The sequence below is a fragment of the Zootoca vivipara genome, chromosome 6 (assembly GCF_965207765.1).
Source record: "Zootoca vivipara chromosome 6, rZooViv2.hap1.1, whole genome shotgun sequence".
NCBI classification, from domain to species: Eukaryota; Metazoa; Chordata; class Lepidosauria; order Squamata; family Lacertidae; genus Zootoca; species Zootoca vivipara.
Window position 1 is genome coordinate 21,569,358 of NC_142589.1, and position 143,119 is coordinate 21,712,476.

Below are 143,119 nucleotides of genomic sequence, written 5' to 3' on the forward strand. Positions count from 1 at the left end.
TTAAACTGAAGAAAGTAGGAAAAACCACTGGGCCAGTAAGACACAATCTAAATCAAATCCCTTATGAATACACAGTGGAAGTGAGGAACCGGTTTAAGGATTTAGATTTGATGGATACAGCCTGAAGAACTATGGATGGAGGCTCGTAACATTATGCAAGAAAGCAAAGTGGCTGTCCAATGAGGCCTTACAAATACCGGGGGAGAGAAGGCAAGCAAAATGCGAGGGAGATAGTGAAAAATACAAGAAATTGAATGCAGATTTCCAAAAAATAGCAAGGAGAGACAAGAGGGCCTTCTTAAATGAGCAATGCAAAGAAATAGAGGAAAACAATAGAATGGGAAAAACCAGAGATCTGTTCAAGAAAATTGGAGATATGAAAGGAACATTTCGTACAAAGATTACCTAAAGGACAAAAGTGGAAAGGACCTAACAGAAGCAGAAGACATCAAGAAGAGGTGGCAAGAATACACAGAGGAATTATACCAGAAAGATATGGAGGTCTTGTACACCCCAAGTAGTGTGGTTGCTGACCTTGAGCCAGACATCCTGGAGAGTGAAGTCAAATATACAGTACCAACAACCTCAGATATGCTGATGATACAACCTTGATGGCAGAAAGTGAGGAGGAATTAAATAACCTTTTAATAAGGGAGAAAGAGGAGAGCGCAAAATTTGGTATGAAGCTCAACATCAAAAAAACTAAGATCATGGCCACTGGTCCCATCACCTCCTGGCAAATAGAAGGGGAAGAAATGGAGGCAGTGAGAGATTTTACTTTCTTGGGTTCCATGATCACTGCAGATGGTGACAGCAGTCACGAAATTAAAAGACGCCTGCTTCTTGGGAGAAAAGCAATGACAAACCTAGACAGCATCTTAAAAAGCAGAGACATCACCTTGCTGACAAAGGTCCGTATAGTTAAAGCTATGGTTTTCCCAGTAGTGATGTATGGAAGTGAGAGCTGGACCATAAAGAAGGCTGATAGCCGAAGAATTGATGCTTTTGAATTATGGTGCTGGAGGAGACTCTTGAGAGTCCCATGGACTGCAAGAAGATCAAACCTATCCATTCTTAAGGAAATCAGCCCTGAGTGCTCACTGGAAGGACAGATCCTGAAGCTGAGGCTCCAATACTTTGGCCACCTCGTGAGAAGAGAAGACTCCCTGGAAAAGACCCTGGTGTTGGGAAAGATTGAGGGCACTAGGAGAAGGGGACGACAGAGGATGAGATTGTTGGACAGTGTTCTAGAAGCTACGAACATGAGTCTGACCAAACTGCGGGAGGCAGTGGAAGACACGAGTTCCTGGCGTGCTCTGGTCCATGGGGTCACAAAGAGTTGGAGACGACTAAACAACAACAACAACAAAGATATCCAAAGAAAATTCCCTTTAAATTGACCCTCAGCACCTGCTCACAGCCCACATCCAGCCAGTTCGCACTCTTTCCATCGCCCCTTTTCTCTTTCCCTGTCTCTAGGTTTATTCCAGAGCTCTTGCTCCGTTTACCACGGAGATGTCGAAGGCTAGAGCGACGCCACTCCGCGCCCATAGAAAACCATGTCCTAGAACTGCCACGCCACCGCGCGCCCTCGCCCACCCACCTTCCTACACCCGCTTCGGCCTCTCTAGGACGTTCTTCAGTCGTGGATGGAGAGACTGCGCTTTGTTCCGGTCAAGGCCGGAAGTAGACTACTGGCGGGCGTTGCCGTGGAAACGCGGCGCTGTTTACCACCGAGGAGGACCGGACCTGCGGCGAGGGAGCGAGAAGGGCTGCTGGATGGAGCCGCTGCGAGGTGAGAGGGCGGGCGAAGGCTTGGCGCGGGGCTCCCCTTACTTTACCTGACGCGACAGGGTCGGGCCCCGCCACTCGCCCTTTCTCGCCTCGGAAGCTGGGGGCCTCGGCCTCCTCCCTACCTCTGGGTGGTGGGAGAGACTGAGCATGCGCACGTATGAGATACTTGGTTACATGACACCAGCCTTTGCCTACTCTGTGCCCTCTTGGAAGTTTCGGACTACAACTTCCATCAGCGCTGGTGAGCGTTGTGGTCCAAAAGTTCTTCTGGGAGGGCACAGGGTTGGCAAAGGCTGAGTTGCAAACGTGCATAGAAACTCACGCGCACACGGTATTGGGGCAGTTGCACGCCCTACATTTAAAAGCACATGACTTTACCCTGGAGAATATCGGGACAGAACTACAGTTCTCAGCACCCCCTAGCAAACTACAGTTCCCAGGATTCTTTCAGGGAAGCCACGTGCTTTAAACGTGAGTTGGGTGTGCTTTTAAAAGTATGGCATGGATTTGGTCTTATACTGTACTTGTAGTTTGGCCCGTTCCAATCTGTGGATTTAAAAATATCTTAAATTGCTCACTTAGTAAATCATGTTTACATTTTCACTTTCTTTTTTGCTCAGTTTTCATTGGTCACATTTTATTTTCTGATATAGTGTAGGATTTTCCTTGTGCGTATGTGTAGTTTTTATGTGCCGTTTTTGTTTTGATGCTGAATTTTATTTATTTTGCAACATTTATCTATTGCTTCATTGAAATTAAGCCTAAAGAGAATGCTCTGTTTAGTTGTTACTTACATTGCATAGAATATGGCAGTTTTTCTGGAAGGTTGTTTGTATTTGTGTTTATTTACTATGGTGTGCAATATGTATGTGAACATCCTGTTCTAATGGCTGTGTTGTTTGGGATTGTTCTACTGTATATTTTAATTATTGGATGTTTTATATTTTAATGTTTGTGTATCTGGTTTTATGTATGTGTATTTAAAATATAACATGACTGTATTTTTATCAAAATATTTTTATTCTGCACTTTATTTTCTAGTAACAGGGCCTCCAACATGGCCAACAACTATCCACTTAAAACCATGCAAAAACAGCACACAATAAAATGGTATTATTAGCATAATGAAAAAGGGTCAGCATCAGGAAGGACATGGAAGGAAAAGGAGTGGGATTAAGTATTTAGGCCAAAGGGGCCCAATATGTTTTTCACAGGGTATGAAAGTGTCATCAGTGATGGGGCCAGCTGGGGCTGAGAACTCTGAAGCTCAGGCACCCCAATAGAGAAGCCCCTGCCACCCTTCTGCCTACTCATCAGCTGCAAGTTGGATGGTGCTGGGGCATGGATTGGGGCCTCTGCCAAGGATCTGAGTGGGAAGAAGTGATCCTTCAAGTATGCTGGTCATAAACTGGGTAGTGCTTTGCAGTTATAATCAGCATTTTTAATTGGAGATGTAAACAAACTGGGAGATAGTAAAATGGTGCAACAGTGAAGTCACATAGAGGGTGTTGCACTAATCCAGTTTAGCTGTGTCAATGGCAAGTGAATCAACCTTCTCCAGGAAGAGCACAGCTGGCATACCAGCCAACACTGCAAAATGCATTCCTGGTCACAGCTGCTATTTGGGTGCTAAAGAGCAGTGTTGGGTCTAGGAAACTTTCAAGTGGTGAACCTGTTTTTTTTCAAGGCTAGTGACCAAAACAGGCAATTCACCTAATCCCCAGACAGTTCTTGCTGACCAGCAGCACTTTCAAGGTGGCATATATAAGTATTTCAATTAAACTATACACACACAGACACTAGCTTATAAGGAAACTTATAAAAACCCCAAACCTGTCACAGATTGTTGAGAGCACCAATACACATTTTTACCCAGAAGAGTCAAAAACGTTTTTAGATTTGATGCCGGTTGAATAGGGAATTCCATAGATGAGGTGCCAGTGCTAAAAAGGCCGCACCACTGGTAGCCACCGTCTCCTCCATGGCAGGCAAAAAGGGAAGGTAAATAGAGCAAGGCATCTGATGAGGACCTTAACAGGAAATCTGTGACCTTCCGGATGCTGCTGGACTTCAGTTCCTTTCATATATCATTATTGGCTATGTTGGCTGGGCCTAATGAGAGCTGGAGTCCAGTAACATCTGGAAGGACACAAGTTCCCCGCCTCTGGATTAGTCGCAGCCTTAGTTTTGGACACTGATAAATTTTCAATTAAGGGGTAAAGGAAATGGATCAGTATACTGTACTTTGCATAAGCAACAGATGACAGGTCTCTGCCAGAAGGAGCGTGCAGTCTGAAATTTGCAGGAGGAAAAATAGAAAAGCCAGCAGTGATTAATTAGCCTTGTGGTTTGAGTTTTCTGGATCTGAACTGGCAGGGGGAAGAGAGGTGGCTTCATGGAAGTGTTGCGAGTATAGAATGAGGGGCACAGAAGAATCAGTCAGGCTGTCCAAGTTGTACACTCGCTCAGATCATTCTTGCTCCTAACAGGGTTTGGGATTTTGTCCTGCCACAAGAGTAGTTTGCCCTTTGGAAAGCACTTGTAAATCTCACTGCACATTGTGGAAAAGGCAACTAAAGGCGAGACATGTGCAATCCAATATGAGGCCTTTATTGGAACCAACTAAAAGGTCACAAAGCCATGAGTATACCTTTTTGTTCCACAGAACCCTTCATCAGGCTAAACTATTCATATTCCAAAAGGGTTGGTAGGGTGTGGGGGAGAAATGCTCAAGGGCTGATGGAAAAGCCCCAGAGCCTGCAGTTTGTTATAGCCTAATGGTGTTTTCTAATTTCCCCTTCTCTCTGTCAGCACAGCTACCTGACATTTTAAAAGCCAGTGTGGTATAGAGGTTACAGTACAGGGCAAGGACTAGGAAGCTCTATGTTTAAATCTCTACCTTGGGTCAGTCACACACTCTGCCTAAATTACCTCACAGGGTTGCTGTGAAATAAAGCAGGGTGGGGTGGGGATTTATGCCACCATGAGCCCCTTGGGGGAAAGGAGTGGTTGGGAATAAATGCAAATAGGTGCAAGTTACTGCTGGATATGTTCCACCTTTTCTTTTTTTAAAAGCCCTTTCTCCAGGCTCCACCACCTTACATTTAATATTACACAAAAGTTTGAGAATTATCAACATTCAGTGGCCAGAAGTTCCTTTTAGCATGAGCGACAACTGTGGCCATTCCTGAACTGGAAGAGCATGACTACAGTAGTTCAGGCACTGGTGACTTCAAGATTGGATTACTGTAATGTACTCTGTAGGGCTTCACTTGCACTTTATCTGGAAACTGCAGCTAGTGCAGAAAGTTGCCACACGGTTGCTAACAGGAATGAGACCCTGTCAGCATATAACACCTCTGCTCGGAGATCTGCACCAGAGATCGGCACTGGCTGCACATCTGCTACTGGTTGCAATTCAATGTGTTACTGTTGGTATATAAATCCCATAACAACTTGGGATCAGTTTACTTGAGGGATTGCCTTTCCCCCTATATGCTCACTCGGTTGCTTCAGTCTGTGGAACTGGCTCTTACTGGTGCCCCATAATACCTGTTCTGCACTTGTAAGAAATCAGTCTTTTAGTTGACAGCACCTTTGAAGCTGCCTGCCTATCGACATCAGGCAGGTGCCTTACCTGTACTGTGCTTAAAACATTTCTGTTTAGGAAAGCCTATCCTAGCATACAGAAGATATGTGTATTCTTTCTCTTTTTAGCTACTGTTGATTTAAATTAATCTTTTGAGTCCTTTACACACTTACTTTAACAGCTTTTATGAAGCATTTTAACATAACCATTTAGAAGTTTGGGGGTTCTTTTACAATCAAGTGGTATATCAATGTTGTCAAATGAATAGGTTTAAAAGTCTGCCTCACATTTGTTTTGAAACAGCAAATATTTGTTTATAAAGGTCGAACCGAGATGCTATTCAGATGGATTCTAGGAGTGTAAAACTGAATGAGAGAACTCACTTTTAATCATCATCTGTATGCTCTTTTCTTTTGGACTGAGATTAGATGTAGCTTGGACTCCTGTTTGTATGTGTTTTCTCCATGACATGGCACATATAACGCTTTGTATTGATTGTGCTGCCTTGGAGTTTATATCTGTTGCTTGGCATATTAAGTTTAATACACAAACACACCTACTCTTTTTACTCTACATCCCCACTCAGTGGATGATTGTCTTGGTGAGCCTGGCCTCTGTGGCTAGCTGGTGGTTCCTACACCTTTTATTGTAACCCAAGTCAATGGGCCCTTTCCCCCATTATATATAGCTGGCAGATATGGGTGGGTGCTGTGCCATTGTCAGTTGGAACATGGCAGCAGCAGTGCCCCCAGACTTGGCCACAAGAACAGAGTTCATCATTTGCTACAGACTCTTTTCCCATTTTTGTGGATGTGAGAAAACAAGAAGGCATAAGGTGAAAAAGAGCTTTGTTTTCTTTGTCCAGTTTTGTGAAAGCAGAAGGATTGGTAATTACTCTTTGGACTAACAGTTTTTGGGGTGAATTTGAGATGCTCTGGATGGGAAGGCAGCTTCAAAATAGGTTTACAGTAATTTCAAAGGGTTTTAGCCATCTAAGTTCTAATCAGAGTAGACCCATTGAAAGTGATTGACCTAAGTTATTCACATCTGTTATTTTCAGTGGTTGTGCTCTGAGTAGATACGATACAACCCAGAATGTGTGTGTGTATTCAACATGTAAATCCTGCCTACTATTGGTACTTTGGAAGTTCAAGGCAGTTTGTGAAAAGTCAATTTAAAAACTTTTAAATGTCACACACAGTAAAAAGAAATTCATAAATCAAAGCTGTTAAATTAGCATTAAAAATGCCCTGAAGTAGCATTACATGAAAATTAGTGTTCATTAAAATGCCAAGCAGGGTGGATTTGATTTAAATCAAACTGATTTAAATCACGATTTAAATCACGATTTAAATCACTAGTCAGTAAGGCTTGATTTAAATCATAGTTGATTTAAATCATAAAGACTAATTCTTGCTGGTATAACTTTAATATGCAAGTAGATGAAGATTTTTAGAATAACAACTTTTCATATTAGTTTTTTATCCCCAGTTTAATAGGTTAATCATTCATATTTGGACAACTTTACTGTTGTACTTAGGAAGGAGAAAAATAATCATTACCTTAATAATAACAATTTAAATAGATTTATTCAACTGAAACAATAACATTTCAGCAAATGTTATTTGCTTAAACAAACATCCATGTTTGTTAACTAATTTGGCTAAACAAAAACAAAATATATATATTTTAAGAAACTTAGACTGTCAGCCCAGCCTACACATGAAAAACTTAAATACTGTCCACTCCAAACAATCAGAAAAATATTGTTTCTATTCTATTCACTGAACTTCTTGAAACTTAGCACTGAAGGGGTTGCTTCTGTATTCATAGGTTTGTAGAACAATAGGATTAAGGTCTTTTTCTCAACTCTGTTCATGTTATAACATTTTTGCTGTGAAGAAGAGGCATGTGATCTCTGTTGAGTCAAATTCAGTTTTGAGAACTGCAAAAGTAAACCAAGCACCTGTGATAATATCTTGTAGGCAGAGAAACTGCCCAATAATCTTACAAAAACCTCTGGAAGAGCATGACATTGTGAATGGATTAATGGAATTTATTTACCCCCAAAATTAAACATATACAACCTTATACTACATAATTAAAAAACTAATCTTTATTTCATGATGGAATAACCTTTGGATGGTAATATGTTTTCCTCAAAAAGCATTTTATTAAAAAAATCCAATTTAAATCAAAAAAATCGATTTAAATAAAAAAAATCCGATTTAAATAAAAAAATCCGATTTTTTTGATTTTTTTTAAAAAATCATTGATTTTTATCCACCCTGATGCCAAGCCATTATTTAAGTAAGGTCTTAGCTGAAGCTCTGTTAAGAGGACACCAGGGCCACAGCTCTGGAGATGTCTTCTTTCTTGATCATCAAAGGCACCTGATATTTAGAGACAGTGAAGGGCTGTAAGTTTGAATGGCCCTCATCTCAGATTTGTTGTTGTCAGGGTGGGTACGTAAAATTTGGGGAGCACTTTTCCTTGAAGGTTTCTGCTAGTGACTAGGAAGCCTACATGACCAGTCTCCTTCTGACTCCAGAGAACTGATTCTTACCTTTCAAAATCCTGCAATCCCTATCCCCAGCTTGCATCACAAAACACTTTCATTCCCAAGTTTCCCTCCAGACTCAGATCCATAATGGAAATCCTCTACTCTGATTGCCATCTTTTAGGGAGGTACCAGAATTCTGGTATGTATTGAGGAGGAGCGCACACTGTATCACTCTGTGGTACAGTCTCTTTAGGTGGGGAACCTCAGGGTGGGGAACCTCAGGCCCAAGGGCCAGATGTGCCCACCCAGTCCTTTTTATTTGGCCCTTGGGACTCTCCCCTAGCCACACCCCCTCCCCTGCCACACCATTCACTGCCACTACTTTGCACCCTCCACGAGTGTTTTTGCCTGGCTGGAAGTCTGGCAATGCTTTTTGATGCCTTGGATGGATGATCGTGTGAGGGTGTGTGAGTCTGTGTTGAAATTAGCCACCTGGACAAAGGTGAAATTCACATGCATCAATTTGCCCACTTTTGCCTCTGGCTCTGCCCACTGCTGGCATCCTGCCCCCAGAAGTTTGCCTAGAAGGGAATGTGTTTCTCAGGCTGACAAAGGTTTTCCTATTCCTGATTGTGAGAGGCCCTCATTGCGCCCAGTGTTTTTTGCCAGAAGGATTAAAAAAGAAAAACAACTCTTCTCTTAGCTTGCTTTTCAATTGGCATCTCAAAGTGCCTTGACTTTTAAGGTGGGAGTATTTGTATTGCTGCTTTCCCTTGTAAGCTTGCACTGAATGTGGTGCTTAAAGTGATCTCTTGTATATTTATGTGGTGATGGTGTATTTGTAATTTAGTTTTGCATTGCTGTGAGTGTTGTTTGGAAAGTTGTCTAAATAGATGTAAATAAACAGATGGGCACAAATCGTGCTGCTGTTAATGTATAAAGGGAAGAAGAATGTGTCTCCTCTGCCGGGGATGTCTATCCCTTTAGTTTGACAACCGTTAACTTTTGTGCTTTTTTTTTTTAACTACACTTATTCTTTGGTTGTAGAGCAGCAACCTTTAGTCAGGTAAAACCTTTTAAAAATTGTCTTAAGAGGCATTCCTCTTGAATTATTTTTAACATAAGCATTACAGGTAGCAGACGTCCCCTTCCATCTCACATAGGAGGAAGACGGTACCTCTTAGGAGTGACACATGTGTGTATCATTTAAGCAACACCTGGTTTCTTGATTTAAATACACAAAAGTGTCTCTTTTTCTTCACTACCTTTGTTTTAGATATGCAAATTTGATGCATCAGTTTTTAATATCTACATGTCACCTTCCTACCCAAGTATTCAAGGTAGTTTAAAATGTCAAATAATGCTCGGGAAACATAAAACAGAAGAAATCACATAATAGGAAAGGGCATGGGCATAGCCAGGATTTTTTTTTTAGGGGGCAGGCCTTTTGTGGGGGGGGGGCAGAACCTCAGTTTGCTATGTAATTTTATGGATTTTGAGTTGCTCCGCCCTTTTCTACACCCACGGGAAAGAGGGAAGAGGTGGTGAGAGAAGATGATTAGCAGCAAATTCAAGGTACCAACTCTTTTTTTAAAAAATAGTTTTTATTAAAGATTTTCTTGTGTTACAGAACAAACAAACAAGGAAATTACATATAGTGTCTCCACTTTCAATTCACAGAGACTTTGTGATTTGCAATGGAGTTGCATAAAATAAGTCCATGAGGCTGCTAAGCTGCTGGGGTCTCTTGCTCTAATGCAGTCATGAGGAATGATGTTAATCAAGAGGGAGGTGGCACTCTTTTCTTTTCCTTGCTTAAGCCAGAATGTCAAAATCCAGCCTGGCGTTAGACATGTTTATGGCCTGTGATCTCAATGGGTTTAATGCTGAGCTGAACTGCATGCAGCCACTCTGTCTTTGTAGGTAAGTCAAAGTATTCTTTGGGCTCTCAGCTACCGGCAGCAACAGCTGATGGAATGAGGGCTAGGCGCAGAGGGCACTCCCCCCTGCCCAGCATCTGCCTTGGACTGCCTTCAGTGTTCATTAAGAACCTGTGCCTGTTTTTCAATGCAGAGATCCTCTATTTTTAAGAGGTTTAATTCAATAAAAGCTATACCTATTGGATTTCTGCCTGTCGTGAGTTTCTAGAAGCATGGGGGCCTGCTGGAAATGGACAGCTCCAATAGTTGCCTTGGCCTCTAGAGGACAATTAACAGATTTCTCACAGAGAGAAATGTCATCTCCGCCCTTCTTTTCTCTTGCTTGGTTTCAGGGTTGAAAATCTGCAACTCCCAGGAGGTGCAGGCAGAGATCCTCTCAGACTGACTGGCCTGTTTGATCCTCTGGAGCTCTTGAGCCGTCAGTCCTTTTGAGCCGATGGAGCATCTTCTGCATGTGAGTGTTTTGGTTTGCTTTTGAACTTTTTCCAAACATGTTAAGATAAGAAGATATCTTTATTGTCATTGTCCCCTTGAACAACGAAATTACTCGGTTGCTACATCTACTCAGATAAAGCATTCTGCATAATCCAAAATTACAAAACCTAATTAAAAACAGTAAATATAATACAAAATAACAAGTAAAATAAGATGACATCAAAGTCCAGACTTTCCATTTAAGGCCAAAATCGCTCTAGAGAAGAAACTGTTCCTGAGACAGCTCGTTCTTGCCTGCATTGTTCTATACAGTATCTCCGTCCCGATGACCTTCATTGACAAAGCTTTAACTGGTTACTGAAATATCCTGGGATGCTTTTGCTGCTGTCTTTTAATTTTGAGGTGTTCTGGCCCTGAGGCAGCTTCAGAATAAACCTGAGAAGTCAATCTATGCACAACATAAGCCTTTCAGTTTCCTTTTCTCGTAACCTATTTGCTTGCAAAGTTGAGCAGGCATAATAGGGCTGCAGAAACAAGCACACAGGAAGGCAGCACTACACTTAGGTGCCATCATAATGCCTGCCTGGGCAAAGTCTTGTCCTCTGGACCTTCCACATGACAGTGGCTGTCATGTTCAAGCAGTCTTCACTAAAATATTCTAGCATTCTGTTCCCACAGTGCCCAGCCAGGGAAGCCCACGAGGTAGACGGAAGAGCCACAACCCTTTTGCTTCTGTTCCCAGTCAGCCTCCTGAAACGAATGCCTGAATAAGTGTAACTGGCATAATAACTGGCTCCCAGGCTTTGGGAAGGAGGTGCCAGGAGAACATTTAGGGAGCTAGCCTAGTCCACTGACTGCACACCACTGGAGGAGTTGATAGATTAGTGCTGTCCTTTCGGTGTAAAGTGGCAGGCTCATATGAATTTCTGTCAGCACAGCCCAAAGCCTAATTCAGCTGGGCTGAAACGTAGTCTGTTGCAGGAAGTGAAAGCAGGCTGCTGCAAGCCAGGTGGTGCCTGGCCCTTTCTGACTTTTGTTTCCCCAGGTCTCCTGAAAAGCAATGGCTGCTGCCTCGCACCTGAACATCTCATCCTCTGAACGGAAGACCTCCTTTGGCATTGTGAAGCCTCCCATCTGGCAGCCACACTCCCTCAGCATGCATGTCACCCGGCCAAAATCTGCAAAGGGGCGCACGAGGTCCAACTTGAATTACTCCCACAGCATAGAAGCCTACTCCTACCAGGTGCCATCGTCTCCTCAGCCATTAGCTCCCTGCGAAGATGCTGCAAGTGGCCGAAAGACCTCCTTGTCAACCCAGCAGCTGTACCAACCTGTTCAAGTGTTCCCTGCTGAAATCCCGGATCTCCTCCAGCAGGTGCCCATGAGAACTTCCTCCTCCTTAAACAAGTACAGAGTGCTCCCATCCATCAGCAGGAAAGAACTGCGAAAGGGTGCCGTGGAGATGATGTCTGAGCAGGCTGCTCAGCTCCAAGGGAGTCCCCAACCAGAAGAGAAAGAGCAAGGCTTCAAAGAGCTTCTTCCCCTGGCAGGGAAAGCCTCCACCACTATCATAGCAAAACACAAAGGGGGCGGCGGAGAATACGCTCAGAATCCACCTCCTCTTCTGGAGACAAAGCCCCGAAGTAAAACAAGGGAAGGGGCCCATCCTGTGCTGAATTTGGAAGAGCCCAGCGAGAAGGAGCCGAGGTTGCTTCTTGCCATCAGGTCTCCTTCAGGTCACAGGTTTGAGCGTCACTTCAGGCCGACGGACAGCTTGAAAACCGTCCTTACAGTGGCGGAGCAAAAGAACTCGGTCGTGTACAGACGCTGCAGCATTGAAACAGTGGAAGTGCCTCGGAGGACCTTCGCGGACCTCACCAAGTCCTTGCAAGAGTGCGGGATCCCTCACAAGTCAGTGTTGTGTATCCTGCAGGAGGCGCAAGAGGGGGAGCTGTAAGTGTCCGGAGGCTGTTCTTTCCATTAAATGCCATTGGAGAGTGGATCTCCTTTAGATCCAGCCGACGCCTTTTCTCTGGTGTAGCACTCTGGTATAGCACCCCCCCCCCAAGCTCTTCCCTGTGCAGGACCATTTTGTTTCTTAAGCTTTGCATTGAAAATTTGCATTGAAACCCCCACCCCACCCCCTCTCCCAGCTTCCCATATTCCCCATTGCATTTTGTAGGTTTGCCGAGTTGTTTTCAAGATGGCCTGTTCTCCAGGGAAGTCTTACAATCCTGATTCCTTTATTCCAGTGGAAGGGATTGGTTTGTGATAGATCTTTTCCCCACACCAACGCGAGTTTTAGGATGAGTGGACAGGGAAAGATGAATAGCTGCCCCCCTCCCCGAATGTCTCTTGCACAAATTCCATTTAACGATGTTGTCATCCATTTGCAAAACTTCTTTTCAGCAGGGGTTGTGCAGGAGAAGGTTCTGGTGATTGTGACCAATTCTTCTCTCTCTCCCCCCCCCCCCCCGCCCCCAAGTTCTTCCAGTCAAGATCCAAATAGTTTTTTGCTTTGATGGAAGTGCAACTGACCCCAACACTTGCTCTCTCTCGCCCATGGAAAAAGCCAAGATTTATGAGAGCTGTATTACCGGTAGTTCAGCCTACCAGTTTGTTGCTGTATTGTTAATCAGATGTTCCTTTCTCAAGATTATGACACAAATTAGACTGGAAAGATCCCAGCTAAGTGGGCTTATCCAGTGCAAATTTGAATGTTGAGTGTTGTTTGGCAACAGGTAACAGAACCTTTGCTTTTTTGAAACAAAAATGAGTTAATTGCAAACGTGTGTCGATTTCTGTATTCTGTTATTAATCGAGTTTTGCTTGGGGATGACCAAGGGGCTTTTCCTAAAAGCTGCTTTCTCATTTTTTTTTAAAAAATGAATCTTAACCCGTTTGTGTTTATCAAAATGCCATTTATATTCTTTTTTAAAAATCTGTGTTCGAATGTTTTTAAAAAAGCTTTCTGTTCACGTGCAGGATTTGAAATCTTAGTATTATTGAGGGGTTGGGGTGGGTTAAGCTCTGTAAGTACACAGCTTGCCAAAACATTCTGCTTCCAAGTGTTAATTCCTCTTTATCCAATCTCACTTTTGCCTTGCCGAGATGGCCAAATTAACCTTGGAGGTTGGTAGGAAATTGACCTTCGTTTTGATGGCAGCTGCTAAAAGTTAGGCCAGAGCCTGCATCACTTTGACACAAATGAGGATTGGGCTGAGTGGGGTAGACATTCCTCACCTCTTTGCTCTAACTCAAGAACAGCCAGCTTGGGGCCTTCCAGTTGCTGCTGGACTCCAGTTCCCATCATCCCCGACTATTGGCCTTGCTGGCTGGGGCTGATGGAAGGTGGAATTCAGCAGCAGCTATAGGGCCACCACAGTGGCCATCTCTGCTCTCACATCTTCACAGGCGAGACTAGTAGAGTGCCGAGCCTTGCTTCAGTTACAGCTACTGGGTTTCTCTCTTTGCAGAGGCCTGCCTTCCGCTTGCTTTTCCCACTTCTGAAACATGAGTAGGTCCTTTGGGAAACAAGAGATGCCTACAACAGCTAGGTGGAATGAGGTGACGTTGTGTCAGTACCCCAAAGTGTGACACATATGGCAGAAAGAGATGAAATGCAGGGCATCCTGGGCCATCAGCACAAGACACCTGGGTGACAGGCAGCAATGCCATGTCTAGACAAGATATTAGCCTGCAGTCACAAGGCAAGGCCTGATCCTGAGAGCCCACATTCACCTTCCTGATTCATGCAGCAGGGTCAAGAATGATTGGGGAAAACTTCCTGTTCTACCTAGCAGGGGTTATAGTGCAGAGATAAAGAAGAGTTGTATGAGCTGCCTGCTTTGCTCCAAGTTTGCTTGACCAGCAGCATCATGGGTGTGGGGCATAAAATGCGTTTTCTTCACCCAAGGGGAGCAGTGGCAGTGGTCTTGCTTAGAAGTCATTCCAGCTTAGGGTCAGTTTCTACATGGCATAGGTTCAAGCGGCGAAGCTTCCCTTGGACTGCATCATTTGCCTCCCCATGCACTCAGTAAATCATCTCTGGGAGGCTACTGGTCTAACTCCCAATTCCCTCTTTGTCTCATAGAAGAGTATTGTCAAACCCTGTCCCCAGCCCGAGAAGGCAGTCCAGAAAGACTTCACCACTTGATTCTGCTCCATATATGAAGCTGTCACCTATGTGACAGCACTATTCCATATATCGGCAGATGACCTCTGGGCTGTGTGAACAAATGCTGACTTTTGGTTTCTGATTTTGGGGAGGGGAGCCCTCTCAGGGTAGAGGGGAGCCGGATATTTTCAGAATTACAGCTGCAAGGACCATTGAAAGGAACCTGGAATCTGATGGCCTGAAAGCTTGTCTCCCCCATGGGAACAGTAGAAAAAGAAAAACCTGGAAAATGTCAAGGGGAAAAAACAACCAAGGCTTAAAGCAATGGAACAGTTTCCTGGATGGAGGGTGAGAAAGTATGCTTTTTGCACTTCAGTATAATTTGAATATATGTTGTGTGTGCTGTTAGATACAATAAATATATTCTGGGTGTACTGGACTAGTTTTGTCCAGGCAAGTGTTCATTTTGAGTGCCTAATTTTTTAGTGTTGCAAGATTAACCATTTGGAACACGAACACACACACACACACACACACACACACACACACACACACACGATACTTGGGTGGGTAACTGAGCAGGCACCAAAGGTCCCCCCCCTTTATAGTTTCTATCCCACTTTCCTTCTTGACAGAAGGAAATGGTAAGGACATTGGACCAGCTCAAAGAGGTGTCTTCATCAAAGATCTGGTGCTTAACAGCAACCATCCCAATACCCCTTAGCACAAAGGTAACACAGCCATCTTTACCTGTGTTGTCAAACAACCAGGCTGCTTTTAAGTATTAGCCCTACTCAAGAACAGATACATTGAAATTGATGGGACATAGTTAGATCCTGCCCGGCATATCTAATGCATCCTGTTAGTGCAAGGATTTTAATTTGCACACTAGGAATCTGCTCTGTGGTTTCCCATTTGGGGAGGACACAGGGCCCATATAGGGAGCGCGAGAATGTCCATTGCACAAATTGAAATCCTTGCACTGATGGAACCAAGTTAGTTGGGTACCACCCATTGGTTTCAATAGTAGATTTAAGTTGGAGACAACTCCTTGTACTTAGGTGGGATGCTGAATCCCATTTTCCATTACTTCTGCTCTCTCCCATTAACTCTGATGGTCTCCAGAACTATCAGTTAGTTTTTATGTTTTCCAAAAAAGAAGTAGTAAACAACTATGGCTGATGTAGCAAGGAATCTTGTTTTGACCCACCACAGTCTAATCTAGCAGGGACTCATCAATTTCAGTCTCCTATAGCAGGGGTCAGCAAACTTTTTCAGCAGGGGGCCGGTCCACTGTCCCTCAGACCTTGTGGGGGGCTGGACTATATTTTGAGGTGGGGAAATGAACGAATTCCTATGCCCCACAAATAACCCAGAGATGCATTTTAAATAAAATGACACATTCTACTCATGTAAAAACATGCTGATTCCCGGACTGTCCGCGAGCCAGATTTAGAAGGCAATTCGGCCAGATCCGGCCCCCGGGCCTTAGTTTGCCTACCCATGTCCTACAGAAAGTCAGATCATTGGTCAGTCTAGCTCAGGGGTCAGCAACCTTTTTCAGCCGTGGGCTGGTCCACCGTCCCTCAGACCATGTGGTGGGTCAGACTATATTTTGGGAGAGAAAAGAATTCCTATGCCCCACAAATAACTCAGAGATGCATTTTAAATAAAAGCACACATTCTACTCATGTAAAAGCACCAGGCAGGCCCCACAAATAACCCAGAGATGCATTTTAAATAAAAGGACACATTCTACTCATGTAAAAACATACTGATTCCTGGACAGTCCGCGGGCCAGATTGAGGTGATTGGGCCGTATCCGGCCCCCGGGCCTTAGGTTGCCTACCCCTGGTCTAGCTCATTATTGTCTACACTGACAATAAACCTTAAGATGTATACAAACTACAGCCTTTAAGACTTAAACATGAGACCCACCTCATCTTGCCCAGTTTACTCAACATCCCTCCTGAAATACAGTCCTGGGATAATTTTTTTTAACTTGTTATTTTGCAATGTTTTAGTTGGCCATGCTGCAATGAAATTGCTTGCCTTGATGCTTTCCTTACCCCCCCCCCCCGGCGCCCCCCATTCCCAGTCCAGTGCTGCAAAGCTAGTTGTTAATACAGACACACACAATTGTCAACTCTGGCTGAAAAAAAGTAGTCTATCTGAATGAGAAAGGCAGCCAGGACTACATTTCAGTCTTTTGGGTTCTTTATTCCAACTGAAAAGTACATTAGGAAAACCACGCGGGCCCACCCATCTTCTATTCAAGACCAGCACAATGCTCTCCATATTGTCACTCGGCAGTTCTACATAAAGAAAGTGGTTGAATAGCCTCTGCCACAGAAAAGCACACACTCAGCTGCCCCCCTTGCAAGGAAGAAAAATAGATATATCCTGGTAAAGTTGGTATGTATTTTTTAAATGGCTCCACCACTTTTAAAGCCATTTAACACAAATTGATTGGAGTCTGCATTTGTCCACTTCCTAAAGTATATATTTATATTTAGATTCCACATTTCCATCATTGAACAGAAGTTAACAACTGAAATGTTTTTTTAAAATAATTAAAATGCCATTTTAAAAAAGGATATGGATATATCCACAAAATTTACCATTTATTAGGTTTTTTTATTTTAAAGATTCCTGTGCCAAGTAGGGGGTTGTCCCGATCCTCCAACTGTCATGAGGTCGGGGAAACCGCCCCCCTTTCAAGATAAAACATACTTAAAAACTGCATTAGTATAAGAAGTCTTTGGCCCCACATTGCATCCCTTTTCCTGCCTGACCACATTAACTTTTCAGTCTTACACTGCTAACCAAGCTCCCTTTTTGCTGTGCTGCAACAGAAGTTAGTCTCAATTGGCCTGAATTAGCCGAGACAGATGTCCGCCATTCCCTGTTCTAGATGGATTCCTTTGTGCCCTTGTTTCACAAGGGCACAAAGATAAGGCTGAGCTTCCCCTGCCTCCAGATCAGCTGCTACAGAGGCCAGGAATACAACTTGGCCTATTAGACGGAGTCTACCCTGGCAATTGGAATTGTCATATCTGTCTAAAATGCAGCCTGCTGGCAGATTTTATGATGGGAATGAAACAAGGCTCAGGAAAGAGATTATACTGGCTTTGCAGTTGCATTGCTAGAGTAAGAGCCATCCTTTGCAATCCTTTTCCTTGGGTGGTGGTGGGGGGCATGCAACCAACAAATCTTTAATACCCGCTCCTCTACTATTTCATTGCTCCTTGCTTGCAAAGTGCAGATCCGCCTGATACTCTGACGTAACGGAGGACTTGCTGATTAACCTCTTCATCCCTTTTCCTGACCGAAGTAGTGCAGGTTTGTCTTTTCTGGTATGGCAGAACTGATATACACCCTACACTCGCTGTGCTAAATTGGCATCCTTCGTCACAACAGCATTTTAAATGCAAAGACAGCTCCATGGGTACCACAAAGGCTGGCATGACCATGCATTTACTGAGAGCCAAAAGAGACTCCTGCACCTGAAGCAATGAGGAGGCAGGCTCGCAAAGGGTGCCTGACCTTCCAAAATCTACAGCAGATACTGCCTCTGCCAACCCTGTGAACCAAAAATAAAAATCCAAAAGCAACAGCTCTCCCCTCAAGCAGCTCTTGGGTAGTCCTGTGTGGTGACTGAGGCTCTCAAGACTCCATAGAAAAGGGGTAGTCAGTGTAGCACCTCCCTAGATGCAGTTGGACTATCACACCCATCATATTTTGACTATAGCGCCCATGCTGCCTGCTGCGAGTTTGGAGTCCAAAAGCTGCTGCAGGTCAGCAGGTTAGAATACAGTTCCTAGGGCATGTTCCTTGCAAGGGAGAAGTTAAAAATCAGGTGATTGTTCAGCCTACTGAAGAGCAATTACCTCTGGACCACCTATCTAAGGAATTAGCAGTGTGATCTGCAGAGATCTAGGAAACAGAAAGCTCTAGGTGAAAAACGCCATTTCACAAAAACTCCTTTTTGCCAGACTCCGAGCTCTCTCCGTCAAAGAACGGAAGGTCCTCTCTATATACAACTGGGCTGTTGGAACATTTAATATACCACTTGGCCATGGTTAAAATGTTGGTCTTCTCTTGACAGAGATCACAGCAGGTGTGTCTGATTCTCTCCTCTACTTAGTGATTGGCTATGTTTTGGCATCATCTTTAGAATTTAAGATATCTTCCCATTTTAAGGCTAAACTAAAAAAAAAAGGAAGTTAAAATTTGTTGTAAACATTTCTTCTTTCTCCAAAGTTTGTACTTCTTTAAAAATCAAGTCCAGCCACTTTTTTTTTTAGTTGAGGTAATTTCTGTGTATTTATCTTTAAAAAGTCCCTTTGCGTGTGACTGGCTAAGACGTGTGCCAATCAGGATGCGATCCAATTGCAGTAGGAGTGCTACCGTGGGAGGGATTGTGCACCAATTCCAGCAGCCGGGCTTCAATTTGCTATTTTCTCAATTTCATCCAAATCGTCTGTATCCAGCTTGTGAATTTTCTTGTCTGGTTGGGGGGGGGGGGAGAGAAAGTGGAGTCAAATCAAGAAAGAACTGGAATTACGACCAGGGATTGCATCAAACCAAATCCTCCTCAGGTTAAAGCAAAAGGTGGGGAGAGGGGTGAGAAACATTTAAAGGCTGACAGCCAAACATCTTTTTCACAATTAAAAGGGAACCTGGAGCAACATACCACTTCACTTTTACAGTAATAACAGCAACAACAATTTTATTATTTGTACCCTGCCCATCTGACTGGGTTGCCCCAGCCACTCTGGGTAGCCTCCCAATGTACAGGATTAAGAGTCGACTGCCTTCCCAGAAGGTCCACCTCCTTTGTTACTGCACAAATCAGTGCTCAAAGCCTCAGAGCACACCCTAATTGGAAGAAGGCAGGTCCACTGTCCTAAGAAGGCAACAGACACCATCTCTCAGAGAGGAAGGGAGTTAGGCACCTTCTGTGCAGTGGGTCCCAGCACACACAATGACAGTCCCCTGGGAACAGAGCCGATGGCATGGCTCTCTGTTCTGGCATTGCCTGCTTCCACAAAAATAGTGGACCGCCTTCTGAGTTGATAACCCCTAAGAGACATTAAATTAGCTTCAGCCAACCTGGTGCCCCCCAACTTTCCACCACCATCCCTGGCCACCAGGGCTGATGGGAATCATAGTCTGATGGCAGCTAGATAGAGGACAGCTAGGTTGGGAAATATTACATTCAATTTCATTTTTTAAAAGGTAATTATTGGGACAACACTGGCAGGCTCTCTCTCAGAGTGTGAGGATTACTGATCTAATCAAATGATTGTGAAGCTTCAATCTGGGAGGGAGAAAAATTCTCCCTGGCCAAGTTGCTTTGGCTGGGGATGAAGAGGCATCACCAACCTCACCTGTCCTCACAAACAGTTTGGACAGAGAGGTTTTCCCAGAGGCTTGTTTCTGAGGATATCCAATCATTATCCGATGGAGATGCGTGGTTTATCCCAAAAGATTAAGGGAGGGGAACCTGCAGCCCTCCAGATGGGTGTTGCACTCTAGTTCCCATCATCCACAACGACTGGCCATGTTGATGGGGGCCGTTGGAGTCCAACAACACCTGGAGATCCCAGCAATAGGGGTTCAAGGTTCTGCCACTCCTCCCACCTTTCTGATGTGGGGTGCAGAGCACCCAGAACCGCACATAATTATTCGACATGGAAGTGCCCTGTTAGGTTGCACAACAGCTGCTTAAGGAAAATGCTCAACAAAAGATGGGGGAAAGAAGCATGGCAGGACGTACTGAAATGTTCCTGGATCCTGTTGAGGATGTTCAAACTGTGCTTGCTGTCCACCATGTTGATGGCCAGGCCCCGCTTGCCAAAACGTCCTGTGCGGCCAATGCGATGAAGATATGTCTCATTGTCTGGATTCCCATCTTTATCCACTGGAAGGTCAAAGTTGATGACGACGGAGACCTGCTCCACGTCGATCCCTAGGGGAGAAGAGCATTGAGAGATTTTGAGAGGACAGCTCGTTCCTTTATAGAAGGAATAAGGTTTATAGCAGCACAGAAGGCCTAAAATGTGCCCTTAAAACATACAAACAAGCCAGCCACCAATTTATTTATTTAAAATCTAGCAGCCTTGTCCAAGTTCTCTTAGCTCTCTTAGTTCTGATTTTTTATTTTCAAAAACAAAATGGAAACGAATCATAAAATCAGAGTTGGAAGGGGTCACAGGAGTCATCCAGTCCAACCCCCTGCAATGCACGAATGGGAGAGGTATTCAGTAGTGCACTAAGGCAACTGTTCCATCAGGGCAAGCATTTTGGTTTGCCCTCTCCTCCCGCACCCCCCATTCCGGGGGTCCTCCTGACCCCGAAGCCAATTTTGGAGAGTACAGGGAGTACACCGTTACCTCGGGCACAGACATTCGTAGTCACCAACACTTTCTCCTTGCCCTCCCGGAAACGATCGATCACCGCGGCACGCTGCTCCACCATCATCTCGCCACTCAAGAGAGCCACCTGGTGACCCTCCTTGGACAGCTCCCCGGCTAGCCAGCCAGCTGTTTTGCGAGTCTGCAAAATGTGAAACAAAAAGAGGAGCACCTCCATTAACACCAACAGAGAGGGGCTTTTTATGGCAAGGGATTTCCACCTCTGCTTAACCCTACATTGGGAAATAAAGGAAGAACTCCACTTAGGCACTTCCTGCCCAGTTCCTCTTTGCATAGGCTCAGCCTCTCCGACATTGAGCATAAGCCTCTTAAACAGGCCTATGTTTCATTCGATGATGCCAGGATTAGACACTCACCCTCCCAGTGGTTCAGAACAGAGCTGAGGTGGAAAAAGCTTCTCTCTCTCTCTCTCTCTGAGTGTGGCATTGGATGGTGTAGGTGCCGATTTAGTTCTTTTTAAAACTGGGATGCCCCCACCTCTTCCCTCAAAGCACTTGGATGCTACTCCAGAAAACTTGGAAAATAATTGTGAATCTGGATACAATGCCCAATAGCTATCCTGAAATATAGGAAGAGATCTGGGGAAAGATCCTGGGAAGTTTCTGGGAACCCATCAAAACTTGGGAATGGAGATGCATACGTATTCCCTATTAGTCTCAGATGATTTCTACAAACTCATCTCCAGGTTGTACTTGACCCTGGCTAGACTTAGTCAAATAACCAACATGGAAATGCAAGACTACAAGTGCCAATATACTACACAGATTTTGGCCATGTCCTCAAATAATACCCTTCTGGACTTCAGTGTTGAAACAAATAGAGTATATAATAGGGCATTTGCTACCAGTAACATTGGGATATGTAAAAGACTGTTTTGTTAAAGGACAGGGAGATGATAACACTTTCCAACAGCTGCCTGTATGGCAAGTAGTTTCAATAAAGAAAAAAACTAATGTTCCAGCATTGGACTGCTGGATTATAAAACTATGGGATGGTGCCAAATGATAAAATCTTACCAAAACAATAAAAGTGAGAGAAAGGAGACAAATTGACCATGAATGTGTTGAAAAACAGTCCCATTATTTAGGAAAATGCTGAATAACACAGTCTGTTGCGAATACTGTAATAGCAAAAGGGCAAAACCTCCACCAAAAATGACTACTATCTCCAAAAATATTTTGCAAAAGGATACTATGTGCTTTGGGGTCTCTGCTGTGCTATCTATATGATCCGCTATTTAGTTGGAAATATTTGTAATTTCTTCCTATACACATAAAAAATGCAAGCCTGCCATAGCACAGCCCCCACTGGAGGATTTGTAGTGATGCACCACTGTTTTGGATTTGCATGAAGCCAAAAGCAGGAGGGGTTGGTGAGCAGCAAACAAAAGAAGGACTCACATGGCAAAAGATCATGGCTTGCGCAATTGTGATGGCGCCATAGATGTTGCAGAGGGCATGGAATTTCTCCTCGCGGCTGTTGCACAGGACGTAATACTGCTTGATGGTGTCCAGAGTCTCCTCCTCCCGCTTCAGCTTGATGATGTTGGGGTCGGGGACAACTTTCTGGGCAAACTTCCACACAGAGTCTTCAAACGTGGCTGAGAAGAGCAGCATCTGGCAGTCTTTGGGAAGCATCCTGAGAAATAGGGTGGGATGGGGTGGGGAGAAAAGTCACATTCTTTCCTCAGCTAGAGAGTCACAGTAAGAACTGAACAACTCCACTGGATCACACCAATGGCCCATCTAGCCAGAGACTATTCTTCTCAACAGCTGTTGACCAGAAGTTCCCAGAAGCCCACAATCAGGGCTTGAAGAGAACAGTCCTCCACTGCCATCTTGGGATCCTTGCTCCCCCAGCAGAGTTTATTCAGAAAGACATTGACAAACTTGAAGGTTCCATTGAGCCATCACTGCTACAACCATCAGCATCTTACATTTTTAAGACTTCTCCTTTTCCATAAATGTGTCTAATCCCCTTTGATTTCTAAACCAGTGACCATTACTACAACCGAAGAAGAGCCTGCTGGACCAGGCCAACGGGCCATCTAGTCCAACATCCTGTTCTCCCAGCAGCCAAACAAGAGCCTGCAGGAAACCTGCAAGTAGGACCCAGGCACAAGAGCCCTCTCCCCTCCTGTGGTTCCCAGCACCTGAAACTCAGATGCATTACTGCCTCCAACTGTGGAGGCAGAGGACAGCCATTGTGAATGGTAGCCATCGATGTAGTAGCACCATACCTAAAATCAGGAAGGATACTGGATGTGGGCACAGCTGCAGCTGCACCACGGAAATCCGGCTTCAAACTGGTGACAAGGCACCCAGTCAATTGTACAAGGAGTCCACCCTTACCTCTGGATGCGGATGCTCTGATCCTGGTGACCTTGGGTGGCTATCATGACATCGGCCTCATCCAAGACAAAGACTTTGATCTTCTTGGGGTCAATGAATTTCAGCTTGGAGCACCAATCCAGGACGGTGCCAGGCGTGCCAATGACAATCTGCTCAGCAATCTTCTGGCCACGCTCCACTATTCATGGAAGAGATCAAGGGCAGATGTGGGGTAGGCAGAACCTCAGCAGACCCAGAAAGGGCAGCACTATCTGCTTGGGAACGCTTTCCTGGGAGAGTCCTGCTGGAGTGACCAAACTATGCTTCGTCTCCTTCCATCTGTGGAAACCAACTCTTCCCCAGCCCCAGCCCCTCACCCCCCAATGTCTAAAATTCAGCATAAAAAGAGCTCATCAATCCTGTCAACCAAAAAACCCACATTTGTAAGCAACCCAGGTGGTTAACTATAGAAACACCAACTTGAGGGGCCAATTGGTCTGGTCCAGATCCTGCTGGCTCAAACTACCGTGTTTCTCATATTATAAGACATGTCTTATATTTATTTTTTCCTCAAAAAAACCCACTATGGCTTATTTTCAAGGGATGTCTTATTTTTTTCCTCCTCCTCCTGCCGCGGCCGGCATTGCTGCTGCGCCTATCACTATGTCTTATTTTCGGGGTATGGCTTATATTCATTGAATGCTTAAAAATCCTGCTATGGCTTATTTTATGGGTATGTCTTAAAATATGAGAAACAGGGTATTATCAGCATCATCTGGATGAGTCCCACAGTCCCACAAACCCTGCAAAGCCTTCCAGTTAGAATTCGGTCCCTCCTGGGTGACTTAATATGCCCTTTTAGACATTTCCTTGCCTGCGTACACTAGTCTGCTTGTGAGCTATTGAGTATTATTCAGTCGGATGGAGTTCACACTCACGTTTGTTGCCTCGAACCGCGTAGGCCAGCTTTAGCTCTGGATAAAACCTGCCCATCTGCTCAATCACCTTCCCTGTCTGAAGAGCCAGCTCGTAGGTTGGAGAGAGGCAGAGACACTGCAAGAGGAAGGAGGCAAGTCTGGCACACTGTCCTAAGGCAAGTGGATGTTATGATGTTACTGTGGCGCAGCCATGCCCACCCTGCAGTGTCCTTCGCCACATGGCCTCAGTTCCTACTGTGCTTGTGGAGTGGTTGCCATTCATTCCCGGGGAGAAACCTATCCCCAGTCCGTTTTCTCTCTCCCTCTCTCCCCCCCCCCCACTTTTATGCATGTCGCTCGGCCCACTTTGCCTTTGGTCCCTTCTATGACTGGCACATGACCCCCACAAGGTTTCCTAAAAGGGAATGTGGCCTTTAAGCTGGAAAAAGGCTTTCAATCCAACTCATTGTTCAGCTGATTGGCCAATTACACTGTAAATAAAGAGGTGAGAGGAGCTCTGCAAAAGTGGCAAGAAGAAGAGGCTATGCTGAAGAGACCCGCTGTTACCTGGGGGTATCTGTGCTCCGGCTCCACTCTGCTAAGCATCGCCAAGACAAAAGCTGCCGTCTTACCGGTACCAGACTGGGACTGTGCAATCAGGTTCTGTGGACTGGAGACACACACCAAAGTGTGTGGGGGGATTATAAGACTTGTGTATATTGGGGGGGGACTATTAAAGCAGAAGCCAGAGCCGAGGTCTCATCGCCAATGGCAGGAACAGAAAAAATGGTCTCATGCTACCAGAAGCATCTTGCTGGGTGGGGTGGAACTGCTTTGCGAGCTTGCCATCAGGTGGGTCACTGTTGCTTACCAGGAGGGTAATAGTGCAAGGCAGCAGGGCAGGTGGCATGGTGCAAACACACCACACCACACCGACCTCCTGACCTGGGTCTGACCACTCCCTTTCCTGGCTGTTGGAGGAACTAGACATGGAGGAAGAGGTTAGTTTCCTTCATGAGCACAAATGACCCCAGGTATGAGATAAGCCAATAGGGGCAGAGTCAGCCAAACCAGTTGCTATGGCAACAGCGAAGTGCTGTTTAGGCAAGTGATTGAGACATGTCACCTCATTAGTCAGTCAGTGTTACATCTTGAATTGCGGGAGCAACAGGAATACTTTGTACTTTGTATATATCTGTATCTACAGAGCCTACAAGCTGTATGTATATATATCAACGCCCAGAACTGTATTACTGAAGCCTTATCCTCTGCAGCAGTAAACTACTTTGGACCTCAAGCTGTTTCTGTGTGGTGAGTGGAACTGGGGACAACTTCTGCTGCGTGGGCATCTCGCCACAGATTCCTAGCACTGGTGACAGTGACACACCTGCCAGGAAGCTCCCATAGCGGCTCCACCTCACTCAGTATGTGGCTTTTGCCTGCTGCCCACAGCACAGGTCTATGCCAGCCCTTTCCTGTTGCAGCAGAAAGCATGAGAACTGCAATCTTTGTCTCTCCCCTTGTGGCACAATAGGGGAACATCGTGTACACCCCAAAGTCACCTCAGCCTGCCCAGTTCCCAAATACCTTATTTGGGATGTTATTTTCTACTCATCAAGGTGCCCGGGCCATTTCAGACATGCCCCGTACCCCACCAATGGCATTTGGGGGAGAAGAGAGGGAAACCCATCAGTGAGGAGGCCATGCGAAGACTGCACTGAACAGGCTTCCAAGTGCATGGCAGCCTCCAGATGTTATGGACTTCAGTAATTGTAGTCCAAAACATCTGGAGGTGCCCTGTTGGCGAAGGCTGGCGCAGAGGCCCCAAGCTAGGGTCAAAAGAGACTAGGTGCAGCCCACCTTTCTGAAGCTAAACAGCTTTGGGTCTGGGTCAGCATCTGGATGGAGACTGGCTGGGAACATCTTCCCTGCCTGTACACTAGTTTGGGTTCCCCCATGAGCAAAAAATAAAACATTTCATCACATCATGTACCAATGTTAAGAACAGACTGCCAACTGCAGCTTCCCAACATGTGTACCCCTGTTAACAGAGTAAACCAGCCTTTGCCACTGAAGCTGTGCCTGCATCTAAAGCTTTGCTTTAGAATCCTTTTGCATCATTTTTACCTCTCTGCCCCAGAACACCCACATGTTGCAGAGGATTCTAGAGAGCACTCTCTGCAGGGTTCACTCGCATTCCTACAGCCGGGATGCTGGAAAATTCCTGTCAGGCCACATTGTGGCGTCGCAAGAGCTACATGTGCCTTTCAAAACACACCTAGCTGCAAGCTGTGCAGGGAGTGGAAAGAGGAAGATCAGAAGTGATGGGCAACTTTACAGGGAAGCTCGCCCACCGTCCCTAGTCTTTGGGCCCCTCCCAGCCTTAAGACTCTCTTGACTCCCTGGCATAACCAGCCAACCCCACACCCGTCCCTAACCCATCAGGCACTACAACAGGCATGTACCAATACATACGGTTCTGCCAGCATCATGGGCAAGGCGTTCTCTTGGATTTTGGATGGTCTGTTGAAACCCAAGGCGTAGACACCCTGCAGCAGCTGTGGCTTCCTACAAGGAAGAAGACAAAAAGGCTAAGCAAAAAGACTGCTAAGGAACAGCCCGAAGGCAGGCACAGCACACTCCTGTGGCAGAAGCAGAGCAGGACTGGGCCTTGCAGTTGTCTTAATAGGAGGCTTGCCGGAACATTTTTTATTATTTTTTTTGCACCTGTGGGTGAAGTTTCTTCCTTTTAGACCTTCTGGGAACCAGAAATAACAGGGATGAGGAACCATTTTTATCAGCCTGAGGGCCACATTCCCTTCTGGGTAGCCTTCTGAGGGCCACATGCAAATGTTGGGTGGGGCCTGAGGGAAAAATGGGCACAGCAACAAAACATACATTATACCATTGTACCATTTCCGAACCATCTGATAAGCCCTAGTTTACACATGGCTGCCCAGCAGCTGGATTTCATGCCTCGCTTTTCTGATGAGAAACTGTGCGTTGGGCAGGAAGTAGTTAACAGGCAGCACCAGAAGCTCAGCAACAGAGGCTATGGATTTGGACACTGCAATCTCAGCAAAAAAAGGCCAGCAAGGCTAAGCCCTATGCTATGTCTTTCCCCAATCCCACGTTTATGAAGGCAAACACTTCCCGGGCCAGTCTCTGCTGAATGCAGTAGCTTTAAAAATGGCATGTTTTTAAAAGTTTTAAAAAGTTAGCTACTGAAGATGCCTTAGAATTTGTGGCAGGAGTAGCAGCAGGCGATGTAATCAAAGAAACAGTTTCCCTTCTGCAGCTTTTCAAAAATAGATTTGACACACCCTTATACCTTGTTAAAATGCAGGTATGGACCTCCCTTTTTAAATACTGCAGTGCCCCAAACCAGCATGAAGCAGAGAGCCTGGAAGCCTCAACTGCAAAAGGGGGCTTTGAACATCCTTGGTAGCCCACTGTATACCAAAGCGAGCTCAGTGGGGAGAAAAGCGTCTAGAGCAGCAATAGCAAAACCTGTGGCCCTCTAGACTTCCTTCTCTGACTGGGAGCTGATGGCTGGGGCTGATGGGTGTCAGAGTCAAACAAAGTTAGCCACCCCAGGCCTGCAGAACGTCCTGCAACCTTGGGTCCCCAGATGTTGTTGGACTACAACATCCATTATCCACAGCCAGCAAGGTCAGCGGTCGGGAATGATGGGAGTTGTAGCCCAGCAAGATCTGGAGACCCAAGGCTGAAGAACATTGGGTTAGAGAAACAATAGCTCAGGGTATGAGTTCATAGAAAAAGGTCTCAAGTTCAATCCCCGGCATCAGGGGAGCAGGTGATGTGGAAGAATCTTCTCAGTCCAAGATCCTGGGGAGAAGACAAACGCTGGGTCTCCTAGATGAGCAAACAGGCTTATCTAGTGTATGGCAGTGTCTTAGGTTCTTTATTATGAAAACTCACAATTCTTTCTGGGGAAGAGTTGCAAGTTTTGCACGCAAGTGCAATCACTGATATCTCCAGGAATGGTAGACAAAGCCTCCCATCTGAAAACCCAGAGAGCTACTACCGATCAGCGCCAACAATACTAAACAAGATGGACCGACAGTTTGACTCCATATAAAGACAGCTTTTTATGTAGGGAAGGACCCTTGGCTCAAGTGACAGACTCCAGTTCAACCCCAAGAATGTCCAGTTAAAAGTGTCAGGTAACAGGAGACAGGAAAAACCTGTCTCAGCCCAAGATCCTGAAGTGCTGCTACTGGGCCCAGAAGGCAGCACTGGGCTAGACGAACTCTCCTCCCTGGTGCAAAGGGAGCTTCCTACATTCTTAAGAACAGCCTTCTGGATCAGGCCAATGGCCCATCTCGTCCAGCATCCTGTTCTCACACTGGCCAACCAGTTGTCTCTGGGTACGTGAGCACAAGAGCACTCTTCCCCTCCTGCAGTTTCCAGCAACCGACATACAGAAGTATCACAGCCTCGCAACAGTGGACCTGTATGGGCTCTGGAAAAGCCCTCTGGAAAGAAGCCAGGCATTGTCTCAAAAAGCCAGAAATCTGCGAAGCTGTGAACTTTTGAGTGTGTTGCCAAGGAGACACGTAGGCTGTGAAGAGGAACCGGAGACTCGACTTATCTGAAGATCACTATAATTAGCCTTGCCTTTGATTTTTCCAATGGAATCCTTTGCTCTCCAAATAGAGAAGAGTACAATCTAACGCAACTTCCCCCAACTTCCCCCCTCTACACGTCTATCAGTTATTATTGTAACCGATTTTAAAAATCACCTTCTAAACCACCATCTTCAATGTGATTTACATATAATTAAACAATTAAAACCACAAATAGAACAAGACTAAAACTCTAACAAGTGGACACTTGTGGCAAAGACCCATTTATTCAGCTGGGAAAGCCTGTTGGAGAAAAAAAAAAAATCAACTGCTTCCAGACTGCCGTTCCACAGAACAGGGGCAGCCACCACACTAAGAGCCCTTGCTCAGAGTTACTGCAAAGTGGGCTCTTGGGACCTTTGAAACTCACAAGAGAAAACTCTGCTGCAGACTGCAACACTCCACTGGAGATATAAGGCAGGGGTAGGTAACCTAAGGCCCATGAGCCACAAGCGGCCCACAGGGGTCGTTTAACCAGCCCACAAGCCGTCCCCGAACCGAGCCACCCACTTGGTGAGTCCCCAAGCACTGCACTAAACTGGTGCAGGGACTCGCTTCCGCAGTGCCGGAAATCACGTCTGCGCATGCTCAGATGCTGAAAATCGCGTCTGTGCAGATGCAGATGCCGAAAATCGCAGCCACGCGTGTTCATGTGCGTGTGTGATCCAGCCCACGGAGGGATGTCCACTGGAGTGAACTGGCCCAGTCGAGGTAAACCTTGCCGACCCGATATAAGGGAAAGGAGGTCTCTTCAGTCGCCAGTTGGTAGCAATCTCCTGAAGGAGGGGCACAAGGAGGAAAGCATCTTTTGCAGCAACAATAGAGCCCTCAGCAGACAAAACCATTCAGCTCCTCAGCAAGAAGCAGGGCCCTTTAGGAGATGGCTGCCTAGAAGATCCTGCAGGAATGGGATGTTACAAAGCAATTAAAGATGGGATCTTCTTATCCAGGTAGATAAAGGGAGGCCACTGGGTAGTGATCAGTGGCAGACCCTAGGTTGTAGCCAATGCTGGTCCAATTCAGAGCAGACCCACTGCAGTTAATGGACATGACTAATATGAAGTTCAATCTTGTCTACTCTGAGTGTATCATAGTTGGATACAACCCAAAGTGTTCGACACCACTGAGCAAACGGATTTCCCAGAAGAGCAACAGAAACAAGTATGTATGGCTTGACAGGAGAAGGCGCATCGCCCTGTGGATAGGGTAAACTGGAACAGTGCAAACTTTGCAGCAGGGATGGGAACCATCATGGTAAAGATCCACTTCAGAGGGAGCCCTCCATATGTTTTTAAGACTCCAACTCCCATGAGCCCCTGTCGGCATGGCCAACCGCCATGGATTATGGGCGCTGGAGTCCAAGAGCATCTAGAGGGCACCTGATGTACTGGAACAGGAAATAAAAGTTAGGGACAGCTGGTCATATTACAGGAGACTAGGGCCAGGAACAGGGAGGATAGAGCTAGCAGGCTGGAAGAGGTATATCCATTGGGAGAGAAGCATGGAGGAAAAACAAATTGTTCCAAGACACCACTCAGCAAATGGAAGCTCAGCCCCACCTACCCATCTCATTTTTCTGCACCTTCGCTGCCCATGCATTGCCATGAAGACTGGTACTCTAGCCCTTTCACATAATGCAGCAACCACACACACACACACACACACAATGTACTAGCCACAGGGAAGGGTGGCGGCGGGGGAACTGGGCATTGGCCACAAAAAGATTCTGATCCAGCTTTAGAGCTTGCAGCGTAATGCCCCCTGGGACAGGAAGGGGAGGAGGGAAACAGCAGTTCCAATTTTGTCCAGCCCCTTCAAAGCTCTTCCATTTGATATCAGGGTGTTTCTCTAGAAGCCCCCTGAATTCAACAGGGCTTCTTTCAAGACATATAAAATGAGGCTGTATCTCTCCTTAGAGAAGATGCAACTCTGTGTGCTTGGCACAGACAGTGATCAACTGTTAAGCCCAGATGCTTTTCATCTTTAAACGGACTTGAACAAAGCCGGGAAAGCCATTATCTACCCACGTTGCCAGCTGCTAATGCAGGGCACGGATTGGCCTCTATGCCACGACCATGACGCAAAGTCTCTCTTCCCTCGCAGCAACGGCAAACTCAGCTCAATTAGGCAACAACTATAATTAGGGCAGCAACATTTATTCAATTACAAAACATTCATTTATACCCCACCTACTAGCCAAAGTTTGAGGCAGCTGACGACATAGTCAAAATAAAATTAAGATGAACTAGAGTTATTAGGGAGATGCAAAATATCTCCCTGCTCCCCTAGCCTCCCATTCTCAGGTGCGTCAAATGCAACTCACACACCTGGGCCATGGCAGGCCTCAGAAGAAATAACTCTAACCTGGAAATGATAGCTGGAGGGGCCAGATGTTAGTCCCTAACAGGCAAGTGGTGCCACAACAGAAACTAAGGGTTGCATCCAATGCTAGTCCCAATCAGAGCCAGACCCATTGAAGATAATAGGCACAAGTAACTGGAGGTCCATAATTTTAACAGGTCTACTCTAATTAGGTATTGGTTGAACGCAACCAAAAAGTCCTCCTGAAATGTGACAACAGAATTTTAATGTTCTATTTTAAACAATGGCAAGGACTTATAACAGGGGTCAGCAACCTTTTTCAGCTGTGGGCCGGTCCACCGTCCCTCAGACCATGTGGTGGGCCAGACTATATGGGGGGGGGGGATGAACGAATTCCTATGCCCCACAAATAACCCAGAGATGCATTTTCAATAAAAGCACACATTCTACTCATGTCAAAACACCAGGCAGGCCCAACAAATAACCCACAGATGCACTTTAAATAAAAGGACACATTCTACCCATGTAAAAACACGCTGATTCCTGGACTGTTCCCGGACCGGACTGAGAAGGCGATTGGGCTGCATCCGTTCCCCGGGCCTTAGGTTGCCTACCCCTGACTTATAATAAAAACTACAGGAGGGTAAGCATTATCTCAAAAGGGTGGTGGGAGTATTTTCTTCCAGAATCGTTTGAGCTATTTTGCTGCATTCCATGAACCATGGTCCAAGCCAGATCTAAAAGCCTGCTTCTGCGACATGAACAATCCAAGCCTAACAATTTGAATCAAGTCCAGAAGACAGTAGATGGCCCAGCCGTTCACATTTTGGAATCAAGCAAGAGGAAATGGGTATCTCTGCCTGCAGTGACACAGTCCAGAATTTCTCCACATCATTCAGTGCAACTTGGAGTCCCACCTCGCACAAATTACACAGCAGCTCCACCAGCCACCCGCTAAGGCCACCTTTTCTGGAGAAACTGGGGCAAGGCTGCGAAGTTCATTTTACCCAATGGGTGCAGGGAAACATGAGCCCACGGCTCAAAAGGGGAAGCTGGGAAAGGCACTTACAGCCGCAGCTCCTCAAAAGACTTCACGGAGTAGAGGGGCGACGTAGGATCTCTCTGCAAAACCTCCACTTGGTTCGTGTTGTCCACCAGGTTGCTGCGGATAAGCTTGTTGAGCAACGACTGGGCGGCTCGGTCCTCTGACAGGAAGCAGCGACAGAAAGAAAGAAAGAAAATGTTGAGGGGGGGGGGCAAGTAGTCTGCAGTTCAATCCCTTGGCAGAAGCAGATCAAAGTCGGCAGCAACTGCCACTTCTGAATTCTGTCAACCGAATTATGGCCTTGTTTGAATGAAGCTGTGTGGAGTAGCAGCATGGAACACCCAAGAGACCTGGGACCAAGTAGCACTATAGTCCAAAACATCTGGAGGGTAGCAGGTTGGCAAGGTTACCCTACAGCGACTCATATTGTCCTCCCTCCACCAAACTTGGCACATTCTTGGTAAAAGCACTTTGGGAAAACTGAAAATAAAAGAGATATGGGTTGTTCCCTAGCGCCTATTTAATCCATATACTGCAGGGATGAACAGCCTGCAGCCCTCCAGAGGTGGTTGGGACTCCAGCCGCAATCAGTTCCAGCCAGCGTGGCCAATGGCCAGGGGTGATAGCAGCTAGATTACTGATATACTGGCTGGATACCTATAACATATGGACTATTACGAACAGCACAAAAAGACCAGAACTGAAATTGGTTCTTTAGGAGTACCGCACAAGGAAGAACTTGGTTCAAAATATGCCGGGCTCCTTTGGAAGAAGGTCAGTGATACACACACACCTCTTCCTCCCTGTAATTTGTGGCTTATACTTTTTCCTTTCCTGGGCCACAATCTAAAGTTCTATGATACCGCTTTAAACACTTTAAGTCCTTGCTTTGCCCCCAAAGAAGATGGTTTAACAAGCCATCTTTTTTCCCAGGGAACTCTAGAAATTGTAACTCTGGGAGGAGAACAGGGGCCTCCTAATAACTCCCAGAAGTTTTCTCAAACTACAGCTCCCAAAGTTCTTTGGTTGGGGGGGGGGGAGTCCTGATTGTTGAAAGTTCTATCATAGTGCCTTAAATGTGCCGTGCGAATGTGGCCTTGGACACCTGTAAAAATAACATCCTTTCAAATCCACTGAACATTATCTGTACTGTGAAGGGGGGCAAGTGAAAGGTGGGGATTCTTGTCCCAGTGGTTGAGATAGAACCAGCAGGTGGAAAAGCTGCTGGCACCATGAATGGAACCCTGGTGGGCTTTGCTTTCCCTCAGGACATAAAAGAATTGGACAGTGACACTTGGCTGCCCAGGCCTGCCAAGAAAAGGAAGCTGTGGCTGAGGCTTGAGCCAGTAGGCTCTTCTTGTGTTCAGCCACTCTACCACCGAGTTAAGGCTCCACCCCTAAAGGAACAAGTAATGCCACTGGTTGATCCAGGTAGGCAGGGAATGGCTCTCCAAGACAGACAGAAGCCTTCATCAACATGATGTGTTCCAGATGTTTTCAACTACAGCTCCCATCAGCACCAGCCGCAGAAGGGAAATGTAGCCCCCATATGTTGTTGGACTACAACTCCCAACATCCCTACCTGCTGGCTATGCTGCCTGCAGTTGATGGGAGTTAGAGCCCAGCAGCAGCTGGAGAGCCACAGGTCTCCCACCACCACCACCACAGACATTTTAACTGGAGATGCAGGGGATTGAACCAGGGACTTTGTATGTGCAACGGGACATGCTTTACCCACTGAGTTATTCCCCCCCCCTGGGTTTATCTTTACTTCCCCCAGCTTGCCCTTTAGGGTCTGAGAGGCTTACCTTTTTCCTCCTCTTCATTCTTCTCCGTATTGTCATCTGTCTTGAGAACTGCTCCTGTGTTTGGACAAACAGTTTACAGTAATTAAACTGAAGCAGAACCATCATCCTTAATGGGTCAAGTGTTTCATGCTGTACCAACAAGCCAAGAAGTTCAAGTAGGCAACTATGCTAGATTTCCAGAGAGTTTTACAGGCTACGTAAAGCCCACAGGCTACATATGCCAATCTCTCACCCATGGAGGCAGGGATTGTTGCCCACAGGGCAGAGGCTCCCAAATCCTTTTCAAAGTGCCCCAAGTATTTCTGGCTGGGCAATGGTTTTGGGTTGCTGCATGTTAATTTGGAGGGGTTGATCAAAATATGCGTTTATCTAGGAATAATGTGGGATGGAATAACAAACGAGGGTAACAGAAAGGTAATTAACTTATTTGGAGCAGAATATATTGATAAATTAATTGGGGTAAATAAACTGAAGAGGAACTATGTTGGTGTGATTTAGGGTGGGGTGCAAATAGATTGAATAAGTTATCTGGAGGAATTTGAATGGGAATACTCGGTTTGAAGTACAGTAGCTGAGTTAAATTCATTACCAAGCGTGATACTGTGGGACTGAGCCGAGACTTGGGAATCACTCTCTTGCTAAAGGAAGCAAGTACTTCAATATTCACTCGCTCCAACTTGCTTTGCCAATTTAACAGCAGCAGCTATTAGGGGGGAGCAAGTCCCAAGTAAACAAACTGAACCTTGTATTCATTTCTGATGCAGCCACTAATTGTATTTCAGGTCTACAGTTACATTTACCACCCACCAACCCCATTTGTACAAATACCTGCCAACTCAGAAGACTGCTTTGTGCATCTGTCATGGTGGCTTCTGGTCCCCAAAAGGTTATGCCACAATATTGTTTGTGTTTAAGTGCCAGCCGCAGAGATTTGTTTTTGTAACCTCCCAGCCAACTTTGGATTCCCTTAAGATTCAGCAGCAGTGGATCTCTGGCCTGCAGCCTTAATCCCGCCTGTGGTTCTAATTAGACCCACAAGAAGGCTTCCCCAAAAAACCACAAGCACCATTCCAACATCAAGGGTGACATCCAGCACAGAGATGTTACTGGGCTTGGCTGACCTAGTGCAACTGAGAGGGCTGCTCTCAGTGCCCGCCCGCCAGCCAGCGAGCAAGCACCCTTTAAGTCATCACCTGCCAAATTTGGCCTGTGGGTGGTGGTGGTGGTGAAGGAGGTAAGGATATGGCCCACCAGCTGATCCAGTTCCCCCACCTGTGCCTTAAGTTGTCCTGCCTTGTACGATTCTAGCTGCAGCAACAGTGTCATGGTTGCCTTTTGCTCCGAGTGCTGCGTAGCAAGAACAGGAAAAGAAAGTAATAGAGAAACAGAAAAAGAGAAAGATTTGGGGGAAAGAGGAAAAGTAGTTGATGGCTTGCTCAACCCAGTAAGTCATGGCTATGCTCACCATTAGAGTCTGGCTTGGATTTCTCTTCCTTCAGGTGCAAGTTGCTCATCTAAAAAAACGAAAACAGAACACATCACCCAGTTTCTTCATCATTATGCTTTGTACATTTGCAGTTATTCTTACTGCCAGCCTGGCATAAGGCAGACCAGTATATCCCCCCCACATTGCGATGGGAAGGTATAAATCAGTTTCTGAAACTTGGGTCCCCAGTTGTTGTTGGACTACAACTTCCATCATCTCTGACCACTGGTCCTAATGATGGGAGCTGTAGTCCAACAACAGCTGGAGACCCAAGTTTGAGACACACTGGTACAGAGGTTGATCAAACGCTGTTTTCCCACTGACAGCGAGTGAGCTGGCAGCAGGTGCAAGATTCTGAACCAGGGGCTCCACAGCTGGAAGCGAAAATCAAAAAGCACATCCAAAACATGGCAATGTGGTGGATGGTCCATACCCACAGAATATTGATTGTCAGCTGGAAAAGACATACAGAAATACTTGGGGAGGCAGGAAAAGGAGAAGAATGTAGTGATGACCACCAATTTCGATGGCTTTCGAATCTGATTAGACAAATTCATGGAAGATAAGCACTTCTATAAACGACTACTACACATAATGGCCGTGTACTACCTCCAGTATTACAGGAGGTATGGCTCCGAACACCAGTTGCTGTGGATCACAAGAGGGGAGAGTGCAGTTGCGCTCATGTGCTGCTTATAGGCTTCCCATAGGCTACTGGATGTTCACTGTGAAATGTGAATTCTGTCACAGATCCAGCTGGGCTCTTCTTAGGTCCTTATGAGGTAACACCCTGAGTGAGCACCTTACAACTGATGCCAAACTCTTGGAAGAGGGTGTCACTGGCTAGAAAAGGCATCCCCAAACTGCGGCCCTCCAGATGTTCTGGCCTACAACTCCCATGCTCCCTAGCTAACAGGGCCAGTGGTCAGGGAAGATGGGAATTGTACTGTAGTCTGAAACATCTGGAGGGCCGAAGTTTGGGGGTGCCTGGGCTAGAATCCTGAACACGGAGGACTCTTAATAGATAAGAGAGGATAAACAACACTTTGTTGCAAATTCTCTAGCCTTCTCCATACTTTCAAAGCACACCCCAGCACAATGAGATCTTTGTCGCAGAATCCAGGCTTGGCTTACAGTTGCTTTGCTTTCCACCCAGTGGCCGAGATAAATAATATGGTCGAGTCAGAACTTTGGGGCAGATTCCTTGCACAAATGCTGACTAAAAGAGCTGGCAGAACCCAGGCAGCTTTGCCCCAATTAGATTCCAAAATGCCATTCAAGTTCTGGTTATATTACAGTCCTTTGGGAATCTGATCAATAAAGGAAAGATGCACGTGGAGAGCAGCTCTAGATCGGCAAAGATGGTAAATTGCCATGCATGCACATGTGGAACAAAAGATACGGGATCCAGTGGTTTCAGCTTCATACTCACACTTATTTAAAGCAATTTTATCCCACTTCAGGTCACTACCAATAATATTTAGCAACTGTATGCTGCAGGGGTGGGAAACCTTTTCCAACCCAAGGAGTCCGTTCCCTTCTGGGCAACCTTCCAGGGGACCACATGCCACTGGTGTGGGGAGTCAAGAGGCAAAAGTGGGCAGAACAGTAAATCTAAACCATGGGTAGGCAAACTAAGGCCCGCAGGCTGGATCAGGCCCAATTGCCTTCTGGAGTGTGCGCATATTATTTTCCTCTCCCTCACAGGCAGCGGCACCTCCTCCCTCCCTCCTCCTGGCTTCTCCCCGCCCTGCCTAGAGGAGGAAGGGGGCTGGGCTTTGTTGGTGCCAGCAGCAGTAGCAGCGCTCAAGTGACCGCCATTTTAAGCAGCCCCTCTCCGAAGCCCTTTCGTGCGCCGCTCATCATCCCTCTACCGCCGCCGCCAGTCCCTGCCACTCACAAGACACAGGTAAGCAGCCACTGGGACTCGTGGTGCTCTTGCATCATTCCCCCCCCCCAAAATATAGTCCAGCCCCCCCACAAGGTCTAAGGGACAGTGGACCGGCCCCCCGCTGAAAAAGTTTGCTGACCCCTGATCTAAACCCTACCTTTGCTCCCTGTGCTACTATGTACACACAACCCTCTCTATCCTCCTTCCAGGCAAGCAAGAGGCATTAGGAGTCCAAGGACACATTTCAGCCCAGCAAAAATTCTCAAAGAGAACATGAAGCAAAGCTTGGGGATGGGGAGGTGACCTGAGGAAAAGCCCTGAGGGTTAGATAGAAGGACCTGGCTCCTCACGACTGAGGAAAGGTTCCCCATTCCAAATTTAGAATGATGAAGGTGGGTGAAGGGTGTCAGACAGTAAGGGACTGCCACCTCTCTTGCTAAAGTGGTGAGCTGCACTATAAATGAGTAGGAGCCCTTTTTTGCAGTGAGCGTTACAGCTTTTACTATTGTGGTTGTTGTAAAAGATAATGGATACTGCAATGGGTTATTACTTTAAAAACAAACCAGTAGCATATTTTGACTAACATAGCATTTTAATTGTATTTTTGTATTTTTGTGAATGGCCTGTGGCCAGCATTTGAAACTCCCATTGTTCTAGGCATATTTTGCAACAAGGGATTTCATTAGCGCAAGCGGTTTCTGAGCTCTGGGCGCAGTGCTGCGCCTAAGATTTCAGATTAAAACTGCAGAGTGGAAGGAAAGGAGGACCTTCTTCTGCATCCCCACTTCCAGCCACTCTCCGAAGACTGGAGAAGAGAATAATAGGAATATTAAGAATATTTGGGGGATGGGCAGGGGAAGCATGGCTTTGTTTTTTTGCAGTCTTCAGATGAGGACTAGACCATGTGAAAAATGAATACAGTGGTACCTCGGGTTACAGAGGCTTCAGGTTACAGACTTCGCTAACCCAGAAATAGTACCTTGGGTTAAGAACTTTGCTTCAGGATGAGAACAGAAATCGTGCAGCAGCGGCATGCGGCCCCATTAGCTAAAATGGTACCTCAGGTTAAGAACAGTTTCAGGTTAAGAACAGACCTCCCAGAACGAATTAAGTTCTTAACTCGAGGTACCACTGTATAATATTTTAGCTGGAGTTCATTCATCTTCAGCTTTGTATTCTTGTTATTAAAAAATGTCTAGACATTGTTGTTGCAGCCACGATTTAAGGTGCCATTTAGCTCCTAGATTTCATATCTCAGTTTCTAACACTGCCTGTGGCTAAACAATAAACAGTAAAGATCTGTACCGGGCACATATCATGACAAATTTGTTTGAATGGGATATGCAGGGTTTTGTTACATAAAATAAGGAAAGTTTCAAGCAGTGGCGGAGGTTCATGCTCTGGCACCAGGGGCGGAGAGCAGCCGGGGGCTCCTCCCTGGAATCTCAGGAAAATACATGTCCTTTCAAAAATGCAGAATTTTACCAAGGCAGCATGGAACACCAGATAAAATGTTAAAAGAAGGTACTGCAACAAGTACAATTTACATTTTTTTGTAATTTGAGTGTTATTTGTACCATGCAGCCTTTTGAACTGATGAAGCTTGTGGCGAAACCTGTTGCATATCCGGAGGACAGGTCTTCCTTCATTTTGCCTACCTGTGTTTATCTCATCATGGTGATGGTTATATAAGACCTACCGAAGAACATTTCATCCAGCTCTTTCTTTCATCCACCTGCGTTAACTTCACCAGGGTGGTGGCAACCTAAGACCAACTGAAGAATTTTCTATCCGGTTCAGTTTTTACAAACTACCATATCTTGAACATTCTTTATTTTTCTATTGGCATCAGGTTGCTGTTCAATGCTTGGACATTACCCACTTGTTGAATGGTTCATTTATTCAGACTTTAAAATGTTCACTGTGCATATTATTCATTCCATATTTTTGGCAGAACTAGTATTGATCTGCACATGGCATTGTAACATATAATACTGTTTCTATTTCAGCTAACTACGTCACACAATTCAGACTGTGGATAGTGTGGTGCAGCAGCTAGAGTAGGCATGGGGACTTGCAGAGACTATTGGACTGTAACTCCCACCAGCCCCCCACCAGCATGGTGAATGGTCCAGGATGATTGGAACTTCAGTCCAGCAACATTTGCAGGGCGCCACAGAGGACGAAGACTGGGGAAGCTAACTTGATCATGATGCTCACTAGCAAGAGTACCTCACAAGGCTGTTGTGACGATAAAATGGGAACTATGCATGCTACCTTAATGCACAAAACGTGCATGTGATGGAATAACAGACAGCATAAGTCTGAGGCTGCTTCCAGGCACCTCCACAGGAAGTTACATTACATTACTACCGTATTTGTTTATATGCCACCTTTCAGCCAAAAAGGCTCCCCAGGTGGCTCACTCATATTGATTGCACTCATATTGATTGCACACCTACAAGCAGTGAAGTGTATGGGGTTAGAACAGTGTTCCCAAAGAATTGCATGGCTGTAACTTCAATTCCGATCGTCCCTGACCACAGGCAAGGTTGACCGGGGCTGGTGGGCATTTCTAGCAAGCTCTATAAGGGAGAGGGGAGAAAATGTGATATAATGGTTGAAGTGTCGAACTAGGACTTGGGATACCAGGGTTCAAATCCCCACTCAGCCTCGAAGCTCACTGGGTGGCTTTGGGCCAGTTGCTTGCCTCTCTACCTAACCTACCTCACAGGGTTATTGCAAGGATAACACGGGGGTGAAGGAGGTGGAGTGGGCCTTTCGTTCCTTGGAGGAAAAGGTGGCGAATTATATGAATGTAATAAATGAATTAATGAATAAATAAATGTGGGGCGTTGGGAGAATGTCTAAGGAGCCCCAAGGTCCATCACACCCACCCCTCAGCCATGGAGATAACCACGTGACCTTGGGCCACCTGCCCTACCTCGCAGGGCTGTTGTAAACCACGGAGGAAACGCGTGGAAAGCTATACATGCTGCCTTGAGAGGAAAAGCGAGTTACGGAAAATAGAAAAAAGCCCCATGATATAAATATTCGCTGAAGAAGGAAGGATTCCCCCCTCCACCTGGGCTTCTCCCCTCCCTGCCTTCTCACCGACTCCGCCGCCGCTTCCTGCTCGTCCACCGCCAGAGCCCAGGAATCCGTCGCCATGCTGGTGCGCGCGAGAAAGGAGCCTCCTGGCTGAGCAGCGATAGCCGCAACGGAGCCGCCGGAAAGAACTGCGCAGGCGCTAACGGAAGTGACGCGCACGGCCCGGTAGAGCCATTAAGAGAGTCCGGGCGGGAAACGCAGTCCGCGTCGCTGCTGTACCGGGAGCTATAAGTTCCTCCTTCCACTCCTGGTTCTCTGATTCGGAGGGTCTCGCTCTCTCTCCCTCTCCCTCCCCCTCTCCAATTGGGACCCAGTTTGTTAGCCAAATACTTATTTCAGCTAGCCCCCTGAAATATTGATTGATTGAATTTATATGCCACCCGATACCCAGCAAGTCTCAAGGTGGTTCACAGAAAAGAAATTTTATTTCCAACACCGCCATCCTCCCTCCCTCTCTCTTTGCCACCTCCTTTCTTACTCTGCCTCTTCCTCCCCACTCTCCTGTGTATTAGTGGGGAAGGCCAGATCACAGACGTCTGAGCTGATGGCTAACAGAGGGTTTTTGAAATTAGGCCTAAGGCGGGAAAATGTATCCCATTTAATTTTCCTTGATCTCTCAGCAGCCTTCGATACCATTGACCATGGTATCCTGTTGGGGGTGAGTAGCACTGCTTTGCGGTGGTTCCAATCCTACATGGATGGTCACTTCCAGAGATGCTTGAGGGGAGGGTGTTCTTTGGCCCCATAGAGCCTTCAATGTGGGGTTCCTCAATGTTTGATTTCATCCCTTTTAACACCTACATGAAACTGCTGAGTGGGGTTATCCGGCGTTTTAGAGTACAGTACTGTACATTGTCAGCAATACACTGATAACTCAGTTCTGTTTCTCCTTTGCATCTGCAGGTGGACCATTGTCTTGCCTCAGTAATGGACTGGATGAGAGCTTTTAAACAAGCACAACTGATGCACTGTTAGTGGGCAGTTCCCTAGACTGCATGGATGGTAGGTTGCCTCCTCTTGACAAAGTTATGCTGCCTCTCAGTGGTGCGGAGTGCCTTCCATTCCATCAGCTTTGGCTGGTGGCCCAGCTTTGGCTCTATCTGGACAGGTATACAGTGGTACCTCTGGTTACAGATGCTTCAGGTTACAGACTCTGCTAACCCAGAAATAGTACCTTGGCTTAAGAACTTTGCTTCAGGATGAGAACAGAAATCGTGTGGCAGCAGCAACAGGAGGCCCCATTAGCTAAAGTAGTACCTCAGGTTAAGAACAGTTTCAGGTTAAGAATGGACCTCCAGAATGAATTACGTTCTTAACACGAGGTACCACTGTGGCCTAACTTCTGTCTATGCTCTGGTAACCTCTTGGTTAGATTACTGCGATGTGTTTTACTGCCTGTGCGAGTATCATGGGCGTAGGCAGGGGGGGCAGGAGGGGGCAATTGCCCCCCCTAGAAGCAGGGCCACTGGCCAGCCTGCCCCACTGCCCGCCCGGTGCCGTCTCCCTTCTCCCTGGCTGGCTGTGGGGCGGGCGGCGGGAAAGCACCAGAGCCGCGCAAAGCGTTTGGCTGGCTTTCCCTCCCTCCGCCCCACAGCCAGCAAGGGAGAAGGGAGACGTCCCTTCTAGCCGGCTGGCTGTGGGGCGGGCGGAGGGAAAGCCAGGCAACCGCTTTGCGCGGCTCTGGGGCTTTCCCTCCACCTGCCCCAGCGATTGCAGAGGGGGAGGAGGAGATCGGAGCAGCCCGATTTCGGGCTGATCCTGGCTCCCCCTCTTCCCTTCCGATCGTGGAGGGGGAGGAGGGAGTCGGAGCAGCCCGATTTCGGGCTGATCCTGGCTCCCCCTCGCCCCTTCCTATCGCGGAGGGGGAGGAGGGAGTTGGAGCAGCCCGATTTCGGGCTGATCCTGGCTCCCCCTCGTCCCTTCCAATCGCGGAGGGGGAGGAGGGAGTCGGAGCAGCCCGATTTCGGGCTGATCCTGGCTCCCCCTCGTCCCTTCCAATCGTGGAGGGGGAGGAGGGAGTCGGAGCAGCCCGATTTCGGGCTGATCCTGGCTCCCCCTCGCCCCTTCCGATCGTGGAGGGGGAGGAGGGAGTCGGAGCAGCCCGATTTCGGGCTGATCCTGGCTCCCCCTCGTCCCTTCCGATCGTGGAGGGGGAGGAGGGAGTCGGAGCAGCCCGATTTCGGGCTGATCCTGGCTCCCCCTCGTCCCTTCCGATCGTGGAGGGGGAGGAGGGAGCCGGAGCAGCCCGATTTCGGGCTGCTCCGATGTGGCCCCGCCCCCGCCCCTTGGCCCCGCCCCTTGCTCCCCGCCCCTTGCCCCCCCCCTGATTTTCATCCTGGCTACGCCCCTGGCGAGTATACTGAAGCACATAAATCTGACCTTTGGAGAGTTTGCAAGTAAACCATTTTTAACTTGCCAAACGTGGTCTTTTCCTGTGCTAGGGGAAGAGGGGAACTTTGGAAAGGAACTTTTAAAGGGGACATTTTGGAACTCACTTAGAAGGGCATATCTTAAAGGTTTTACAGCCTATATTACAGGCATCCCCAAACTTCGGCCCTCCAGATGTTTTGGACTACAATTCCCATCTTCCCTGACCACTGGTCCTGCTAGCTAGGGATCATGGGAGTTGTAGGCCAAAACATATGGAGGGCCGCAGTTTGGGGATGCCTGCTATATTAGTTCGCTGATTACTTTGTGATGTTATATCTCTGCTGGGGTTCTTACACCAAATAGTACTTGCCCCAATCTTGGATCTTGGCATCCAGGAATTCTGGATATACATTTTTTGCACCAACAAACCAAACCAACACCTTTAGAATTTTGTCCCTGTATTCAGCAGTTCTGGGTCCTAGTCTATAACGAGCTTTCTAAAATAGTAAAGGAGCTAATTGCTTATGTGCCTGTCCTATTTTTATTATCCTTGTTTAATGGACCAAATAAGGAGATTGTCTGAACTTTGGCTGTTGTTTTTATCAATTGCAGCTGTATTACAATTATGGAAAGCCTTAGATATTGTGGTGCTATGACTAAACAACATTTGATCCATCACTATTTTTTGGGGGTGGTCATCTATAATGTATTGTTATGAGTTTGTGGTTGCTATACACCCTAAATTCCTGGGTCTAGTAGGTGTTGGAATTTAATTAAGGCTTGGGGTATTAAAACCAGGAAATAGCCAGACCCGGGTGGACACCTCCAATCCTTTAATTAAGCCAAGTGTTAAAGGCTAATTAAGCTACGCTAACTTCCTCATTGGGACGCAGGTGGTGCTGTGGGTTAAACCACAGAGCCTAGGGCTTGGTGATCAGAAGGTCGGCGGTTCGAATCCCTGCGACAGGGTGAGCTCCCGTTGCTTGGTCCCAGCTCCTGCCAACCTAGCAGTTCGAAAGCACGTCAAAAGTGCAAGTAGATAAATAGGGACCGCTACAGCGGGAAGGTAAACGGCATTTCCGTGTGCTGCTCTGGTTTGCCAGAAGCGGCTTTGTCATGCTGGCCGCATGACCTGGAAGCTGTACGCTGGCTCCCTCGGCCAATAATGCGAGATGAGCGCGCAACCCCAGAGTCAGTCACGACTGGACCTAATGGTCAGGGGTTGCTTTACCTTTACCTTTAACTTCCTCATGAGGCAAACATCTGGGGTGATGGGCCATTAAGAAGAATGAAAGATCAAGGGACTCTGTCCGAGATAGCAAATGGGTGAGACTGCTGCCTCCCTCTACTGATAAAGCTGGAGCTTAGAGTAGAGAGATTTATAAAATAGAGCTGCTGTGATGTAAACTAGAAAGAAAGAGGGAGAGCTTGATGTAGGATCTCAGTTTGGATCCTAGGCTGTGCCTATGGAGGAAGCAAGACCCTCTTAGAGTGTTAATGCGATGAACCCCTCCATCGTAGGCTCAGGTTGTATATATGTATAAATAAACCATGTATCATAACAACACCATGGTCTCTGTTGTGACTCATTTCCAAGAGGAAACATGGACTCTGGGTAAGCTACCTGGAGCCCCTGGAATCTTGCGCCGCTCAGAGATTGGGGTGGCGTGCAACAGGACAATCAAGAGGAAGAATGCCTTCACACAGCACAGTCTTTATGGAAGTCGGTAGCACTGGGTATAGCGATGGCCACCAACTTGGATGTTTTTTAAACAGTATGTTTATTGCAAGGGCAAAGAGAAGCCACAATCGTTCAGCGTGGTATGGTGGAACTTGGTTGTCTATACCTCCAACTCAGATGCTTGGCCTTATATACCAGAAACAGCCGGTGAAATTTGGATGTTATGATGTTTTTTCGTTACCATAGACTATCTTCTGGAATTCTTCACCTGCTTATTAGATCTTTTAATAATATGCGAAAGGCTTCAAACCCATCCTGTGTTGGGAATGTCTTTTTTTATGTTTAACATACAAAAAAGAGGCAGGGGGGGAACCTTTTAAAATTTCTGCCTGATGTGATGATCTTAAAGCCCAGACCTCTTAGAGTTAAAGGGAGACCTCAGAAGCCCCATTCTCTCCCTATAGCCTCGTCACTTGCTCTGGGTTTTGTTTCAATAATGGTTTTTATTTTTTTGCCTGTCTGGAAAGATGCTTGTCCTTGGCTCCATCATTGCCAGAATATTTGCTGCATGGTACGAACAGCGTATGAGGGATTGCTTTGCATTTTTGCCCGCCTTGCTTCTCTTCCCCACTTCCCTACCAGCGTGCATGGCCTAATTAACTTTTGATTCTTCAACGCTGCTCGCTTTGCGCTGAAATGAACTTAGGGGTCTCGCTGCCTTGTTTTTTTCCAAGGTGACATTGCAGCCTTCGCCATGGCAACCGTGTCGCCGGGCCCGAGAGGGGGCTGAGAGGCGCAAAAGCCACAAGGAGACTGTCAATGGGAAATGGCAGCATTGGAAAGACTTGATTGAAGAGCCGCACGCAAGAGAACGAGCAAGGAGAGACTGGAGACATGCCTCCCCAGCTCCCCAAAAGTGAAGCAAATTCAATCTTTTGAAACATTAGCTAAACTTAGGCCTGTAACGTTGACAGAGAAGAGAGGAGGGAGATGGTGCAATTTGAGTATTAACTTCACATGCAGAGCCAGTAAGCTGACCTCATCGTTTGCTGTACGCATGCCAATGAATCCAGTAAATAAATAAATATAGTGTTGTATTTTTATTTTATTTAAAAGCATTTCTAAGTGCTTAATAGACATTTTTTTAAAAAATATTTATGTAGCACATGAAACTAGCAGTAAACGACAAAACAGCACTACGAAATAAAATGGCACATCCACACCGTACATTGGGGGTGGCGTCCCCCAAAGAATTCCACAGACTATAGTTTACCCCTCACAGAACTACAATTCTCAGCACCCTTTAAAAAGTTATGAAAAAGTTAGAAACGGGCATCTATTAACCATCGCAGAGAGAGATATATTTTAACTGCCTGCGTTGTTGTCATCAGGCACTCAAAAATTAATACAGAAGGCTCCTGCTAAGTCTCTACTGGCAGAGTATTCCACAGGACTCGGCTGACAACACTAGACACTCTTATTTCTTGTTATCAAGTGAGCCTCGCCAACTCCGGGGATGACCAACGGTGCTCCTGCCGATGATCTCAGTTTTTGAGGAGGGATATATGGATTCAGGTAGAACGCATTGCAGTAGTCCAGCTTCAAGATTTAAATGTATGGCAAGGGTGTGCCCTTTAGGTCATACTTAGCTGAGACAGGGACCCAGGTGGCGCTGTGGGTTAAACCACAGAGTCTAGGGCTTGCTGATCAGAAGGTCGGCGGTTCGAATCCCTGCAACGGGGTGAGCTCCTGTTGCTCGGTCCCAGCTCCTGCCCACCTAGCAGTTCGAAAGCACATCAAAGTGCAAGTAGATAAATAGGGACCGCTCCGGTGGGAAGGTAAACGGCGTTTCCGTGCGCTGCTCTGGTTCGCCAGAAGCAGCTTTGTCATGCTGGCCACATTACGCAGAAGCTGTCTGCGGACAAACGCCGGCTCCCTCGGCCTATAGAGCGAGATGAGCGCCGCAACCCCAGAGTCGGACACGACTGGACCTGATGGTCAGGGGCCCCTTTACATTTACCTTTAACTGAGACAAAGGAGTGTGGCAATTCGGTCCCTTTGCTGCACTGACTGTCATATAATGATTTAAGCTGGAATATTCTATTTAGTCTATTTGTATACTATCAATATTTACAGGTCACTTTTCGCCACAGATGGTTGCAAAGCGGCTTACACAATCCATCGATCAAAATCTCACGGTGTTTGAAACAAACAGAAGCAACAGGAAGAAAGCATCAGACCAATAAACAGGGGTAGCAAAAATTGCTTAAAAGGCCCCCTGAAATAAATTAAAAATTAAAAAGTCACTTCACATGGGAGCAGTGGGACTTACTCCTCAGTAAACAAATATAGACTGGCACTGCTGAAAGAGACACAGAAAGCTGTTGTGTCTCCTTTGGCTCCTAGCCACTGCTTTTCCCCAGAAAAGGGTTGGGAAAAGGCTGAGTTGCAAAAGGTTCATTCCCACCACCAGCTGAAGGACACAGAGAGGAAAACGGAGACATCATAATAAGCAGGACGGAGACATCCCTGGCGCTCAGCCCAGCGTTCACTCAGTCAATTAGATCATGCGTCTACATTAAACTTGTCAGATATGATACATTTCCCCAGTTCTTGTGGGTTCCCAAGGAGCAGAAGGGATAAGGAAAGGGTGTGCATCAAAATAAAGGGTGGGTTTTGCAGAATATCGTTTTGCAGTCCTGAAAGGTGGAGATGGGTTATTTTAAAAGTGTGGATCAACAGGCACACACACTTTGAGGTAGGATGCTGAGAATGGCATCAAGGTGGCCTGCCTTGCTGGGAGGGGGCAGCCTCTGCTATCACAGTGGTCTCAACTACAGGCAGTAGCTGGCTTATACCTCCGATTTGAGATGTTTTGGGGGCAGAGAGAGACCCTAAGCCAGCCTGGCTACCAGCAAGTAATGGCGTTGAGCCAGCTGGTGCAGCAAAGGGACTGAATTGACACACTCCTCTGTCCCAACTGAGTATGACCTAAAGAGCACACCCATGCCATACATTTAAACCAGGCACCCCCAAACTTCAGCGCTCCAGATGTTTTGGACTACAATTCCCATTTTCCCTGACCACTGGTCCTGTTAGCTAGGGATCATGGGAGTTGTAGGCCAAAACATCTGGAGGGCCGCAGTTTGGGGATGCCTGATTTAAACCTTGAAGCTGGATTACTGCAATGCATTCTCCGCGGGGCTGCCCTTGGTCCTGGTCCTTGTTCCAGCTGGTGCAGAATGCGGTGGCCAGATTGCTGATGGGGGCATCTGGCTGGGAACATGCAACACCTTAGTTAAGCATCAGCCCATCTACTACGGAGCCAGCAGGTTCAAGGTCCTTGTGCTAATTTACAAAGACCTGGACAACTTAGGTCCTGGGTACCACAAGGACTGCCTGAACCCATCCTCCCTATGTCTATCCCCCTTAAAATCTGACCCTCCCGCCCTCTGCTTTGTACACAATTGGGCAGAAATAGCTGGTTACTATGAACAATTGAAGGAGAAATTAAGTGATTGGTTTCAGTATGTACAGATAAATGAAGCATTTAAAATAGACAAAAAAGTTGGATTTCAAACAGAGAAATCAAAATTGGAAACAGAATTCATAGAGGCAAATAGTAAAAATTTGTCCAGAATGTATAATTTATTGTTAGAGTGGCATTTGAAGGATGAGCAAACAAAAACGGTTATGATTGAATGGGCCAAAGATTTGGGTCACAATGTTATGATGTCAGATTGGGAAAAGTTGTGGAGGAATGGTATGAAATTCATGGCATGCACTGCATTGAAGGAGAATTTAATTAAAATGATGTATAGTTGGTATCTGACACCGGTTAAATTAGCGAAAATGTATCATAAAGGTGACAACAAGTGTTGGAAATGTAAAGAGGAAATAGGCTCATTCTATCATATGTGGTGGACATGCCCCAAGATAAAAGGCTTCTGGGAAATGATTTATAATGAAATGAAAAAGATATACAAAAACACATTTTTGAAAAAACCAGAGGCCTTTTTACTTGGAATAGTTGGGGATGAAATCCCCCCAAAAAGATGTCAACTTGTTTATGTACGCCACCACAGCTGCGATGATCTTACTTGCGAAATATTGGAAGAAAGAAGAATTGCCCTCTTTACATGAATGGCAAATGAAAATGTTGGACTTTATGGAATTAGCAGAATTGACAGGAAGACTCCGAGACCAGGCGGATGGGAGAATGGAGGAAGATTGGAAAAAATTCAAAGTGTATTTAGGGAATTATTTCTGAGTAATAAAAGATTGATCATCTAGGGAAATACCGAAGTTAAGGCATTAGGGGGGAAAAGGAAAAGATTATAAAACAGGAAATTGAGTTATGAAGATAAGATTGTGATTAAGATGAATTAAGAAAAATATGATGATGAACTTAAAAAGTAATGAGCTAGAAACTGTTACAGGTGATTTTAAAATGAAAATCAGATAGAAGGGACTTGGGGAAGCAAAAGAGACAATGACTTAAAAGATGATATAAGATGTTTATTGTTTATTGTTTTTGTCATTTTGTATTTTTATGTTTTGTAGTGTTATTTTGTTAATGTGTTATTTTTTTAAAAAATGTGTTTATAAAATCTAATAAAAAACATTATAAAAAAAGAAACAGCTGGTTACTTATTTTTATTTAAATAAATAAATAAAGGGACATAGGGAGGTTTTCTGCCCAGCCCTGCACTGCAATGGATCCTAGGGCCTTAGAGTGTACTCCTGTTGGTTCCTGGGCAAGTCAAACCACCTGCAAGCCCTTCTGACTGCAGGAAAATGCTTCCCTTGCCCACACAGTTTGAAATCAAACTAAGCAGCCCAAGGAAGCAGGCTGTGCAGTCATCAATGCTGGTTAGCTGACAGGAGGCAGCTGCAAGACCTTTGCCCAGCATGCTTTAAAATCAAACCACATGGGCAAAGGAACATTTCCCCACTGCAGAGCAGATCAGCTTGAATGGAGAAGGGAAACATAGGATGATTGACAAGCAGGTGTCCCCATGCACTTGTCTCTGGTAGGTGACGAGGCAAACTTTGGAAGGAATTCACAGGGGCATATTTTAAAGGTCTAACAGCCTATATTTTCATGCTCTATTTTGCTGCATGTTTTGTGATTTTAAGTCTTTGACGGAGTTCTCGGAGCACTTCTCTCACCAAAGAGTACTTGCCCTGGATCTTGGTATCCAGGGAATTCTCCTTTGATATTTATTTATTTTTCCCTTGCCACCAGCAGGCCCTGTCCGGGTAAAGCCAACAGGATGCCCTCCAGATGTTATTGAACTGTCAATCAGACCCAGCCCACATGGCCAAATGTCAGGTATGGTGAGAACTGAGATTTAAAATGCTCACAATGTTGTTGGGAAGATCCACATCATGCATCAAAAGTACATCCAGTGTTTGTTTAAAGCACATCATTTTCCCCAAAGAATCCTGGGAACTATAGTTTGTTATAGGTGCAGGGAGTTGTAGCTGTGTGAAACACACACGTCTTTCAGATTTCAGCCTTCTCACTGTTAATAACTGTAAAGTCTGTTCAACCAAACAACTATTATTATTATTATCATCACCATTATTTTACAACCAAAAGTGGACACTGATGCACCATACGCAATATCAAAATAATCAACAAATGAGCAACTTGGAGACATGCGTTTCTATCTAACTGTTATACGTACTCAGAGTAGACCTGTTAAAATTTATGGAACTAAGTTAGTCATGTCCATTAACTTCAGTAGGTCTACTCTGAGTAGGACTAGCATTGCCAGCAACCCATGGTGTTCTGAATAATGTATGAATAATGAACCCTCACCAGGTTTCCAGTCTGCCCTGCCCCTTTGTACCTCTATGTGATGAATTATTTTTTTCTGAGATGGCTATTAATAAAACCTTTTTGATACCGGGTGTCTATGATAAGTTTACTTGCAGCCTTCTAGTCCTATTTGGGCCTGAGGGCCACCAGCAAAATAATGACTACTTGGGATAGATGTTTCATTCTTTTTAAAAAAGACAATGGGAAATACCAGCAAGGCTAAACTTTTCATCTGCAGCAACACTTACATACAGGGCCCATTCCAGAGAGAAGGGCTGCGTATGCAATATACTGTACATTGAAAGCACATTTGAAGCACACACCCTCCCCAAGAATTCTGGGCACTGTGTTTCTTGGAATTGTAACTCTGTGAGGGGTAAACTACAGTGCCCATAATTCTTTGAGGCAAAGAATGTGCTCTGAATGTGCTTTGAAGGTACAGGGTGTATCGAGCCTGCAAAGCTTGTGCATATGTTGTGGCCTTATAAGCAAAAGAAATCCCATTCTCAGGCTGCGTACTTTGAATCTCAACCAGATGAAGAAGACCTCTGAAAGTGCCTTCTCCAGATCTCCCCCACCCCACCCTGACACAAAATCCCTGGATCTGGTGCTGCTCATCGACCTGTCTGTCCTCTTCTCTATGTGAACTAAGCACTCTCATCTGTAGCACTCTAGAACATTTTACACTTGAGTCCTTTTTAAAAGTGGATCACACAAGCAAGTGCTGTTGTCTGGGTAGGTCTTGGGGGGAGCAGTCCATTAACCCCCCCACTACCCCCACTGCAACGCAACAGGGCTAGCTTTTCACATTTTGAAGCAAGGCTGAAATCCTGCACACATTTAGCTGAGGGCCAAGTCCCATTTTACTCAGCAGAACTTACTTCTGTGTAGATGTGCCAAGGATCATTCCCATCTAACAGTGCAAGCATGGCCACATCTACTCAGAGGTCAGTCCTATTGAATTCAACGGGGCTTACTCTCAAGTATGGGAAGTTAGGATTGCGGCCAAAGTGAGATGTAGAGCATTGGACTGGGATGTGAGACCCACTTTCAAATCTGCACACAGCCTCAAAGGTTTCTGGCAACCCCTGTTTCTCACCCTAACCCACCTCACAGGGTTGTTGTGAGAATAAAATGGGGAGGGGGAGAACGATGTATGCTTCCATATGAAGGACCTCATAAATCCAGAATCCAGCTGCACCACTCAGAGAGTCTGTCCACTCAAGACCTTTCTAGCCCAGCATCCTGCTCTCACAGTGACCTGACAAATAGGAAACTCACAAACAGGATCTACCCACTTGTGACTTCCAGCAACCAACACTCAGAGGCAGATTGCCTCCAACAGTATCAGGGGTGCCAACTTGAATAAAACATGGGGGTGGAGGCAGGTAAGCCCCGCCCCACATAATTGATGGCATGACGCAGTGCACACACACCATTTGAATGGCAATGTTCATCAACTTTGGGGACCCCTGGCCCCCCAAATATTTTATTGGGGGGGGGCTGAAGGGACACTGGTCCCTGGGAGTTGGCTCCTATGAACAGTGGAAGGGGAATCTAGGCTCTGTGGTTATCCTCTGTAAAGTTACCTAACCTCCTTCAAAATCCACCCAAGGTGATGGCTATCACTGCAGTTTATTGGAGCAAATTGCACAGCTTAACTGTGAGGTCCTGAATTTTCCAGTGTTCAGCTCCATTAGTGTCCCCCCCCCCAAGTTCTAGTACTATAATAGGAGAGGTGGAGAAGTAACCCCCCCCAAAAAAAAACCCACACACAATTCTCTGGAAAGTCTACTGGAATCACTTCTGTTTGTTCCTTGCAACTGCTGAGTAACGCAGACAATCCTAGATCAAACTGGGGGAAATGATCCCAATAGTGGCAAATAATAATGAATCACTAATAATAAGGATGGAAGTGCTATTGTCGTAGGATAGATGGCCACCGCTCTGGAAACCCTGTTCTGGCGTGCAATCCTGGTCCAGGCTGCTCTCCTGCGTGCTGCTGACACCCCGAAAATACCCCCTGCCAGATGGCAAACTGCTCCAGCCCAGCCGGACCGGCAGGGCAGCTGCAGTTCTCGCGTTTGAGGCAGCTCTGCCTTGCCTCCACCCAGCTGGGATGGAGAGAGAGGCCGGTCCAAGGCATGGGCTGTCGCGGAGCTGGTGCTCCTTGTGCCCTTCCAGGATGCTGAGCGCCTGTTGAATCCCACAGGTTGCTGCTGAGCATCCCTCATTCCCCTCCCTCCCTCCCTGATTCCTTATCTCATGTCTCCTCTCTCTGTGTGGCTTTCTCTCACACACTGTCTCTCACACACACAGAGCACAGAAGCGAGAAAAGGTTTCCTGTTGGCTTGCCATCGCCTAGACCGGTCCAGCCCGTTCTGGACCACTGAGCCGAGCAAGCGGAGCGAGCGAGCGCTCAGGAACCTGCAAAGTTGATCCGGCATCTCTCCCCTCGACACCTCCCAGTTTCCCGGCTCATCTCTCCTTCCAGACAAGGTAGGAAAGACGGGAAAGCAAAGCAGCGACTTTCTCATCTTGATCTCTCCTTTCTTTTTCTTTTTCTTTTGGGGGGGGGGCGAGGGGGTGTTAAAGATTGGCCTCTGCTGCGGTGCCAGGGTCTGCGTTCCTTCTGCGTGCCTGTCTGTTGTCTGCACTTTTCTTCCCATAGCGCCGTATTCCATGTCTAGTTAGTTGTGTATGTGTAGCTGGGCACTTCACCTTCCCTGTCTGAACATTTCTACAGGCTCCAGCAGCTCCCACTTAGAGGAAGAGAGAGAGAGAGAGAGAGAGAGAGAGAGAGAGAGAGAGAGAGAGAGAGAGAGAGAGAGAGAGAGAGAGAGAGAGAGAGAGAGAGAGAGAGAGAGATCCTGTTTTCCAAAGCATCATTTTCCACCAGTCTCTTAAGGGATGTTGTTGGCAAAGGGGAGGCAGAATTGGGTGTCAAAAAGCTGGAGCAGCACAGAACCCCCTTTGCTGGCTGAAAAGGATGTGTGTTTGTTTATTTGTGTGTGTGTGTGTGTGTGTGTGTGTGTGTGTGTGTGTGTGTGTAACAGCACCAGAGCCCCAGTTTAAAAAACAACAACCCTGCCAAGGTGCCATTGAAAGTGCCAATTCTCTACATTCAGACTTGTTTTGATGGTTGATGTCTCTCTGGTGGATATAGGAATAAAGAGTTGCTTGACAAAATCACAGGCTCCCTCAAGCTGCCTGAATATCATCTCTAGATCAGACCTCTCTAACACGATCCATATAGCCTGCAGGGGCTTTCATCTATTTCATTAATTACCCTCTCTATGGCTGCTAAGCTGCTAGATCATATGAAACATCAAGAACTGTAATTCTCCCCTCTCTCCTTCCTCCCCTCCTTTCTTCTTCCCCACCATTGCTTCTGCCCTCTCTTCCCCTCTTGTTACATGCAGATTGTAAGCTGTGCAGGGCAGGGACCTGGTCTTACGTAGCTCTGGAAAGTTCCATGTACTTTGACTGCACTGTATCAGCACATTGTTATTAGTTAAAATAATCTTAAACCATTGGTGAGCTATGATTTTTGCAGTGCTTTCAAAATGGTTTCATCTCGCAGCGGGGGGCTAGGACTGAGAGTCAAGTGCTTTGCCCCCCAAAATCTTTCCCCCCACAAATGCATGTCATTTTGGAACAGTTAGTAGTGAGGGAAGAGCATTTTGGACACATGTTTTGAAGCATAGCTTGGGTTTGTCGAATCGCCTTTGCGTTTCACCCAGGAGGGCTCAGGCACTGGAGCTAATTGCCACTTGATTCAGATTAAGTTTGAATCAAACAGGATTGGCTGCAATCCCCCCCTCCTTTGCATTTTTTGAAATCGCAAGGTTACTATTAGACTCTGTTGGAGCTACTGCATCTACCCACCCATTCCATTGTTGTGGAGAAATCAACACCATGACAGCTTAAATACATGAACTCAACTCTAGTGCGTGCTACTCAGACTTGGTACAGTCCCTCCTGGGCTAGCAGTGTGTGTGAAATCTCAAGTTTTGAATGTGCCATTGCTAAACCTTGGAGCTCCGTTTCGCTCCCTGCATTTTTAAGAATTCCCCAGGGGGTATTCAGTAGAAATCTCATGTCCACACTTCTTCTAAAGGACCTCAGAACTTACTATTTCACCATTCCAAAAACTTGAGGAAATTAACTGGAAATATTATATTCTAGCAACAAGTAAACTTAACATTCATCTGCTGTGGTTGAGAGTCCAGTACGCTTCGACTAATCACTCTAACAGCCTTGTGTAATTTGAGGTAGGTCAGTATAGTTATCCCCATACTGCAGATGGGAAGACTGAGGCCAAGCGAATAGGCAGTTACCTAAGGGTACCTCTTGAGTTTGTGGCAGAGGGCGGATCTGAACTGAGGACATTCTGGTTCACAGCTGAGTTTTGGACAGAGAGATCCTGAGAGAGCACAGGAGATGGGGGCACAGAGGCCTTCTGCTCTGTTTAGACTCGAGTCTCCCATGGTGATGATTTGAGGGCTGCAGTGGAGAGTAATGGGTCTTCTCTTCCCTGCCTAATTGGGTTTCCTCTCCCCCCCCCACCCCATCAGCGCGCCATTGTAGAGATTGGGAGATGGAAGGTACAAAGACCACATCCACACCACAAATTAAAAGCATTATGACACCACATTAAGCAGTCATGGCTTCCCCTCAAAAAACTGGGAAGTGCAGTTTGCTGAGGGAGCTGAGAGTTGTTAGGAGACCCCCTTTCCCCCCTCCCAGTACTATAATTCCCAGAGTTCTCTGTGAAGAGGGATTGATTGTTAAACCACTCTGAAAACTATAGCTCTGTGAGGAGAATAGGGGTCTCTGTGCACCCGTAACAAACCAGAGCTCCCAGAATTCCTTGGGGGAAAGCCATGACCGTCAAAGGTGGTACAGTATTATAGTGCTTTAAATATATGGTGTGAATATGGCCGAAGTCCAGAACAGACCAATGTTATTTTCAGTCCGTGATTCTCAAGATATACACACACACAGTATATATATATATTTTGGGCACCAACTTCATTGGTATCCTAGACTTGCCCAGCAATAAGGCTGAGAAGGTGAAAATGGTGCCACCACAAAAAGTGAAGCAGCTATGACAGCCACGCCCCCAGCATGGATGGAAACACCACTGGTTCCCCCCAATCACAGGCTGATGCTGCAGCCACATCTGTATGCCAGCCAGTCCACTCACTAAAGTAGGCGGACAAATATATCAGTTTTGGCTTTCCCTCTGTCAGTTTTGGTTTTCCAATCTCAAAATCACTTAACGTTTCTGCAGCAATTTGCAATCTTTTTTAAAAAAACAAAATCATGAAAATTTAGCACAATTTTTGTGCAAATTTGCATGTTTTTGCAAGCCATTTGCCTAATAAAATGCTTCTTTGTGTGATGAACATTTCCCACGGGGTGTGCATATTTGTACACACTGGTTGGCTGGGAAACTGCATCCCCAAAACCAGAGACATGCAAATTTTGAAGGATCATTTTATTTTGGTTTTGATATTGCAGGGTAAGAGGAGGACTGGATCCGTTCAGTGGGCAAGATTCTTATTTCAACACACACACACACACACACACACACACACACACACACACACCACAGAGTGAGTCAGCAGTAAATCACACCGTGTAAAGTTGGAGTTAACCCTTTATTAGCAAAAACATGACCTTCACGGACTTGGCTGAGTGTCAGGCCTAATGAGCACAGCAGTTCATCCCGGGTAGGTCTTTCCCCATGAATCAGTTGCTAAGACTGAAAATCCCCACCTGCTCACAGCCATCTAAGTCCCATACTCTACAGGAATTTTTCCAAGCAATCAGAGACTGCACTGTGTACAGCTTGCTGCTGCTCCACCCGTTTCAGTCCTCTTCTGGTTCTGGGACAAAGTGGGGAGGGGAGCTTGTTGCAGCAGATGGGGAAGACTCCCATGACTCTTCACCAGCCTGGTTTCTCTCTGCCTCTGGCCCTCCCCCCCCCTTCTTGTTTCAGCCTCAGCTTCTGATTCTGGACTTCTCTCTGCTACAGACTCTCCCAGCTCACTAAGCCCTGTTACCTCTTCAGCTTCCAACACCTCCTCTTCCTAGTTTTCTCCCTCTGACTACTTATCGCTGTCCCACCACCACTCCTTGGGCTCTAAGCTTTCTTCCCTTGGTGGTTCCCCAGCTGGTTCCTCCCACTATTCCTCTGAATCCAACCAATCTAGGGCATCCAGCTTGACCCGAGGCCACCCACCTGTCACAATGACATCAGGTGGCCCATTTGGGTGACAAATAAAAAAAAAAAGTTGTTCCCAAGCTGCCTTTATTGAACAGCTTCTGGGATCGAGTGGGCTTCAGAAAGAAAAACTCAGCCAGTCATCTAGGCAGGGCTCCCCTGCACTTAACAGTTGCACAATGAGCAACAATGAGCAGGGAAGGAGGTGCCATGTGTAGCATGCGCCCATCTATATGCCAGGAATGGCTTCACCTGTTGCATACCTGTCTGTCATGGGGCTTACTGGAGCTTGGCTGGAACCAGTAGGTTTGGAACTCCATGAAGAGTTAGCTGCTGATCACATGGCGGGGCTCCACAAAAGTGGACACCTGAAGCATCCCGCGAACTGTACCTGTTGGAGAGCTGTCTGGAGTTGATGATGGCCTTTGCCTAGCAGTCCATCACTAAACATTCCACAAACGAAACAATATTAAAAATACAATCCATAATAATCTTAGAAAGTGAATGGGGAAGCAGAGAAGAGAACTAAACATCCATTCTTACAACAGACCAGTTTACAGCATGGATTTAAAACGGAGTTTTAAAGTGTGGGTGAATAAAAAGTTTTTCACCTGACACAGAGGAGAGCCTCTCTGGGAAGGCTCTTTAAGAGCCATGGTGCCACTGCCAAATTGGGATGGGAATCTGGAAGTGCAGGAGCTCATCATGAGACCCCCCCTGCCCAACCAAGGAGCGGCCAAAAAGAAGTTTAAAATTAACTTCTATCATGCAACATCTTACTCGCCTTTTCTGTAAATGTCCCAAATGCAGCAACCTTTTCTCACATTTTGGTTGCCCTTTTCTGAACCTTTTCCAACTCTGCAATATCCTTTTCGTGGTGAGTCAATCACAACTATACACAATATTCCAAATGTAGTCGCACCATAGGTAAAGGTAAAGGGGCCCCTGACCATCAGGTCCAGTCGTGTCCGACTCTGGGGTTGCGGCGCTCATCTCGCTCTATAGGCCAAGGGAGCCGGCGTTTGTCCGCAGACAGCTTCCGGGTCATGTGGCCAGCATGACAGCTGCTTCTGGCGAACCAGAGCAGCACACGGAAATGCCGTTTACCTTCCCGCCGGAGCGGTCCCTATTTATCTACTTGCACTTTGATGTGCTTTCAAACTGCTAGGTGGGCAGGAGCTGGGACCAAGCAACGGGAGCTCACCCCGTTGCAGGGATTCGAACCGCTGACCTTCTGATCAGCAAGCCCTAGACAGCGCCACCTGGGTTCCTGTCTCAGCTAAGTATGACCTAAAGGGCACACCCATGCCATACATTTAAATCTTGAAGCTGGACTACTGCAATGCGTTCTACCTGAATCCATATATCCCACCTCAAAAACTGAGATCATCGGCAGGAGCACCGTTGGTCATCCCCGGAGCTGGGACCGAACAACGGGAGCTCACCCCATTGCAGGGATTCGAACCGCCTATCTTCTGATCAGCAAGCCCTAGACTCTGTAGTTTAACCCACAGCGCCACCTGTGATTTGTACCATAGATTTGTATAATGACCTTCTGATATCTGTAGCTTTGTTTTTGATTTCTTTCTCATTGCTCCCTAGCATGGAAGCTGCTGCACACTCGGTTGACACCTTCATCGAGCTATCTAATATGACCCCAAGGTCTACTATGACCCTTGGTCAGTTACTGCCAATTCAGACCTCTTAAGCATACGTGTGAAATGAAGATTATTTTACCTTAACATGCAGCGGCAGAGCAAGCTGATCGCGTGCCTGGGGCGGCGTGCATGCCCTGCTCCCAGGGCCGGGAACAGCCACCTGCGGGGTGGGGCCACCCAGGGCCTGCCACCTCCCACTCAGCTGCCCTACAGCTGAAGCGGAGGTGGCGGGCGGACCGTTGGGGGCAGCGCAAAACCTGCAGGTGCCCAGGCTACCGTGTCACTCCCAGGAGGGATGCGTGGCTCGGTCGGCTGCAGGCCCAGTGGTGAGTGCCGCCCAGCATTTTGTCACTCCCTCAGTGGTGACACCCAGGGCGACACACCCCTACCGCATCCCCCTTCCTCTGCCACTGTTAACATGCCTCCCTTTACACTTTGTTCACATTCAATTCCATTTGCCATTTTACTGTCTGTTCACTCAGTTTGGAGAGGTCCTTTTGGGATCTCTTCATGATCTCTCTCTCTTTTGCTTTCACGACCCTGTACAATTTAGTGCCATCGGCAAACTCCGCCATCTTGCTACTCACTCCTAACTTTGGATTGTTCATGAACAAGTTAGAAGGCACAGGTCCATTCTCTGAGCACAACCCCAAGCCAGTCAAATCTCCTCTGCCTATGGCAGCCCCAGTCTGTGGATGCCTCTCCCTGCTCCCTTGAGCTTCTAGGTTCTGTCACACCTACACTCCGCTGAATCAATTTCCATTAAGACTCTGTTCTTCACATGCAATTATTAGCTGTCATATCAAGACTCCATTGTGTGTGAAACTATATTTAAATGGTGCCTTCACTCCTGGAAAAATGCAGCCCCCTCTTTTTTATTCATGAAACAGGTTGAGTGTTCTCCTGCTCAACTCATCCTATGAAATGGATCCTCTGGATCCTGATCCCCAAGAATCCTTCCTTCATTTGGGCGCATTGACGCATGGTTAAACTATGGAACTTAGTTGATGGCCACCAACTTAGATGGCTTTCAAAGAGGATCAGACACATTCATGGAACAGAAGGCTATTGAGGCTTCTAGCCATGATAGCTATGCTCTGCCTCCATGGTTTGAGGCTGCAATGCTTCTGAATCCCAGTTGCCGGAAACCACAGCAGGGGAGACTGTGTGATCGGGTCCTATTTGTAGACTTCCTATGAGGAATCTGGTTGGCCATTGTGAGAACAGGATGCTGGACGAGATGGGCCACTGTCCTGATCCAGCAGGCTCGTTTGATGTTCTTATGAGGCTGGCAAGGAAACTAGAGGGGACACGTTGCTCAGACTGTCAACCCAGCTCTGAAGGAGGGATTCGATCAGGTTTGCTGCCTCTCCATCAGGCTGCAAGCTCAGCTGACCTCCTCAGGACTCCTACACCATTAACTGTTGGGTAGAGGAGGAGGTTTCAGCAGGTGCAGAGTGCCACACAGTTATTAAAGGTGCACAAACCCTCTCCTCTTTAGCATGTAGCTACAATCAGCTTCCTTCGGGGTTAGCTGAGAGCACACAGGCTGAGAGCACTGCAGCCTATGAGACCATCTTACCTTATGGCCTGGCTGGTTGATTGTGCAAGAAGTAAGGAGCTGAAGGCTGCTGGCCACTGCAGGTCCCAGTTCAAGACACACAAACACACACACACCCTTCAGCAGCTGACATGACGTGTGGAATACTAATGCTGTTAAGTCTTTCATGGATTGGAGACGTATCTGAACACAGAAACCACTACTCCAGTTTGCTGCCTTCTCCACTCCCCACTCCCTACGTATAGTTTTGCTTTGACTTGCATTCAGCAAAAATGACTGGGAGCCAGCTGAAGAAATTGCTGGCAAACAGCTCACCTGTCAGTTCAGGGATCTGCATTTGTGCAATAATCTGGCAGAGACAGCTCAGGCCACGCTCACACACACACCTCAAAAAGCAATTAATGGTATGTCCCGTTGCAATTATTCGGTTCTTTATTGAGTGCATCAGATTCTAGCAGTAAGACTTCCAATTTTGATGTGTTGCATCAATATACATGTGATATTAATGCATCTGGGATTGAGTCTTGTTTCCCTTGTCCTGTTCCTGTACGATCCCTCTGATTTGCTCTGCCTGGGGTGCTTCTCACACATGCACACTATCTCACCCATGAATTCTGGTTTAATCTGAGGAACTTTGAACAGATGCCCATTTCTCCAACAACTGACCCACAGTTCTGTGACCCGCTTGCTCTTCTGTGCAGAACAATTCTTGCCATTTGGACTTTTCATGTCCAAATGGCAAGAATGGAACCCCTTTCCAGCCTGAGGGCTGCATTGCCCCATGGGAAAACTTCCAGGAGCTGCATGACAAGCATGGATAGACCCAGAGGCAAAAGTGTTTGTGGACCTGACCCTGAACTTGCTTTAGTAAGCAATTGTTCAGCCACACGTGTCAGAGGTTTCTATACACACACTAACCCACATACATCTCTTCACTCCCTATCCAGGCAAGATAGAGGCATGGTCACAGTCCAGGGACCCATTCCAGTGAGGTCAATGCCCTTGAGAAAGAGGTGGAGCTGGGCAAGTGGGAGGCTTGCCCTAGGAAGGGGTGTGGCCTGGGGAGGAGTCTTTGCTCCTGGGCCAGAGGCTCTTCCCTCCCCATAGTATACCGGTATTTCCCACTGGCATAGCTGCCAAGTTCTCCCTCTTTTTAAGGGAAATTCCCTTATGCTGAATAGGCTTCCTCGCGAGAAAAGGGAAAACTTGGCAGCTATGCCCACTGGTCACATCAGTGTAACAGAATGCTGAAATACAGGAGTCCCCATCTGCATTGGCATCCTGCCGGCTTTGAAAGACACAACTGTTTACACAGGCTTTCCCTTGATCTCTCCACCTGCCTTAAACACTGTGTTGTTTGAATGGGATTGCCTTGCTGTGTACTGTAACAATGGATGTTTATATTTTAATGTTTATATAACCAGATTTTTGTAGGCAGTCAGATGGGTGGCATGCAAATAATAAAATTATTACTATTATTATGCTGTAATTTGCTACAAAGGCATGCAAGTGGGTTAACATTCCTCAAGCATCACCTCGTTCCTCCCATCATATCAATGCAACACCAGAATGTGCCACCATAAACGCACTTGGAGAGGAACACTAAATCTCTGGTTTACGTTCCTGCAAGAAAAGGACAGTCCTGACATAAATTACCCCTCCTTCACCTTCCTTCCAAAGAGGAGGTAGTCAGATTGTTAAGAGCAGATAGAGGACCCCTTAGCACATCAGTCAAGAGAAGCAACCTGCAGCTTTCTTCTGTTACAGCCTTACAGCCTTCACACATTTTCTCTTTCATTTATCTGTTTGGATTCTAAAGCCAACCTGCCCCCAAGAGTTCAAGGCAGATAACATGAACACAGAAAGCTACCTCGTACCAGATCAGATTATTTGCTCACCTAGTCCGGAGGATAGTCTGACTGGCTATGAGTCACTTGGGTCTCAGGCATAAAGATACGTTTCCCATTATCTGTTGTTATTTACTTACTTACGTACTTAACCTTCCAATGGTTTGACTTCACCCCCAAAGAGGCACTCCTCCGTTGTCTCCCGATACAGAAGGATGCCAACCAACCAACTTATTTAACTACGTATCGTTTTGCTTTGTTTTATTTTTTAAAAAATCTCTAAGCAGTTTACATAAAATGGCATAATATGTTCATAAAAACAGCAGCAGAAAACAGACGTTAAACATAATAAAATGATCAAAACACATAGAAAATCAACAAGTTTAAAATAAATAAATGAACATCCTGGAATTATGTTCAGGCATAGGTGCTGTCACACTAAAAGAATTATTTCTTACATAAGAAAATAAGAACAAGATGAGCCTGCTGGATCGGGCTAATGGCCCATCTAGTCTAGCATCCTGTTCTCACAGTGTAGGCTTGCCATAGTCTGGAGAGCAAAAAAAGAGGATACTCGCTTGCCTGCTCACCCCCTCCTTCCCTCCCCTCTATTACCATTGCTGTTTTCGGCCTCCTGCTCATGAGACGCTACGTCTCCAGACGATGGGAAGCTGAGCAGCTCCCAGGCCAGGCCTGGCAGTTGCAGGAAACAACACAAATCCTGATGCGCCCGCCGGAAGGCTGCGCAAGGCCTGGTGGCCGCTGGAGACATCAAGAGACCTAGAGCAGGCCGTGGCAGGCCGCCCACTTCTCCGGAGATGGCCACAGCAGAGGTGGCACCAGCATGGGCTGCAGACCTCACTCCAGACCCCACTGTGGTGCTTCCGCTTCTGGGGCACAGTGCCCTCCCGAGCATGCATGTGCCCCACCGAAAATGAATGAATAAAAATAAACCACGAAAACCTGGACATTTCATTTCAAGTGCATAAACCCACCTGGATGGGCACGCTGGCCCCCCAAAAGAAGACATGTCCAGGAAAACCATATGGCAACCCTATCACAGTGGCCAGCTATGGGAAACCCAACTGTGGAGGAAGAGCATAGCCTTCATGGTTAGTAGCTATCAATACCCTTCAGCACCATTCCCAGGCATTGGGAGTGGGGGGCGATAGTTGTCATTAAAAAATGGTGATGATATTCAGAGCACATTATGCAACGTGGGCTTGTTTAGCTAGGGGAACTTGAGGACAATGAAAATCTTAGGCCTTCCCTTGAAAGAATGCCTTCGGAGGAAATTTCAGTTCATCTCACGGAGGTAACTAGAACATTGGCGGCTGATGATGGGACAGTGGAAGTTGGTCCATCGGAGTGAATGGGGCCTGCCCCACCACCTTCAGCCAGTTTCCACTTGCTTTTTTCTTTTTTTACTTACAACCAGCCCAAGGCATGGCCCTGGCTGTCTGCTTCCTCCTCCTTAGTCTGAACTTAGTGCTCCTGTACAACTCAGCAAGGAGGAGGAGAATCGGTTCAAAGTAGGCTTTGCTAGCTCTTCCTGTCATTGACTCTGGCACCATCTAGTGTTGGCCTCCTTGCCTTCCACCCACTAAACTAGTGTTTGTGGATGGCTGACGAACGCCAGCATACTTTGAGCCTTGCTACACTTCAGAGCTGTGCAACTTGAACCACAGAATTCCAGGGTGCCTCAACCAATCCACAAGCCAGTAGCTGCGGCTGAAGTCTGTTCTCGTTCTACTCTGGCCTCCTGCAGACTTGCAAAGATCCACAGACGCATTTCCTCAGCTTGCAAAGCCTGGTGCCGTGCCTATGTGATTGGCTGAGCTCTGGCTGTCGTTTCCCTTAGCAACCTTCTTCCCCAGCTGTGCTTCCGTCCACACCATTCCAGCTGTTTTGGCTTGCCAGCATCTACAGAAGACCCCCTCCCCTGCTTACTTTGCAGCAGTGCATGATTTTTACACAGATCTTTTCTGACGCACAATAGATTCTTGGATGGTCTCTTGGCAAGCTGCAAGTTGGGAAAGAAGGTCCAGCCGCCGTCTGGGCAGACCTCAGGAGAAGCCATCTCCACCATGACTATGGGGACTGAGCTCTGTCTCTTCCCCTTCCCTTCTTTGCCCAGCTTAATAATAATAGTCATTAAGCAGGCATCTGTTTGCACAAAGCATCTTTGGATTATTTATTTAGTTGCTTCCATTTATGAGTCTCTTCCCATAAAATATCTTGAAGCGATTTCACAGTGAAAGCACCTTTGTCAACAACAAGAACTAGTCCATATGTGAAAACCATGGGATATATTCAAGCATTAGCTCAAAGTGAAGCTGAAATTTCAAAATCAACCTGCACATTATAGATTTAAGCATTTCTTTGAGAACCCTCTATACTTTTCGAGCATAGGGATGAATTGCAATGATCAATGCAGATCGCCATGTGTTGCCCTTTCAGCTCGGTCTTCTGCTTTCTGTTCACATACGCGAGAAAATGATTTTGAGTGCTCCAATATCTCTTTTCGGAGTGAATAAAGTCATGTTTTCCCTTGAAGTACCATTGTGTGCAACAGAACTTGCACATCATCCTCTTGAAACTGAAGCACCTTGACCTTGTGTTTTTAGTGTTCCTAAATGCTTGACTTTGCAGCATACAGAACTCCTCAATTCCTCTTCCGGTGCATATTCTCCAGAGCAGTGTTTCCCAACCTTTGGTCTTCAGCTGTCTTCAGACTACAATTCCCACCATCCATGACCACTGGCCTCGCTAGCTAGGGATGATGGGAGTTGTAGTCCAAAAACAGCCAGAGACCCAGGGTTGGGAAACACTGCTCCAGAATGACCCTAAGAGTCAATCTTCAGTGGCTGACTCAACTTCTTTCACTCTGATTTGCTCCCATCAACACAAAGAGTGATAAAACTTCTTCTCAGTGGCAAGAAAGTTCTCCTTTCAATCTGATAAGGCAGCTCCAGGGTTTGGGGGCCAGAGACCCTGCTGGAATCCTGATATGGAAATAGTAATGGGTCTTTTACTCTCCCTCCCATAACCTTTGACTACTACACCTCTGTCTGCATTGCACAAAAACAGGCTATGGGTTCATTTAGCTCTGTATTGCCTGCAGCGGCTGCTATTGGCTCTTTAGGGCAGTGATGGCGAACCTATGACACGCGTGTCAGACGTGACACGCAGAGCCCTCACTGCTGGCACACAACCCATCGGCCCATTTGCACTGTTGTTGTTGTCCCCCCCCCATTTGTTCTCCCACTCCTCCGACCTGTCTCCTACAGCTTTTCTCAGCTGTTGCTGGTAGCCACAGATTGGTTTTTTAACCCTTTCTGTGCTGTTTTTTCCTGGCGCTTTGGCAGACTACCATATGATTGGGTGTAACAGCGTTCGTTTTTTAACCCGTTCTGTGCTGGGTTTTTTGGCACTTTGGCAAACTATGTCGGTGCTGTGTGTTAGTTCTAGCGAAGGTATTATTCGTCATTTATTTCATTTATTCCCCCCCCCAAAAAAAATTTTGTCCAGGGACTGTCCCCTGGGAAATGGGGACGTCTGGTAACCATAATCTAAGGGAGCTGTTAGTCCTGTTAACTAGGGTTTGTACCACTCAAGAATGCAGGATGGGGTCCTACATTCCTACATTCTCTTTTGTGACCTGAGCTTACTTTTCGTGAAAAGTTTGCATGTCGGAGATAAAAGTTTAGAATTCTAAATGAAGCTAAATTTCCAGAGCTGGAGAGTTTTGATCAAGGGAACCATGCAAAGTTGATTACCGCCTCTGCCAAATCCCAAAGTAGCGCAATCCCAGAATGAGCGTATTATATGAATTTTCTCACCAGTAATTGGTTTTTTTTAAAACCAGCAACAGGCATAGTTAATGGTAGCGCTTAATTAAAACTACCATATTTTCCTCTCTAGTACACTTCAGTGCCTCTGGGGCATAATTATTTCACAATCAGCAGGAAACAAAATTAAAACCATGGGCTCAGTGTAGAACTTTATATAGCGCTTTATTCCCCATAGCCTGGCCTCACGGGCAAAGATCCTAAACATGTTTGCTCAGAAGTAATTAAGTCCCATTCGGCTCCATGAGGCTTACTGCTCCCTGGAAAGTGCATTTAGGATTGAAACTGTCAATCAGGAAACGTTTTTCTATTTGAGGTGTGTTAAAGTAGCTCTTGCCTCTCTGGGCTACTGGCCCTTTACTTAGTTGTTTCCTAATTTCAGACATTACCGGTACTTGGTAACGTTCACACCATTTGATGTGTTTAATTGGTGATTTCCTGATCTAAATCAAGAAAGAAAGGCTGGAATGTCTGTGTGACTGAGCTGCACAGTTAATCTTTTTATCGAGTCTGTGGCATTTTATGGATTGTATTTTTTTTTTTTGCTGATACCATCCTGGTGGATCATATTTTAACGAATTATGGAATTGACTGGGGTGATATCGTTTTATTGTCATTTGCTTAAAGGTGTCACTGGAAGCAACCTGCAATTTGAAATGCCAAACAGGCTGATCCCAAACCCTCCAATTGCCCCTGTTTTCCAGGAACAGCCCCAGATTTACAGAAGTCATTGCAGTTTCTGATTTGATCCTGGGGTGCCCCATTTTTTCTTAGGAGTTGTTCCTATTTTCATTGGAGAAATGTTGGAGGGTATGGTAAGGTAAAGGTAAAGGTCCCGCTGACCATTAGGTCCAGTCGCAGATGACTCTGGGGTTGCACGCTCGTCTCGCTCTATAGGCCGAGGGAGCCGGCGCTTGTCCGCAGGCAGCTTCTGGGTCATGTGGCCAGTATGACTAAGCCGCTTCTGGCAAACCAGAGCAGTGCACGGAAACACCACTTACCTTCCCGCTGGAGTGGTACCTATTTATCTACTTGCACTTGACGTGCTTTCAAACTGCTAGGTTGGCAGGAGCAGGGACTGAGCAACGGGAGCTCACCCTGTTGCGGGGATTCGAACTGCCGACCTTCTGATCAGCAAGCCCTAGGCTCTGTGGTTTAGACCACAGCGCCACTCGCGTCCCTGAGGGTATGGTAGGACATCCTTATTTTCATCGGAGAAACGTCAGAGGGTATGGAGTTAAGCAACCCTTGAGACAAGGCGATAAGTAACTAGACAACCGTTAGAAGACATCTGAAGGCAGCCCCATATAGTTTTATTATGTTTTTTTTAAATAAATGTTGGAAGCTGCCTAGAGTGGCTGGGGCAACCCAGTCAGATGGGTGGGGTATAATTTTTCTATTATTATTATTATTATTATTATTATTTAGGGTGTCCCTATTTTCATTGTAGAAATGTTGGCGGGTATGAAACCACCAATCAGGAAACACATCCAGAATGGAGGTTTCAAGATGCTGACTGGATGGGCCATTGGCCTGGCCTAGCACCTGTCATGAAGGAGTGATTCTGTAAGCAAGTATTTCTGGGTGGCGTCCCTCAGGCAGGTGTTAACAATTGGTCCCCCAAGCGGGAGCAGGTGATGGGGCTCCCAGCATTCCTCAGCCCATATAAATCTTTGAGTTAACTTGCCAAGAAAAAAAGCTAACAATCTGACTGTCACTGTGGTTTCCCCCCTCCCCCACTCCAGTCTGGAGAGCCGATTGGCACCATGCCGGGGCTCATCAACCGGATGACCAACTCTGCTCTCCCTCTCGCGGCCTCTGAGGTGACCTCTTGTGTCAGCGGCTATGCCTTTGGGATGACGGCCTCTCTCACCTACAGCAACTCAGAGACCCACCCCTTTGAAGGTAAGGGACAGAGGGAATGTGCACCCATGCTTGTATTCAAGCCTTATTAATCTGTCTCAGGTGATAAGTGGGAGAGGCTTCCTAAAGAGTCTAAGGAGGTAACCCTCTCTGAGGAGAACCACAGCAAGGCGTCCTGCAGTTTGCCACCTGCCCCATCCCTGTAAGCACACCTGGTGTTAGTGGTGACGTCCAGGAACCCAGCTGATTCAGACCCTGGAATCTCATGTGGCTAAATAAGCTAAGATGCTGCTGATCCAGCAAGCAACATGCCCCATGGGCCCCTGTGCCTAGGACTGGGGTGGACGCAACTTCAGTGCGGCAAGCAGAATGTTTCTTTGCGCTGGGCAACCAAACAGGAACTCTTTCAGCTGGGCTGGGCATGATCGGTCTGTCCATGCTGGTACTAGCGCCTCCACGACCTAAGTGACAGAGGGAGTGTCAGCAACAGTAGACCAGGCTAGGGGTGGGGTGTTTCCTGGGATGCTGAACTAGGGGTAGGTTGTAGTTGTGCAGGTGGCGGATCCAGCACTGAAGGTGAGACTGGCATAGCTGCCAAGTCTCCCGTTTTCCCCGGGAAATCCCCGTTTTTCCAGCTGTTCCCAGCTGAAAAAACAGATTTTTTTGTTTTTTCCTGGTTTATTCTGGCGCGGCGGCCATTTTGGAACTGGGCGGAGCATGCTCAGAAGCGACTTTTGATGCTGCTCTGCCCAGTTCCAAAATGGCTGCAGTGCGACTTCTGGCGTGGCGGCCATTTTGGAACTGGGCAAAGCAGCATCAAAAGTCACTTCTGAGCATGCTCCACCCAGTTCCAAAATGGCAGCAGTGCTACTTCCGGTCTGCTATTTCCGGCCCGGTGCCTTATTTCTCTGACAGCAACTTGGCAGGAATGGAGACTGGTGCAGGAGCTGATAGGAAAGGGACCACAGAGCTTCCCTAGGGTCATCTGTGGGTAACTCTTCCAACTCCTCCCATCTCATCCTGGTTTGACCAGCCCCTCCAAGACATCTCCGTGGGACTCAGAACATTGGCCTGGGATGTTGCCCGAGGAGAAAGTCCCTAGGGTCAGATTTGGTTCCCAGGTGTGAGGTTCCTTGCCTTAGCCACCCCCAGCCCCAATGACCTTTGACCCCAGGCATAAGCATTATGTCTCCTGAAAGGATGCTTCCCATTGGCAGGGCTCTTTGTCTACCCATTGGATGAATACACAACTGTGGTTGGCTTTGAGGCGATGGTTTCCGAACGGGTTGTGACCGTGCAAATCAAAGACAAGGCCAGAATTGACGACTGCTACGTCGACTGCTGCAGCCTCCCCAATGGCAGGGCACCGGACGAAGGTGGTGAGATAATTATTTGTGAGGAAAATACAACCACATCTAAGATGGTAGCGACTCTTGGTGAGGGTGTAGGCCCTCTGGGCCACTAGGTGGCAGAGTGGCAGCCGAGAGCCACCCTTATCTGGAAAGTGGCAAAAACAGCGTTCTGCCACTTTTCTAAGGGAAAAAAAGTTTTAAAAGCTAAGGAGGGGGAACAGAATACCTTTGGCCACCTTGAAAGGTCAAGTAAAGTAAACAGCAAACCCCTCCTGAAAACTGAAGAGAACTTTCTCTTCCCCCTGCCACTCCCCAATCTGATAGTGCCCCAGACCTGTGCAGGGTAGAATTCCTTTACACAGAGAGTTATTCATTTGTGTCATTCATGAATCGCTTCCCATAAGGCATCCCAAAGCAATTTAAGAATGAAAATATCAGCAAGCAGTACATACATTCAAAGCAAACAAATAATCAAGTCCAATACACATACAGACTAGGATCAAAATGGGTATACTGTACTGAAATTGTTTTATTGAAATATATTGCTTTGGTTTTTGCGTTATTCTTAATATTGTCATTTTTCATAAGCTGCTCAGACACTTTTTCATAGCGAATGATGATGTGGCGTACCAAAATGCATATAGTAAGATAATGTGTGTGCATTAAAAGGAGGATATTAATGAAAACTGCGTACAAAAATGTTGTATATTAGGCTGAAATTGCTTGGCAAAAATGTGTATATTAGGCAAGAACTATGTCTATTTGGCAGCGGCGTAGCAAGCTGCTCCAACACCTGGGGCGGCAAATTGCCATGCACCGAGCGGGCTTTTTACCTGGAGTTAGGAGCTGGAGGTGTGCGGCTTTGGAGTCGCTTGGGGGGGTGGAGATACCCCGCTACGTAACACGCATGCGCCACCCCCCTGGCGACTCCAAAGCCGCGCACCTCCAGCTCCAGGTAGAAAGCCTGCTCGGCGCGACGGGGGGGGGGTGCCACTTGGCGTCCCCACCGCTGTTCTTCTAAGCCGAGCCTCCAGTCTCCCGGTTAAAAAATCACCTTCTCAATCCGGCCCATGGACAGTTTGGGAATCAGCATGTTTTTACATGAGTAGAATGTGTCCTTTTATTTAAAAATGCATCTCTGGGTTATTTGTGGGGCCTGCCTGGTGTTTTTACATGAGTAGAATGTGTACTTTTATTTAAAATGCATCTCTGGGTTATTTGTGGGCATAGGAATTCGTTCATCCCCCCCCCCAAAAAAATAGTCTGGCCCACCACATGGTCTTAAGGATGGTGGACTGGCCCACAGCTGAAAAAGGTTGCTGACCCCTGAGTTTGAACTTCTGAAAACTAGACTGTGGCAACCCTTATGGAGAGAGGTGGGTGGGGTTGCTGGGGATATGGATGTTTTGACGTTTTGTCATTTCTTTTCTTTTTACACAGGACGTATTGTGCTAGATGAGGATTTGGAGAGGATCGTCTTTGTGGCCAATTTGGGCATCGTTCCTCCTCAGGAAAATGTCTCCATCTGCATCAGTACCTCCTCAGAGCTGCAGACCCTTCCCAGTGGGGCTGTGAGGGTCCTCCTTCCAGCTGTGTGTGTCCCTAAGGTCCCCCAGAATAGCACAGATGCTGCTGCCACCCTCTCTGGACACCACCTTCGATTGTAAGGGACCGACACGGAATATTGCTCTTGATGGGGTTAGCTAGCGCTACAAGAGGGAGGGAGGGAGATACAATATTGCCACATCCTAGGGCAAAGCTGCCAAGACTTTAAAGCAGGCATCCCCAAACTTCGGCCCTCCAGATGTTTTGGACTACAATTCCCATCTTCCCCGACCACTGGTCCTGTTAGCTAGGGATCATGGGAGTTGTAGGCCAAAACATCTGGAGGGCCGCAGTTTGGGGATGCCTGCTTTAAAGCATGGTCTGAAGGGACACTATGGCAGAGTCACCTGGGAGCCTCGTGTGTGCCTCTTAAGCTACATGCACAGCATACCCTGAATGCCCTATGATACCCCTTTCCACAGTCATGGCTTCCCCCAAGGAATTCTGGGAGCTCCGGTTTGTTAAAGGTGCAGAGAGCTGTTCAGAGACCCCTATTCCCCTCGCAAAGCTACAGTTTTCAGAGTGGTTTGACAATCAATCCCTCTTCACAGGGAACTCTGGGAATTGTAGCTCTGCGAGGGGAATAGATCGCTCTCCATGCTATCTAAAGACTTTTGCTTCTGCTTTTAAGGGAAGCCCAGATTGTTCAAGACTCGAAAATACAGGGAGGATTTTGGATGGGGATTTCGAAGTCCTTTCGATGGTTTAGATGGGCCTGTGCACAAGCTGAAAGTTGCATTTTGGCATTCCCTATACAATTTCCCTCCTCCTTAGCAGAGACAGACACTACTGTGGTACTGCTACTCCGGATCAGCCTGGAAAATTCTGTCTGGCTCGGCTTTTGGAAACGGAGGCGACGAATCCTACTGAGTATGAGTTTAGCTTCTACCTGGAGATCAGAGGACCATGCTTACTTGCAGGTAAGTCTATATAAAAGAGAGCAGGGATGGGAACATTTTTGAACATCCACCTGGTATGGAACTACAACCCCTATCAGCCCCCAGACAACATGGACAATGGTCAGAGATGATGGGAGATGATGGCAGATGGCACTCTTTGACCAGTACAGATACTCTGTTGCTGAGCTATGGCCCTTTCCCTTGCTCATAGTCAAACTACTAGACTATGGTTTCGTGCATGGTGTTGGTGCAAGGGATAAAAACTAAGGCTGCTACACTTCACACCAACTTTTTCTGCTGCCCGGCTGGAAGCTAAGCCATTGTCTGGCTTAGCACTATGTCCAGACCTAGGCTTATGGTTTGTTTCCCCTCGAACAAACCATGAGTACTAAGCAAAGAATAAACCTTGGTTCACAGCTCATGTTTTTGTTTGGAAATAAACCAACGACACATAATGCTAAGCCAGACCATGGCTCCTATTGCGGCAAAAGTCGGGGAGGAGTGAAGCAGGCATGACTTCTGTAACATGCACCGGCACATAGTTCAGTTTGAGTTTAGTATAGTTTACCCTTCAGTAGGGCTTGAACTGCAAGCAAGGCTACAGCCAACATGTTGAAAACGTTTTGTTGAAAAGTAGCAGTATTAAAATCAATTACCATCCTGCTTTTTAGCGTAGCATTCAAAGCAGCAGTGCATGAGTTTGCTGTTACTTACAATTATATGCTGGCTTCCCCAACTAGGAGTTGAAAGCCCGACGCACGAGATCCGCGCAGATGCCGCTCCTTCAGCCAGATCTGCCAAGAGCATTGTGATCACACTGGCCAATAAACATACTTTTGACCGACCCGTGGAGATCCTGATCCATCCAAGCGGTAGGTGGGCCATGCTTGCTGTCTCTTGACTTCTGGGGCCTCCCCATCCCAGAGATCCCTCCTTATTTGTTTAGACAGTGCAAGAAACATGACATATTGAATATGCTTCACCTAACCAGGGACAGTCAATAGTTTCTGGCCCCTGGTAAATTGCCAATCCAATCTTGCCTCTGCATTTGTCATTTGGGGGCGTGACTTGTTAAAAATGTACCTTGCACCTACTCACTCCCAAGGAGAGCTGAACCTGGCAGGACAGCTTACTCTATGGTCTTAACCCCTTCATGCATTACTTGGACTTAAGCATGTTGGTTATATGAGGTTGGTTATCCCACACTTTGTACAGTAGACTAGTTTATTACAGACACTCTACCCATCTTCCTGTCTCCTCCGGCTGAAAAAAGCACACACACCCTGTTCTCGGTGCCCCCAGCTCCTGTTGACGGTGGATCTCAAAGTTCTAGAAAAATCACAAAGTAGATCCCCCAAACCTGAACCTCTTCTTTTTCTCTCCCAATCTCCCTGCGGTTCCAGAGCCTCACATGCCCCATGTTTTAATGGAAGAGGGTGACATGTCCCCAGCGGAATATGAGCAGCACCTGAAGGGGCGGAATGACTTCATTAAAGGGACGAAGAAAGATGCAAGTGCCGAGAGAAAGGTGAGGGGCAGAAGAGCGAGCCAGTCTTCCCTCCATTTTCTATGCCAGCCTCACATAGCTACAGTTCTCAGAGTTCCCTGGGAGCACCGGCGGAGGAAGAGGAGTGTGGGGGGGTGCGCCCCGCCCCAGGCAGCACAATCCCAGTGAGGTGCCATCGCGGCTGCCCAGCTGCCCACGCTGGGCGCCACACCCCCACAGGCACCGCCCCCGCCCCAGGACGTGCGCCAGCCCCGCCCCCGGTCCCGGAGCATGAAGTTCCAACACTGCCTGGGAGGAGAGAGATTGACTCTTAAACCACTCTGAGAGCAGCCAGCGATAAGCATGGTTTGCACCCATAATGGTGGTGTGCAGTTTGGCCCAAATTCATTGAGGAAATGAGGTTTGGATGGGTATTGATAGTTTTCATTACTATTTGTGGAGCTTAGCTGCAGCCCTCAGTATGTTGATGGGCTCTAACCCCCATCAACTTTGAACATTGGTCACACTAGCTTGGCTGGTTCTACAACCTGGAGGGCCCATAGGCTCACTACTTCTGCTGATAGCTCCCTCCGTTGGTTAGAGTGCAGTGCTGAGAACGCCAAGGTTGCAGGTTTGAACCCCGTATGGGTCCCTTCCAACTACAATTCTATGATCCAGGTACATCATGTTCTGGGGCAGCATGCCTCTGAATTCCTGGTGGGGAAATAATAGGGGAGGGATGTTTTCCCCCAGGTGTTGCCTGTGACTTCCATGAAACATCTGGTTGGTCACTATAGAAAGCAGGATGCTACACTAGTAGCCAAAATTGTGGAACCTTTTAGAAAAAACGTATTTCCAAGGTTTGATGGCTCAAAAGACCTAATTGGCTGTCTTTACACAGTCATGCTCATTGGCTACATTTAAATGAATATCAACCTACTGAATATCAACCTAAGCAAGTTGTGCTTCCTTTTTCTGGTTATTTGGCTATAACATTTGATAGAATACAGATAATTGAACAAACCTTGTTGCATTACATTCTTCATTAAATTATATTTCCATTGATACATATTATTATTGTATTACTCCAAAAGAAAGTGGTGTTATGAACCACCAAACCTCGGAAATACACTTGTCCCAAAAGGTTTCCACAATTTTGGCCACTAGTGTAGGTCTTTGCACTTCTGTGGCTGCAAAGAAAGGGAATAGAGAAAAGATTTTCTCCCTCTCTCCATAGTATTAGAACTCAAGAGACCTCTAAGAATGAGGCAGAATGTTGGGAGGTTCAGGATACACAAAAGAAAAGACTTCTTCATACAGCAATACCTCAGGTTGCGTTCGCTGTAGGTTGCATATTTTCGGGTTAAGTACTCGGCAGACCCAGAAGTGTTTACTTCTGGTTTCCACCACGCACGCTTGCGCAGAAGCGTTCTGCATGCTTCGCACATGTGCAGAAGTGTTCTGTGTGCTGTGCGTGTGCGCAGAAGCGCTCTATCGGCGCTCTGCGCATGCGCTAAAGCACCAGTCAGGTTGAATATTTTTCGGGGTGCGAACAGCACCCCGGAATGGATTGTGTACTCAACCCGAGGTACCACTGTACAGTTAACTTATGGGACCTGCCCAACATGGTAGTGACAGCCAGCAACTTGGATATTTATGGAAGATAATGCTATGAATGGCTACTAGCCTCAGTGGCTATGTCAGAGGCAGGATGCCTTTAAGTGCCAGTGGCTGGGAATCATGGGTGGGGAGAGTTGTTGTTGTGCAGGGTTTCCATTGGGGCACCTGATTGGTAGTGTGAGAACAGGATGCTGAACGGGATGGGCCTTTTGCTTGATCCAACAGGTGAGGTCCCTGCAGCCTGGAGGTGCACAAATGTGTCCCCCATCTTCAAAAAGGGTGGGGGAGAGGACCCAGGAAACGATCAACCTATCAGTTTGAATTCAGTATCGAGAAAGGTCCTAGAACAGATAATTAAACAGTCTGTGAGCACTTAGAAAAAGATGCTGTGATTACTAAGACCCAGCATGGGTTTCTCAAAAACAGGTCATGCCAGATGAATCTTTTTTGCTTTTGTTTTTTGATAGAGTTTCTAACTTGGTGGATCATGGGGATACTGTGGATGTAGCGTATCTTGATTTTAGTAAGGCTTTTGACAAAGTCTCCCATTATATTATGGAGGAATAGCTACGGTAGGGAAATCAATGTGCATTGAATAGGAAAAGCAATCCTATTACACTCAGCAGCTTGTAGGGGTGCCCAGTTGAAGATATCCAAGAAATCAGCAAATGGAGCGATTTCTGGTGGCAAACAGCCTCCACAAGACTCTGCTGGAGTTCCTTCCTTTCCTTAAAATATTAAGTTTCAGAATGTCGGTAGGAAATTGTAATTAAGCTCCTGTCTTTGGCGTGTTATGCAAATACTCGTTAGCTAGTGGGATTATGTGGGACAAACATCCTGAGGAGGCAGTGGGCAACTAATGAGCTTTTGTTAGTTTATACCATAATTGGATAATGGGTTGAGGGTGTTAATAAGAACCCATGCAAATGTCTTTCCCAATTCAAAGCACAGGGGGACTCAGATGATTAAGCAAAAACACATTTTATTCTTGGCAGAGCACTATTGAGTTCCAAACCAAGGCTAGCCGTGCTGGAAGTGTTTGCCTACACTCTTCAGCCAAAAGAAGACTCTGAGACCAACTCACTAAAATCAATAATAAGAGAGGCCCCAGGGGCGTAGCCAGGATCAAAACTAGGGGGGGGGGGCAAGCCATGGTCGTTCAGGGGCGGGGCCAAGGCACGGAAGGGGAGGGGCCACAAAGTGGGCGGGGCTAAAGGGCCGGCGGGCCTGATGACATTGTGGCGGTGGCAGCAGCGGCCACCTTGTGCTTCTGGGGCTGGTAGCGTTGGCGGCTACCCTGCTTGGCTGGAGAGGACGGGAGGGTCGGGCAGGCGAGAGGGGGTGGCAGGGCGGGCGAGGGCGAGGCAAGACACGGCCGCAGCCACGACAGCTCCGAGGCGTTGCTGCATATCAGCATATTTCAACCATGGTTCAAGCCCCACCTTAGGAAAAAAATCCTGCATTGCAGGGGGTTGGACTAGATGACCCTTGTGGTCCCTTCCAACTACAATTCTATGATTCTATTGATATATTACCATAGCATATGCATCATTCTGCTTTCTTGAATTGTCCTACTCCTAGGCATAGCATCCAACTCCTAGAGGCCTAGGTGCCCCCCCCCAATTACTGGTAAATACCGTATTTGAAAGAGTCATCCCCCCATGTTGATGGGCTTTCTATGTGGGGCTTATCTGCCCCCCCGTATTTTATTAAGGATGGAAGAGGGAGGGAAGGAAGGAAGAAATAGAGAGAGAGATAACTCATATTTGTGGGTGTCTCTGGATGACGCTGTGATGCTGGAACTCTGCATGTACAGGAGCCTTGTAAGCAGCTTTCTCTCTGCTTGATTTACAGCAGGCACGTCCAACAGGTAGATTGTGATCTACCAGTAGATCACTGGATGTCTGTGGTAGATCACTGGTAGGTCACTGGCACCCCTAAAAAAAGCTCACCCAAAATTTTCCTCCTCCCTCAAAAAAGTTGAACTATGACCTGAAGCCCTAAACAAAAATGGGCCTCCCTCCCTCCTAAAAGAAGCTCAACAAGTTTGACCTAAACCCCAAAAAACAGGGCTTCCCTTCCTTTAAAAAAAACTCAACAGCTTTGACCTGAACCCCCCAAAAGGGGGTAGATCACCCCCAGTTTTAAACTCTGAGTAGATCAGAGTCTCTTGGGAGGTGGCCACCCCTGATTTACAGTATACAGATGCAGGAGGAGGGGCAGACTGGAACACCAATGCTTTTTATAAACATCACTGTGTCTGTCAAAGCTACAGCCCCCCCTTTCTTATTCACTTCTTTTTAGCCTTGCAGAGCCACCTTAGTCAAATTGAATCCTCTGAGTCTGCACCCTCATTAAATCGCCAATAGAACTCTTAATGCTCCTGAATGCTCATTAACAACTCCCACTTAAGAACAATAGGGTGAAATGGTCAGCTATCGAATATTGCCTGGGGATATATGCTCCATTGTCTTAACTGCTTAACTACTGGTAGCCACTTTGCTTTATTTATTTGATGTGTTTTTGTTACTGCTGTGTCCCCCCCCCCCAAGCAAGAGGAGACTTAGCTGCTCTTGCTAAAGCAAAGCCCTTTCCACTTCAGTTTTTGGAGGGGAAAAGTGCTGGTTATGGTCTGTAAAATACATTAATTTTTTTGCTTCTAGGGGGGGGGCAACTGCCCCCTCCTGCCCCCCCTGCCTACGCCCATGAGAGGCCCTGCCCTTAGACGTGGCACAAGAGGAAAATTAGGGTTGCAACACAGCCGGAATTTCCCATACATAGCTGGGATTTGGCCCTTGTCTGGGCGGAAATCGCTGAAATGTCTGGGAAAATCTGGACGTATGGCAACTCATGTCGGAAGTGTAGATTTTGGCGAATTCCCTTAAAAATAGCTCAAAACTTTTTTTTTCACACTCTGCAAAACAAAGCTCAACAATGTTGGCCAAAAAGGCAGGATGGAAAGGCTCAACTTTGCAAAAAAAAAAAAGTGAGTTTAACTTTTCTGTCCGGATTTTCACTTTTTGAAATATGGAAACCCTAGGAGGGACTGAGGAGGAAAAGTGAATTATGGCACTAGTTCTTGGTTACAAAGCTCTTATAATGGCCATTAAATTATAAACAGTTTAAGGAAGAGGAGAGGAGCCCCATATCACTGGCTTCTCAACTGGGCTGATGAAATGTTCTGCTTCTCTTCTCTCTCTCTTGCAGCCTGATGGAATGGTTGCTACCAAGTGGCCAGTGAGAGAGGAAGTAGTTTGATGGGTACATCCATATCGGTCATGACACAAGACATCCTATTAAACAAATCCCACCGTTATTTCCTTTTAAAAGTGCAGATAAATGTTTTCATATCGTCATGCAGTTCTGATATCTTCATAACGTCTCATCATTGTTTTTTCGCGGGGTGTGGTGGGGGGAGCGGGTATTTATATAATGAAAAGTTGAAGACAAATGGAGAGAAGCAATGACACATTTCATTGGATGTGATTACATAGATAATTATCTCAATCAATCCGTTAGGAATCATGTTAATACAAAGAATCACAAAAGACACACACATCACACACACACACACACACACACACCCCACATATACACATACAGAGAGAATGAGGAGTTAATGGGAAAAAGTGTGTAGAAATAAAACTAATAACAGTAATGGCATTGAAATAGGGTATATAAGATAAAGAACAGCATAGAAAAAAGAAAAAGAGAAGGGAAAGGGAGAATATGTGTATCCTCTCCCTCCCTCTCTCTCTCCCTCCCTCCCTCCCTCTCTCTTTCTCTGGAAAGGTATAAAGACCACTGAGAAAAAGGGCTCACCCCACATTTCCTTGACCCCTGTTTTGATCATATTGTATACTGATTAATTTCCCCAGCTTTTCTCGTTGTTCCACAGCTGTACCTTGCCACAATCTTATCTTACCCACTGAATGGAAGCTTGGTTAAGCAAAATCTCTCTTTGGATGTTCCACACACCTGGTACGATCCAGTGAGTAAGACCAGATCTTCACAAGGCACAGCCACGGAACAAGAAAAGTTCTCAGGCTGGGGGGAATTGGTCAGTTCACAGTAAGATCAAAATGCAGGCCAAGCGAAAGTGTGGATGAACCCTAGGTTCTAATGGGAAGTGCTATCTTCAGCTCCATGATTCTAATTTATGAAAAGGACCCGCCGTTCTAAGAAATTAAACTGGCTTGCTTGTTTTTAAATGAAAGACAACAACAGCCTGTACAGATTTTCTTGTTGGTTGTTGCAGACAGAAATCATCAGGAAGCGGCTCCACAAGGACATCCCTCACCACCCAGTGATCATGTTGAACTTCTGTCCTGATCTGAGGACGGTCCAACCCAACCTCAGGAAGAGCCACGGAGAATTCATCTTTCTCGTGGACCGCAGTGGGAGTATGAGTGGTGTGAACATCAACCGTGTCAAGGTGTGCATGGCTACATGATTCTTGCATGTAGAGTGGGAAGGGCATTTGTCCGTGAATGCCTTCTAGTTTCACTGGGCAATTGGGTAGAAAATTGAGTTGCCACACGATGCAATGCTCAACAGGTGCCCTCTGGTGACACAGTTTTCCATGCTTGAAGTTAATGCAGAGTGTGTGGAAAGGAGCATGGGGCAGTTAATGGCAGGGAGCAGGCAACCTTCTGACAACCATTTCCCTTAAAAGCAAACAATGGCCCTGTGTCCCCCACCCAGGTAAGTACCGTAAGCAAGCAAGCAAGCATTATCGAAGTTCAAAGATGCTTTCTCGACTGGTGTAAATACTTAGAGGGTGCAAAACAGGGATGGTGAAGGGAGGGTGGCCTGGGGAGAAGAGGAGGGTGTGTGTGACCTGGAGGGCTAGATGGAGCGAATTGGAGAGCCACATTGCCCCCTGGGCCTGGGGCTCCCTAGCTGTACCTTAGACAATTGTGCTTGAGTCTTTTTTAAAAGACTCAGCAGAGCAAAGTCTTTTCCTTTTATTGAAATCCAATTCAGTTTCAAACAAACCCCAGTTACCATTTTATTACTTTCTGCCACACACCCCAATTTCTTTTATCTTCTCCCCCAGCATGTACCATCCTTCAGATCAATCCATTCAGAGACTGCAGCAGCATCGACTAGTAAAGGCTAATCAAACTTCCTGCATTTTTCTTTCCCTGAGAGCCACCAGATTTATTCAGAGATAAGAAAGGAAGGGAAGCTGAAAACATGAACAAACACACAGGGAGATCTTGGTGGCCCTGTTTGCACCTCACTGTGTCCCCGGCCCCGTTCTCATGGCGACGGCTGATAGCTGCGGCCTCAAGCGATTGCTTTTATTAAAATGTGTTTGTGTTTAGTTTTGCTACTTTATTATATCGTTATCATGCTTTTCGGACAGTTTCAGGTGGAATTTCCTGAAAATGTAGAGCTTATCCACACAGATTCCACCCCCCATTCCATTCTCCCTCCTTGATTTTGGAGAGAAGCCAGCTACATTTTTTTTATTCAGTTCTGCAAAACTGGTAAAATTTATCGATAAACAGCAGGTTTTCCAGGAGAAAGCCATGGGGCAAGGACAAAACCGCTCAGACCTATGCTTTCTAAGCATGGGACAAGTGCATACCCTCCAACACGTTGCAGCAGAAAACCGGGATTCCTGTTTTCTGGGGCATGTTATCGTGCAAGTCACATGGCCTGCACAAGACCCCCAAAATGGGATGTCCCAATTTAATCAGGACAGTTTAGGGATATGCAAGTGCAAATCTGGATTAGCTCTGTAACTATGTTGGCCTGTGCCATTGGGCTGGGAATGGTGTACAGTTAAGCAAAATCTGTGCTGATGAATGGATGCACATTTAAATCAGGCATGTACTGTTGAATGGGAGGTGATGCACAGTTAAGCCAAGCCTGTGCTGTTAAATGGGCTCTGTGCTGCTGTTTAAAGGGGGAGTAAAATGAAATTAAGGGACGCAGGTGGCGCTGTGGGTTAAACCACAGAGCCTAGGGCTTGCTGATCGGAAGGTTGGTGGTTTGAATCCCCGTGACGGGGTGAGCTCCCGTTATTTGGTCCCAGCTTCTGCCAACCTAGCAGTTCGAAAGCACATCAAAGTGCAAGTAGATAAATAGGTACCACTCTGGCGGGAAGGTAAACCACATTTCCGTGTGCTGCTCTGGTTCGCCAGAAGCGGCTTTGTCATGCTGGCCACATGACCTGGAAGCTGTACGCCGGCTCCCTCGGCCAATAATGCGAGATGAGCGCCACAACCCTAGAGGCGGTCATGACTGGACCTAATGGTCGGGGGTCCCTTTACCTTTAAAATGAAATTAAACCAGGTCTGCATTGCTGAATGGGAGGTGATGCACAGTTAAACTGGCTGTGTGCTGTTGAATGCACGGTTAAGCCAGGTCTGTGTTGGGGAATAAAATTAAACCAGGTCTGCATTGTTGGATGGGAAGTGAGGCACAGCTAAGCCAGGAATGAGAAACAAGGCTGAAGTTCATGTGTTGCACAGGCATTGAACCAGCGATGCAGGCATCACAAAACTTTCAGATATTTAAAAGTTGCGTATTCTTTTCACTTTTGGAGAGCATAAGCAGCGTGCTCATATGATTGCTGGCCTTCTCAGAAAGCAGAAATATAAATTGGGGGGGGATCAAAATGCTTTGTTTTATCCCCTGTTATCAGCATATTCCTGTCATCCCCCTCCCCACCTCACCCACCCCAGCTAGGAAAATGGAGGGTGAAGTGCTGCAGCTATTTACTCTCCTTTGAAGTGGTGACTCATCATCAGTGCATCAATCCCTCATTCAAGACACAGGGAGGGAGGTCTCCTTTTCCTTGTCCTTCATTCAGCTAAGTGACTTCTTAATTATTCTTCAGGGATTCTGCTCTGTCATCCTGACAATGGCATATAATGTTGTTTAATGTGCTCCTTCAGCCACAGCTGAGCACTCTCGATAGCTCTTCCATGCTGGCCAAAGTCAAAGCGGGTGGAATAGTTTTCGGCTTTGGCACTCGCTCGGTCCTCTTGCCAAGCGGCACACTGGAAGCGGCATTTATGTGACTGAACAAATGAAAAATGGGAGGTTTCCTGATTGGGAAACCCCTACCGTACGGAGAACAGGGGTCTCTGTCTGTTGTGAATATGCGTGTGCTTAGGGTGTGGCTCTGTGTTGTGGTGTTTTTCTTGCTTTCTCTCTGAATGTGGTGTATAACAGGGGTGGCCAACTCCCAAGAGACTGAGATCTACTCAGAGTTAAAAACTGGCCGTGATCTACCCCCTTTTGGGGGGTTCAGGTCAAAGTTGTTGAGCTTTTTTTATGAAGGAAAGCCCTGTTTTTTAGGGGTTCAGGTCACAGTTGTTGAGCTTTTAGGGAGGAGGAAAGTCACTTTTTAAGGGGGTGCAGGGCAAAAATGTGAGCTTTTTTTAGGGGAGACAAAGTTGTTGAGCTTCTTTGGGGGGAGCCAGTGATCTGCCAGTGATCTACCACAGACGTCCAGTGATCTACCGGTAGATCACGATCTACCTGTTGGACATGCCTGGTGTATACTAACCATAGCTCCCTCAGTCATTTTCTGCTGCACTTGGAGAACAGCCACCTGTTGGAGCACCCAGGAAGCTTGGCCAAGTAGCTGTACCCATGAAGAGCAAGAACTTTAGGGCACCTGTAGCTCGCTTCCAGGAGGGAAACCTATTTATATGGAGGTTGTGGATGTTGGTGGGTTGCAGCCAGCCAGCCAGCCAGCCACCCCTCCAACATTGATGAAAATATGGGCGTCCTATATTATAATAATATAACTCTGAGCAGCTTCCAACATATATGAAAACATAATAAAACTATACAGCCCTGCCTTCAGATGTTTTCTAAAGGTTATCTCCTTGGCTAGGGGTTTGCATAACTCCACACCCTTCAACGATTCTCCAATGAAAATAGGGACATCCTAAACAAGAGTGGGACATAATGGCAATGCGCCCACCTGACAGGTACCGGAACTGAGTTCTGGTGAGTTCCAGCTGAAAAAAGCCCCGGGACTTCCTGTACAGAAAGCAGGTGCTCCGTCACGGAGCTTTTCGACTCAGCCCTGCCGTTTTGCTTAAAATGAGCAACTTTGCAGAGGGCTGAGCCTACTAAGGTTTTGTTGCGTTGTGCATTCAGAAGCAGCAGAGGAGGGAGAGAGACAGCAACCTTGTCTAGTCTGAGGAAATTGTAATTTCTGTTTATGAACAGCAAGATTGGAAATGGGTCGCCTGAAGGGAATATTATCTTCATATAAACAAGATTATGCCTGGGTGGGTGGAATAATGGTTTTGGGTGCAGCGGAAACCCATTGTCTCTTTGTATTGCTAATGGCAGCTCACTGAATGGAAATCACAAATCTAGATTTATTTCTTAAACTCCCAAGGGGGGTGGGTGGTGGAAACATGTTCTGGTGCTAGGGAAAAATACCTTTGAAGGTGAGTAAATAGCTGACAATGATTCACCTTGTATGTATTTAATTTTTAATCTTCCTTGTTAGCCTGTCTATTTATCTACATCTCTTGGAAGAGCTCAGGAGGGGACCCTGCTAAATAGTGTGTGTGCTTGATGTTGAGCATCTGCTGTTGAATGACTGTGAATGAGTCTGTAACTCTGAGTTCTCCTGGAGTCATAGAATCATATAATTGTAGAGTTGGAAGGGACCCCAAGGATCATCTAGACAAACCCCTGCGATGCAGGAATGTGTTCTTGAGTACAGTCTTGAATATCATTAAACAAACTGCCTTGGCCCTGGGTGGTTACCTGGTGGGGTAGTAATTTGCCTGCAGGGGGTGCTGCTTGGGAGGCCATGGCAGCCCCAGGGCAGAAATCCAGGACCTCACCAAGCAGAGCTGAACACATTTTGAATTAAGTGGAAATAAAACTCTTTATCAACTAAAGAGAGGGGCCCTTCTAAGACTGCAAAACATGGGGTCACCTAACTTTGGACCTTGGGGCCAAATTGCATGGTTCTGTTGTTGCAAGTCCCCCAAAATGACCCCCAAAATGACCCCCAAGAAAGTGACAGACAGTGCCAAAAACACAATCTGATGTCGAAAAGTGGAGAACTGGACTTCAGATTGGGAAAATAAGAAACTGAGAGCAACTGAAAGTGGCAGATTCACCAGTTCCTAGCCCAGGGTCTAAAACATGGGTAGGCAAACTAAGACCCGGAGGCCGGATCCAGCCCAATTGCCTTCTAAATCCGGCCCACGGACGGTCTGGGAATTGGTGTGTTTTTACATGAGTAGAATGTGTCCTTTTATTTAAAATGCATCTCTGGGTTATTTGTGGGGCATAGGAATTCATTCTTTATTTTTCTTCAAAATATATTCCGGTCCCCCACAAGGTCTGAGGGACATTGGACTGGCCCCCTGCTGAAAAAGTTTGCTGACACCTGTCTAAAATGACTAGTGGAATCCTGCAGAACTTTAGTGCTAATTTCTGTGTTATCGTCCGGCAGGGGGAGAGGAATCTATCTATTTGCAACCCAGAAAATCCTGTGAGTTTTGCATCATAATTTCATGCGATGGAATTCACGGTTGTCTTCCGGCATACTTTTTTTAATGCCATTTAAATTTCTTGTGTGACGTGGCATTATGTTGATCAAAAATCCACAGTTACATAATGCAACGGGCAATGCAGTGTAAAAGGAACATAGGAATCAGGAAAACAGCAGCGCTGCAAGTTGGCTGAAATGGGAGGACTTGCAAATAAAACAAATATCGCAAGGACATCATCAGTCTCCACTGCTCTTTGATCCAAAGGAAACAAAGACTTAGCTCCTTTAGCTGTGCTGGTCCCCAGAATTTCTCAGGCTCAGGGAAGTGGCAGCCTGTTGTGTGTGTGTGAGAGAGGGGGGGAGAGAGAGAGAGCTTACTGCTTCTTGAAGAAGCCCATTTCCCTGCTGGAACAGTCCTCAACAATAAGAGCTCTCTACTAATGTTCTGCTGAAATGCAGTTTCCACTCTGGAGCAAGACAGCCATTCAGGTAGTTGAAAAGCACGATCTTCTTAGTCTTCATTTCTCCAGACTAAACATTCCCAGCTCTTTCAACCCTCCCTCAAAGGACTTGGTTTGCAGACCCCTCAGCCGCTATTTGTCACATTAATTTTCCACTCCTCATTTTCTTTTCTTCCTCAAAGGAAACTAAAGCTCTCTGGACTTTTCTTTACTTCTGGGGAAAATTGGACTGCATATATGCTGCTCCCAAGCAGAAGTCCTGACTTTCTGTTCCTTTCTTCCTTTTGCCAGGATGCCCTCCTGGTCATTCTGAAGAGTCTGATGCCAACGTGTCTATTCAATATCATTGGATTTGGATCGACCTTCAAGGCCTTGTTTCCTTCCAGCCAGACCTACTGCGAGGTGAGGGAACGCTTTCTGCCTCTTCTATTTTAAATCTCCTTTTCCTCAGAGATCTTAACCTGTCATGAGCAGACTTTGTGGTGACTCCGTAATTCCCTTTAGAGTTTCACATGATGAGATTCTAGCTGGGCCTGCCTCCTTCATCACATCCCCCTCAGCTAGGCCTGTCACCCTCCACTCACTGAAGAATGAACAGGATTTTCTGGAACCAGTTCACTGTGCGTAGATTAGGCCTGCATGTGTAAATTTCTCATACGGTAATCTCAATGTCAAACGTATCCACGATTCCAGCTAATTCTCACCTATCTCATTGATCTTGATGAGAAATGAGTTACCCCTCCCCCAGTTCTCTCTTCTTATATGGACATAAGAAGTTCCCTGCAGGGTCAGGCCAATGGCCCATTTAGTCCAGCCACCTTTTCTCACTGGCCAACCAGATGCCATAAGGAATACCTAAGTGCTCTCTCCCCACTTGCAATTCCCAGAAGCTGGCATTCAGTGTCTCCATCACTGAAGACGGAACATAGCCAGTTTGTGCCTAGTAGCAGCCACTGATAGCCTTATGCACCATGACTTTTTTCTAACCCACTCTTAAATTCATCCAAGTTGGTGGCCACATATGACGTTCTTATGCTTTGGTTTAGAGAAAAAGTAAGAGGTGCCATGATAGAAATTTATAAAATTATGCATGACATTGAGGAAGCTAATAGAGGAAAGTTTTTCTCCCTCTCTTGTAAGACTAGAACTTGGGGACATCAAATCCCCCGGCTCTGAGCCTTGTTCCCTTGGGCATTTCCCTGCTGGTGCCTCCCTCCACCCTTCCGCATCCATGACAATTGTGTTGCAACTGATGGAATCGATGGCGTTGTGTGTTTGGTTGCAGTGCCAGGCTTACAATAGTTTTGCAGGTGTGCTCTCAAGGCCCCCAAAAGTTGGTTGCTCCTCGCCTAGCATAGCCCTTACATAACCCTGCCCCATATCCTGCCTCTTGTTCACGTGAACCCCACCACAAATGCCGGTTTGCCTTTTGTTCATGTGTGAGCCCCCTGAGTGGTTCTTGTGCTCCTCTGCAGGAGAACCTGGCCGTTGCATGTGAAAGCATAAAGAAGATTCGTGCTGACATGGGGGGCACCAACGTCTTGTCGCCCTTGAGGTGGGTCATCCGGCAGCCGATCCACCAAGGCCACCCACGGCTGCTCTTCCTGCTGACCGACGGTGCTGTCAGCAACACGGGAAAGGTCATCGAGCTTGTCCGGAACCACTCGTTCTCCACTAGGTAGAAGCCCCTTCTGGCATTTCCTCCCCCCCCCTTTTGCAACAGCATCTCCCATCCTACACTGTATTGACAAATCTATTTATTGACTTGTGACCTTTATGCCGGGCTGAATGCAAAGGCAGATCTCCCCAGGACCAAGTGCCTTTCTGGGGCTTTGTAGAGGTTGAAAGCTCTTTCTGTGAGCTCCCAAGCTCTCAGTCTGACTGTACTATCATGTCTCCTTCATGTTTAAAACTGGAAGAAAGCTAAAGGAATCATGGATAGAGATCATGGTGGGAGGGAGGAGAATTGGCATTGTAGGCTAGTAGACTCTTATAGATTTGGTGAGGGTCAGTCTGGATGATGATACCTGTGGGTCTCTTCCAAACCTACAATTCTGTATCTGTGATGGCAGAATCTATAAGAGGGAACCTGGTGAACTTAGAATCATAGAATCATAGAATCATAGAGTTGGAAGAGACCACAAGGGCCATCCAGTCCAACCCCCTGCCAAGCAGGAAACACCATCAAAGCATTCCTGACAGATGGCTGTCAAGCCTCTGCTTAAAGACCTCCAAAGAAGGAGACTCCACCACACTCCTTGGTAGCAAATCCCACTGCCGAACAGCTCTTACTGTCAGGAAGTTCTTCCTAATGTTTAGGTGGAATTTTCTTTCTTGTAGTTTGAATCCGTTGCTCCGTGTCCGCTTCTCTGGAGCAGCAGAAAACAACCTTTCTCCCTCCTCTATATGACATCCTTTTATATATTTGAACATGGTTATCATATCACCCCTTAACCTTCTCTTCTCCAGGCTAAACATACCCAGCTCCCTAAGCCGTTCCTCAAAAGGCATCGTTTCCAGGCCTTTGACCATTTTGGTTGCCCTCTTCTGGACACGTTCCAGCTTATCAGTATCCTTCTTGAACTGTGGTGCCCAGAACTGGACACAGTACTCCAGGTGAGGTCTGACCAGAGCAGAATACAGTGGTACTATTACTTCCCTTGAGCTAGATGCTATACTCCTATTGATGCAGCCCAGAATTGCATTGGCTTTTTTAGCTGCTGCATCACACTGCTGACTCATGTCAAGTTTGTGGTCTACCAGACTAGTCAGACTTGTCAGACTAGTCCCTTTGTTGAGGAAATGACCCTAGCTAGCCAGCTAAGTAGGGACGCGGGTGGCGCTGTGGTCTAAACCACTGAGCCTTGGGCTTGCCGATCAGAAGGTCGGCGGTTCGAATCCTGCGACAGGGTGAGCTCCCGTTGCTCAGTCCCAGCTCCTGCCCACCTAGCAGTTTGAAAGCACGTCAAAGTGCAAGTAGATAAATAGGTACAGGTACTGCTCCGGCGGGAAGGTAAACGGCATTTCTGTGCGCTGCTCTGGTTCGCCAGAAGTGGCTTAGTCATGCTGGCTACATGACCCGGAAGCTATACGCTGGCTCCCTCGCCTATAGAGTGAGATGACTGCTGTCACCATCTGCAGTGATCATGGAGCCCAAGAAAGTAAAATCTCTCACTGCCTCCATTTCTTCCCCTTCTACTTGCCAGGAGGTGATGGGACCAGAGGCCATGATCTTGGTTTTTTTGATGTTGAGCTTCAGACCATATTTTGCGCTCTCCTCTTTCACCCTCATTAAAAGGTTCTTTAATTCCTCCTCACTTTCTGCCATCAAGGTTGTGTCATCTGCATATCTGAGGTTGTTGAGGGATATGCAAGTGCAAATCTGAATTAGCCCTGTAATTAAGTTGGCCTGTGCCATTGGGCTGGGAATGGTGTACAGTTAAGCAAAATCTGTGCTGATGAATGGATGCACATTTAAATCAGGCATGTGATGTTGAATGGGAGGCGATGCACAGTTAAGCCAAGCCTGTACGCTGGCTCCCTCGGCCAATAATGTGAGATGAGCACCGCAACCCCAGAGTCGTCCGCGACTGGACCTAATGGTCAGGGGTACCTTTACCTTTACCTTTGGCCAGCTAAGTACCCATCCTTTGCATCTTAAAGAGTGACCTCTGTTGCCATAGAGATGAATGAGTGGGCCTTTTCTCACCTCACCTGGCTGGATGCCACTTCATCCTAGAATGGCGCACAAACAAAAAGTAGTAGAATACAATAAAATGTAATAGAAACGAGTTAAAAAGAATAATTAAGATGCACCAGAACAGATTTAGAGCCAGCAATGATACGAGAGATTTTATAACCAAAGTTGAAGGCATGCACATAACAGCATCTGCAGTCTTGGTAACTATGCATGTGACATCATTATATACCAATATACCTTTAGAGGAGGCTCGCCGTATTGTGGAGAACATATTTCCTACTAGAGAATCCCAACAACCACCTACGTTTTTTCTCATGGAACTGGTTTACATTATTTTCGAACACAATTTTAAAAAATTTGTTACTGATTTTTATTTACAAACCAAAGGAGTGGCTATGGGGAGTGCTTGTGCCTGTAGCATAGCGAATCTCTTCATGGGAAAGACAGAGGAAGAGTATCTTATGAATCGAATGGCCAATCCTTTCTATGATAAAATACTTGTTTTATAAGAATTTGTCGAGGATTTGTTTTTAATATTTAAATCAGCGGAAGATATAACAGTAATTAGAGTGCAGCTTGCCCTAACAGCATACGAGTCAGCTCCTAGCAGCCGAAGTCCCTTCGCCCCCCCTCCCAATAAATGACAGTGGACAGCATCTTCTGTGCCTTAGTTTCCAAAAGCCTGTCTCTGAATAGGAAGGAAGGAACAGGAAGGAAGGATAACAAGGAGGAATCCTGTCTAACCCTGCTCAGGAGGGAATTTCACAAGGCAGGAGCAGCCACAGAAAAGTCTATCTCTCATGCCTCCACCAGCTGTGCTTCTGATGTTGATGGGAGCAAAATTCATTTGGAATTGCAGCCTTGCAGAACTTTCCACTGCCAGAGTCTCAGCATTTCCTTTCACCCCCATTGCAGGCGCATCCAATCCCTCTGTCTTTTCCTCTTACAGGTGCTATACTTTTGGCATTGGGCAGAATGCCTGTCGGAGGCTGGTGAATGGCCTGGCTGCCGTGTCCAAAGGAAGTGCGGAATTCCTGGTCGAGGGAGAGAGGTTGCAGCCAAAGGTACTGCTGTGGTTTTCCATCTCCTTTGCACCCATGAGAAACAACTGGAGTCTGCAAGAAAGGGTTGCAATGTGGGCTGCTCCTCTTCACTCTTCCAGCCAGCTAGCTGAATTACCGGATTATGAGAGAGGGAGAAAAAGTTCTTTACCTATCCCTCCCCCCCAACCCCACATACTTTCCATACAAAATGCATAGATCTATAAACTTTCTCTATCACATACAAAGACCATGACCCCAAAACGTAACCCCTGGGGAAGATACTGATGGGGAAGATACTGCAGCTCCTCCCAACCAGAGGAGCCCTTTAAGATAGCATAGCTGCTATCTGCTAAGACGTTTATCCAACAGGGGCCACTGAGAGCTGTCCAGGGTCCTGATGTCTGTTTAAGCTGCTTCTGCCTGACTTAGCCTGCCTGGAAAAACTATCTGATGGCTTCCAGTTCCCTGGCCCCAAGCTCTGATGCAACAAGCTATTGGGCTCCCCTTGAACCCAAGGAGGACTGTTGGGAATGATGGGAAGTGTGCTGTGGCAATAGGTACTTCCTATCGTTCTGGTGATATTGTCCCTGCCCGCTCAATACACTTGCTGCCTCCACTTCATCCTCTGCACGACTGTACAAGAATCACATGCAGAAGTAAAAGAAGACAGATCTAATTTAGAACACTCCAAAAAAGTGTGTGTGTGTGTGTGTATGTGTATATGTATGTATATATTGGGGCCTACAGATGGCAATTTGTGAACCGTGATTCAGAAAGTGGTGGTTGGAGGTGGGTTCTCAGACATGCTCCAAAGTGTCTAAGCAAATTTAAATCTACTCCAAAGCAAATCAATTGCAAGAGTTTTTCCACTGTGAAAATGTGCATAGATCTGCTCTCCACCCCCCCTTGTAAGTCTGGGGAAGGGCCAAAGTGTGCCCTGAAGACCAATCACTACTTCCAAGTCCATCTTCCCAAGTTAGGGACTAGAACAGGTGTCCCCAAACTAAGGCCCGGGGGCCGGATGCGGCCCAATCGCCTTCTAAATCCGGCCCGCCAACAGTCCGGGAATCAGCATGTTTTTACATGAGTAGAATGTGTCCTTTTATTTAAAATGCATCTCTGGGTTATTTGTGGGGCCTGCCTGGTGTTTTTATATGAGTAGAATGTGTGCTTTTATATAAAATGCATCTCTGGGTTATTTGTGGGGCATAGGAATTCGTTCATATTTTTTTTCCAAAATATAGTCCGGCCCCCCACAAGGTCTGAGGGACAGTGGACCGGCCCCCTGCTGAAAAAGTTTGCTGACCCCTGGGTTAGGGTGTGGGTGAGGGTTAGAGTTAGGGTTAGGGGGTTAGGGTTAGAGGGTGAGGGGTAGGGGTGAGGGGTGTGGGGTGTGGGGTAAGGTTGAGGGTTAGGGCTGCTCACTCCCTCTCGACAAGGGAGGATAGGTGGGAGGGTGGGCGTGTCGCAGGGTCAAGGTGAGGGTGAGGATGAGGATATGTGTTAGGGTAAGGGTGAGGGTGAGGGTTAGGGGTTAGGGGCTAGCGATTAGGGTTAGGGGTGAAGGTGAGGGTGAGGGTTTAGGGTTAGGGTGAGGGTTAGAGTTAGGGTTAGGGGGTGAGGGTTAGGGTGAGGGTGAGTATTAGGGTTAGGGGATAGGGGGGAGGGTTAGGGGTTAGGGTTAGGGGTTATGTGTTAGGGGTTAGGGTGAGGGTTAGGGTTAGAGGGTTAGGTTTAGGGGTTAGGGTTAGGGTGAGTGTGAGTGTGAGGGGTTAGGGTTAGAGGGTTAGGGTTAGGGTTAGGGTTTTAGAGGGTTAGGGTTAGGGTTTTAGAGGGTTAGGGTTAGGGTTTTACAGGGTTAGGGTTAGGGTTTTACAGGGTTAGGGTTAGGGTTTTAGAGGGTTAGGGTTAGGGTTTTAGAGGGTTAGGGTTTAGGGTTTAGGGTTTTAGAGGGTTAGGGTTAGGGTTTTAGAGGGTTGGAGGTTGGATGGCGGCGAACAGATTGAGGTTGAATCCTGACAAGACAGAAGTACTGTTCTTGGGGGATAGGCGGCGGGCAGGCGTGGAGGACTCCCTGGTCCTGAATGGGGTAACTGTGCCCCTGAAGGACCAGGTGCGCAGCCTGGGAGTCATTTTGGACTCACAGCTGTCCATGGAGGCGCAGGTCAATTCTGTGTCCAGGGCAGCTGTTTATCAGCTCCATCTGGTACGCAGGCTGAGACCCTACCTGCCTGCAGACTGTCTCACCAGAGTAGTGCATGCTCTGGTTATCTCCCGCTTGGACTACTGTAATGCGCTCTACGTGGGGTTACCTTTGAAGGTGACCCGGAAACTGCAATTAATCCAGGATGCGGCAGCTAGACTGGTGACTGGGAGTGGCTGCCGAGACCACATAACACCGGTCCTGAAAGACCTACATTGGCTCCCAGTACGTTTTCGAGCACAATTCAAAGTGTTGGTGCTGACCTTTAAAGCCCTAAACAGCCTCGGTCCAGTATACCTGAAGGAGCGTCTCCTCCCCCATCGTTCTGCCCGGACACTGAGATCCAGCACCGAGGGCCTTCTGGCGGTTCCCTCACTACGAGAAGCCAAGTTACAGGGAACCAGGCAGAGGGCCTTCTCGGTAGTGGCGCCCACCCTGTGGAATGCCCTCCCACCAGAGGTCAAAGAGAATAACAATTACCAGACCTTTAGAAGGCATCTTAAGGCAGCCCTGTTTAGGGAAGCTTTTAATGTTTGATTGATTTCTGTATTTTAATATTTTTTTGGAAGCCGCCCAGAGTGGTTGGGGGAACCCGGCCAGATGGGCGGGGTATAAATAATAAATTATTATTATATTATTATAAAAAGCCTAACATTTAAAGAGTTGTCAGTGTAGGGAGTCTGGCACACCAAGCTGCTTTGACATCACACTCAAACAAAAGCAGCCCTGTTTTATTGCTCCTCTCTTCCCCCCACCGCCCTTTCTGGCTAGTGAACACCCAGGTTCAGGTCCTGGCTAGAAAACAGAAGGGCAGGTTCCACTTCTTGAGAAAGTTACATCTCCTCTGCTTCTATTGTCTCCGATGCGGTGAAAGCAAACCCCTTTCTCCAACCAAGGCAGTTCTAATCTTCCTGCACATAGACACGCACTCCCCCGCCAATCTCCCTGCTCTTACATACAAAAGGGTAAATTGCATCTCTCTGGTGACTGGTCCGCGGGGCCGCTTTTCATCCAACATAACTGGGCCCACTCAATGTGTGGGCGTCAGAGAGCGGAGAAAGAGCACCAGCTGCCAAACTGCCTGCCTCCGCAGTCCTTCTGAGATTGGGGGAGTGGGGGGAGAGATCATTAGATGATCAGAAGTTTTAGACTCAACTGCAAGACTAACGCTGTGTTGTCACATTAAAAGACTGGAGCATCTTGGAGGAATTTTGAATTGTAATGAAATCCAGGGTGGGAATGCTTTTCCTGGTGGGATGATGGGATTAAAGGAGACACTGCAGAGGCTGTGCGGCTACTACATTTGATGGCTATGGTCCACCACCTGGCTCAGTACTGCCTACCACTGACTGGCAGCGGCTCCCCAAGGTTTCAGGCAGGGGAATGTCACCGCCTTACCTGGAGATGATGGAGAGAGAACCTGGGATGTTCAACAAACAAAGCAGGGGCTCTTCACTGAGTTATGGCCCTTCCCCCAGAAAACAGAATGACAAAGGAGGGTGCTGGCCTCAGATATGCTCTGCCTGGTTCTATTTTTCAGGCATAGTTTCTGTTTTCTGGACCCTGCCTCTGACAAATCTCTGCCTTATGGATTTTTGCCTCTTGTTAGAATTTTGATTGTTCAATGCACAATATCTTTTATTTTGCTCTAGGGATTTGATTCCTCCCTAGCATCTCAAGGAGCTACATCCCTGAGTGGAGGATGGATACCTCTCTATCAAACACACATGCAAATCCAAGCACACAAACCTTTACCCAAGCTAGGAATATCAGAAGCTGCCTGATACATGATACAAGCACATGGGAGTGTGTGTGTGTGTGTGTGTGTGTGTGTGTGTGTGTGTGTGTACAAAGAAACTGAAAGATGCAGCAAACTGTGCAGGAAAGATAATTGATTCCTCTAACTCACAGACAAGCAAAGGCTCTCTGAGATATCAGGCCTTCCCCAGCCCCTGCCTGTAGATGCCAAGGACCTGGGACCTTCTGAAGGCAAAGGATGAGGTCTACCAATAGGCTACAATGCTCATAATAAATACAGGAAGCTTCCTTAAGCACTAATTAGACATATGCTTCACGTAGCTCAGTACTGCCTACCTGCCAGGGCTTCAGGCTGTACCTGGAGATGCCCAAAGTGAAAATTGGAACCTTCTACATGAGGGGCACTGTTGCCTGGAGCTGATGGAAGCCGAAGTTCTAAACATCTGGAGTCACCAGGTTGGCAAAGGCTGCTCCGGTCCACCCTGATCAATGATCCCAAGTATGAGCCAGCAAATGAAACAATTCTTGAGAAAGTCTGGCTCAGATGCATGCAGTTGTCTTTGGTTCCCAAATGTGCTGACCTTAGAACGCTGGAGTAATATTGATAAGAACAAGAAAATGGAAACTCTGTGTGGTCTGAAATGAAGAAAGGAAGGGGGAGGGGAAGCTCAGGTATGGCTGTGTTGGAAAGACGCAGTAATTCCCCTCACCTCCATTTAAAAACAACAGGCAAGGGAAAAGAGACTGAGATGAGTTTAATTGGGCCATAAATCTCTTGCTGGAAGGAAAAGAATTTGGGGGCTGTGATAAGAACGCTGCAGAGATTCTGGGAGTTGGAAAGGAGTATTAAATCTTCAGCGCCTTCAAAAACTGCCCACCTTTTCCTAGGCTGATGGGGAAATTGCATAGATCTGCAACATGCTTTACTAGTGAGATGGAATGGTTTCTAGCAGACTGTTGCATGTTCCGAGACATTGAAGCAAGGGGCGGAGAGATAAGACCTCTGAGAAACTTTGAGATGCAGTTCCGTCCCAAGCCACGATGGGAGAAAACAACAGCTGGGAAGTGAAAGAGACAACACCGTATATGGACAGAAGGAATCTCCATGGATATAAGAGTTTTCAGATGCAGGGCACAATAAAGATAATAGTTTGAGTTCCTCACTTGAAGCTTTATAAATTTATATACTGTAACATCACGAATGGAAATAATTAATTATGTAGCTGTTAATGAAGGATTATTGTAATTGAAATGTAACTGACGTTAATTAGGATTATGGAAGACAGCGATATAAGATTGGAAATGCACCCAAACCATCATGCGGGGAGCCACTTTCACTAAAATGTAATAATTGGGAGTTGTTTGGCACTTTAATAATTGTATAGTTTGGGAATTAATTGTTATTGTTATAATTTGGCTATTTTGGGGGCTATATTGGAAAACTAATTTTAAAATGTCATTTAAAAAGTGTGCTGATCTTAATTGCCAATTTTGTCTCGGCTCATGCTCCTATGCAGTAGGGTGACCAAACTTAAACTGAGCTCATCGACCATCTTCCCTGCATTGGCTGACTCCAATAGAAATTCTTTAATGATAGAAAACAACTGATTCCAAAGCACTTCAAAGTTTGCACTGGCTTCCTAAAGCCAGGTGAAAACTCTCAGGCACACAAAAATGGGTGCACTGGGGCCATCATTCTGATGATTCTAGTCCAGGGGTCAGCAAACTTTTTCAGCAGGGGGCCGGTCCACTGTCCTTCAGACCTTGTGGGGAGCCGGACTATATTTTGAAAAAAAATATATGAACGAATTCCTATGCCCCACAAATAACCCAGAGATGCATTTTAAATAAAAGGACACATTCTACTCATGTAAAAACATGCTGATTCCCGGACCGTTGGCGGGCCGGATTTAGAAGGCGATTGGGCCGCATCCGGCCCCCGGGCCTTAGTTTGGGGACACATACCCTAACCCTCTAAAACCCTAACCCTCTAAAACCCTAACCCTCTAAAACCCTAACCCTAACCCTCTAAAACCCTAACCCTCTAAAACCCTAACCCTCTAAAACCCTAACCCTCTAAAACCCTAACCCTCTAAAACCCTAACCCTCTAAAACCCTAACCCTAACCCTCTAAAACCCTAACCCTAACCCTCTAAAACCCTAACCCTCTAAAACCCTAACCCTCTAAAACCCTAACCCTCTAAAACCCTAACCCTCTAAAACCCTAACCCTCTAAAACCCTGTGGAAGGACATGTGGATCCAGAATTGTCCTTCACAGTCACTTACGGACTCATTGTTAAAACCATGTCTATGGAAGACAATCTTACTCAGCTACGAGTGATCACCAGAGAAGAGAAGATGATGATTATTAGAGCAAAAGGAGGGAAAGTGTATTGCTCCTTGAGTTCCTTGGAGACATTGTATGGATGTTGAGGTGCAACTCTGCTTGCTTAGAAGACTCTGCATGGTGGGAGAGAGATATAGTGGGAGAGTCCAGATTCCTAAATTGTCTCTGTCCCTTTGATCTCTGTGCTGACCTGTCCTTTTAAGTCAAGGTATCATTTAAGTTTCATCATCTTTCCTCTTCCACATCCTCTCACGCTTTTTCTGGACTTGCAAGCGCCAAGGTCACGTTGCTTGTATCTTCCAAGAAAGAAGGGGCAATGGGAGCTTATTTGTTTCTCCAACTAGTTAGTTAGCTAGGGGTATAGAAATCTTTCCAAACAAGAATGCGCTTCCTTTAATAAACATAAGCTTCCTTATCTTACACTCAGTCCGAGTGCCTTCCAATTAAAGGTGTGCTCCAAGCAAGGATTCATTTTGCTAAAGGTAACCTCCTGCTGTTGCATACAAACACCAAGTGCTGACAGGAGGAAAGGTCAGATAAAAATGCCATGAATATATAAATGTTCACAAAACGTTTCGACCTCCCAACTCACAGTCCAGCAATGACACTTCTAATCAGGGTTGGTCGAGCTGGAAAATAAGGTTTCAAGAGTCTGTGGGCCACCAGCTCATCTCCTTCCAGTCTGGATTGTATAAATTCTTGCTGGCTCACAAGTTTTGCACAACTTTTAATTTTTTTGCACCCCCTTTTTTTTACAGATCAGCCAAGTTTGGTGTGAGGGGGGGGGGGGAGAAAGAGACAGAGTAAATGAGGGGATGGAATTTATGTGACTTCAAAAGCTTGAGGTTCTCAGCTCTGTATCCCTGAGATGAAAGCAAGCATTTAGAGGGCCATTAATTTGGCCGTTGGACTGTTTGAAAAAGCAGTGTCAGCTGCTCTCGGGGGACACATGAAGCAGCCTCATCTAAAACAACACTTCCCTGTTTTGCAGTGTGATTTATAGCAGAAGGGTTCGCTCTCTTTTGCCTCTGAAAGCAGCTCCTGAACCATGGGCTGGTATGGAGAGGCAGAGGATTCTGAGGACTGCAGCATTGCAGACAACATTTTTTTTAAAAAAAGTAAGTGTAGTGTTTAGCGCGCCCTGTTCCTGGAGCACTAACACGAAGGAAGCAGCATAGGAATGAATCAAAATCAACAAAGCAGCTGTGGCACTTTCAATACATTTTAAAATACATTTATTGCATCATAAGCTTTCGAAAGCATGTCAAAGTGCAAGTAGATAAATAGGTACTGCTCCAGCGGGAAGGTAAACGGCGTTTCCGTGCGCTGCTCTGGTTCGTCAGAAGCGGCTTTGTCATGCTGGCCACATGACCTGGAAGCTGTACGCCGGCTCCCTCAGCCAGTAAAGTGAGATGAGCGCCGCAACCCCAGAGTCGGTCATGACTGGACCTAATGGTCAGGGGTCCCTTTACCTTTAAGCTTTCAGAAGGTGGAGTTAGGAGTGAGCAGATTCACCACCCCGACACACACACACACACACACACACACACACACACACACACATATATTGTTCATGGGTTTGCTCTGTCTTGTGTTTCACTTCTCCTGAACTCTGTTTAATTGGAGCCATACTCAGTGGTTTCACTCATAAGGATTGAAGTATCTGTCCGTTTCAGCTTCTCTCGGTTTCTCATTCTTAAATTCAGTTCTCCACATTTCCACAGCAACATTTGCGATTCTTTAAAAAGCGAAAAAGTCATCAGCATTTTGGTGCAGATTTCTCCTGATAAGTGCATTTGTATGCATTTTCTCCCCGAAATAACATGTTCCCCCCTCCCCAAGCAATTTCCCCATATATAATGCATTTTCTATGTTACGTTCACCAACGTTATTGGACTTTGGTATGCAGTGTGTGGGTTGTGAATTTGGCTTAGAGAGAGTGAGCTTTACCTGTTGCAATCACACATAGGGATTTGAACCGTTGCTTAAGAATCACTTTGAGCCTTCGCTTAAAAATAAAACAAGATTCTAGTCCTCATGTTTCTAAGGGCTGGTTTAAATAGGAAATTGTATTATGTTGAGTCAGACCATTGGTCTATCTAATTTAGTAACTGTGTCACTGACTGACAGTGGCTCTCCAAAGTTTCAGACAGGTCTCTCTCAGCCCTACCTGGAAATGTTTGGAATTGAACCTGGAAATTTTTGCATGCAAAGCATAAACTTTGCCAATGAGGCGTGTTGTTTCTCACATTCTCCTACCTTTTATGCATGGGAGCAGGTGTTGATTTGGGTTTTTAGGGCTTTCTAGTTCAATGCCAGTACATCAATTATTCCTAGAAACAAGCTAAGCACCCATGAAGCTCTTTATTCTGCCAACTTTCCATAGCAGTGAGCAGCCTTGCGTCCATATTCTGCTCTAACCGAAATTTCCAAGCGGCCTTCAAAGGCAGCTCCAGGTAGAACTCATGGCAGTAGTCCAGCCTGAATATGTGGATAACTATGACCAGATCTCAGCACAAAGCTTTACCAGTACACGTGATTGGAATCTGATTTGACAGACTTGCTCTTGCTCTGGGTTCCCAGATGATAAAATCTCTGAAGAAGGCGATGGCTCCTGTCGTTAGCGATGTCTCGGTGGACTGGGTCTTCCCTGAAACAGCCGAAGTCTTAATCTCTCCTGTCAGTGCCAGCTGCCTTTTTCCAGGGGACCGGTTGGTGGGCTACAGCATTGTCTGTGATACGTCCCTGTATGTTTCTAACCCCAGGCTGGTGAGTAACTCCCCACAGTAAACCTTCTGCTTAATATAATGCCATTAACGATATGCGTCCAGGATCTGGCTCCATCCTGTTCTTCCACCATTATACTGTAGAAAAAATTGGGGTTGACTTTTACAGCTCAACACTCCATCCAAGGATTCAGTGTCCCCTAAATCCATTATCAGTCAGAGATGAACGGTTGGAGGCAAGGTCCGGTGAAAGCAAGGTAGATCTTATTTTTCTGTTGCAGTAGAGTTCCCCTCCCCACCTTGCAAGGAGGCAAGGACCCAGAAAGAAGGTGTGTGAGAACTTCTAAAGACTTTAGAAATTGCCCGGCCCCTTAACCAAAGACCACCCAAAAGCATCATATACACATCATAGAAAGAGGCGGTCTGCAACAGAAATTTGAGTGTGGCTTTTCTCCTGTCTGTCAAGATAATGGTCACTGATCGCATTAACTGGCTAGTCTGGGCCATTCTTTTGAGATGGTGAATACCTTTGTTTTGTTTTCTTTTTAAAAAATTGTTAATCTAGCTATCGATCTATCATCTATCTATTTATACTTTTCAAGTTTATACATTTCACTAATTTTACAATCATTTTGTCATTTCAAAACTTGACTTCCTTCCCCCTCTTTCTGTGGTTTTAATATCTTCTGCATATCCAAATTAACTTAATTTGCTCATTTACTCATCTTCTTTAAATATATACTTTTATGAAACTGCAGATTATTACAACAATCCTGCCAATGGATTTCATCTGCTTATAATTCATCTGTAAATATTCAACAAATCATTTCCATTTTTTTTATTTAGAAAATTGTTATCTTAATTTCTTATTCTTCCGGTAATTTTTGCCGTTCCTGCATATTCCATAAGTTTTTATATCCATTCTTCCTTTGCTGGGACCTCTGTTCTTTCCATTTTGGGGCAAGTAAATACCTTAGTTCTTGAATCCAGGTCACAGCCCTACCCTGTTCAATTGAGATTCCTGCATTGCAGGGGGTTGGACTAGATGACCCTTGGGGTCGCTTCCAACACTACAATTCTATGATTCCGTGTAGAAGGCATTATACAAACTCAGTGCCCTGAGAATCAGGAGATCCACTCCCAGTTTCATCAGGCAAGGCCAAACTCAATGAGGCAATGTTTCAGCCAGGTAAGGGGGGATCTTTTATTGATGGTCACTCTCATCTGAGAAATCAGACCCGGGAGAAAAAAAGACAGCAAGTGGAGAAGGGCTGTAGCTTATCATTAGAGCACCTGCTTTGCATGCAGAAGGTCCCATGTTCAGTTCCAGGCAGGACTGGGAGAGAAGCCTGTCTGAAACCCTAGACGGCTACTGCTAGTCAGTGTAGATAGCAACGAGATAGATGGACCAAATGGTCTGGGTCAGTATCAGATAGCTTTGTAGCAGGAGCTGAACAATCCCTTTGAACCAGTTTCCTTCCTCACTTTCCTCTCTTCCCCAGGACAAGAGGCGACGCTACAGCATGCTGCATTCCCAAGAGTCTGGCAGCTCCGTTTTCTTCCACTCGCAAGAAGAAGGAAGTGGCTCGGATGCCTGGGGCTGCCTCAAGGATTCAGAAACCAGGTTGCCTTCAGAGAGGACCCCTGAACTCCTGGGGATTGGCGGAGACCTGGGAAGTGAATCTGAAGTGGACTCTGGTCAGCTTCCTCTCCTTCAGCTCTTTGGATGTCGTTCATACATGTAAAAGGGGGAAAGGAGATTTTCTCCTTTACTGTTCCTAAACGTTCCTCCTTTTCCAGATGTTTTGCTCCGCTCTCCACGTTTCCAGATCAAGTTTGGTGGTGGTGTGGCGACCTCATGAAAATTCATTAGCGTTCTTGTGCAAATTTATTTTCACATACACATGCTTTTGTGCAATTTTGCCTAATTCACACATCTTTTGCAAAGCAACTTTCCTTAATGTGTGCATTAAATTCACGAACGTGTGCGCTTCCCCCCATACATATTCATTTTAAAAAATTATTTTCATATGCAATGTTTGGTTGGAGATCTCCATTGCAGAATTCAGAGAAGTGCTCGTTTTGAAGGATAGCTGTGCTTCAGTCTGTGTATTGGTTCAGAAAGGGTGGATTAGGTAGGTTCATCTTTAAATGAAAATGGAATTATCTTTCTGCCAAGTCCTTTGGAGAGAGGCCACCTTCTTTTGGTTTCTTTTGCATGTCGCTTTACAGTTCACAATGATTCAAAGTTCAGGGCCTCATCCTGGAAAGGCATTTTTACCTGGTGCAGTAAAGCACCATACTTTAGATGAAAGCCAGTGTGGCAAAGTGGTTAGAGTGCTGGGCTAGGACCTGGGAGAGGACCGGGTTCAAATCCCCACTCATCCATGAAGCTCTCTGGGTGACCTTGGACCAATACCCATCTCTAGGGCTAACCTACTTCACAGGATTGTGAGAGTCAAATGGAGAGGGAGAGAACCACAGATACTACTTTAGGCTCCTTGAAGGGTCATTCCACGCCAAATCACCTGGTGCCATGTGTTCTCACAACTTGGATTTTCTTCATTTTTTAAATGAAATAACCTCAAATTAATTTTTAAAGATTTTTTTGGTCTAAAATTGGGAGCAGGATTATTATTTTTTATTTTTGCGTGATTTAGGGCCTAGGCTAATGCAATTTCTGTGTCAGTTTAGGGGGGGAAAGCCTGTTTCGTTTATTTTTCAACCAATTGGACTTATTTGGGTATCAAAATAAATATTATTATTATTATTATTTTAAAAAAATTCTCTTGCACCCAATTTTGGACCAAAAAACCTTTACAAATTAATTTGAGGTTATCTCATAGGTTGCTACAAGGGACCCAGTTGGCGCTGTGGGTTAAACCACAGAGCCTAGGGCTTGCCGATCAGAAGGTCGGCGGTTCAAATCCCTGCGACAGGGTGAGCTCCCGTTGCTTGGTCCCAGCTCCTGCCAACCTAGCAGTTCGAAAGCATGTCAAAATGCAAGTAGATAAATAGGTACCGCTACAGCGGGAAGGTAAACGGCGTTTCTGTGTGCTGCTCTGGTTCACCAGAAGTGGCTTTGTCATGCTGGCCACATGACCTGGAAGCTATACGCCAGCTCCCTCGGCCAATAATGTGAGATGAGCGTGCAACCCCAGAGTCGGTCACGACTGGACCTAAGGGTCAGGGGTCCCTTTACCTTTACCATAGGTTGCTACACATAATTTTTTTTTTGAAGAAAACCTGAGTCGTGAGAGCACGGTCGAGTATTTACCTTGTGCTAAAAGGAAGTCTCTTGATACAGCTGTTTGTGGGATCAGATCAGATTTGCTTTTCTGCATTTTTTGCCCACCTGGTGGTGGTGGTGGGGAAAATCCAACCAGTGTTGAGATGGGGCAAGCTGACCTGCCCCAGCAGAGACTGATTGGAAAGTGGAAAAAGTCAAAGCAGCAAGTCCTGAGGAGTGAGAGGAGGATGAGGGTGGCGTTGTGGTCTAAACCATTCAGCCTCTTGGGCTTGCAGATCAGAAGGTCGGTGGTTCGAATCCCCGCAACGGGGTGAGCTCCCGTTGCTCTGTCCCAGCTCCTGCCAACCTAGCAGTTCGAAAGCACGCCAGTGCAAGTAGATAAATAGGTACCGCTGCGGCGGGAAGGTAAACGGCGTTTTTGTGCGCTCTGGTTTCTGTCACGGTGTTCTGTTGCGCCAGAAGCAGTTTAATCATGTTGACCACATGACCCAGAATGCTGTCTGTGGACAAACGCTGCCTCCCTCCGCCTGAAAAGCAAGATGAGCGCCGCCACACCATAGTCGCCTTTGATTGGACTTAACTGTCCAGGGGTCCTTTACCTTTACCTTTTTTATGGTCCACAGTCTGCGGCTGCTCATGTGTCCACCCCTGTCACGAGAGGCCCAGGTGACCTCAGTGGCCAGGTGTGTTTTTTACCAGCCTTTTTATTGGCTGACTGATTTTATTTCTCAAGGGAGCTGCAGCTTTGAGGAGAGCTTTGCCTATTAAACTTTCCCCTGCCCCTCCCCCCCGGTCTATACTGCTATGTAAAATAGGGTTGTATCCAAGGCTGGTCCTACTCAAAGTATGTCCATTGAAGTTAATGGGCATAGCTAACTTAGGTTCATTAATTTCAGTGGGCCTACTGTAAGTCGGATTTAGTTGCATACAACCTACTGGCGCTTTGTCTTCCCAGGAGTGGACACAACAACAGCTCCGTCACGGCGTAGGGCGTACAGCACCAATCAAATTGCTGACCACGAGCCATTCCGGAAGGTTCCCACAGCTAGCGACCCCAGCTCTGCCCTCATTAAGAATCCGCTTCGGAAGGCCCAGCTGCAGGATCTCACCCAACTCAGCCCAGAACCGCCATTGTGGCAGGTTGAGTTTCAGGTAAGCTTCATTGCACTTTAAGTAAAATATACGTTGGAAGGGTGTCCCTGGAGCTGCTTATCTGCGTGCCTTTCTGTTGTTTTCTAATGGGTGTGTCAAAAGCTTATTTGTCACATCTCCGAAAGTTCAGCACATCAGGGCAAGTGGCGCAAGCTATCTCCCACCATGGTAGACTCTCTCTCTCCAGATTCACACATTCCTAAACAATATGCAAACCAAAACACAGCTATTCTTAAAAAAAAGAATTTTAAAAAATGTGAACCTAGGAATGGAGTGTGACCCTCTCAGTACTACATATATAAATCCCTAATCCCCACCCCCTTCTTAAGAAAGGGCCTTGTTTAAAACACACAGAACGCCACAGAACGTCACAACAGAGATTCCAGCTGTGGTTACCAAGCAACTGAGCCCTGGTATCATACACCTAATCTTCCTCTCTGTAATTAAAGCATTTGGCTGACTGAAGCTCATATATTTTGCTTTGTCTACCTCGCAAGAGGTCAACGAAACCTTTCCAATAAGTGGAGCAGCATAGATCACTCTAGACATGACGTTCAGAGGAGTCAGGGTGCCGGTCTGTTGGCTCTATAAACCATCAAGCGTCCCTGTAGCACCTCGAAGATTAACCGTGGTTGGAATCATTGTGGAGAGCCGCTAGCTTCACTGGATACTTAACCGAAGTGCATCTGACCAAGTGAGAATGAAAGCTTATGCTATAAGGAGTAAGTCTTTGAGGCAGTGTGAGACTCCCTCTTCCTCAAACACAGCATGATTAAGTATACATGAGCATCAGAGGCCTGCTGGATCAGGCCAACAGCCTATCGAGTCCAGCATCCCGTTCTTCCGGTGGCCAATCAGGTGCCTGCAGCAAACCAACAAGCAGGATTCGAGCACAAGAGCACTATCCCTTCTGGGGTTTCCAGCAGCTGGTATTCAGAAGTATTGCTGCCTCTAATTACAGCATGGAAGCAGTTGTTTGGACTCAGGTTTAGCTTGCTGTAAGATGCCTGCTCAGGGGCCGTGGGTGTGCTGTGGTCTAAACCACTGAGCTTAGGGCTTGCCGATCAGAAGGTCAGTGGTTCGAATCCCTGCGACGGGGTGAGCTCCCCGTTGTTCGGTCCCAGCTGCTGCCAACCTAGCAGTTCGAAAACACATCAAAGTGCAAGTAGACAAATAGGGACCGCTACAGCGGGAAGGTAAACGGCGTTTCCGTGCGCTGCTCTGGTTCGCCAGAAGCGGCTTAGTCATGCTGGCTACATGACCCAGAAGCTGTATGCCGGCTCCCTCGGCTAGTAAAGTGAGATGAGCGCCGCAACCCCAGCGTCGTCCGTGACTGGACCTAATGGTCAAGAGTATCTTTATCTTTAAGATGCCTGCTCAGGAGTGCCAACTTGAATACAATATTGGGGGGGGGGAGTAAGCCCTGCCCCGTATAATCAATCACAAGACACAACATGCACACCATTTGAATGGCAATGCCAATCAACTTTGCGGACCCTCATCCCCCCTCAAAGGGAACTCAGTCCCTAGGAGTTGGCCCTTATGTGCCTGCTCTCTGTACCATTTTTTAAATACAGTGGTACCTCAACTTACGAAGATGATCTGTTCCACGGTCGTCTTCGTAAGTTGAAGTCTTCGGAAGTCGAAGTGCTGCTATGGCACATGTGCGAAGCGCAATTTTGCACTTCTGCGCATGCGCCGACCAGACTTCCGGAGGCTTCGACTTCGGAAGTCGAATTCTTCGGAAGTCGAAGCCTTCGTAAGTTGAGGTACCACTGTAGATGCTTCTAAACTCCTCCCCATATTTTTGAGTTCTGAATGGCCTTGTCTCATGCTCTACTGACTTGAGCTATAATGCCGGATTATTCTTGGCTGATGGGCACTGAGAGCCCAACAATATCTAGAGGGCTATTACAAGCCAACAGACCTTGTGGGAAGCCCAGTCTGCAATCTGAGGAATAGTAGCAGAAGCTGACCAGAGTCCACTTCGGATTCACTTCCCAGGTCTCCGCCAATCCCCAGGAGTTCAGTTTTACCTGGCTGGATAGAATGAGTGGTGTGTGTGTGTGTGTGTGTAAATGTTTGGCTTTGGTGTGGCTGGAATGAAGCCTGCTGCACAAAGGTAAGAGTCTCATCTGCTGCTGCTCCTCCCACTTTTGCCTCAAGCCCCACCCATGGAGCACCAAAAGGTTTGCCCCAGAGCAAATGCAGCCCTTGGAGCCAAGAACCTTCCCTTCCCTTGCTGCATGTGGACCCCATTTCTGACCACTCTTGTCGCTCAGTGGCGTCGCGTGGGTTGCCAGCACCCAGGGAAGGATGGAGTACACACGTGCATTCAACTGCCTAATGACATCTACATTACCCAGGAGATCGCAGCTGCAGAGATAAGAACAGAAGAATCATTTCATTGCCTGGGGAGGTCACTTCCTGGTTCACATGGAGAGGTCATTTTCAACAGAGCCACATAAGCATGCAGCTGAATTGACGCAGCACAGGGTGTTGACATTTTGAACTCCCTAACAATTTTCTGCCCGGGGCAACTGCCCTTTTAGCCCCCAAACACTATGCTACTGTTGTCACTGTTATCTCAGAACCAGCTGTTCTTCCTGAGAGATGCCCTTGTTTCCCCGGAGTGTGTTTGGGAGGGAGTATGCACGGGATCCTACCTCTCCTCTCCTGACCTTTCAGTCTTCTCAGGCTTTCGCTGGCAGCCCTCAAATATCTACCCCAAGAATACGGGGGGTCGGAGCAAGGCGGCCCTCCCTGCTGCAGCAGAGTCGTCTCTCCTTCTGCCACAACCCGGAATCACCACAGCAGCACATCAGCCTTGCGCAGACTGGGAAGAACTTTGGGCCACTTGAGATGGACTCCCTCCCAGGGTCCATTTTTTCAGAGAGCCGGAGCCCAGGGGATCTGGGTAAGCCATCCAAATGACCAGGCCCTAAGAGGCTTAGTTTGGTCAGAATTGAGTAAACACTTCCAGAGTTAACACTAAGTATAATACTTCTGGCAAATGAGCTACTGTGCCTGCTAGAGGGCCATGGAAATTTGTGTCCCGGCCTTTTTAGACCCATGTACTATCTGAAACCGAAGGGGCACATGGGTTGCCAGATGTGAAATATATTAGCATTATTTTCAGCTCTCCTTGCCCCATTGCTAGTTGAAAATATTGAGTTAGACAGACTAATGATTTGACTTTTCAAGTAGCTTCATATATCACTCCCTCTAATAGCAAACTCAGCTGGTGAGTGCTAACAGGATGGTAGTCACTTCATGCTCTGGCACCGGGGGGCGGGGCTGGGGCGCGTTCTGGGGGTAGGCCGCACCGCCTGTAGGGGCGGGGCATGTATTCTGGGGCGGGGTTGCCAGCGCGGGTGGGGGAGGGGAAGCCACCATGGCGCCCTCGGGATCATGCCACCCGGAGCGGAGCGCTCCCATCGCCCCTCGCTTCCTATGCCCCTGATTGTAGCCAAAACAGTGCCACGGAGGCGCACGAGGGAAGCATTGGGAATGGTGTGGGGGGATCCAGAAGATTGCAGAAGTACAAAAAGATTTAGGGGGAGAATCATAGAATTGGAAGATACCCTGAGGGTCATCTAGCCCAACCCCTGCAATGCAGGAATATGCAGCTGTCCCATACAGGGATCGAACCTGCAACCTTGGAGTTATCAGTACTATGAAGAGGGCACCAACCCCTCTCCAGCCCAGTGGGGAATGAGCAACGCAATGGATATGGAATACTGCGGTGGAAAACCAAAGGGGGGGGGGAGGAGGAATGGAGCAGCTTGGAAGAAGGGCATGGCTGGCTGAGTGGAAACCTGAACAAGACATTTAGTTGCAGGTCCCACAGGTATCATGTAATTGCTTGCATGCCTCTCCCCTGCAGATGTTGCCCAGCACCCATCCTTCCTCTTTGAAACGGAGACTTCATCGGATTGGGAATCCTACGACCCAGATATTGGCTCAGCCGGCGGCAGCTGGCGGCACTCTCCAAGATCCACCTGCAAGGCAGTGGTGAAAGGGCTGCGGAACAACGAAGTGGTCCAGTGGGAGGTACTGTTTGACATCGCGCCACTTTTCCAAGGCCGGGAGGGCAAGAGGAATGACGAAGATGATCTCTGGAGTGAGACCTTCCACCACCTGGCTGCCAGGTCCATCGTCCGGGACTTTGAGCAGCTCGCAGAGAGGGAATGTGAAATTGAGCATGGTAAGTTGCATTGATAGCTTCAATGAAAGTGCTACTCTTTGCTGGGGCTGGGGGGTGGAAGATGGAGTTCCCCCAGTAAGCCAAACCATGTTTTAACATACTGTAGATATAACTTGGGGCCCTGTCCACCACCACCATCATCATCAATAAAATTTATATACTGCCCTTCATCTGCAGATCTCAGGGCGGCTCACAACATAAAATACAATATAAAAGCACAAGATACATGATTTTAAAAACCCTACAAATCAATAAGCCCGCTCCCAGAAACACATGTAAAAGGAGTATAGGATGTTAATCAGCCCAAGGCCTGGTTGAAGAGGAACGTTTTTGCCTGGCACCTAAAGGTGTATAATGAAGGCGCCAGGTGAGCCTCCCTAGGGAGAGCATTCCACAAATGGGGAGCCACTGCAGAAAAGGCCCTTTCTTGTGTTGCCGCCCTCCAGACCTCTCATGGGCCTCAGATGATCATCTCAGGGTCCAGGCAGGTTCATATGGGCATCTTTCTTACTGTGCAGTCACACTGGAGGCCCTAACTCAGGGCTCCCCAAACTAAGGCCCGGGGGCCGGATTCGGCCCAATCAACTTCTGAATCCGGCCCGCGGACGGTCTGGGAATCAGCATGTTTTTTACATGAGTAGAATGTGTCCTTTTATTTAAAATGCATCTCTGGGTTATTTGTGGGGCCTGCCTGGCGTTTTTACATGAGTAGAATGTGTCCTTTTATTTAAAATGCATCTCTGGGTTATTTGTGGGGCATAGGAATTTGTTCATATTTTTTTTTCCAAAATATAGTCCAGCCCCCCACAAGGTCTGAGGGACAGTGGACCGGCCCCCTGCTGAAAAAGTTTGCTGACATCCTGCCTAACTGTAGGAAGCAAACTTCTCTCTGTCTGGGAAAAAGAGAGAAAAAGATTGACTATCTCTACCCGGCACTTTTTGTCCAACAGGGTCCAGCCGGCGGTACCAGGTGAATGCCGTGCACACCAGCAAAGCCTGCAATGTGATCAGCAAGTACACAGCCTTTCTGCCTGCAGACCTGAGCAACAATAGCTACTTGCCAACCGTTGTGGAATATCCCAATGCAGGTAGAGGAGCTTAGCCGGAGCACGAGGATTGTGGGCAACAGCACCTGATGCCACCTGGAAGGCTGACCAGTACAAGGGTTATGGCATATGCTCCCGTGGACTAGAAATGTAGGAGGCTGTCTTGTTCAGAATCAAGCCTTGGAGCCATCTCATGCAGCGCTGCCTGCAATGGGTGTAGCCAGGATATAAATATTATTATTATTAAATTATATTACCTGCATTCCCTTCTGAGAAGCTTCCCAGGGTCCCCATGCCAGCAGTAGGCAAACGTGGGTGAAGAAATTGTGGGGGTGGGGTGGGGTGTTTCATTTCCATTGGGTTAGAAGACATGTCCGCCCCCTCCCAAACCCTGAAAATTTCCAGTTCTCACTCTATAATGAGTCCATCTGATTTGTTCCAAGGTCCAGCCCTGAAATCAGGCAGCCAACGGAATTCGGGTTCTGAGAACAGGCGGCACAGAACGCTCTCCTCTGGGCTGGGACGCATCCAGTCAACCTGTGGTCAAGATGCAGCAGGTGACCAATTGCATGGCATGAGTAAGATAACAGCATTTCCATAGGTTTCCTTTCTTTTTCTTTTTCTAAAATATATTTGATTTTTCAGTTTTCACAATATGCCGAATGCACACCTTGCAAACACAAATTTTGAATACAATTCCATATTTGACACACCCCCACCCACACACTTTTGTGGTTCCTTTTCCTACTTTAGATTTTTAACACTGCACATTCTGCTTTACTCCATTTTTAAGTTATTCTTCTTTTTATCTCAGTAATATTTTTAACTGCTTGATTTAAGTTAATACAACTTACATGCCAGAACTTTTCAGATATTCTACAAATTTCCCCCATTTTTTTAATTTAAAAATTCCCTCTTGGTTTCTTACTACATCCGTCAGTTTTGACATTTTGGCATAATCCATCTGTTTGATCAGCCACTCTTCTTTGGTTGGCATAGCATCTTTTTACACTTCTGGGCAAAACACCATTCTTGTGGCATACAAGAACAAAATTTAAAAGGTCCTTTGGAATCTCTTTACTCGCAACCCCTAAAACAGGCATGTCCAACAGGTAGATCGTGATCTACCGGTAGGTCACTGGACGTCTGTGGTAGATCACTGGCAGATCACTGGCTCCCCCCAAAGAAGCTCAACAACTTTGGCTCCCCTAAAAAAAGCTCACATTTTGCCCTGCACCCCCTAAAAATGTGGCTTTCCTCCTCCCTAAAAGAAGCTCAACAACTGTGACCTGAACCTCTAAAAAACAGGGCTTTCCTTCATAAAAAAAGCTCAACAACTTTGACCTGAACCCCCCAAAAGGGGGTAGATCACCGCCAGTTTTTAACTCTGTGAGTAATCTCAGTCTCTTGGGAGTTGGCCACCCCTGCCCTAAAAGAAAAGCTGCTGGGTTGTGTGTGTGTGTGTGTGTGTGTGTGTGTGTGTGTGTGTGTGTGTGTGTTTTCTAAAGTAGGTTTCTTCTTTAAAGGGCATAGATTTATTTTTTTTATTTTTTTTAAAAAAACCATCTGAATTCTCCCCAGGATTAAAAGGGTCCTGTTCTCATTCTGATAGCAAGAAGCTGGTGAAATTAGAACCATACCCCAGTTTCTTGAGGGTTTCCTTCCAGGGTCATCTCCAGGGATTGGATGTTGCCTCCCCTCTCCCCTGCCACCAGCCTTGCCGACTCCCTGCCTTAGCAGCGCGCAATGAGCAGAGGGTTCGCCTAAAATGGTAATTGCACTGAGCAGCGGTGGACTTGGGTACCATTGCACCCTGTGTGAGCCCAAAATTTGGTGCACCTCCCCAGTCCTCACACTGCCTTTTCCCAAAGGCAGGTAAAGAAAGCACCTGGTTTTGAGAAGTAGGTGTGAGGCTCTGTCAAGGTCCTGGAGCCCTCCCATCTCTTTCCGGAAGCTGGGAAGGCACCAACTAGGGTTTGGAAAGGAGGAAGGAGGACTCTAGGACCCTGGCAGAGCCTCACAGATGCCCCTGCACCGAGCAACCAAATCTGTGCCATGCTGCAGAAGAGGCTAACCCAGGTGGTCACTGGTTCTTGTCTCTCTCCCCGCCCCACAAGCAGATGCAGAAGAGAACAGCCTGTCTCCATGCAGTACACCGTCCTCCTCGGGATGGGATCGCTACACTTTCCCAGATGGTAAGGAACGTCTTGGAGAACCTTGTACAAAGTCAGACCATGGGATCTGCTAGCTCAGTATTGCCTACACTGACTGGCAGCAGCTCTTCAGGGTTTCAGGCAGGGGGCAGACTCAGCCCTAGCTTGCGATGCTGGAGGTCAAACCTGGCACCTTGTGCATGTAAAACGGATGCTCCACAAATTAGCTGTGGTCCTTCTCCTCAGGAGAAAGAAAGAGAGATTCCAGTCCTAAGAATCATCAAATTGTAGAATTCAAAAAGAACCATAAGGGTCACCTAGTCCAATCCCCTGCAATGCAAGAATCTTTTAACCCAATGTGGGACTGGAACCCACGACCTTGAGACCAACTGAGCTCTACCAACTGAGCTATAAAGCACTGATTTAACTAGGAACATAGAAAGCTGCCTTAGGACTCATCCAGTCTTCCACTCATCCAGTTCCTAGAAAGCATGGGTCAAAGAGTTTTGCCACTTGCCCTGTGCTTTCCAGGCAGCGGTTTTGCATTTGCCTGCTGCTTTCCCCCAGGGAAAACATACTCTTTGCTGCTGAATCAGAGCAAACAACAATTTGTGGGGAATCTAGTTCACCTCTGCTCCACTTCTGCCATAAGGAGTGGGTTTTCCCAGGGGAGAAGTAGCAGGACAAGCAAAAGTGTGGACGAGCCCTTAGACTGGGTCATATCATTCATCCATCTAACATGGCTCCATCTAACAGTGTATTGTCTACACTGATTAGTGGTGTCTCTCTGGGCTCTCCAGTCCTACCAAGAGATGCTGGGGATTAAACCTGGGACCTTCTGCTCTCAAAGCAGATGCTCTACCACTGAGCTACGGTTACCCCTTGATCTCAACATTGTGGAAACAAACTGCAAGATAATAAGTTAGAATTATTATCCCTGAGAAAGCAGGTTACCTTAGGACACAGTGTGCATTTGTGCAATCCAGTGTGACCCCCGACCTCATTCCCCAGAGAAGGGGGGTGAGAAGGCCCAGGATCATGACAACCTCAGGGTTAGGAAACCTTTTCTAGACTGAGGGCCACGTTGCCTTCTGGGCAACCTTCTGAGGGCCACATGGCAGTGAGGCAGAAGTGGGTGGAGCAATGAATGAAAATTCCATTTACAGTGGATTGGGTTGTACACAATTTTACCTCCCTCTTTCTGTTCTCTGCCCAAACAAGCCAGAGGCATTATTAGAGTACAGGGATACATTCCACCATTGCACCAACCCTCAAGAAAGGTGAAAAGCAGGACTAGGGAGGGGTGCAGCTTGGGGAGAGGGCCAGATAGAGAGACCTGCTTTGACCACTACACTAAACTGTCATTCTTCTGACTCTGGCGCCATCTTCCATTTTCTTTCTCTCTCTCTCCTCAGTTCCACTACGAAGTCCATCTGTCTCCTCTCAGAAATCCATTGAGAGCTTTTTTGCGGCCAGGTAAGGGCTGATGTTTCCATGGGCTATTTCTCCTCCAGAAAGGGCAGCGTGAGGTGAACATCTCGGGTGGCAAATGCCAAGGGGTGGCAAGGGGTGGTGAGCAGGACTTGCACCTTGCACCTCCTAGGAGAGCCTCCTAGCCTTGGGAACAGTGGAGAATGTTGTTCTGTCCTTCTGTGCTGAAGGAAGACTCAACCAGGCCAGGACCTACACTGTCCCACCTCCCAATTTCTCTGTGGACAAAGAGGATGGCAGAATTTGAGAGGTTGTTTGTACACAGCTCTAGTGGCAAGCCTTCCCCTGCGGCCAGCTGTGAAATGTTTGGCGATCTTTATTTTGTTTTAAATGTTACCCAAGAAAACTTTGCAAAAACCGGCGGGTCAAGATGTCAGTAGGGCGAATGTGCTCCTCACACAGTCAAATCTTTTCCTTGAAACTGACTTGAATTCTGTGGGGTGGGGTGGGGTGGGGGAACAGAGAAACTACTTTTCCTCAGCCCAAAGAGCATGTGCTTGACTGGGAGAGGGCAGCCATCATCTCTGATTTCTTTGCACATCCCTGTCTTGATGGTCCAGGCTCACCTTTAACAAAACAAGACTGTTGACGCGAGCAGCCCGAGGCTTTATGGGGAAATCACCCACCAGGACCAGTGAGACGAGTTTGGAAAGTGACAATGAAAACATCGACTACCTGCCCCTTGTAAGTATCGGGTCCCACCAGGTTCAGACACCGCTCTCCAAGCATTCACATTGGGATGATATATATATCAAAATTTATTCTCTTATTTTGGAGTTCTGCATTTCCTTGTGACATTTTACTGAAGTGGAAGCCAGGTATTAGGAATGCTTTATTGCACAGCTCCTGTTTCCGACGTTCGCTCAAGAGTTGTGCATAGAAATCCAATAGCTAAATAAATAACTGACTGCAGCTTTTGCACAGCCTGCAGTTCCTATGTGCCTCCATCCCTTCCACATGGCGCAGGCGCATTGATGAAGACACTTCCAGAAATAATAGTAATCCCCATGTGCAACCTTGTTCTTGTTATTTATTTCTTAGATGCATTGGTTATTCCGCCCCCCCCCCCAGGGGTAACTCAGGGTGACCTACAATATATAAACAAACAAAGATATATCAAAACGGATATAAACGAAAACAAGGGAAATCTAGAGGGCAATCCTATTTTTAAAAGGCATGATTAAAATATCCCACCCACTGTGGGAGGCCTCAGATAATTAAAAGGCTAAAGCCTGGCAAAAATAGTGTCTAATGATGGAGCCAGGTGAGCCTCCCAAGGGAGTGCATTCCATAAGCAGGGAGCCACTACTGAAAAGGCCTGTTCTCATATTCCCACCCTCAGGGCCTCCCAAGGATGAGGCACATAGACACAGTCTTCATGTGATGGGAGAGGAGACCCTGGAGGCATTGGGGTCCTGAGCAAAAGAAAGCTTTATAAGTCAAAACCAGCACTTTGAATCGGTCCCAGAAACTAATTGGTAGCCAGTGCAGCCGGGCCAAAATTGGTGTTATGTGCTCAGGCCATCTTGCCTACCTTGTTATGATCTGAGTATTACTTAGTTGGCTACAATCCTGCTGGTCTAGGGTTTCTTAGGCAGGGCCAGCCCACCCATGAGGCAGGCTGAGTCTCTTGTGGCAGAAGCCCAAGAGATGGGGCACCCACAGGGGCGCCCCACCCCTGGCAGAGAAGTGGCACCAGCTTATCCACTGAAATCTCATGAGATCTTGTGTGCTCTGTGAGATCTCGCTGGAACCTGCTGCCACTTCACAAGCACGGCCACACAACCCAGCTAAGGGAAGCTTCAGTGGCGGAGCGGCGGCAAAATGGGACGTGTCGGCCCTGTTCGTAGGAGACTGAACACACCTGTCAACTGTTTAGCTCAGTATTCTAGAGAGTTCCAGCACTCTCCATTGCGACCACCTGAGTTCCTTGCCTGTTTGGGAATCCCAAAGGACCATGTTTTCCCCCCTCCCCTCAGGTGTCTCTCCAGCTTGCCTGCGGCTCCTTCCTCTTGAACAAGGCCTTCTGCGAGGCCATCAACATCCCCCTGGAGAAGCTGAAGTGGACGTCTCCTTTTGCCTGCCACCGCATGGCCGCCAGCCCCTCGGCTAGCTCCTGCGCCTCCAGGAGATCAGCCACATCAGAGGAAACCAAGAGCTCCGAGGGAACTCAACCACTGGACAATGTCAATCCCTTGACAAACAACGAGAGTGAGTCCGGCCAGGCCCGCCATTTTGCCAGTGGTGCTGTCGAAAGTCACTCCGGGGCCCTGAAGGCTGAGAACAAGCTTTCTCCTCCGGCCATCACCATCCAGCGCTTCTCCTTTCCAGAAAGCATTCCATCGCCTCAGGAGTCACAGGCTGACAGCGGGAGAGGTTCTGAGACAGACAGCTCAGAGATGCAAGCCTGGTTGGTGGACATTGAGCTCCAGCAGAAGAATGCACCAGAGGGAATGCTGTGGGCCACAGCCGTGGCCCTAGCCTGGCTGGAGCACAGCTCTGCCTCGTACTTCATTGAGTGGGAGCTGGCGGCAGCCAAGGCCAGCCTGTGGCTAAGCGAGCAAGATTTCCCCGAAGGCCGCAGCCTGCCGGCAGTGAAGGCAGCAGCTCAGCAGCTCTTTGTGTTGCTCAGGCACTGGGATGAAAACCTGGAGTTCAATTTGCTCTGCTACAACCCTAATAATGTATAGAGAGGAGGAGAGGGTGGGATCTCAGGAGGGAGGGTGGGCGCACAGTGGCGCATTCACGAGCCAGGTTACAACCTACCAATTACTGCCAGAAACACCCCTGCGTGTTGGGTTGAGTTCCGGGCTGGGAATTTCAGGCCCGGAGGTCATATGCAGCCCTTCAAACATCTGGCCCCTTGGGGCTCCTCACAGGTCACGCACCCCGCTGACCCTCCTCCTGAGCTTCCTTGAGCTCTTTCACCTGGTTGAAATGTGTTCTTGGACTGTGATAACGCTTCTTGCTTTCCTGGATGCAGAGTTGTCTATGTAGAACCTCTCTGACTGCTCTGTTTGGACTGTAGACTGTTGCACAAAGAGAAGGAGTCCTATCTGTAAGCCTAACCCCATCTACCACTGCCAGGTAGCCCCCAGAAGGTTGCCTCCCAGAGAATGTGGCCTTCGGGCTGAAAAGCAGTTCCCTGCCCCTGGGTTCAGTTTTCCCAGGCAATGATCAATGCTGCTTTCAGAGGCTGCTCCCCACCCTTGCAGCCTTGTATCCTCTGCCAGCAACACACATTTTCTATAGAATCATTTAAACAGTGGTAATATTATGCATCCTTTTCTATCAAGTCCCGAGCTTGCAATGTGCATTGCCATCTCCTGCCTAAGTCCTGTGATGGTGGCTAATATTATTCCCATCTGTAGATACAAACCGTGGAAGCTCCCTTAGCCCATGGGCTCCATCCATCCCATTCTTGAAGACACCAGGGATGAGCAGCAAACTTCAGGCTCATGGGTCCTACTCCTGCTCTTGGTTTATTAGGATGCCGGTGAATGTCAAAGTCCAGCAATCAGAGTGTGAAAGAGTGTCAGGGGAAGGGCAACATGTGCCTAGAATTAAGGAACAAGGTGCTTCTTGGCATGTGCTCAGCCCAGAGGTGTGTTTTTACCACCAGATCGAAACTTACAGTCCAATTCCAGACAGAACTCCACTCCTGGTTTTCCCAATAAACTTTCTTCATCTCAGCAGCTTAATTTTTAGAAGAGTTGGATGTGGAGAAAGCCTTATGTTGTTATTGCCCTGTTGTTAAACAAACCCTCACAGATCTACTGGAAATCACCTTGAGATCTAACAGTAGATCTACTTTCTGCCCACCCTGGTCTATGTTGGCAGGGAAGCAGATCACCACGTTTCCTGGAAGTGCTGGGGATTGCACCTAGGATCTTTTCCAGAAAGGGCACCTGCTCTACCACTAAGCTACAGCCTTTCCCCTATATAAGCATCGGAAGCTGCCTTCCACCAAGTCAGACCATTGACCCGCCTAGCTCAGTATTGTTTTCTGCAAAATGTAGGGATGATGTAAAAATCTTACGCCGGTACTGTAGTGACAAATTCAGAAGTGCAGGGTTCCCTTCGTGTTAATCACAGACATTCCCACTTCTAAGATTATACGACCTTCTAAGATTATACAATAATCTTACAAATATAAAACAATAATAATTAGGTGTGCATTGCAGTGATAAATACAAATCTCCATTTGTTGCTTTTCAGCTGGATCTACTATTTTCTGTGTCGTGTACGTTGGGAACTGATTCAGAGTGCTCCAATGTGTTCTTTCAGAGTGGCTTAAGCTGTGTTTACCTTGACGTTTCACTGGAGCAGCTTGTGTTGTCAGTGTTCCTAAATGCTTAGCTTTGGAGCATACAGAACAACTTCTCAATGTTCTTCCCACACACCTTCTCCAGAGTGACCCTAGGAGCTAATCCTCACTGACTGGCTGGCTCAGCTCCTTTCACACTTATTGGTTCCAATCAGCACAAAGGGTGAGAAGACTTCTTAGTGGCTAAAAAGCTCCCCTTTCATGTTGATTGGGTTGGCTCTAGGATGCTGGGGACACAGACCCTGCTGCGGAAATAGTAATTTTGACTGCAGATCACTACACCACTGTAATCTGCTCTGTGGGAAAGAATCCCATGGAGGCTTATAAGCAGTCAATGAAAACAGAACATTCCCTGATCACAGGCTTGGCACACAACAGAAAAGGGAACATAAACTTCTTAAAGTTTAATAGCACCTTTTATAATAACCACTTGAGAACAGTTTAGGGGTTGGAAGTGCCTGATGGAGCTGGCCTTTCAGTAGAGCTGATAGGGTGAGTCCTGCTTCTCATCTCTCCTACTAAGACAGCCGCTGGCATGGTGAGGAGGACAGATGCAGATGTACAATCCCACCAAAGTTGGTTTTGAACAGTCTTTTTTTATCAGCACATTCCTGCACACTGGTGATGCAGAGGAGGTGAAAAGACTAATGCTGCAGCACAAAAACTTCCTCCCACTTTTCTTTTGGAGGGACCGTCCTTTGTCAACCGTTGATAAAAGGAATTGCATCCAAAGGGAAGATAAAATATTGGTTGTAATGGGTGGGCCAATGGCTTTTTGTTGCGTTTACTTTCAAGGTGGCTGAGGGCACCTGGGAAGGCTGCAAGTGATTTGGAGAAAGAAAGAAAGACAAGACATTCGCAGCCCTTTATTTCACTCTGCAAATCATCACCCCTTGTGATTGGCACTCTGCAGCCCTCCCAAGTGCCCACGCTTCAATTAAAGCCCAGGGAAAGACGTCATGAAGTAACTCCACACATGAGGCTAGGAAGGACGGGCACCCGGGGAGGCTACAGAGCACAGAGGAAAATGTTTGATGTAAAGAAAAGCATACATAGCATGCTTACATCACTAAGCTAAGCTCAAAGCCCCATATTTACCAAAATTATAAACTGCCCTGAGAACCAAGCAGACAAACAGGGGGAGAAACCTTTTGAGAAACTGAAGGGCAGGTTTTGGCACAACACAAGAAAGAACACAGAAAGCTCCCATATATTGAGTCAAACCATTGATTTTTCTAGCTCAGTAATGTAAGATGAGGAAGTTTAAAACAGAGCAGTGGAAGATGCCTAAGCCACCAGCTCTATTTTGAAAACAAGACTAGGTGATTCAGAATTCCCAATTATTCCAGGGAAAAATTCAGACTGGGAGAATTTCAGGAGCCCTCTGCCTGCCACTCATCTTCCAGCCCTTCGGTTCTGCCCCCAGGGATGTGTCCCATCTCTGTTGGAGTGGGGTTTTCCACCGAGCTGTGTTTATACCGCTGGGGAAGTGTTAGCAGCTTCATTTAGTTGTGTCAGTCCACCAGGTGGCCTCTTTCAATCATTGTTCTTGCTGCTCAATGTGATGATATAATGATCTAATGTCCGAAGTGCCTTCCGGATGTGATCACGCCTGCTGTATCGCTGACGCTTTCGACTGTGGTGCCTGGGCTTTGCATTTGCCATCCCATGCTCCCAAAACCTCGAAAGTGAAAAAATAATAATGATGAAACCTTCTCTTGCCTTCCTTTCGTTTTCATGTAGCAGAGTATTCCTGTGGGCTAAACTATATTTATTGCAGCTTGCACAGTTTTGCGTGAAGTCGAGATCAGGCACTCCTCTGCTCAATTTAAACTAGAGCCATTTTTTGTAATTAAGCAACAACAACCCACAAATTTAAACTTTGGTGTCTGTCCTCCCCCAAATGTTTTGGTTTTCTGACTTTCTGCTCAGATTTTACTTTTGGAATCCAGCTGGAAATTAATAGAAGAAGAACTTGATTTCTTGCCCACCCGTCACCCATGAGGTCCTGAGGAAGGTTACAACCATATAAAAAGGCAACATTAAAATCTGTTAAATGAGTATTTCACTCTCCAATGAAATACAGCCAAGAGTACATGAAAACCTTACTCTTGTTGATGGATATGAAGCATCAGCTTGCCAGATTCAATGGTTCCTATGCTGCTGCTTTTTTCCAAAATAGAAGTGGAATTTCCATTGGTTCCATTCTTTTTTTTTTTACTTAAAACAAAACCTTGTCATCAGCTCCAGAGCTGGTACAGATTGTTGCCCTTTTCCTATGGGTCCAAGACCTTCCCTAATTCACCTCCAACATGCCCCCTTTTACCACCATGGAAACACTGCTGTTCATACCTCTACATCAGCAGATCTTTCTGCCAACATGGAGGGGCTGATCCAGTCCAGTATCCTGTGTTTACAATGCCCAAACAGATGAGAAGCCTGCATTTAGGCTATGAGGGCAAGAGCCAACCCCTTGGTGGTCTCCACAAACTGGTATTCAGACACAGACCGGGTTACTGCAATGCATTCTACCTTTAAGGCTGAGCTGAAAGTTGCAGCAAGGGCAAAATGCAACAGCTAGGTTGCCGTAGGCCAAATTTATGGTCTAAGGCTGCCATCCTAACTTCATTCACCTGGTAGTAAACTCAACTGAATTCAACAAGACTTACTTATGAGGAGACATGGTTAAGATTGCGCTGTTATAAAGCCTTAACAACTCAGGACTGGAATAGCTGAAAATCCACTTTTCTCTATATCCATGCCTGTAATGGATGGGACTCTGTCCTCTTTACTGTTTCGACAATTGCCTACTACTCTGTGCTGCAAAAATGGTTTTTCTCAGGCCTTTCCCAAACTCAATTGCTGTTTTTAGTTTGCAGCTGATCTATGATCTATGAGGATTTTCATTATGCTCTCTAATTCTGCTGTATGACTGGTTTTATTGAATGTCTTTTTATGCACCCTTGCTCCCTGAATAGATAGTATATACTGAGTGTTTTTTTAATGTTGTCTCTTATGCTGAAGATAGTCCACATAGTAGCTACCGGTATTATGTGTGCTACTTAAGTAGTAGCCTCTGGGAGCATCATAAATGCTGCCCCACCACCAGGCATTGCTCTCTGCCAGCCAAGTGGCATTACCACAGGTTCCCATCACTTTCAGCCAGCCCAAGCTGATTTCAGGATTGCCCCCTTAATCAGAAGCATTTCTAAACCTCATTTAGAATAGAGCTGTGATCAGTTTCCCTACTTTCAGTTTACTTGCACCACTTCTTTCTTTCTTGCTATCTAGGTTACCAGTTCAAAGATATACATTGATAAAACAAAACCCCAAAAAGAGAGGTAATATTGATGCCAATGTACATCTGCTCCCCAAGATTACTTTTTTTGTGTAGTGTTTTCACCAATTCACAATGTATCAGTAAAACACCACATAAAAAGAATCTTGACACAATCACATGCATTTGTGTTGCTTTTGTGTAGTGTTTTAGCAATGTGTATGGCCCAGTGTTGTTGAGGAGGTAGAAAGACACAAATGGCTCGAAGGAATGGAAAGCTGTGTCAGATCCTGCACGCACGAAAATGTGGAAACTTAAAGACAGAACAAGAGATGATTCCTAATGCACTGGATCCGTTATGGAAACCAGATCAAGTAATTCAGAACTTCAGAATTTGGGGAGAAATTTACATGTGAATAATATCAGAAGCAACCCAATTCTCTCTCTCTCCCCCTCCAGTAACAGTCAATAGGAATACTGTATCAGGGAGCAAATTATGAATGGGGGTTTAGTGAGTGTTTTTGGACACACAAAAAATGCCTCTCCAAATTGTGTTTTGAATTCTAGCTGGTGTGCTTGCTTGCTGGAGGAGCAGCTTAGTGAGGGAAGGGCATTGTGCAATATCAGCAAAATGGTGACTGCATGGATTATTATTTTTCCTTTGGCTGGTTTCTTGTGTTGGTTTTCTCTTGTGGAAGCTTCGGTGTCGCAATAAAACCACAACTCGCTGCAAGAAAACCTTTTCTGTGTTGGTTTGTAAGCATGGCGAGGCTGCACTGACAGAATCGATGCACTGCTCCCTCATCGCCAGATTTCGGCACCTCTCCAAGAAGAGGTGGAGCCCTTAGGGAAGGACTTTGTGGTAAATGGCCAGGGCCCCACTCAGCAATTTTCACAGAAACACCTTGAAGCAACTTATAAAAGCATATATTAAAACAATCAATGACTCATCTATTATACGGTCAGGGACCCACTGAAACAGGACGGAGTAAGAACATGATCATTAAAACATAAACATATTTAAATAACATACAATACAAGGATAAAAAATGAGCTACCAAATGCAATTAAAAAGAGAGCATCACCTTATGTGTAGTGTTTTCACCAATGCACAACGTATCGGTAAAACACCACATGAAAACACCTTTGAGTAGAGAACAGAAACTTGGCCACTGACTCTATTAGCTTGTTTGTATCAGCCAAGAAATGTTTCATAGAATTGTAGCATTGGAAGGGACCCTGAGGTTCATCTAGTCTAGCCCCCTGCAATGCAGGAATATGCAGCTGTCCCATATGGGGATCGAACCTGCAACCTTGGTGCTATCAGCACCACACTCTAACCAACTGAGCTATCTAGATTTCAGGTACCATTCTGGACCAGTATCCTTACAGGATGTTTCGTCAGAAAGGGGCAAAGTAGCCTGTTATGTTTTGACTACTTCATCTCTACAGGGACACAAAGAATCCTCCTATGGGACACCTTCATTGTGCCTTCCCAATATTGCAGAAGGGAGACAGCCAAATCTGGAGAAAGCATGGCAATACTTGGGGAAGGTCAAATTATCCAGTCAAAACTGGGGTGGGGTGGGGCTCAAACCTAATAATAAACATCTCAGGAAAAAGACTGTACAGCAGGGATAAGAACATAAGAAAAGCCTGCTGGATCAGGCCCATGGCCCAGCTAGTCCAGCATCCTGTTCTTACAGCAGCCAAACAGATGCCTGCAGGAAGCCAGCAAGCGGGATCCCACCACAACAGCCCTCTCCTCTCCTGTGTTTTCTACAAGCTGGTATTCAGAAGCATTGCTGCCCCCTGACTGTGGAGGCAGAGCACAATCATTGTGCCTAGCAGAAGTCGATAGCCGCCTCTTCCATGAATTTGTCTGATCCTCTTTTAAAGCCATCCAGGTTGGTGGATGCCATCATTGCTACTGGCTGGGATGCGTCCTGGAATTCTCATTCTTGCTTGCCTGGAGGGAAGACAGAGAAAGGTGTGTGTAGAAACCTAGCATGCTGCTCACTTTTGCCTCTGGTGCTGCCTGCCACTGGGAAGTGGCCCCCAGAAAATAACCGAGAAGGAAATGTGGCCCCAGTTCTAGAATGTAGGACTAACGCAGCAGCCCCACCCGACTTTGCTCCTTCCTCTGTAGGAAGTTAATGCAGCCCAAGCACCAGGCTTTCCTCTTTTTTCAAAAAGGAAATACCCCCCCCCCCAGTTCCCGGGGTGAAGGGTGGGGAACCCCTTTTAGACACTTAGTGGAGCCTCCGCTTGAGTCTTGACAGCTGATGATGCTCTGTGCCGAAAGAGGAGGCAGGGGCTGCAGCTGATTTAGGCAGCACGTGGACTTGGGGGGGGGACACCCCGCCGCCCGCCACCGCCGCCACCACCACCACCACCACCACTTCACAGCAAAGCTAAATTGACAGATAAGTGCTTTGGATCTGAGCTTCCTGCCCACACCTTGGCTCGTTTTCGGGTGATTGTTCGGAGGATGATTAGCACAGGTGTATTTATAAAGTACTCATCTCCATGGTGTTCGTTAATGCACATGCAGTTGCTTTTCCGGATGCCAAGCTCCTGCCTGACTTGATCTGCATTCCTCCCAAGAGACAATGATGTGGGCAAAAGAAAACCAGTCCTGCACAGCCCTGGGTTGGAGGCAATCAGGACAGGCCCCAAACATGTTGTTGTGTGCAGGTAAGACAGTTCTGGCCATTCTCTCAGTTTCTCATTTGTCTGATCTTCAGTGCTCTGCATTTCTACATCACACAAGCACACAAACCACTGAGGGGGGGGGATCATCAGCATTTTGTTTTGTTCTTTAATCAATTTTTTTAAAGGTTTTCAACCTAATGTAGCATAAAATTTCAACTAAATTAAAGGAAATAATAAAAAGCAACGTATCAAACAGAAAAAAGAAAATTGAAAAAGAACCACAATATTCATCGTAAGACACAAGGTTATATATATATCTATGTAGCCCTCAATGACCGTTTTATCTTGATCTTCCCACATACAGAATTTTCCCACCTCCCACCCTGAGAAAAAGCCCCTTGCTTTTCTCATCAGCATTTTAGTGCAAATTTCTCTCAATAGGCATGTTTGTTTGCCTCCTTTACACTTTTTTTTTGGCAAAGCAAGTTCCCCTAAAATAATGCATTTTTAAAATGTTACTTTCACTATTACATATGCATACTCTCTCTCTGTGTGTGTGTATCTGCACACTTTACCAGCAGTATATCCATTTTTGCTACATGTTCTTTGGGTGGAGATCTGCATTATGAGATTTGAGAAAGTGCAAACTTAGAAAGACGTTTGCATCTCAGTTTGCTTACTGTTCCAGAAAGTGTGAATTAGCTAGGTTCACCTTTCAATGTGAACTGAATAATAATAATAAGAAGAATTCCCACCCTTTTGGTGCAAGAGACTCTAAGGCTTAGACTCCAAGGGGATCTTCTGTGGTTCTTGGAGAACCTGTGGAGGCTATTCACATTCCAGGCAAACAGGGACGATGGGAGCAGCCGTATTGATAACCCCCTCCCTCTAATAGTGAACTCAGGTGCTGAGCACCAACAATACTGTTGCCAAAACAGGGCTGCTGAGAAGGAGGAGGCATCAGCATGCCCCAAGGTTTGCAGAAGTCCTCCTCCCTGCAGACTCACACACAAACAGGGCAACAACCCAAAGCAGCTTACTGAGAGCTCAGCATACTCAGTAAGTGTTCAGGGGCAGAGTGGGGAAGAATGCAAAACCTGAAGAAGGGGAATATAATGCAACGTCCTAGAAAAGGGCATGACTGGCTTGGACTCTGAAGAGGATCATGGTATCCTGCAAGTTTTTGTCACAAGTGCCGCTTTTAAAAATTACAAGAATAGCTAAGAAAAATCTGGTAATGAACATCCATTGACGCTGAATGTCTGACGATTCAGGGGAGAGAAAAGAAAATAATGCACTTTTTCATGAAGTGCATAGTTAGAACTGTGGGACTTGCTCCCTCGAGGAGGCAGTGGTGGCTTTAAAAGAGGATTAGGCAAACTCATGGAGGATAAAACTATCAATGGCTTCTGGTCAGAATGGCTATGCTCTGCCTCCACCACGGTTGGAGGCAGCAACGCTTCTGAATCCCAGCCGCTGGAAACTGCGACGGGAATGCTCTTGTGCTTGGAATCCGGTTTCCTGGTTTCCCAGAAGAGGCAGGATGCTGGACTAAGATGGGCTGTTGGCCTGATCCAGCATGAATCTTCTGACATTCTTCTGCTCTTAGGAGGATCCAGCAGGGAACTTACCCCCCACCCCACCCCACTGCTCACATCTGAGCCCTCTTCGACAAACCCATCTCAGCTCTCTCCTTCTAACTCCTCTCCCCACACAGGTCTCCGAGCTCCAGCTCCTTTTCATCCCGCAAAACAAGAGGGCCTTTTTGCTCAGAAAGAACATCCCAGGAGGACAAGCCCATCCATATGTTGCAGGCCTAAGGGGCAAGGCTGGGGACCGCTTACCGCCGCTCTCTTGCATCCCTGGCAAAGTCGCTAGGGGGAGCTGTGCAGCCAGGCTCCATCCTTAACGAGCTCGGATGCCTTTCTCGTTGCCCAGGCAACCGCTAGGACCAAAGCAAGAATTACATGTTGAAATAGGGATTCCATGTGTTCCTGCTGTCCCTATTGACCTGGGACAGTCCTGATTTCCCGGTCTCTGGTAAATCACCATCCTGGTTTTGCCCCTATGTGGAGGTGGGGAGGGGGACTTGTTAAAAAACATGTTGCCTTCCTATTCACCTCCTTTGTCCTGGAAGTTAAAACTCTGAGTGGAGAGTGGACGCCGCTAGCCAAGGCCCCTGGCCAAGACCTTTGGGTACCTGAGACAAGAATACCCTCCAAGGGCCCCTATTTTCCAGGGACAGTCCCAGATTTACAGAAGCTGTCCCAGTTTCTGATTTGGTCCCGGAATGTCCTGTTTTTCCTTAGGACCAAGACTGTAGCTAGAGGGTGGTGAGGTGGGCCCCTGCCAGGGGCGCAGGCGAGGGGGTCGGGCGCAAAATCGGCTTAAAAATATGTCCATGAACATGTCTATAAATAAAAAATATTGATATTTAACCTCATAAGAAAAAGGTTTTTAATAGAGGGTGAATTGAATGGGTGGAGGGGTTGGAAGAGACGCAGAAAGAAGAGCTAATTTGTCCGTGGCTAGGGGGGCACAATCTGGACGGTTCTGCCAGGGGCACAAGATCAGAGAAATGCTGGAGGATATGGAGTTATGTGACCCCACCAAGTCAAGGAGATAAGTAACTACACAACCTTTAGAAGACATCTGAAGGCAGCCCTGCATAGAGAAGTTTTATTTTAATGTTTAATGTTTTGTTATGTTTTTTATATATGTTGGAAGCTGCCCAGAGTGGCTGGGGCAACCCAGTCCGATGGGCAGGGTATAAATGATAAAATGCTGCTGTTGTTGTTAAATTGTAAAGGTAAAGGGACCCCTGACTGTTAGGTCCAGTCGCGGACGACTCTGGGGTTGTAGTGCTCATCAAATAATAATAATAATAATAATAATAATAATAATAATAATAATAATAATAATATATACCCCGCCTATCTGGCGGGGTTTCCCCAGCCACTCTGGGCAGCTTCCAACAGAAAAATGAATTAAAATAATCTATTAAACATTAAAAGCCTCCCTAAACAGGGCTGCCTTGAGATGCCTTCTAAAGGTCTGGTAATTGTTGTTCTCTTTGACCATCTCTGGTGGGAGGGCATTCCACAGGGCGGGTGCCACTACCGAGAAGGCCCTCTGCATGGTTCCCTGTAACTTGGCTTCTCGTAGCGAGGGAACTGCCAGAAGGCCATCGGTGCTGGACCTCAGTGTCCGGGCAGAACGATGGGGGTGGAGATGCTCCTTCAGGTATACTGGACCGAGGCCGTTTAGGGCTTTAAAGGTCAGCACCAACACTTTGAATTGTGCTCATAAACATACTGGAAGCCAATGTAGATCTTTCAAGATCTTGCTTTACTGGCTGAGGGAGCCGGCGTACAGCTTCCGGGTCATGTGGCCAGCATGACTAACCCGCTTCTGGTGAACCAGAGCAGCACACAGAAACTCCGTTTACCTTCCCACTGGAGCGGTACCTATTTATCTACTTGCACTTTGATGTGCTTTCGAACTGAGAGGTGGGCAGGAGCAGGGACCAAACAACGGGAGCTCACCCCATCGCAGGGATTCAAACTGCTGACCTTCTGATCGGCAAGCCCTAGGCTCTGTGGTTTAGACCACAGCGCCACCCATGTCCCTTTGTTGTTAAATAGGACATCCCTATTTTCATCAGTTGGAGGGTGTATGTACCACTGATCCTTGCCAGGGTGGAGGGAGGCCCTCTACAATGCAGCTGATCTGAAGGAGCATCCCTTTCTGGCGAGGGAGGAAAGGGAGTGTTCAGTGAGGTGCTGCTGCTGCTCTTTCCATCCTTGGCGGTGTCTTCAGCTTACCCAAATCTGAGTCCAGATTGCGATCTAACCCCACTCACGCATGGAACTAGCCACCCAAGTTGGGTCACCTCACGCCACCTCATTTCTGCACCGGCCATGCTAGGGCTGCTATATGACGCACCTTGCTAGCCTCCCCCCCCCCCCGGAATTTGCTGTCTGAGGCAGCCACCTCGCTTTGCCTCATGGTAGGGCCTGTCTCTAGGGCTCATCCAGATTGTGCACTGATTGTAAGGCACTCCATGGTCTGGCGTTTCACTCACTGCAGCTGCAACCAGTTCATGAAGCTAACAATGGCAACTGGGTCTATTGCTATGTTCCAATGTGGTACCCTGCAGATGCTGTGGGACTCTAACTTTAACCAGGCCAGCACAGCCGATGCTCAGGAATTTTGGGAGCTGTAGTTTCCAGCATCTCCAGGGCCACAGGTTCCCCATCCTGGATCTACTGGAAATTTGGTCCTTGAGGGAGCTGGTCAAGGATTTCGCATTGTGTTCTGAGAACTCCTTCTGACCACCAGTGTGCTGATGATCCAGCTGGTCAAGTAGACTTTCTTGCCGTATCCGTTTGGTTTATAAACATACAGAAACATTAGCATTTTTCTGCACACTTTCCCCCAATAGATGCATTTTTGCAAACGTTATCTGTTTGGAGAACGGCATCACAAAATTCAGAGAAGAGGAGATTTGAAAAGATATCAGCGCTCCAGTCTGAGTCGTCGGTTCAAGAAACGCAAATTAGGTAGGGTTCTCGTTAAAATACCAAGAAAACCAACTCTATCCCTGAATCCCTAGCTGGGAGCAATTGATTCAAAAGCCAGTGTCCACAAGATCTTGAGAGAATGTTTTACGAATCACAAGCTTTTTTTTTTTTTAAAAAAAGCATGTCACTTGCAATTGCACCTATAAGGTGTCAAGGGGGCCTCTGGGAATGTGTAGCTGTTAATGCATAGGAGCCATTATCCCATTATTTGCAGAGGTGGAAACCCAGCAGGAGTGATCACACACCCTTTCTATATTTCTATATTTCATGAACATATGGAGGGACAGCTGAAGAAGGCTAATATGCCTTCTTTAGTCACTACCACGTGAGACGTTTAATTGTCAGTGGGCTGAACTCTGCAGAATAACTTTTTTAAAAGAAAAATAATCCCCAGAAGGCAAAAATTAGGATAGTGATTAGAAAACAAGGAGCCCCACCCTCCCCACCAGTAAATGGGGGTGGTTGGGAGGTATATGTGACATAACAATCTTCTCTTATTTTCGGAATATTGCTCACCTCTTCTAGCAGGAAAGGTTGCAGCAACTGAGACTTTTTAGTTTACAGAAAAGGCAAGTAGGAGGTGACAGGATAGAAGCTTATAAAAATCACGCATTTCGTGCAGAAAGTGGATCAAGAAAAGTTTTTCTCCCTCTCTCGTAACGCTACAACTTGGTCTCAGGATAATGTGGCTTGCTATGTTTTCCCCGCTGCCCTCTAACCATTTCTTTGCTTTCCCAACCCACTGGCTCTACCCACTAGGCCCTGCCTCAGTCCCAGAAGTGGAAAACTCAGCATTGTGCTAAGATTTGGCACAAACAAATCAGAAAGCCAGAAAGGGCACTGCAGAGGGGAAAGGGTGCATTTCATGACACCCGCAGCTCATAGAATTGTTGAGTGCCAGGAGGTGCCAGGAGGGGGGGGGGGCATTTAGTGCAACCCCTGCAATGCAGGAATGTTGTGCCCAATTTGGGGCTCGAACCTACAACCCCGAGATTAAGAATCTTTTGCTGTACCGACTGAGCTATCCGGCTGTTTGATAAACATTGCGCCCATCTTGTTATCACGAGCCGTTAGCACCCACCCACCCCCCACTTTTCCCCTGCTATCTGCAATTCTCATTATTTCTGGTTGAGTGTTTAATGCTCGCCATTTTCCTACAAAGGCTTTCTCCTGTGGGTTTTGGCGAGCTGTGCCTGCAATTGCAATTATCACACTGCAGGCTTCTCCTCTCTCTCCCTCCTGCCCTGGGGGGAAAAAAAAACATTGCAGTGCTGTAAGGATGAAGGGAATTAGGATAATCAAAGCTGTGTTGTCCATCCCTAAATCAAAGGGACTGAGCTTCCTGGAGGGGGGGGGGTCCTGAACTCTGAAGCGGGAGGCCGGAAAGTGCCGGAAAGCAGCCACTATGTGTGGGGCTTGACAGGGGAGCTCCTCAAACACACAAACCTCAAGGCATTCCATGCTGGGATGTTGTGCTGAGTCATACATTGGTATCTGAGCAGGGACTCCTGAAATCCCCTGCATCTGAATTTCTCTGCTTCATTCTGGAGCTGCAAATTAAGTGCCCCCTCTTTCTCTGCAGGGCACTAAGAATTAACCAAGCTTCTATTTTGCATCCGAAGTTAGTCATGCTCAGAGTGGATCCACTAAAATGTTGTCGTGACTAACTTAGGCTCATAAATTTCAATGGATCTTCTTGGAGTAGAACTTAGATACAGCCCTATTATTATTAGTAGTAGTAGTATTATTAGTAATAATAATAATAATAATAATAATTTATTACTTATACCCCGCCCATCTGGCCGGGCTCCCCCAGCCACTCTGGGCGGCTTCCAACAAAATATTAAAATAAAGAAATCCATCAAACATTAAAAGCTTCCCTAAACAGGGCTGCCTTGAGATGCCTTCTAAAGGTCTGGTAATTGTTGCTCTCTTTGACCTCTGGTGGGAGGGCATTCCACAGAGTGGGTGCCACTACCGAGAAGGCCCTCTGCCTGGTTCCCTGTAACTTGGCTTCTCGTAGCGAGGGAACCGCCAGAAGGCCCTCGGCGCTGGACCTCAGTGTCCGGGCAGAACAATAGGGGTGGAGATGCTCCTTCAGGTATACTGGACCGAGGCCATTTAGGGCTTTAAAGGTCAGCACCAACACTTTGAATTGTGCTTGGAAACGTACTGGGAGCCAATGTAGGTCTCTCAGGACCTGTGTTATGTGGTCTCGGCGACCGCTCCCAGTCACCAGTCTAGCTGTATGATTTATTTGATTCAACATCCCTCCCGTCTTCCAGAAGGAGGTCAGGGTGGTAGAAACTGCAATGATCAAACATTCTGAAGACATTTTTAAAACAGTTTAACAACTATGATCTCCTGAAAAGGCAGAGGTGTTATGTGTTCCACGTTTTTGAGTCCAGTGGAAAGACAGCCTGTTCTGGATGGGTTCACACTCCTCTGGAAGGAGCAGATCTGCAGCTTGGGGTTTCTCATGGGTTCAGTATTGTCTCTTGAGACCCAGGTGCTCTCACTACTTCCTGCTCCGGCTGGTTTGCCAGCTACAGTCGCATTGGGGCAAAGATGACTTGGCCACAGTATTCCATGCTGTGGCAAATTTCAGACTAGATTGTTGCAATCAGCTGCCCACGGGGCTTCCCTTGAAGATGCCTCAGAAACTTCCACTGGTCCAAGGACAACAGCCCTTATAGATCGCTAGCTGGGGTTCAGTTTCAAGCCGACGCCGCTCAGCAGCCATTTTGTATGAAATGGGTCTACTGAAACACACTGTGCCTCTTTGGGAAGGTGCTCTGGCCTAGTCCCTGAGGGAACAGTGATTAGATCGGAAAACACTTTCCCACAGGGACCAATTAAACAACAAAACACCTCGCTTCACACGCCTTGGCGTCTGTTTTCCTTTTGTTCCCTTTCTCCGTGTGACACACCTTTTGTTTGAAGCAAAATCCGAGGGTGGGGGGGGCGGAGAGGTGGTTACATTTCTTTTGTCAATACATTTCTTTGGAGACTAGGGTTCACATGTTTTCAGAACCTTGAAGGGAAGCCTAGGCAGGTCCCTCAAGTCTCAAATTGCATTTTTTGTTAGAGTTAGGGCATATGAGGGGAAACATCAGGCAAGTCCTTGTAGATCCAGACAGCATCCTAATATCACAATGGACAATGAGGTGCCTCAATGGGAAGCACAAAACTGAGCAGCACGGTCCCAGTTCAGCTTAGTATTGCCTACACTGACTGTCAGCGGCTCTCTAGAGGTTCGGGCAGGGGATGTGGAAATGCCAGGCATTGAACCTGGGCCCCTTCGGCATTCAACAGCCATGGCCTGCCACGAAGCTACAGTTCTTCAGTGAGGCTCTGTGGAATAATGGTGAGGAAACGATTTCATTGCAGGGGCCACATTCCCTTGTGGAGAACCTTCTAGGGACCATGCGTCAGCAGTGGGTGAGGCCAGAGGCAGAGCCATGAATGTTACTCTTACCTTTGTAAGGTTTCAAGGGGGCACAGAGCAGGGGCGGTAAGGGACAGGGCCTAAGGACATTTCAAAGGTCCAAGTTGAAAGACCTGGAGGGCCACATTTGGCCCCCGAGCCCTTTCATAGAAGCTGTGTGAGGTAAATTAGATTCCATCCCACTTCAGTTTCTCTGGCAGAGAATCCTAGCTTCCGTTCCATCCCATTCTGTGCAGATTTTTGTTTTGAAGGAATGCACAAACAACCCCCCCCAAAAAAACCTGCATTTAAAGTGTACACATTATGTATGAACACAGGAGCGACTCCTAGACGTCAAGATCCCTTTGGCCCCCTCATAAAATATTTGAGGGAGTTGCCCCCACCAAAAAGTTCATGGGCTATGCCACCCAAATGGTATGTGTCTGCCACATCCTGTGATCAACTATGTGAGGCACCCCCCAAATATTTTATTCAAGCTGGCACCCTTGTGTGCAAACTTTTTATGCAAAATACACACTTTTATGTAAAATTCACATTTCTCAATGTTTTTCAGTACTTTCCCCGTATAATAAGGCTTTCATAGATGTGTAAGGGGTTTGGTTTTTTTGCACATTTTTCATGCACTGAAATGGCTTTGTATAACCCGGGTGAGTGTGTGATCTGATCAGGAGTTAATCAGCAAACAGGTTCAGGTGCACCGGGCCAGACCACTGTGAAAAGCCGACATAAGAACATTGGGGGAGCCCTGCAGCTGGGTCAGGCCAATGGCCCATCTAGTCCAGCATCCTGTTCTCACAGTGGCCAAACAGATGCGCGTAGGAAACCCTCAAGCAGGACCAGAGCACAAGAGAAACTCTCCCCTCCTGTGGCTTCTACCAACTGGTATTCAAAAGCATTGCCGCCTCCAGACAAATTCTTTCTCCAGCCCAAGGGAGGGTGCATCTTGTGTCACTGCATGTGCATAAACACGAAAGCATCATGCACAGCCTGCCTTGCCACACCCTACAGCTGCCAAGGTATATTTTGAACCATCAGTAACAGATGGTAGGACTAGTGGAACCCATGGAACAAACACCTCCTTGGCTTTCAGCTCAGTGGAGGATAAGTTTTGGCAAAGAAGATTAGTCTAGCAGGTGGTGTAGAACAGGCACCCAAAACTTCGGCCCTCCAGTTGTTTTGGACTACAATTCCCACCTTCCCCGACCACTGGTCCTGTTAGCTAGGGATCATGGGAGTTGTAGCCCAAAACATCTGGAGGGCCGCAGTTTGGGGGTGCCTGGTGTAGAACCATCAGTGATGTAGGAATGGGCAAGGGGCTCAGGCAGTGATTGTATGAACGAGAATCCGCGCCTTGACAAGCGCATCCCTACTGAATGTCTGAACCCAAGGACTGAACTTGGGGACCAAAGCAGGTGCCCCACCACTGAGCTGTAACAGAGAGGACAAGATTGCATCTCCCTTCTACTGAAAGGAGAATGCAATCATTATTAGAAGTAATAGCCAAATCATTTAGTTGGATAAAATAGTGACTCGGTCCTGCTGGCGCACTGTAACCTGAGGATGTATGAGGAGCCTGGTTGCTACATCTAGTCCATCATCTTATTCTCACAGTGGACAACCAGATGCCCCAATGGGAAGACCACAAGCAGGACCCAAGTGCAACAGCAGCTCTCGCAATACTTACCACCTGTCATGAGTCCTGTGGAGATGGCATAGAGGCGATGGTTGGCTCTTGAGGAGGACTAGGAAGAGCTCAGAGAGTTGGAGCTAGGTGATCCTGCAGAAGGTCCTAGTGGGAGGTGGGAGGTGGAATCAGGACCTCTGACCCAGAGGAGCAGGCCAGTGGTCTAAGGAATGCAGAGCTGGATGCAGGTGAGGGACTAACTGGGATGGCAGATGAGTGACATTGGACAACCCCAGCACCACCTCTTGCCAATGAGGCACCACCATCTGTTAGTGAGGAGCCTCCTTCTCCAGGGGAGGTGGCTGAGAGTAAATCGGATGGTGAGCTGGGGCCGACACTGCCATGAACAAAACGTCATAGACTCAGCCCACTGGAAGGAGTGCCTGCTCATTTGCCCCATCCTGTGACTCTGGCCACTGACCACAGTAAGAGCTGTGCTCATGCCACTCTCCAAAAGGGAGGTGGGGAGAGTCGCTTGTTGGATCATCCTTTTAGCTTCTGCTTAGCGTCTTATGCAACTTTTGAATCTGCTACAACTCAACACCTGAGCCTTGCCTGTGTACCCCTCTAATTTACGCATCAAAACCTTTGGCGGAAACAAAGCTGGGAGTTCAAGTTCTTTGTCCAGCCAGCAGCAAGGGCCAGGACATAAGCCACTGCAAACCAACTCCAGGAGTTCAACACCCAAGCAACCCAGGGTGTCCCATTCCACAGGGATAGAGCTGGGGGGGGGGGGAGAGACACAGTCCATAAGCAGGATCATAGAATAGCTACCAGCCAAGGGCCAGGTGGAAATGTGGTGTAATCACATTTTCCTCTGCACAAACATGTTTCCCTGGAACTATGAAGGCCAGAAATGAAAGAGAGATCAAAAGAGAGGGAGAGAGACAAAAGCTCAAATTTTCAAATCTGTGTTAGAGCCCATTGGGAGATTACAAGCCTCAGTGCCACCCCCAGCCCTTCTCTTCCTCCTGCTTCTGGGCATGAGAAGATGAAAACAGCAGTGATCTATATCAGCTCATTAGTGTTGTTGTTTAGATGCTCGGATGCTTTGTCAACTGAAGATTGGCAGAGGTGGGGCTTGTCAGCACCTAGCAGAGGCTGTAGCAAAAAGCAGGGGGTGGGAGAGTGAGAAATTGCTTGTGTGTTAGGAAAGCTGCAGATGGTGAGTGGGTTGGACAGTGGATTGCAGTGGGATGTATGTGTGCACATGACCGTGTGTGTGTGTGTGTGTGTGTACATGGGTGCAAAAACAAAAAAACAAAAAACACCAACTACTGGAGAATGAAACCATAAACAGCAAACAAACAGTAGAAAATGACTCTCAGATCAAAATACATCTATCGCTCTCAGTGAGGCCAATTTCTCTGCTGCAGCAAGCAAAACCTGACCCCAAATATTTGGTAATTTTCCTCTTTGGAGTTCCTGCCATAATCACAACTTTTAAATTGTTGGTGCCCATTTTATTTTACTTCACGCTACTTTTATTTTCATATAAACCTCACTGTACACATTTGGATGTTGTTATTCTATATGCTTCTTATTTTGCTTCTTTAGTGTTGGTCATCGACCTTCATGTTGGTTTCTAAGGTGCTACTGGAAGGATTTTTTTTTTATTTTGGATCGAGATTTGATTAGGGGAAATTGCTTTGCTAAAAACTGGTAGATTAGGAGACATTTGCAACAAAAGGACAACATGAAAACTTTTTTAAAAAACAAACACACACACAAACTTATGTGGAAATGTGGAGAACGGAACTTAAACCTGGAAAAAGGAGAAAGTTGAATTATTTTTATTATTTATTTACAGTATACTGCTTTTCAAGCAGGCGTCACAAAGCTGTTCACATACAATTATTGCAACAAGAAGTATCCCTGTTAAAAAAACTAGTTAGAATAAAATGCAAAAGACAACTGGTTTGTTTAGAAAAGGCTGTTATTGCATCTTCTTCACTCACCTCAGGGCAATATTGGCCTTCAGTCGCCCCTGCAGTGACAATTGTAGGGGGACCAAGTATGGGATGTTGATGGTGAGATATCCACACATCCTCCAGATGTTATGGGACTCCCAATTCCCACCAGTCCCAGACAGCCCTGCCAATGGTCGGGGAAGATGGAGGTGCAGATCAGCAATATCTGGAAGTTCACAGGTTCCCCAACCCCCTTGCATTACAGAATCTTTATTATTTTGATAACAGTATATCTATCAAACTCACACACAAACTTATGTGGAAATGTGGAGAACGGAACTTAAACCTGGAAAAAGGAGAAAGTTGAATTATTTTTATTATTTATTTACAGTATACTGCTTTTCAAGCAGGCGTCACAAAGCTGTTCACATACAATTATTGCAACAAGAAGTATCCCTGTTAAAAAAACTAGTTAGAATAAAATGCAAAAGACAACTGGTTTGTTTAGAAAAGGCTGTTATTGCATCTTCTTCACTCACCTCAGGGCAATATTGGCCTTCAGTCGCCCCTGCAGTGACAATTGTAGGGGGACCAAGTATGGGATGTTGATGGTGAGATATCCACACATCCTCCAGATGTTATGGGACTCCCAATTCCCACCAGTCCCAGACAGCCCTGCCAATGGTCGGGGAAGATGGAGGTGCAGATCAGCAATATCTGGAAGTTCACAGGTTCCCCAACCCCCTTGCATTACAGAATCTTTATTATTTTGATAACAGTATATCTATCAGATGGTAGAAAACTCCTTGCAGGGATCAGCTCACCATTTAAAGCACACATCTTATATGGATCTTTTCTGATTTACATGCACTGCATTTGGGACTGAAACCGCTTTGCGGAATCTGGAGAAGTGTGCAATCCAGCCCGTGGTTTGCACACCGATCCACAGGCAAGTCCGGGAATGTCAAATTGGGTTAGTCTGCTGCTGAAAGTGGACCGAACAAATTCTTCCTCGCTTCCTTTCATTGAACCAGAATTAAGAAGCTGGAGAGCAAAGTCCTGCATTGCTAAACAAAGACAAATGTGGAGAATCCACTCATCTGAAAAGCACTGGATTAGTTGGTTGAAAGGTAGTTGGTTAATCAACAAAGGGTTGTTTCATTGGTTGGTATATCCCTCATAATAATCCCCGTTTAAACAAGTGATTTCTTAGTCCTATTGATTCTGACAGGTCTACATTGCGCCTCGCTCGCTTTGGATCAATTGTTTCCGCTTTACGGGTCTTAGCTCATTTACAAACATGCTCCGGGGAATGAACACCAAGGAAGCTCTGACATAACAATTTGCTGCTTGGAATTAGCACAGGCCAGCCCTGCCGAATTCTGCATCCTGCAGGTGGGTTGGGGTGGCGAAGGATGAACTTGCATCTGCTGGAAATGTGGGTCAATGAAATGCAGGAGGTGAACGTGAACGTGGGTGCTTAGATCTATGGTGGGAGCATATTCTGTGCTGGTTCCCATAGAGACGGGGGCAGCACCAACAGCTGGCAACAGGCCACCCATGATGGTGGGGTGGGAAGCAGAGGAATGGTAGCAGAATGGAGAAGACACAGCACAGCAACACAAAGCGGACAGAGTAATTCCCGAAGGGCAGGAAAGGAGGTTAAAAGAGATTAATATAAATGCTTGCATTCTTGGCTGCATGAAATGGTTCACTGGCCTGAGAGAATCTTAGTCTCAGTGACATAATAATAATAATAATAATAATAATAATAATAATAATAATAATAATTTATACCCCTCACATCCCCAGCTACTCTGGGCAGCTCCCAACAGAATATTAAAAATATCCATTCCCTCCAACATTTCTCCAATTATTATAAGAATTGGTCTCCAATTATTATGTCTCTGTGGGGCAGTTTGTGTGGTCAGCTGTTAACCAAAAGGTTGGTAGTTTGAGCCCACCTAGCGAACATTTCTGTTTAATTCTTCTACTTGTTACAATGAATAGTAATAACATACCCTCCAACATTTCTCCGATTAAAATAGGGACATTCTATTCCATAATAAAAATGTTACTATTTATATAACTCTGACAGGGTTGCCCCAGCCACTCTGAGTGACTTCCAACATATATAAAAACATAATAAAACATTAAACATTTTTTTAAAAAACCCTTCCCTATACAGGACTGCCTTCAGATGGCTCGGGGGTTGGATAACTCCATACCCTCCAGGATTTATCTGATGGAAATAGGGATATCCTAACGGAAAGTGGGACATTATGGGATCACATCAGAAACTGGGACAGCTTTTGCAAATCCAGGACTGTCCCTGGAAAATAGGGACACTGGAGGGTCTGTAATAATAATCCTTTTATTATTTATACCCCACCCACCTGAATGGGTTTCCCCGGCCGCTCTGGGCAGCTTCCAACCGAATATTAAAAACACAATACAGCATCAAACATTAAAAACTCCCCTAAACAGGGCTGCCTTCAGACATCTTCCTAAAGTCAGATAGGACTTTAGTGGGACATCTGGTGGGAGGGCATTCCACAGGGTGGGTGCCACTACCGAGAAGGCCCTGGTTCCCTGTAACCTCACTTCTCGCAGTGAGGGAACTAGCAGAAGGCCCTCGGCCCTGGACCTCAGTGTCTGGGCAGAATGATGGAGGTGGAGACGCTCCTTCAGGTAAAAGCAGCCACCTAAGCATTGACAGAAAAGAAGAAACACATCACCTAAAAGAGGAGGTGGGCTTGCACAAAATGTGCAGAGGTGAAGTGATAAAGGTTGAAATTTAGAATGACTGGTTTATACAGCAAGGAACAGATCAGTAAAGCAAGGAAGATGGTGAACAGGTGAGTCCAAAAAGCTGTCTTGATGTGAATGCAGGTAGGACCATGGGTGGAGTTTTAACGATGTGCAGCTGGCCTTGTAGAGACACCACACTAAACAGGGGTATTGATGTAACTGTCCACAGAATCGCACCGAGATTGCTTTCTTGCAGTGTTTTATCCCTGGGCAGGGGTATAACAGTAGCATGGGAGGCAGGATGCAAATCAATACAAAGACTTGAAAGCACACTCTGGGACATGGAAGAATGGAGATGTCCTGATATATCAGGTCTGCAATGGAAACAAGCCCAGGTTATCCAAACCTCCAAATAGAATTGCAGAAGTGTGAATTAACCAAATTCAGATTAACATGCAAATTAAATTGAAATTGAACCTAAGATTGGAAGAGATGAGGAACTGAAATGGACTGATTCCCTCAAAACCTCCCACATCCCCTACCTGCCTTGGATTTTAAAATCTATCTGTGCTCACCTGGTCGCAGCCACAGCTTTTCACTAGGTTGTCTTTATTTTTGCCTTTATTATCTCAGCAGCGTGGGAGGCAGAGTGAACCCCCCCTCCCATCCACCCCCATTACATAACCAGTATCCGTGGGTGACCTGCTAAACGCTTGGATTTCGGGCTTCAGCGAGAGCATGGTGAGAATCATCCTCTAATTGGGGCAGGTTGGGGGAAAGATAAAAAGCTAAACCATTGCCACTCTGTAAAACAGTCGTGCTTTCAGAAGTCTAACTGCTTCTCGGGCTAATGATCATCCAAGTCTGGTGCAGTTTTGGTTATTTATCGAAAGCATTTTTACCCCACTCTTCAGCTGAAGAAAGATGATGTTTCATTCATAGTCCAACCAAAATATCACTAAAATGCGTCCCAGGTTTTCAGTTGCCCATAGCTTCTTCGTCAAACTAGATGTGGAGTAGAAAACCTCTTTGTCCTCACTGCTTGGTCCTCAGGATGCTTCCCAGGCCAATCACATGCTCTTCCAAAAGCCACACACCCCCAGGGTGCTTTTGGGTGGCTGGAATGTGCCATTGACTTGTGAGGACGCATTTTGCTTGCATAGGTGGGGGGGGTGGAGGGGATCATGTGTATGTCATAACCTCTGATATGTGGCTTGTTGTTGGCAGTGGTAGGTGATGGAGGGGGTGGTGGTTGGTGAGCCAAAGGGCAGCTGGAAGAAGTTTGGGATCTTGGGCGGACAACAATCAGGAAGACCAATGGTACAGTGTGTGGGTGGACTGCAGGAAGACCTCCAAGTGCGTTAACTCAAACACCCACTTTAGATCTCCATGCTGTGTGTAGGAAGGCTTGCAGTGGAGCTGTGATAAATGTGGGATAACCAGTCTCATATAACCAACATGCTTAAGTCTAATTAATGCATAAAGAAGTTAATGCCATAGAGGGTGGATCTACACAGGAAAAAAATGCTATAAATAAGTAATGAATTAAATTGTTATAACAAAAAGAAAAAATGCTTTGTAAAGTCGCATTAAAGAATTTTGTGCTCTCTACAGCACCAACTGGTGCTGCATGTTTATAATGCATTCAAAATTCTGTTTTTTGACTAATGTAGCTAAGTCCAGAGTAAGCTGCCCTGCCAGCTTTAACTAGGTCACTCCCTCTCACCTTGGAGGAAGGGTTGTCAAAGCCATTGTTCACCCTTTGTTCACTTTTGTCTACCTGAGAACCTCAGCATGCATAGAGGTCTGATCTGGTTGCTCCAAGCTGGTTGCTCCAAGCTCAGACCGCATGGCTCTAACAAGCCTCTCTTCTGTTCCTATACCAATAATTTAGGAACTTTCACCACGGTAACTAGGCAAAGTTTCACTGCCTGTGGTTTTTGTTTTGTTTTGTTTTTTACTGCTGTATTGAGAAGCACATGAATCTGACCTTGGGAGAGTTTGTAAGTAAATGGTTTTTAACTTTGTAAGTAAACCATTTTTAACTTGTCAAACATGTGGACTTTTCCTATGCTGGGAGAAGAGGAGACTATTTTGGAACTCACAATAATAATAATAATAATAATAATAATAATAATAATAATAATAATAATAATTTATTATTTATACCCCGCCCATCTGGCCGGGTTCCCCCAGCCACTCTGGGCGGCTTCCAAAAAAAAAAACAAATTCTAAAATACAGAAATCCATCAAACATTAAAAGCTTCCCTAAACAGGGCTGCCTTGAGATGCCTTCTAAAGGTCTGGTAATTGTTCTCTTTGACCTCTAGTGGGAGGGCATTCCACAGGGTGGGTGCCACTACCGAGAAGGCCCTCACAAGGGCATATTTTAAAGGACTAAAAACCTACATTTCCATTTTTTTTATTTTGCTGCATATTTTGTGATTTTGAGTCTCTGCAGAGGTTCTCTCACCAAAGAGTACTTGCCCCAAACCTGGATCTTAGCATCTACTGAATCTTTTATATATATATACCTAGTTTTCCCTCACCACCAACATGAAAACACTAAGAAACCACAAAGCAATCCTGATGCAGTTGTTCATTTTACTGTAGTACATTTCTTCTGTGTGGTGTCTGCTACACACATCTATTAGTAAAGCATTGTACAAATGGAATGTACTCAACATTCTGCACATTCCAGTCACCTTGATCATCGTCATCAGTAACATTCAGGGCCAGATTTAGGTTTGATGAGGCCCCTAAGCTACTGAAGGTAATGGGGCCCTTTATATGTCCAGCTGTCCTTTGTTTTTTGTGTTGAATATATGCTATATGGTAATTTATGGATCTCATAGGAGCCTACACAAAACTGTTGCTGTATGTGGGTTTTATTTTATTTGTTTTTTATCTTATATTTTGGAAATGTACATCCAGGTTTTTTTTCTTTAATTTTTTTTTGGGGGGGGGCCAAGAGGGGCCCTAAACTATAACTTGTTTAGCTTGTACATAAACACGGCACTGGTAACATTCCTGACTTATTATGCTGTGACACCTCCAAACATATTCACCAGATCTACAATTAGCAACATGGCAAACTTTCACACAGAGAGACATGCACACACTGCCGCTCTCTGATCAGGAGCCTAACTTTCACAGTTGTCATGACAACAGGGCAAGTTATTATTGCTTGAGTTAAATCCACCCTGTTGGAAAGCCAAACGCTGCAGAGCATGTGATGGTAGTGATGGAGGAAAACCATTTTAAAAAACCAAGCAAAACCTAAACCAAACATCTCAGTTTATTATTGCGCATGGATTGTTTGTCACCTGCCATTTGCATGCATACCCCCTTGCTACAACACCCTTACCAGGGCAGCTTATAATAAAATGTTAAAAGCACATGCAGCACCCTGAAATAAGCTTCAACAACAACTTCACAAAAACGGCATCCAATTAAAACGGATCACTAGAAGTTAAAAAGCTGATAACTTGGGCAGCGGGTTAAAAGGATATGCCACAGGAAAGAAGATACCAGGATGAGTGTCTGCTAGGAAATACTGACCACTGGCTCTTGTTGTGAGCTGTATCATTACAACTTCACAGGGAAGAACCTTCCAGACTGACTCCACCCAAATGGGTGATGGACTCCTGCTGGGTGAGAAGGAGTGGGTCTTCCTGCCTTAGCAGTGCTTTGCTTGAGCAAAAACGTTTGCCTGAAATTAGAAGTCGGGCACAAGGCAGGAGAGAGACTAATGTTCTGTCTTGTGCCCGACTTCTAATTTGTCTTCAGATATTGGTTGCCCTTGGGTCTTGGCTCTCTCCAAGTCATTGCCCAGCCCTGAGCACCAGAAAAGCTTCTGCCTTCCGCTGTTTGTGAAGAAACTCACTATGAGCTGAGATAATGGTAGAACGAACTTTATTTTTTATGAGCTCTGGGAGCCGACACAGAATACCAGTTCCCCAGGCAGGCCACCTTCCTGAGTCAGCTCTCAAGGAGCTACAGTTTCCTGGATCATTGTTGTTTCTGTTAGAAAGGCTATGTGCTGGATATTGATAATGCATCCATTGCAAGGAGAGCATTCAGTGATGCGGCCATCACCGAAAAGGTCATCTCCTTGGTGGTCACCCACAGCACCTCCAACGGTAGGGGAGACTCGGGGATGGCTCTCTACAGTTCAAAAAGCGTGGGCAAGTGGAAATTATGACAGGCAAGCCTTCAGGTACCTGAGGCTCAAGATGTGTGGTGGGGAGATGAGCCTTCTTCAGGCTTTAAGAATGTGAGAAGAGTGGGGGCTGCTGGATCAGGCAAAGTGCCCATCTAGTCCAGCATCACTGTCCTCACAGTGGCCAAACGGATGCCTATGAGAAGCAGGACCTGAGAGTAGTGGCACACTCTCCTCTTTTGATTCCCAGCAACTGGTGTTCAGAATCTTGTTGCCTCCGACGGTGGAAGTGGAACATAGCAATTGTGACTAGTAGCCATTGATAGCTTTATCCTCCATGAATTTGTCTAATCCAGGCATCCCCAAACTTCGGTCCTCCAGATGTTTTGGACTACAATTCCCATCTTCCCCGACCATTGGTCTTGTTAGCTAGGGATCATGGGAGTTGTAGGCCAAAACATCTGGAGGGCCGCAGTTTGGGGATGCCTGGTCTAATCCTTCTGATGAGGATACTTTCATCCCTATGCAACTTATTGGGAAATGGCCTGGGCATGGAGAGTGTTATGTATTCAGTGGTCTGTGTTTGCCTGAGCTTGAGTCTGGACTAAGGATTCTAAACTGCTATGTTCTGATTCGATACATGATAGCCAATCACAGAACATTTCAGGATTTGGGCCTCAGCCATTGGCCCTTGAACTCTAAGTCATGATTCGCAGATTGGAAGTTTAGACAGCCAATCATGTTGGGAGTGGGAGTGGCCCAGGCCTTCATAAATGTATATAAGCAGTTGCTTTGCCCCTATTATCCAGTTCTGTTAATTCAACAAAGGTTCTTGCTGTTATCACTGTGTCTTGCATCATGGGAACCCACCTACATTTCAGAGAGAAAGTGGGAATAGCCTCCACCAGCCGCTGGTCATCAGGGTACCCACCAAAACTGATGATAGCAGGAAATGTTGGGCATTCAGGTATTCAGGTCCCATTTGTAGTGGTGGCTAGGAGCTCCTTTGGGACTGCTAAGGTAGGAGAGTGGCCCATTTGCCCTAATAGATCAGCCTCCATGGCTCTCCCCAACCCCACCCTCAACCCATCAAACACTGAGCTGCAAGTCATTCTTATGAACTTTCAGCTCAGCTGTAATATGAAATTGTTTGGAAAGGAAATGGGGGGCGGGGAGTAAAGGTGACATTCTCCTCCCGGGGCACGAACAAACACATCCAATTTGTCTTTACACTTTCAGCATAAAATGCAAAACTTATTAATGCCTGTGTGCCCAACTTGAAAAGGAAGCCTGATGAGTAGGACTGGGAGATTTCCTGAAATGACCTGGATTTTCAACACAAGGGAAACCCCACAGCCGCTTGACATCAACTACAAACAATTTCCTACGGAGCCACTTGAGGGAAAGAAAATGAATTGGTGTCATTATGGAGAGAGTCATTCAGCCGACATTTGAAACAAAGTGGAAATTAATGCCGCCCAGCTGCACACAGAGCGAGATTTGAAGAAAATGGATACCGAGGGAACGTGTGTGACCACAGGAGTGTAAATCAGGCTGATTCCTTTGGAGAACTCCCAAGTTATTAGGAGGAATGGTTCACACTCTTCATAAATGTGTTCACTGAATGCAGGGACCAGAAGGGGAAATGTCCAAGCCAGCATGATTTGCCACTTCTGTCAAGCCTCCTGGAGTACCTAAGAACAAAAGGAGAGCCTTGCAGGATCAGGGCAATGGCCCATCTACTCCAGCATCCTGTTCTCACAGTGGCCAACCAAACGCCTGTGGGAAACCCTCAAGCAGGGCCCAAGCACAAGAGCACTTGCCCCTCCTACAATTCCCAGCAGCTGGCATTCAGAGGCGTTACTGTCTCTGAAATGAACCATTGGAAGCTGCCGTACATTGAGTCAGACCAATGATCCTTCTAGCGTGGTCTGCTGCACTGACTGGCAGCCTTCCTCAGTCCATCTTGGAGATGCCAGGGGTTGAGCAGGAGACCTTTGGCATGCAAAACAGGTGCTTGCCTACTAAGTTATGACCCTTTCTTTTCTTTTCTGTGTATAACCAGTGGCGTACTGTTGGTTGCCAACACCTGGGGCTGCGCAGAGGAGGTGGGTGGGAGCTAGGGAAACGGATGGGGTATGCACGCGTATTCAACTGCCTAATGGTCTCTGCATCACCCAGGAGATTGCAGCCGCAGAGACAAGAAAAGAAGAGTTGTTCCATTGTCTGGAGAGGCCACTTCCTGGTTTGCATGGAGAAGGCGTTTTCAACAAAATCCAGCAACAGAAGTGTGTGGGCAGCTGTATTCTAGCAGCACCGGGTGTTGACATTTTGCACCCATTAACAATTTTGCACCCGGGGCAACTACCCCCGAGTCCCTCCACACAATGCCATTGTGTATAGCACCCTTCAGGAAATTTTCATTTCGTTTCTATGATCCCTGCCAGTTTTCTCTGCCTGTCTCCAGGAGCAAAATAAAAAAATTCCTTCAGCAGCACCTTAAAGACCAACTAAGTTTTTATTTTGGTATGAGCTTTCGTGTGCATGCACACTTCCTCAGATACACTGAAACAGAATCCACCAGACCCTTATGTATATTCAGAGGGTGGGGGATGGGGGTGATGGGAATGGGTGATGGGCTGATGGGAGTGGTAAACCTGTAGATGGCTGTTAACGACTGCTGAGACTGCAATTGGTCCTGGGAGGAAAAAACAAGGGCTGAGGCACTAAAGAAAGCTTGATCATGCATAATGAGATAAGAATCCAATGTCTTTATTCATCCCAGGTGGCTCCATGGTTTTAAGCTTGGTAATAAGTTCCAATTCAGAAGCTTCTCTTTCCAGTCTGTTCCTGAATTTTTTCTGTAATAAAACAGCTGCTTTGAGATCTTGTATAGAATGTCCTGGGAGATTGAAGTGTTCTCCTACTGGTTTCTCTGTCTTGTGGTTCCTGATGTCAGATTTATGTCCATTTATCCTTTGGCGTAGGGTTTGGCCTGCTTGTCCAATATAGAGAGCTGAAGGGCACTGTTGTCATTTGATGGCATACACAATGTTAGAAGA

The 143,119-nt window shown here is 46.6% G+C and overlaps 3 protein-coding genes, 1 long non-coding RNA gene and 1 other non-coding gene across 6 annotated transcripts; 3 read left to right on the forward strand and 2 right to left on the reverse strand.

The window, feature by feature from the left end:
• The first annotated feature begins 1,549 nt into the window (after positions 1–1,549).
• Positions 1,550–14,840, forward strand: UBXN10 (UBX domain protein 10). 2 transcript variants are annotated; one of them, XM_035118041.3, is made up of 3 exons: positions 1,550–1,795; positions 10,159–10,280; positions 11,307–14,840. In XM_035118041.3, exon 3 carries the CDS (start codon positions 11,322–11,324, stop codon positions 12,216–12,218), a length of 897 nt encoding a protein of 298 aa, XP_034973932.3. In that variant the 5' UTR covers positions 1,550–1,795; positions 10,159–10,280; positions 11,307–11,321; the 3' UTR covers positions 12,219–14,840. The 2 variants fall into 2 exon arrangements, with proteins under 2 accessions (XP_034973932.3, XP_088527885.1); XM_088671759.1 differs by lacking the exon at positions 1,550–1,795 and adding an exon at positions 5,991–6,218.
• A 1,737-nt stretch (positions 14,841–16,577) lies between these two features.
• Positions 16,578–40,503, reverse strand: LOC118086437 (ATP-dependent RNA helicase DDX19B). Its single transcript, XM_035118039.3, has 12 exons — positions 40,381–40,503; positions 35,355–35,403; positions 33,890–33,943; positions 32,106–32,241; positions 26,541–26,633; positions 24,633–24,735; positions 24,087–24,201; positions 23,170–23,347; positions 22,219–22,456; positions 20,777–20,939; positions 20,161–20,352; positions 16,578–18,888 (listed from the first exon to the last, which is right to left on the reverse strand). Exons 1-12 carry the CDS (start codon positions 40,435–40,437, stop codon positions 18,827–18,829), a joined length of 1,440 nt encoding a protein of 479 aa, XP_034973930.1. The 5' UTR covers positions 40,438–40,503; the 3' UTR covers positions 16,578–18,826.
• LOC118088061 (small nucleolar RNA SNORA57) lies at positions 33,262–33,406 on the reverse strand. Its single transcript, XR_004692921.1, has one exon. It is a non-coding gene; the product is annotated as a small nucleolar RNA SNORA57 (small nucleolar RNA).
• A 167-nt stretch (positions 40,504–40,670) lies between the features above and the next one.
• Positions 40,671–45,522, forward strand: LOC148685275 (uncharacterized). Its single transcript, XR_015950480.1, has 3 exons — positions 40,671–41,035; positions 41,281–41,379; positions 45,163–45,522. It is a non-coding gene; the product is annotated as an uncharacterized LOC148685275 (long non-coding RNA).
• A 7,063-nt stretch (positions 45,523–52,585) lies between these two features.
• VWA5B1 (von Willebrand factor A domain containing 5B1) lies at positions 52,586–119,602 on the forward strand. The gene is made up of 22 exons (XM_088671760.1): positions 52,586–52,754; positions 67,150–67,309; positions 68,485–68,643; positions 70,060–70,282; positions 70,999–71,144; positions 71,864–71,995; positions 72,527–72,651; positions 78,488–78,664; positions 84,475–84,585; positions 85,659–85,861; positions 88,833–88,947; positions 97,819–98,004; positions 99,464–99,659; positions 102,167–102,363; positions 105,052–105,280; positions 106,250–106,570; positions 107,521–107,658; positions 108,060–108,173; positions 109,737–109,811; positions 111,185–111,245; positions 111,821–111,944; positions 113,240–119,602. The coding sequence occupies exons 2-22, from the start codon at positions 67,171–67,173 to the stop codon at positions 113,948–113,950; spliced, it is 3,882 nt and encodes a 1,293-aa protein (XP_088527886.1). The 5' UTR covers positions 52,586–52,754; positions 67,150–67,170; the 3' UTR covers positions 113,951–119,602.
• The last annotated feature ends 23,517 nt before the right edge of the window (positions 119,603–143,119 follow it).

Bases quoted from the DNA above. Each gene is read 5' to 3' on its own strand.
- LOC118086437 (XM_035118039.3), bottom strand. From the start codon at position 40,437: ATGGCGACGGATTCCTGGGCTCTGGCGGTGGACGAGCAGGAAGCGGCG. The intron at 23,348-24,086 runs GTGAGTGTGAAC...TTCCATGAATAG, and splicing joins CGCGGTTCGAGGCAACAAAC to TGGAGCGTGGCCAGAAGATT. The intron at 20,353-20,776 runs GTAACGGTGTAC...CTTCTCCCCTAG, and splicing joins TACGAATGTCTGTGCCCGAG to GGATCGACGTGGAGCAGGTC.
- UBXN10 (XM_035118041.3), top strand. From the start codon at position 11,322: ATGGCTGCTGCCTCGCACCTGAACATCTCATCCTCTGAACGGAAGACC.
- VWA5B1 (XM_088671760.1), top strand. From the start codon at position 67,171: ATGCCGGGGCTCATCAACCGGATGACCAACTCTGCTCTCCCTCTCGCG. The intron at 78,665-84,474 runs GTGTGCATGGCT...TCCTTTTGCCAG, and splicing joins TGAACATCAACCGTGTCAAG to GATGCCCTCCTGGTCATTCT. The intron at 85,862-88,832 runs GTAGAAGCCCCT...TTCCTCTTACAG, and splicing joins AACCACTCGTTCTCCACTAG to GTGCTATACTTTTGGCATTG.